Genomic DNA, 134,689 nt, shown 5'->3' on the forward strand with positions numbered 1-134,689 from the left:
CTAGCAACAGCAGTCCGAAAGGCGGGCTTGCACACTGCTAATCTTGCACCCTCCCCTCCACATTACAAAGCACAACATGCCTGGATTTGTCCCTTTCTTTCCCTCTCTCCTTTGTGCTCCTGGCAAACTAGCTGGCTTAATTTACCTCATTTCAGGGGCCATGCTTTGCTACCAGACCATTCTACCCATTCACCAGCCTACATGGCCTTGAGAATTCGTCTCTTCAAGGCACAAGGATTAAAAAAATCAAACAGGTTCCACTGAGATTTGAACTCAGATCCCTGGATTCAAAGTCCAAAGTGCTAACCATTACACCATGGAACCATTCAGCAGCTAGGCTTCCATTTTCACACATTTGCTCTTTCACACCTTGCAGGTCCCCGCTTTTACATCTATTCCATCATTTTTCTTGATTTTTCACCTTAGTTTGTACCCAGTAAATATCACAAAATGTAGCAGTCATTTGCAAAGGCCTTATTCAACACTCTTCATTCTACGGCTCAGTACTAACGCTGAAGCCTGAGACATTTCCTGTCATAGGAGCACATGATGTTCTGGACCTACTCTGAAAGATAGCCGTCGCTGCAAGCTGAGGTCGAAAAAAAGCCCCTACACGTTCCTACATCCCAGCTCAGCGCAGCCTATCCCCTCCAATGCTATAGCTGCCGTCCCTCAAAGGCAAAAGCTACCGGTACTCCGGCCCGGCACCTTTTTATTCCCTTTACACTTTATCGGTTCTGTAAAACAGTGAACAGAAGCAAAGCATTAACAAGTAGAAGCAACTCTTTTATTCCTTTCATAGCATTATCGGTTTTGGCATCCATTCTCCCAACCAAACCTAATAAATCATCTCAACCAGTCTGCAAGCCGAAACTTTACATGCTGCTAACCCATGTTCAGAAACGAATATGAAAACCCCCCACCCCCACACACCTCTACTGGCAAGCGGGAAACAAACTGAATTCCTAAACTTTGCACACTTTACGCCAGCAATGCTGATGAGACTACATATGTGGCTATTTGAACGTGAGATCCAATTTCAGTTTTTATATACAAGCACTAGCTCCAAAGTGAAAGTCAACGCTATCACGCCTTGGAATTTGGTTCCTACCGTTGATCAGTGACCTAATATTTCACAAATTCATCATTGTCTTTTCTACCACAAAAGAGACAGTTACTCATATGAACAGAGAAAAAGAAAGAAAGAAAGAATGGCATAAAATCGAATCTCAAGGAGAAATCTGGACCCTCAAATTTTTCGACTAAGCGGGGTGAAAACCATTTTTCTTTGAGGCTTGTGAGGGATGCCAATTCAGAATGTAAAATCAGATGGATGATTTCTCATAACCGATGATACTTCAGACACTGAGGAAAAAACAGAGTTAAATTTATACTTAAGAGCAAAACTGAAGAAAAAAACACTATTGTGGTGGCCTATCCACAGCAGAACTCCCCCTACATCCTAACACCATTACCTTCAAGTGCAAGAGGGAAATCAGTCCTAAGCTACTTTGAATTTTCCAAATGATAGCGATCAAGAAATCCAAACCCTCCAAAATGCAATAAGTAAAATAACTAAAAACAAATGCAACCACAAATTAAAACAGCAACAGAAAAAATGGCCAATAATCACATGGCCATCAAGATACAGAAACAAAGGTAAACCAAGGATCCAAGATGTCCTTTGTTTCCTGAAGGTCAGGTAGTCGCTGAACAAGCCTGTGTCTCTAGGCAGAGAGTTCCAATGCTCAGGACCCGAGTCTATAAAGTTAATTGGATAATAGATGATTCTTAGGACTGTAAGACTAAAGCAAAAGGTCATAAAATGCAGGTGTAACCCCCAGTCAGAAACAGGCTGTCTAAAATAGGGTCTATACTCATTCCCTCCTGTAGATTCTCCACTGGGGAAGAAGATTAATATAGGCAGGCTGCACACTCCTCACTCAGCCCCAAACATGTAAGTAAAACATTGTCAGGCTTATTTTCGAAAGAGAAAGGGTGCCCATCTTTCGACACAAATCGGGAGATGGGCGTCCTTCTCTCAGGGTGACCCAAATCGGCATAATCGAATGCCGATTTTGGGCGTCCTCAACTGCTTTCCATCGTGGGGATGACCAAATTTCATGGGGGCGTGTCGGAAGCGCAGCGAAGGCGGGACTGCGGCATGCCTAACACATGGGCGTCCTCAACCCATAATGGAAAAAAGAAGGGCATCCCTGACGAACACTTGGGCGACTTTACTTGGTCCTTTTTTTGTTACGACCAAGTCTCAAAAAGTTGCCCAAACTGACCAGATGACCACTGGAGGGAATCGGGGATGACCTCCCCTTATTCCCCCAGTGGTCACTTACCCCCTCCCACCCTCAAAAAAATGTTTTTAAATATTTTTTGCCAGCCTGTATGCCAGCCTGAAATGTCATACCCAGCTCCATGACAGCAGTATGCAGGTCCTTGGAGCAGTTTTAGTGGGTGCAGTGCACTTCAGGCAGGCGGACCCAGGCCCACCCCCCCCCCCCTACCTGTTACACTTGTGGTGGTAAATGCGAGCCCTTCAAAACCCACCAGAAACCCACTGTACCCACTTGTAGGTGCCCCCCTTCACCCCTTAGGGCTATGGTAGTGGTGTACAGTTGTGGGGAGTGGGTTTGGGGGGGCTCAGCACACAAGGTAAGGGAGCTATGCACCTGGGAGCAATTTGTGAAATCCACTGCAGTGCCCCCTAGGGTGCCCGGTTGGTGTCTTGGCATGTCAGGGGGACCAGTGCACTATGACTGCTGGCTCCTCCCACGACTAAATGGCCTGGATTTGGTCGTTGCTGAGATGGGCGTCCTCGGTTTCCATTATCGCTGAAAATCGGGGATGACCATCTCCAAGGTCGACCTCAATTTCGTGATTTGGGTGTCCCCGAACGTATTATCGAAATGAAAGATGGACCCCCATCTTATTTCAATAATACGGGTTTCCCCGCCCCTTCACCGGGACATCCTGCGAGGACATCCTCAGGAAAGCTTGGGCGCCCCTTTTGATTATGCCCCTCTGTGTGTAAATCTCTAATAATGAATACACAGCTAGCAGTTTTTATGTAAATTTGTGGGAAATTAGGCCATAGTTTTATTTAACAAATTTAACAACAGAGATTAAGGAAACACCCGAGCCAGTGATCCAGTAGTCCAGCTGATCCACTCCCCGCCTTGCATAAGCAAGGGAGGTACGCCACAGTTCTCATGCGACTTGGCCCACCTTGCGCTCTCCTCTCCAGCTAGGCTACGCACTGCTCCGCTTTAATTCTTGGCCACATTCACTCGCTATCCCATGCTTGTCATGCTCCAGCTAGGTGTGTGCAACAGGGCCACTGCCCAATGTAGGTCTTGGTCTCATCTTCCAGTAGCCCACAAAGTGTTATCTGGCCACTGCTTATCTAGGCTCATGTGCCTCCACAGCTGTGACAATGCATGAGCAGCAATGAACAATGGTTTAAGTGAGCGAGGCTGACTACTAACAGAGACCCACTGACTAGCAACACTGTGCACTAAGTGGTTGAGTCAACATAAAAGGTGAGAGTGTGGGAAGCTCTCCAGGACTGAAGAGGAGTTCCCCCAAAGGAAACCCGGCACTTTAATCCCTGCTCAAAATTTTGTTCAAGGCAGCTCTGCCCCCCAGAAAGCCGGCCTCCAATGGCATGCTGAAACGTCATGGGTGACATCAAAAGGGAGTCCCTTGAATCTCAGTCTGACTCATTTCTGGTGTGTGTGTGTGTGTGTGGGGGGGGGGGGGGGGGGGGGATATGCAAGCCTGATTCTGAATGTGGCTGTTGCCATCTTAAACGAGGCCATGCAGGAAGTCCTCCTGCATGCCTTTTCTAACATAGACAGGCAGCTTCACTCAGGACCAAGCATGTAGATAAAACAGTGTCAATCTCTAATAATTAATACACATAAGCACATAAGAATAGCCACACTGGGTCAGACCAATGGTCCATCTAGCCTTGTATCCTGAGTCCAGCAGTGGCCAATCCAGGTCACAAGTACCTGGCAGAAACCCAATTAGTAGCAACATTCCATGCTACCAATCCCAGGGAAGCAGTTGCTTTCCTCATGTCCACCTCAATAACAGACTATGAACTTTTCCTCCAGGAACTTGTCCAAACCTTTTTTTAAACCCAGATATGCTAACTGCTGTTACCACATCTTCCACCAATGAGTTCCACAGCTTAACTATTCTTTGAGTAAAAAAAATTCCTCCTATTTGTATTAAAATTATTTCCATGGTCTTTGAATTTTTTGAAAGAGTGAAAAATTGATTCACTTTTATCCGTTCTACACCACTCAGGATTTTGTAATCTTCTATCATATCCCCCCTCAGCTGTCTCTTTTCCAAGTTGCAGAGCCCTAACCTATTTAGCCTTTCCTTAAATAGGGCAACCAAGTATCTATTCTCATTCATTTACCCTTTCAACATACTGACATCTCTAAGAAATCCCAGACACTTGTTCAGAAACCTCTCTTCCTCTTTTCCCTAAAAAAAAAAAAAATATATATATATATATATATTGCAAAAGGGAAACCAGGTACTCTCAGTTATAGAAGTGACTCTCCTGATTCTGTAGTTCCACCCTAGGCTTTTAAGAATTAAAGTTCAAATCAAATAAGGGGCTCAGCAGAGAGACAACTCTACATCTTTCACTTGCTGAAGAACTATATCAGAATAAAGTTAAAGATTTAGCAGAATACACAGAAGATTAGGTACCAACTAAATCAAATCAAAATTTCCTCAGGGAATGGAGATCTTATTTCCACAAAAACTAATTCTAATGCCCACACTGACTATTAAAGCAAAAGAAAGCAGCCACTGTACCACTTCTTTTGTGGATTTAGCACGTATCTTTTTCTATTGGCATTCAGGCAGAGTAGATATTTTCTTGTCCTTGGAAGGCTCAAAATCCAACCCCCCCCCCCCCCATTTACTGTGTGCTGATGCTGACATAGCCCATTCACTTTGAATCAGCTGTGTCAGCATTACTGCACAGCAGCCATTAGCATGGCTTAGTAAACAGGGGGGGGGGGGGATTGTACCTGAGCAATGAAGGATTATGTGACTTGCCCAGGATTATAAGGGGGGGGGGGGAGAGATTGTACCTGAGCAATGAAGGATTATGTGACTTGCCCAGGATTATAAGGAGCAGCAATGGGATTTGAACTGAACTTCCCTGGGTGTCAGCCCTGTGTTCTAACCACTAGGCTACTCCACTTATGTCCCTGCTGTAAGACACAGGCTGTTCTAGTAGGAATTCCAAGGGGTCACTATATCCTCCTCATGGAAACTTTTAAATAACACTGCTAATGTATAGTAAGGTATAAAACACATCCCTCTGGATTCTATATATGGCACCCAAATTTGGATGGGAGTGAAAATGAATTAACGAGCTCTTAACCAATTATTGATGTTAATTGGCACTCATTAAAATTTGCACGCACATCTGGCTGTATGCTATTCTATAAGTCAGGGTGCTTAACTCCCATAAGCATGTATCCCAAAAGGGGGCATATCAGGGGCTTTCCAAAAAGCAGTTATAGAATTCCTCCTCACCTCACTTGGGTGACAACATTTACACCAGGTTTCAGTAGGTGACCAGGTCTGGTGCCCAGAGTTAGGCATGGGAATCAGCACCTTTTCTAGAATTTCTGAATCCCCCCCAATCACGTGTTTAAGAAGAATTTTTTAATGTATTTCTGTCATCAGACTGAGAGGTTCTATGCTTTGCACAGGCACTAAGGCGCATGGGTATACGCTCCATCTTTAAAGATGAAAATCAGACAACTACCACATATCCATGCGAACTGATGGTAAATATTGTAACCTACAGAACTATCTAGCTGTGTACTGCATGGCCAGCATACAACTCATATTAATGCTTTAGTTAGAGCTGAGTGCTCGTTAGTACTGTGCAGAGAGAGAATTCTTCCACTGCTCAAATTATGTCAGTTACCATTCAAAAGTAGAGGAGTGTGGTAGCCGTGTTAGTCCACTCTTAAGGTTATCAATAGAAATCAAACAAAATAAAACATGGAAAAGAAAATAAGATGATACCTTTTTTATTGGACATAACTTAATACATTTCTTGATTAGCTTTCGAAGGTTGCCCTTCTTCGTCAGATTGGAAATAAGCAAATGTGCTAGCTGACAGTGTATATAAGTGATAACATTCAAAAGTACACACTTCTTCTTGCAGGGGGAAAGAATGCCATAATGAGTTTAGGTAATGCTCCCAAGAATACTCTTAAAAGAAAATAAATTCTTACGGGAACATCAGAATTCAACTGTTCTAATCAGGAACAGCAATTCATAATTCATAAAGACATCCTGGCTATGAAGACTAAGAAAGGAAAATAGAAAATTAATAGGTAAGACATTAACACTTTATTTTCCCATCCAGCTTCAACTGAGAAATTATTTCTAGATGCGTTTTGTTTTTGGGGGCTACATAACTTCCTTTCTAGTTAACACAGGAGGGGGGGATTCAACACACCAAACTGTTCCTCTTGCCCTTCCTGATAAATAACAGGTCATCTCCAACTGAACTAACTTCAGTGCCATAGGTTTGCGAGGGAGGCTGACACTGCAAACTTTCACTGAATTAGCCACAGGCAGGAGAAGTCACCAGAAGAATTTGTAGTACAACATAGGAAACTATAGCCTAGCCTAAAAGGTCTTTAAAGATTGTCCTGAAAGGGATCTGGGAGCCAAAAAAAATGTTATTGATTGGAAATAACTGTACAAGCTGTGACTTTTTTTGTTTTGTCATAATGGATGTTACTAAACAGATGTGTTTGTCCTGTTTAAATTTCTCATTTCTAGCCTGCCTATTCACTAGGTGGATTACAATAAAACATACATAATAATTATAATCACATCAAATACCTCAGTAAGTGGGACTTTTACAAAGGCGTCCTAGCATTTTTAGCACACACTAAAAATAAGCATGCGCTAAACGCTACAGACGCCCATATATTCCTATGGGCATCTCTAGCATTTAGCACACACTAATCATTGCACATGCTAAAAATGCTACCATGCCTTTGTAAAAGAGACCTTAAATGTATTTTTTGGAACAACCTCCTTTTTGTGTGGTTGTGAAGTTTGTTGGAGTATCTTGGAAGTCCAGTTGCTCTAAGGGCCCTGGAAGTTTGCCCCTCTGTTTCCCCACCTCCCAGTGGAGGAACCTGGGAGATTCAAAGAGTACACGATGACCTACAGCTCCCAGCTTTCACTGGTATCTTACGAGAAGTTAGAGCAGGAGTTAAAGTCAGGTTATGGTCTCTCTTGTCATCCTGATAAAAAGATGTAAGAGAAAAATGAAGACAGCCTCACAACACACAGGAATCATTTCCAGAGAATGTGGTAAAAGCAGTTAGCTTAGCAGGGTTTAAAAAGGTTTGGCTGATTTCCTAAAAGAAAAGTCCATAAGCCATTATTAAGATGGACTTGGGAAAATCCACTGCTTATTTCTAAGATAAACAGCATAAAATCTGTTTTACTCATTTGCCAGGTACTTGTGACCTGGATTGGCCACTGTTGGAAACAGGATACTAGGCTTGCTGGACCTTTTATTAATCCCAGTATAGCAAGGCTTATGTACTTATGTGTGGGCTGTACCTAGAAAAACATAACCAAAGTATTCTAAACCTGAATTGGAACTTCTAGCCTGAGCTCTACAATGCATGTAACAGGATTCCCTTCATCTCCATTAATATGTACTACAGTAAGCATGGTAATGTATTCAGTATCCTCAAATCCATCACTATATGCTAATTTGCTACCAATTCATGGCTGTTCAACCTTATATCAATCTTAAGAATCATAGGGTCAATATTGAAAGCGATTTAACCATGCAGAAGAGCCTGTACCTAGATAAATCACTTATGCCTGCCTATCTGCTGATATTCGGTGGCATTTAACTGAGCAGTGCCACTGAATATCACCTTTAACCACCTTTGCATCATCCAGTTAGTGCCAGGGCAGTCCGTCACTGGAGCTTGGGTGGGGTGAGTACTTAATTAACAGCAATATTCAGACCACTAACTGGTTAAGAAAGTGGCTATAATTAGGACAGCAAAGAGGTTGTCTTAACTTTTTAGGGGAACTTTGGAGTAAACCAACTATGTGGATTTAATTTACCTATCCCTGGAAGCCTCCCACTGACCTGAAGCATTCTTTGGCTGCCTTTAATTTAAAGGTTTGACTGTGTGCAGGAGGATCACAGAAGATTTGTGTGACTCTGCAATTCCCAGTGTTTCCCTGTGGTTTTTTTTTTTATCACAGGGATAAGAACAGTGGCTTTATATTGCAGTGGAGTTTTTTCTTCACTTGAGAACTTGTTGGATACAAAGATCAGTAACGTTCAATATCTGCTGTGATTATTAAGAACTGGGTTTTGTGTGCCCTTGTGTTTTTTTTAGGGCTCACTGACTGATCTTTTTTTGAGATTGTGCTCTGGTGATACACAGAGGCTGAAGAAACTGCAATTTAGGGTTTTTGTTCAATGTTCTGTGTGGGATTTACATATGTGATCAGGGTATAAGTCTGGTGTGGATGGCAGTGTGAATGAGTTGCAGGGAGTATTTGGTAATGCTTTTAATGCACTGGTTTGTTTTCACTAATAAAGATTTTGTAATTTATAGAACAAGAGTACTGTTTGTTGTTAACTTTTATCTGCCAAGCTAACCGGGCATCGGTTAACTTACAAGTAGCAGCCTGAAGAGTCTTTTGGTCCTCCCTCCCTCCCGACCCTTCCCCAGGCAATGGCCACACCCCTAATTGAGATTCCTCTTCTTTTCCTCTCCTCTGATTCAGATTCCCTTCACTTCCTCACCCCCCCCCCCCCCCCCCCGAAGAGAAGAAACAGGCCCAACATGACCTTCCCACATCAAATCCCTGTAGGCCCCTCCCCAGGCCTTCCATTACTATCCCTAGTGGTCTAGGAATCCTAAGGGCAGAAGCAATTTCCACTCACTCAGCCCATCGTGACTGCAGTCCCCAAACAGTCACTGCATTCTCCTCATGGTATTCCTAGTACCCTCCTGCTTCTACTTCTGTTCATTTCTGTTCTGGAATACTGGATATCATAAAGATAGAACCAGGGGGTCAGGGAACTACAGGAGTTGGGGGAGGGTCGGGTCTGTCAGGCCTGTTTCGTCTATTTGGTGGGGTTAGGGAGGGAGGGGCCATCTTCAAATCTAGGCTAAAAGCCCACCTTTTTGAAGCTGCTTTTAACGCCTGACCCTTATTCGCTTCTTCAGTACCCATGTTTTATCATTCCCCCCTTAGTAATTCCCTTATTCCTTATTTGTCCTGTTTGTCTGTCCTAATTAGATTGTAAGTCTCTTCATGTTCAAGTGTTTAGCACTGCGTATGTCTAGTAGCACTATAGAAATGATAAATAGTAGTAGTAGGGGGATCAGAATCAGAGGATCTTATAGGGCCTAATTTTATCTCTTCAGGGAGGTTAGGGAGGGACTGGGAAATAGATTGGGGTGGGTGGGGGTGGTTTGAACTGCCCAATACTCTTATGCAGGTCCCAGCTCATATTCAGCTGGGACGTGCATAAAAGTGTCTTATTTGGGTCCCAACGAAATGTTGGCCGGAATCCACATAGTTGCCAGTGGCCTGACAGAGACGGTCCCACCCGGATGTTCAGACTCAGACATGGGCCTAATTTTGCCTGCAATAGAATTTAAAACGCTGACCCCCGATGGCAGAATATTGATTATCAAATTTTTATTTACTTGGCCTTCCTGAATAGCTGTCTGCCACAGCTTCCTTTCAGGCCAATTTGCCCCGTCATGTTTACATGTGCGTTTGGTGTAATAGCAGAAAGTTCCTGGAATTCCCATTTCATGTAAGAATGAGGAAATTGTCTGAGGTCTCACAGTGATTACTGAAGCAGTAAATTGTTCTTTCAGAGGGAACTACTGCATAAAAAGTTTCCAAATTAAACGATTATTCTCCCCAAGGTTTTACAGAGTTAGACAGGATTTATTCCAGTTTTGCCACATGATCTTTCTGTCCATGAGTTATTTATTTAACACATTTATACCCCCCACTTTCCCACTAGTTGCAGGCTCAATGTGGCTTACACAAAAACATGGGTAGGCTACAGTTCAGTATAATATCATTAAACAATGTCATAGTAAAAAAATTAATCGTAAACGTATCGTCTAAGACAACAAAGATAATAAAAGATGATGGAAAAACATTAGGGCCCATAAATTTTGCTGAACAGATAAGAAAGAAACTAAGTAACGTCTGGATGGTATGCCTTCTAGAACAGGGTGGTCTTCAATAATTTCCTGAAGTTTAGATGATTCTGAGTTGATTTTAAGAGTTTAGGCAGTGTATTCCATAGCAACCTTCTTCAGTCTTCAGGCAGATAAACGGCGGGAACAGTGCAAGTTGTGGGTCATATTCAGGGGTGTGCTGGTAAATTTTTTAAAATAGGCTCTTTCTCCGGACATAGCCAGCTCTGCAGTTGGAAGGGCCAGGGGTGGCCGGGAGCAACACTTACCTATCTCTCCTCCCTCCCTTCGTGCAGGCACGCTAGGCATACCTTTGCTGGCAGCCAATAAATGGACTGCCACCACTCCCAACGTCTTGCTCTGAGCAGCGTGCTGGAACTTTTCTCACATGCTCGAGAAGTCTCAGCCTGCTGCCCAGAGCTGGAAACAAGGAGCGAGGAGCAGCAGTAGTCTATTTACTTGGCTGGCAGGGCTCAGCATCCCCACCAGCAAAGTAAAAGATAATTCAGCAGGGGGCCCAAGTCCACATTTTGGAAGCCAGTTGTTAAAGTACCCATGGAGGGCTCTACTTTAACAACCGGCTCCCAAAATTCTTAAAAACTTAACAACCGGCTCTTGCGAGCCTGTGAGAGCCTGCTCCAGCACACTATTGGTCAGGTTTAAGGCTGAAATAGGAAGTAGAATAGAAGAAATCTTGCAATACATTGAGAAGTCAGTTTGCTAGCATCATTCTGCAACTGAGAATTGTTTTGCCCAAGCATTTAATTTCAGTCAAGTTCAGGAAAGGAATGACATTCCATAGAACATGAGTAATATAGGAGTATCCTTGTGGTTAGAGCACTGGGCTAACAACCAGGGAGGCCTGGTTCAAATCCTGCTGCTACTCCTTTTGATCTTGGGCAAGTCACTTATCCCTCCATTGCCTTTGGTACAGTTTAGTTTGTAAGCCCTCCGGGGACAGGAAAATACCTTGAGCTACTACTGAAAAAGATGTGAGCCAAATAAATAGATGAATAAAACTACTATTTTCAACAGTGCTAATAGACATATGAAGTGCTGTACACAAACACATAAGAGACAGTTCCTGCTCAAAAGAGCATACAATCTACTCAAGACAGACAAACAGGACAAATAAGACTGTAAATACCCTAGCAGCAAACTGATGTTACTACAGCTTAGATGAAATTATGTCATGGTGTTTGGGTTCCCCACTTAAACCAGCCACTTACAGGCAAATGATCAGAAACCCTGTGCTGTGCCAAGCAGCGCTCTAAAATAAGCGCTGGAATAGCGCAGGGCATTAAAGTCGCTATGATCAGAGGTAATAGCATGCACATTAAGGCACACTATTAGCTCTGATAGTAGGGTACTTCTGCACTTGCCCTGGCACAATCTTCCCACAGAGGTTGTTTGACAGGTCTGGGCTGTCAAAAAAAAAAAAAGTCCAGACCTTTCAAACAGGGCTGGAGGTCCCCATCCTACCTCGACACCCCCCTAGTGGTCTAGCACTCCCCAACCCCTTCCCCCAACAGAGCAACCCTTGACCCCCCCCCAACAGAGGCAAAGCCAAGCCAACCCCCCCAGACAGAAGACTTAAGGGCTGGAGATCCCCCAGCCTCCCTGGTGGTCTAGCATCCCTCCCAAACATGTACCTCAAACAACAGAGGAGGGAATAGCAGTCCCTCCTCCTTCCAATGCCGCCTCCAAAATGGTGGCACTCTGCCCAGTGCATCCTGGGATGTGCTGGGCGAGACTTCCTTACCATATAAGGATTTGAGGTACACAGGGGGAGGGGTGCTAGACCACCGGAGGAGGCTGGGGGTTCTCTGTGTCCGGGGGGGGGGGGGGGGGGGGGGAGTATCGAGTGCTGTGTCAGGGGGTAGTTGGGTCATCTGTCTGGGGTTGGATGGGGAGGCCTGCTAGAATGCAGATGCATGCCGAACAGAGCTCTCCATTCTCCCCAAGGCTCTGCAAACCCTAATGCAGGGTCTGAGCAGGCATAGGGTTTGCCGCAGGAGCAGTGCCCTCGGTTTGGCATGCTGCCTGCTGAGAATTGGGGAGGAATAGATAATGCCCTGTTTTAGCATGCATTTGCATGTTCACTGTATTCTGAGCTGGTCAGCGTATTGTGGCACGCGTTTGCCAGCTCTGCTCATCTGGTGGGAGCAAATGCGGGCGCCAGTAGGGTGCTATTGCACTCTAGCACCCACATTTGCTTTTGAGCATCTGGGAATCAGGGAATTCATAAAATAAGAGTGGGAAGTGGTTTTAAGAGTTTGTGTGATGTTGAACAGTCAGATACTTACAACCTGAACCTTTACAGTATCAATGATAGACGTCAATTTAAAGTGCAGTGTACAGATCAAACTTTCAGTTGGTTTAAAGTTTTATTGGGAGAAGATCCGCCAGAAAAGCGGAGAACTCAAACACCCCACGGTAAAGACAATGTTACAGAAAAAGTGGGAGAGCAACCAAGGATGCCAGAAACTGGAGGATGTTGAATGATAAACAGTTTTATTGATAAATTTGAAGACTCGACACAACGTCGTGTTTCGGCCGTCAGGCCTGCATCAGGAGTCTCTGGGACAAAATATTACAAAATAACGTTGAAAATAATTGTTCAGACGTAACGTTGTAGTCTTTAAAAAGACTGTATTTGGGAAAAAGTTGCCGTCAGATGCGCTGCGTGTGCTGTTCGTAATGCAGTTCGGAACTGCATTACGAACAGCGCAAGCAGCGCATCTGACGGCAACTTTTTCCCAAATACAGTCTTTTTAAAGACTACAACGTTACGTCTGAACAATTATTTTCAACGTTATTTTGTAATATTTTGTCCCAGAGACTCCTGATGCAGGCCTGACGGCCGAAACACGACGTTGTGTCGAGTCTTCAAATTTATCAATAAAACTGTTTATCATTCAACATCCTCCAGTTTCTGGCATCCTTGGTCGCTCTCCCACTTTTTCTGTAACATTTAAGTTTTATTGCACATGATTCTTTTAAAGACAGAATAAATATGTTAAAACCCCAGTGCTGTATGTTAAAATAATTATTTTAAAGTGCTTCAGATCTGAATTGCAGCAGAAAAAAATAGTGTTTTCTAATTTGACAGTGTTAAACAATTTTTTTCTTAGCACAGAATTATTAACTGAAACCATCTTGAAATTCTCATGTTTGACAAATTCTTCAAGCAACAGAATTACAACCCAAATTGTCAGAAAAGTATTCTTTTTTTTCTAATCTTTCAATCCTTCACCTTTTCAATCAATTTCTTTATACCATTATTTAAGGATTACTTCTTTCTGTTATATTTTCATCTTTCAGGCATCTACTGGACCAGGATGGACTACAATCAGAGACTGTCTCCCCCCCCCCCCCCCCCAACACTAAAGCTTGGGCTCAGCTGTAGCACAGCCCCAGTAAATTAAAATCAGATTACTGTTTAAAAAAACTGTTTTACTTTTTTCTGAATTCAGCTTTCAAGGCCAATCACTTAACAAACCCTCTCAGCCTCACTAAATAACTTCCTTTTCACTTTCTAGGTACTTTTAAAACTAGTTTTCTGCTTTCAGACAGCAGAGCTGGCACACGCTCTCCTTCAAGTCCCGGGCTCCTCTGGCAATTGCTTCGATAGCCATTGCTCAGGCAACAGGGATTCAGCTAGGGCTACCTGACCCCTTAGCTAATCAGGTATTAGCACACAGAATGTTTATCTTTTTTACACCACATGAAACTAAGGAAATCTCCATTTTGAAAGCTATTTTTCCATTGACTTTAATTGGAAAAATAGATTTCCTAATGAAATACAGTAAATATTACAAGGAATTTAAGCTGAAATAACTCAGAAATCCATTTCAGAGCAATACAATCCAGACCATCTTCTTAAAATTTAAAAATTACCTTTTTCTCAAAATTAACCCCAAAACATAACTAAACCACCCAAAATTCTCAAAAAAGGTTTAAATAATTCTCCCTGTTTGGCCACAACCAGTGGATTTTAAAAATGTTTCATTTTAAGTGAACCCTGACCCTGCTCCTTCTTGGAAAATATTTAACAACTTGTAAAAAAGGCCCGTTTCTGACACAAATGAAACGGGCGCTAGCAAGGTTTTCCTCGGAGTGTGTGTGTTTGGGAGAGTGTATGTGAGAGTGAGTGTTTGAGAGTCAGAGTGAAAGTGTGAGTCCAATCCATGCTCCTCTGTCACCTGGCCCCTCCATTCATCCCTATCCAGCAATTCCGCTGTCTCCCTGAGGCCTGCCCTGCAATCCATATGCATCCATGCCCATCTGTCCCTTCCATTCATCCGTATCCAGCAATTCCCCTCTCCATGAGTCCTGCCCTTCCAATCCATGCTCGTCACCTGGCCCCTCCATTTTTCCCTATCCAGCATTTCCCCTCTCTGCCTGAGGCCTGCCCTGCAATCCATATCCATCCATGGCCATCTGTCCCCTCCATTCATCCCTATCCAGCAATTCCCCTCTCCCTGAGTCCTGCCCTTCCAATCCATGCTCCTCTTTCACCTGGCCCCTCCATTCATCCCTATCCAGCAATTCCCCTCTCTGCCTGAGGCCTGCCCTGCAATCCATATGCATCCATGCCCATCTGTGCCCTCCATTCATCCCTATCCAGCAATTCCCCTCTCCCTGAGTCCTGCCCTTCCAATCCATGCCCATCCATGCTCGTCTGTCACCTGGCCCCTCCATTTTTCCCTATCCAGCATTTCCCCTCTCTGCCTGAGGCCTGCCCTGCAATCCATATCCATCCATGGCCATCTGTCCCCTCCATTCATCCCTATTCAGCAATTCCCGTCTCCCTGAGTCCTGCCCTTCCAATCCATGCCCATCCATGCTCATCTGTCACCTGGCCCCTCCATTTTTCCCTATCCAGCAATTGCCCTGTCTCCCTGAGGCCTGCCCTGCAATCCATATCCATCCATGCCCATCTGTCCCCTCTATTCATCCCTATCCAGCAATTTCCCTCTCTCCCTGAGTCCTGCCCTCCCAATCCATGGCCATCCATGCTCCTCTGTCCCCTGCCCCCTCCATTCATCCCTTTCCAGCAATTGCCCTCTCTCCCTGAGCCCTGCCCTCCCAATCCATGCCCATCCATGCTCCTCTGTCCCCTGCCGCCTCCATTCATCCTTTTCCAGCAAGTCCCCTGTGTCCCTTCCATGACCCCCCCTTGCATCCATGCTCCTCTCTCTCCCATGTCCCAGCCTGGGCCGCCCTCTTCTTCCCCCCCCCCCCCTTCGCATCCATGGTGTCGTTTCTCCCCTGCCCTCCCGCTCCCATTGTTTTTCTTTTGTGGCCACCCTCTTCGCTCCCCCCAACATGGTTTTTATTTTTTTTTCTTGTTTTTAAATGTACCTCCGTGGTTCCGGCAGCGAAGCGTCAGGGAAGGAGGCGGTGCTCCCGACGTCTAGGTTTCCCTTCGCTCGCTGTGTTCCGCCTTCTTTTGACGTCATCCTTGACGTCAGAAGGCGGAACACAGCGAAGGGAAGGCTAGACGTTGAGAGCGCCGCCTCCTTCCCTGACGCTTCGCTGCCGAGCGTTGCGATTGGATGAGTGTCATTGCTCCGCCCTCGACGTCATCACGTTTGACGCGTGGGTGGGGCAGACACAATGCGATCTCACCCCCTTCACTTTTGGCTAACAGAGGCTTCATTCGAACGTTGGAGGTGCGTTTTATATAGAGAGATTTGTTTTCCAAATATAGTCAATCCTATTGTTGCTTGGATGGATGCATGTCCTCCAAACATTATGAAAGTAGCTCCTTTGGATTTTAGACTCATGTTGTTTGAATGAATCTGTACACAATTGAATCTGGGATCTTTTCCTGCAGTCAGTAGAGATTATAATTACACCTATTCCCAAAGATAAGAATGAGTCAAATTCACTGGTGTCTAATTACAGACCAGTGGCATATTACTGCTCTTTCAATTGTTGGAAATGGCCCTGTGGAAAGTGAACAAACAAAAAAAGCAACACTGGGCCTTCAAGACTGGGACAAATTAAATTCTTTATTAGTGACCCGACATGGGCCGTGTTTCGGCGCTAAACAGCGCCTGCTTCAGGGGTCAGCAGGAGGGCACAGTCAGGTATACATGAAGTGAGTTCAGTGCCCCAGTATGTGCTGTAGAAAATCGCCGTTCGTGGCTTTCACTTTTACGCGGACAATAGGGCTCATAGAGCTGCACTTTCGCTAGTGCCATGAACGGCGATTTTCTACATCACATACTGGGGCACTGAACTCACTTCATGTATACCTGACTGTGCCCTCCTGTTGACCCCTGAAGTAGGCACTGTTTAGCGCCGCAACACGGCCCGTGTCAGGTCACTAATAAAGAATTTAATTTGTCCCAGTCTTGAAGGCCCAGTGTTGCTTTTTTTTGTTTGTATACTTTCTGTGTATGCTGTATTACCCTGTGGAAAGTGAACCACTTGCTGCATGGTCATTTTCCGATGAAGCCCTTACCATCACCCATTTAGCAGGTGATAAGGGCTCCCGGCCATAACCGGGCAGTGCATGGTGCTGCCCGATTGCCACCAGGTAAGTGCCCAGTGCTACAAAATAAAAATGCATTGTCTAGTGCCAGAGCTGGCATGAAGCAGAGGCCAAGACTACCACAAGGGCTCCTGCAGTAGCCTTCTGGTAGGCCCAATTTGTCATGCGTCAATGCAGTGGTAGCCCTACCACCCTTTAGTAAAAGGGCCCCTTTATCAGGAAATAAGCATTTTCCTTCTGCAAAAATGTTGATATACTGGATATTGTACTGCCTACTTTTCATACCAGCTGTTAAATTCTAGAATTCATTCTTTACCATCAGAAATTAGACTTGAATGTAGAGAGTTACACGGGGACAGAAATCTTACCCATCCCCGCCCGTCCCCACTGGAATCTTACCCATCCCCGCAAAAATTTAATCCATCCCAATCCGTCCCTGCAAGAATTTAACCCATCCCCGCAAGAATTTAATGGTACATAAAAGAAAATTCTGGTCAGCTCCCTCAGTCTCCCTCTGGATTTGAGCCACATCACTGTAGGCAAGGAAGGAATGGAAGCTGAAACTTAGAACACTCTGGTGTGCACATGTAAGATTTGTCTCTGATTTCTGGCACTGTGTGCTGAGAGGTCACCACATGCATGCGCCAGTAGGTCAGGTGACATCCGATGCTCATGCCTGTGTCAGAGCTGAGGTCTGCTCATCAGCCCTGGAGCAAAGAGGATTAATTGTAACATAGTAAGTGACATCAAATAAAGACCTGAACGGTCTATCCAGTCTGCCCAATAGTCACACTCATTATCAATTCATGATTAAATCAACGAGTGTGATATTATATACTTTCTTTCGTGTTTCTGGAACATAGACCATAGAAGTCTATCTGGCCCTATAGTTATGTTCCAGCTGCTGGAGTTCTCGCTGTAGCCCACTCCAGTCTACTCGTCTTCTCATTTGTGGGATACAGACCGTAAAAATCTGTCCAGCACTGTCCTTATGTTCCAGCCACTGACGTTGCTGTCTAAGCCCTTTCCAGCCCATCCTAAACCAGACTTCCATATATTAGACACAGACCATACAAGTCTGCCCGGTATTGGCCCTAGTTAATCACAGCCAGAGTTGCCATCTAAGCGTCACTTGACACATCCACACACATGCAGCCATTTAAGGTTAGGATTTTTATAACTTCCATTTTCTAATTAGAGATCCTCTGTGTTCAACTAAGCCTTTTTGAATTCCATCATCATTTGTGTCTCTACCACCTCCTTAACGGAAGACTTTCCACATTTGTGCTGTTAAAGCAAGGAGGAAGAGGAGGAGACAGTACTCAAGGTACTCGGTAGATGAGAGGCTGACGCAGTGCAGCATACACTTCCACGGGAACCCCGCAGAACTGCTTCCATCCCCGCGGGAACCCCGCAGGACCTGCTTCAGTCCCTGCGGGAATCCCGCGGGTTCCACGGGATTCCCACGAAGCCCATTCCCGTACAGCTCTCTACTTGAATGTTCTTATCCTAGATTCAGGAGAACACTGATGGGTTTTTTTTTTAATTTAAGAAAAATCAGTTATAATGATTATATTTTTAAAATGTATTCTTTTGTACATCAGATATTTTTCTCCTTAGAATTCTTTTTTGTAATCTGCTGTACACCATTCTAGAAAGATGTGGAAAATAAGTATCCCACTCTCGCTCGCTCTATGTAAATATAATTAGTAGTAGCTTCTCCTGAGAATTAGATGAGCTCCTGCCACATCCCTACCACCATCCAATCTAGACAGCAGAAAGACTAACCTTGGGAAAAAGATCAAGGACCATCTGTATGACAATGATCCAGCTTCAGTAGTATGTATTTTACTCTACAGTTAGTAATAGAATAATATACATCTGTTTTAAAACTAAAGAAGACATGAGTTCATGAAAGGTATCAGCAAATGTAATGGAATATGAACTGAAAAGAATTAAGCAAAAGACATTTCAAATAAAAATCGATGGGAAGAGGACTTTATTAGGTCTGATATGACTAAAACCAAATAGGTGAATACTGACACTGTTTCCTAACGTAATGTTAAAATTGTTACAAAATGTATCGAGCACAGAATACTTAGAGATAATAAAAGCAAGAGGTGGAGAAATCAGTGCTGCTACAAGCTGTAGACCAGTGCTTCCCAATTCTTTCTGTGGCTGTGATCCCTTGATTGCAACCAAATAAAACTATGACCCCCCCCCCCCCCCCCGAGATGCAGAATAAGGATGCACCTATGGAGAGCTCACCTAGTTCCTGATACCCAGTTTACTACTACTACTTATTTCTATAGCGCTACTAGATGTATGTAGCGCTATAAAAATCACAAACAACTGTAGTGGGATTTGAACCTTTGTTCTCTGGTTCTCAGCCCACTACTGTAACCATTAGGTTAACCCTGTTCCCAGTTTGACAAGCCACAGGTGTCCACTGCTTCCCCCCCCCCCCCCCAACCCTAAAAAGGTCAGACAAGCCAGAGAATGATACTTGCAAATATCCAGTTGGCTCTCTCTTGGTGCAGTGGTAGGCTGATTGCTTAGCTCACTGTACCAAAAAATAATGCACCCGACCTGGTACTGCTGCAGAGTGTAGAGTAGACACAGTAAAGACTGAGTCCAAGAGATACCTGACTACTAGTGACTAATGCTACCGTTGCAGGCAGCGAGAGCAGCATTACTACTGGCTGCACATGGAAGTCTCTAGAACATTCACTCAGCTGCACATAGAGGTCTCCCCCCCCCCACACACATGGGCCAGTAGTCAGCTGACCTCTGATCCTACTGACCCATGTGTGTGTCACAAAACGTGAGCCTACATCAGCCAAGGCAGAGAGGGCTTAATTCCAGAGCGGCTTTCCCTGCAGACTCCTCTGCCAAGGAGCTACACCAGCCCTGTAGCTCGAACTACATAAGCAGCACTAACGGCGGGGTTACGGACAACTTGGTCAGGCTGCAGGAGCAGGACTTCGCTCAATACAATGTGCACATGTGACAATTTCAGTGCAAAAGTGCCACTTCCTCAGAGTCATTCTCACTTCAATCAGCGCAGCTGCACTAGTCTATTGCTAAATTCGGCGGAGGCCACCTCAGAAGACTCTGGCCAATCATACACGGGGGGAACTAGGGTTAATGCTTTAACCTGGGTCACCCAGATTATTGCGTTAATATAATGATCTGGGTCCTGGCGCTTTAACCTGGGTCACCCAGATTATTGCGTTAATACAATGATCTGGGTCCTGGCACACGGGAGCAGGAGAGAGGCAGACCTCAAGCAGGCAGAAAGGAACAAGCTTACCCCCCCCCCCCCCAGGCCAGGCCAGGCCCTAGGAATTCTGCCTCCCCTGCCCCCCCTCAGCGACCCTGCAGGGTTCCAGATGGCCCCAGGTCATTGCCCCATCACATGCAGGGGCTAGCAGTTCTGATTTTCTTTTGGAATATAATGGAAAATCATAACTAGTGATGTTCCTGTCTGTACAGTGTGGTAGAACTAGGCCTGCCTCAGCCTTGCCCTGATTATCCAGAATCAGGGCCAACCCTGCCACTAGGCAGCACAGGATTTGTAGGAGGTAGCATCTCCTCTTTCCTATCCTAGTACCACAGTCCAGCAACCTTCCCCTGCTGCCATGCCCTACCTCTTCCTTGGCCTAAACTGACAGGGGCTTAAAGTTGACAGTATTTAAAGAACAAGCCTGCACTCAAGTACTACCGCATGTTGCCCCCGCCCAGACAGGGAGTCATGCCCGGGGGGGGGGGGGGGGAGGGGCTTGACCACAGGCCTGTACCTAAAGGCCCCTGTGCCAGCACTAGCAATCCCTTTTAAGCTTTGGCCCAGCAACAATACAGCGGCATTCACAGCAGAAGGAAGAAAGGAATGCTGGCGACATGGGTGGGGGCGGGAAGCCAACAGAGACGGAAAGGGGAGATGCTTGTCACCTGGAGGACAGGGTATAGAGTGGGAGGGGAGGATAGAGAGAAGGGGAGATACTAGTTAGGGCGTAGAGGGAGAGGGGTAAAGGTGTAGCCACTATTGAGAAAGGGAGGGGGAAAGTGGTAGTATACATATCAGGCAAAAGGTAAAAAAACGGATACAGCGGGATCTTCTCGGATTCGATCAGAAAACTTTTAAAAGTTCATTTTTTTTTTGCCAGTCGTTTAGATATGGACATTTTACATATAGCCTCCGAATTTTTTTTTTTTTGTTTTCTCTGTTGATGGTATTTAACGCTGGAGATTATTGATTATTCTCCCGGTCCCTCCTATTTGCGCACAATCCCTACAGAATTTGCATCAAGTGCTATTGGACCTGTCCTACACAGAGCCAGCTAAATAACCCTACAAGACTAAAATAAACCCCACCACGCTCCACCCATGTAACGACTTACCCTGCCTTCTCTCCATAGCCACAGTACTGTCCGTCTATATCTTGTACTATTAGCAATCACACAAGACGCACGCCGTCGCCACAAGCTGCACTTCAGCAGCCGGGTGTCTACCACCCCTGTCCCTTGCTTAAGATTTCAGCTTTTACAGGCCCCCGATTTTTCCCTCCCTCCCCCCTCTAACAACCTTCTCAGAAATCATGCAATGCAGAACTTTCCCGCATCCTGGCTTAAAAACCAGCCCAATTGGGTGGCAACACTGCTGTTGCATTGCGGTACTTGTAGTGCTGCTGCTTCCACGTGCGCTCAGGGCAGCAGGGCGGGACTGCGACAGCGAGAAGGCGGGAAGCTATCAGCGTGAGCCAGCCGAGCCGGGCTGGTGGGAGGAGCAGTGACGGTCCCGGGATTTCCGCTTCCGCACAGCTGCCAAAGTTCTAGGGGTGGGGCGTCCGAGAATTCGATTCGATTCGTTCCCGCAGGTCAGGGTAATACCGCCCGTGGTTCATAGTACAGTTCAGCCCTTTAGAAGCCTCTGAAAAGAAGCCGCTCTGGGGTTTTGGTGGTTGCAAGAAGGTTTTATGAAGTTCTGGGGTATGTTTGTGATTTGCTATTCCACTGCTGCACTGTTAATTGTAGTCATGCTTTTTTTTCCACTCCGGATTATGAACAGCATGTAGGGAGGGCAGAGACCCAGGATTGGCTTTAGATCGCCTTCCGGCCACTGAGTTAATTAGCAGAGTTGTATCTTCTGTGAAATGTGCACCCTTCAAATGTACTTCAACAAAGTGAGAATGTGGCCAGGCCTGGGTAGGTCACCTCTTTGCTCAGTACGTTCTGGGATCTGTAGTCTTGTATTTTTCTTTTGCCCTAGCAAGGCTCTCATTGTCAGCATTATAAAACACTATCTTGTTAGCTTAAACTGTCATTTCTTTAATACAACTCTGTCAGTAGTGATAATGCATGCAAACTGAGATTTAGATGCAAGTCAGTGCACAATATTCTCAGAGTTCCACGTTACCCAGTTCCAGGGGGGAAATTTTTGTCACTGCAAGTTTTGAATTAATGTGCTAAAACGGGGGGAAGCTGAAGTCCCGCTACCATTCAAATCAGTGCTGTAAGCTCCATGATGCAATAAGGTCGAGATGTTTGAAATTCAAGACTGGCTCTTTTTCGGATCTGGAAAACTTGGAAGTTCTGTATTCTGTGCTTTTGCATTAAATTGCGTTGCACAGCAGATGCCCTAATGCAGTGAGCTTTGCTAATTTTCCAGTAGGGGTCAGTTTGTCAAAAGAAAAAAAGGCATTGTGAGATCTAAGACCATTACCCATCAAAGTAGCAGACATTCTGTCAACCTCCACTGTTCTGTCAACCCTATCCCCTTCAAGTTGGCTCTCTTCCCCCCCCCCCCCCCCCCCTCTGTTTTTGAATCTCTCCTTATACACTGGTGGTGGGAGGCAGGGATAGTGCTGGGCAGACTTATAGGGTCTGTGCCCTGAAAAAGGCAGATACAAATCAAGGTAAGGTATACACAAAAAGTGGCACATATGAGCTTATCTTGTTGAGCAGACTAGATTGATCATGCAGGTCTTTTTCTGCCGTCATCTACTATGTTACTATGTTTTGTATCTTGTTTTCTTCCAGCACCACATAGCTTGTAGCAAGTATGAACTACTACATTGTGCTCTTACTCATGTATTTTTGGGTAGCACATAGCTCAAACTCACTGAGAGCTGTGTGGTACAGACATTAAAGGGAATAAATGTTATGCATGCATACCTGCAGCAAGTCTGAGGAACAGGTGGGAGGAATGTGTGCCCAAAGGTAAGAGTCAGGGGGCCACACTTAAGGTTGATGGGGGCTACCGATGATCTCCAGTCCTTGCATGAAGAATATTACCCTAGTGTATTCCTGTCACTTTACTTTGGCGTAAAAATATGTCCTTAAAATGTATGACTCATGGGAAAAGTTTCATTTCCATCTGAAAGAAAAGGCAAAAGTGATATTTAAAATCTGTAAAATTGGAACATAGAATATGAGAGCAGATCAGAATCATAAAGCCCATCTAGCTTAGGTGCCCTGTGTATTTATTTTATTTATTTGGAGTTAGCTTTCAGTAGTAGCTTCAAGGTGATTTGCATTCAGGTACATTAGGTATTTGCCAGTCCTCAGAGGTCTTACAATCAAAGGGGTCCTTTTACTAAGGTGTGCTGGCGAATTAGTGTGTAAGTGCCATGCAGCCAGTGTTTTTTTTTTTAAAGTACTAGGTCAAAGTAATAATGACAACAACTTAGGCTTGTAGCCCGCTCGGGCCTTATGGTTCAGAGCAACTAACAAAAACCAAGAACATAAGAATAGCCATACTGGGTCAGACCAATGGTCCATCTAGCCCAGTACCCTGCATCCAACAGTGGCCAGTCCAGGATATAAATACCCTGCAGAAACCCAATTAGTACCAACAATCCATGCTACCAATCCCAGGACAAGCAGTGGCTTCTCTCATGTCCATCTCGATAACAGATGGAATACTAGTACAAGGTTGAGTGAGTAGGTTAGCTTAACTCAGGTGGGATTTAAACCCACCACCCATGAATGACAGGTCAACTCTTTTAACCACTAGGCCACCTCATTTGTAATTTCGTGGATATGTCCTGCTTCTTTGCAATACAAACCAATCAAAAACTTTCATCAAATTATCAGTTAAGACATTATTACTATTTGTTACGTTTATATCCCACATTTTCCCACCTATTTGCAGGCTCAATGTGGCTTACATAGTACCGTAAAGGCAATCGCCAAGTCCGGTAGAGAAACAAATACAAGGTGATATTAAAATGTATATCCTAAACAAAAATGTTTTCTGCATAATTCCCCATATGAAGTAGACTGACAATAACAGGCAAAATGTCTTTCTCAAACCTTACATAGTAACATAGTAGATGACGGCAGAAAAAGATCTGCACGGTCCATCTAGTCTGCCCACGATAAACTCATATGTGTATACCTTACCTTGATTTGTACCTGTCTTTTTCAGGGCACAGACCGTATAAGTCTGTCCAGCAGTATTTCCCGCCTCCCAACCACCAGTCCCGCCTCCCATCACCGGCTCCGGCACAAACCCCGTATAAGTCTGCCCTCCCCCATCCTAGCCTCTCAACCACCAACCCCTCTTCCCCCCGCCACCCAATTTCAGCTAAGCTTCTGTGGATCCATTCCTTCTGCACAGGATTCCTTTATGCCTGTCCCACGCATGTTTGAATTCCGTTACCGTTTTCATCTCCACCACCTCCCGCGGGAGATGAAAACGGTAACGGAATTCAAACATTTTCCCACCTATTTGCAGGCTCAATGTGGCTTACATAGTACCGTAAAGGCAATCGCCAAGTCCGGTAGAGAAACAAATACAAAGTGATATTAAAACGTATATCCTAAACAAAAATGTTTTCTGCATAATTCCCCATATGAAGTAGACTGACAATAACAGGCAAAATGTCTTTCTCAAACCTTGTGGCCTGGAAAGCCAAGTACTTATGTAAAAGTAAAAACAAATGTATATTTTAATACTTAAGTAAAAGTACAGTGTAGAACACATGGAAAAAGTTAATGCCTAATATAATACAATGAGTAATAGTAAAAGCACTGCAACTACAATGAATGCAACTACTGTTAAAGTTTTTATCCTAATAACTATAATTCAGTCCACTTTGTTTTTAGTAGAACTACGTTTTTGAAAATGACCGTCACTCATATGAGTGTGCTTGTGAGTCATTAATCCAGCACAGCTAAAAATGTGTTTTTAGCTGTGCTGTGCCAGATTAATAACTCACAAGCACAACTTCACTGCAGGAAGTCTAATAAGAGAGTTCTGTAAATCAGGCTAGGCTGGAATATTACTGATGTCTGCTGACTGGATCTGCAGGTTTTGTTAAAGGGAATCTCTTGACTTCTATATAGCAAAGGATACTTTATCATCATTATTGTCATTATCTTCATTAGAAATAGTGCTGTCTAATTCATCACTTGCACCTTCGTTGTCATCATGCTATCCAGTTACAGAGAAGGCTTTCACAAAGTTGGAATAATTTAACATAAGTACATAAGTATTGCCACACTGGGACAGACCAAAGGTCCATCAAGCCCAGCATCCTGTTTCCAAGAGTGGCCAATCCAGGTCACAAATACCTGGCAGATCCCAAAAAAGTTCAATACATTTTATGCTACCTATCCCAGAAATAGTGGGTTTTCCCAAGTCAATTTAATAATGGTGTATTGACTTTTCCTTTAGGAAGCCGTCCAAACCTTTTTTTAAACCCCGCTAAGCTAACCGCCGTTACCGCATTCTCTGGCAACGAATTCCAGAGTTTAATTACACGTTGACTGTTTGTTGTTGTTCTAAATGATGGCAAACTGTTTTTGAATACCTTCATGAATTGATGCAAGAATGTAAAATGTGTGGGAACCCTTCAGTTTTAAGGCCAGACAAGCAGACTTCTTCTCTAAAGACTCTTATCGATCCAGTAGACTATCACCCCAATGTAAAATTTACCATGAGATGACCAGCAGTCTGTTGCGATGGAGACATATGTCTTCTTGTTCACTAAGAATTGCTACCAGCTTCAGCTTCATCTCTCCTTCAAAGTGAACCAGCTCATTGCTATTCCTTTTGGCAGGAGACCAGTAACCAGTTCAACAAACACAGGCAACTCCACTGTTTTTTTTATTTTTATAGGCTATATTCACTGAACAGCAAAATTTAAGATGAGATGATCAACTTGTTTGTGTGATGAGGTTTGCAATAGCAAATGTTCCCATTTTTTTGCTGTTTCATTAGGTTTACTGTGAAATCATCTTTTGCATCTTGCTTCCGCTTTTACTTTTTAACTGCAATCATCAAATGTAACTGAGTAAAAGTAGTAAAAATTGGTGCATTACTTCAGTAAAAGTAACCAATGTATCCTGTACTTCTTTACAAGAAAAGTGACAAAACCTTTAAGTACAGTAACTAGTTACATTTATTTAGTTACTATATAGCACTGCATGCAGCCCATAGGTAAACAATGGGCCATATGTCAGTTAGTTAGTGCACCTTAATAAAAGGACCCCTATGTTTGTAGTTGAGGCAACGAGAGTTAAGTGACTTGCCTAAGATCACAAGGAGCAGCGGGATTTCAACTGGGCTTCCTTGGCTGTTAGCCTGGTGCTCTAACCACTAGGCTACTCCACAAGCTGCAACATTATATTACTCAGTTTTTGTTTTCTGCCTACACTAATTCTAGCTTGAGGCGGATCACACAGTAAAAGAAAGTAGAAAAAAACCTTCCAGGAAATACAAAACTATAATGTAGTTATAATCCATCCTCATTTTAGCATGGAATGTTGCTACTATTTGGGTTTCTACCAGGTACTTGTGACCTGGATTGGCCACTGTTGGAAGCAGGATACGGGGCTAGATGGACCATTGGTCTGACCCAGTGTGGCTATTCTTATGTTCTTATCCATTAAAATAATGTTGTATAAAAGGATAAAGAATACTCAGAATGCAGTACAATTAAAACTAGATTAAGTGAACTGCTTAACTATTCTAAGAGAATATGCTTCTTTAAGGTAGTCTTGATAAAAATTTGAAAGACATCCTAGCTGTTCAAGTGGACTACTTGTAAAGGTAAAGCATTCCATAATTTAGCTGCTTGATAAGAGGATTGTACAGAAAATGCACTGGCAGGTTTTATACCCTTACAAGTTGGAAATGTCAGTTTTAGATGATTTTCCTGCTTATTTTCAAAAGAGAAGGCCGGCCATCTTCCGACACAAATCGGGAGATGGCCAGCCATCTCTCAAGTCCGGCGAAATCGGCATAATCAAAAGCCGATTTTGGCCGGCCTCAACTGCAGTCCGTCGCAGGAATGGCTAAAGTTTAAGGGGGGCGTGTTGGAGGCGTAGCAAAGGCGGGACGGGGGGCTTGGTTAATACATGGCCGCCCTCGGCCGATAATGGAAAAAAGAAGGCCGGCCCTGACGAGCATTTGGCTGGTTTTACTTAGTCCATTTATTTTTAGGACCAAGCCTCAAAAAGGTGCTCCAACTCACCAGATGACCTCCCCGTACTCCTCCAGTGGTCACCAACCCCCTCCCACCCTAAAAAAAAAACCAAAAAAACATTTTTTGCCAGCCTCAAATGTCATACCCAGCTCCATGACAGCAGTATGCAGGTCCCTGGAGCAGTTTTAGGGGGTACTGCAGTGCACTTTAGGCAGGTGGACCCAGGCCCATACCCCCCCCTACCTGTTACACTTGTGGTGGTAAATGGGAGCTCTCCAAAACCCACCTGAAACCCACTGTACCCACATATAGGTGCCCCCCTTCACCCATAAGAGCTATGGTAGTGGTGTACAGTTGTGGGGAGTGGGTTTTTCGGGGTGATTTGGGGGGGGCTCAGCACCCAAGGGAAGGGAGCTATGTACCTGGGAACTATTACTGAAGTCCACTGCAGTGCCCCCTAGGGTGCGCGGTTGGTGTCCTGGCATGTCGGGGGACCAATGCACTATGAATGCTGGCCCCTCCCACAACCAAATGCCTTGGATTTGGCTGGGTTTGAGATGACCGGCATCGGTTTCCATTATCGGCGAAAACCGATGCCAGCCATCTCAAACCCGGCCATCTCTGACATTTGCCCGGCCCCAACCGTATTATCGAAATGAAAGATGGCCTGCCATCTTGTTTCGATAATATGGTTCTGGACACCTCTTTACGGCGTCGGCCTTAGAGATGGCCGCCCATATAGATGGCCGGCGCCGTAGTACCCATGTTATTTGGTCAATACATTCCTACAGTTAAATCCTTCAGATATTTAGGGGTCATGATTGATTTTGCACTAACTTTTGAGGAACAAATATCTGATGTAGTTAAAAAGTCTTTTTTTCACTTAAGGAGGCTTCGTTCAATTAGAAATATAATAAGTAAAGACTCTCTTGAAACATTGACGTATGCGTATATTACATCACGCTTAGATTATTGTAATGTTATCTATGCAGGGATCACTAAAGTTAATCTACAAAGAATACAAAATACAGCGGTTCGCATGATTTGTAGGGCTCGGAGGGATGATAGAATGACACCTTTATTATACCAACTTTATTTTTGTACCAAAGTACGTACTCTGACACATAAGGCTTTTCATTTACTTACTCCTAGTTACCTATCTAATCTGACTATTCCCTATTCTCCTATGCGAACTCTTAGATCGCTAACAGATAATAGGTTAGTCATTCCTCCGCCTGCTAAGGCTCGATGGGAATCTACGCGTGCATCGGCGTTCTTTTTTTTTCTGTCTCCCTCTCTCTGGAATGGACTTCCAAAAGAGATTAGATTAGAGGATTCCTACATTCACCTTTGAAAACTTCTGAAAACTTTTCTTTTTACAAACTGTATTGAACAGAATTTATGATAGCAGGGAAGGTGTGTAGAAGTTTTGGTTAAATTATATTTATTATAGGTAATTGTGGTTTTGTTTTTTTGGAGTAGTAGATTTTACTAGATATGTATTTCTTTGTCTTTTTGGGTTGCTGTGTTTTTCTATCAATGATTGAAGTTCTTATTTGTTTGTTTGTATGAGAAGTATTTGTTTTTTAATGTAAACCGTTCTGTTTTGCAGTAGCAATAAGAAACGGTATATAAAATGAATAAATGATAAATGATGATTATGCCCCTCTTTGAGTCCCATATTTTGAGTGCAAAAATTAAATTAAATATGTAGGGTGGAGCATTTCCTTGAATTATTTTAAATATCAAGCAATACAGTTTAAAATAATCTCGCTTATACAGGTAACCAATGCATAGTAGCTTAATAGACCTGCTCAGTCCATCTAGTCTGCCCAGCAAGATAAACTCGTAGCATATGGTATGATGTGATATAAAATATAGTTGATCGTTGCTTGCTATTTTTGGGGCACAGACCAAAGGAGTCTACCCGGCAGTGGCCTTATTCCCCCAACTACTGGAGTTGCTGTCTGAGCACCACTGTTTGTTCTCTTTCCATATAGGAATTCTTTGTGTTTATCCCAAGCATTTTTGAATTCTGTTACCATTTTTGTCTCCACCACTTCCCACGGGAGGGCATTCCAGGTATTTACCACACTCTCTGTGAAAAAGTACTTCCCGACGTTACTCCTAAGTTGACCTCCCCCGCCCCCGAAACCTCAGTTCATGTCCTGTTTTTCTACCACTTCTCTGTCTCTGGAAAAGGTTTGTTTGTATATACATTTCACATATTTGAATGTTTGTATCTCTTCATCACAATCTCTCCTTTCCTTTAGGATATTCATATTCTGTCATCAAGTCGCTTCTCGTACGTCTTGTGGCACAATTTCTCTGAATCAAGTCAAGTCTTTTTTACATCCTTACCAAGATATGGGTCATTCCATGCCAAGTGGTCTAAAATTTAAAAAAAGTTCCCACCATCATGTTCTCCAATTTTGTTCAAATTTTATCTGTTGTGCGAGTCAGGTGTTAAACGAAGTTTTCCAAAATTTGAGGTCTCTAACTGCAATAGTTGCAGATCTAGACACCCTTTTCTGAAAGGTTGTCAGTCCATGAGCGCGCGACATTTACCAAAATGCCATTTTTGGGGTCTAATAAAATCCAAACACATTTATATGAATGGCTAAAAAATTCAAATCCTGTACAGTTTTTGATGCTAATTCTGATGAAATACATTTTAACATTATGGATGCAAAATCCAGTCAAACAAGTTGACTCAAAGTGTGCATCAAAATTGGTCGCGACTCATCGGAACATATTTGGACCAATATTCAGACCGCAACACCTTCCATGCAAACAAAGATACGGACTTGAAATTTTGAACAAGCATTATGCTTGTGCTGGACATAATACTGCCAGATTTGCATCTAACCAGCATCTATAACTGCCCTGCAGGATCTCTTCAAAGTTGGCACTGTCAGCGCAAATGGTAAAATGTACCAAAGTTCAAAGCCAATTATTAAAAAAGAGTCTGCCTGAATCAGCTTGTGAACAGTATCATCTGAAAGAGAAAATTATGCTCTACAACACTGAGATGTTTTTGTTTTGCAATGCCACCATTAAGTAGCCATTTACTCAGGTCAAAGTATGTTATATTTTGTGTGCGCAATGTATTGCATTGGTCCATGATGGCTGAGCCATTACTGGTTATCACATTGAAACCAGCAATCCCAACGCCATAGGAGCCACGCCCGATAGCCATGCAGTAACAGCCACGGGTGGGTATCTTTACTGCAGGTTCCCAAGCCTGATTGTGGGTTTCTTTACTGCAGGTTCCCAAGCCTGCCTTCTTCAGTTACTTCATCATTCTGAAAGCATCATTGATCTGCAAGAGAATGGTTTCAGGGAAACTATATTGCCAACCAGATGATGTCACTGATGGAGCTGGAATAACAGCAATGATAAGTTGTTCTGGGATCCAGCAAGTATCGCGTCTTACCGGCCAATAAAATGAAGTAGCGGGACCATGAGGATGCATAAAGCTTATGAAAGCATCTTTCTGTTCAACTGACGTTTCACAAACGTTTCCAATCCACCATAAATGCAAGCAACATACTGCCCAGGCTGAAGATTTGTGACTTTCTATTTGTTCAACATCACTAATTAATTTATTAAGCTGCAATATTCACCTGAGATGGCACGACCAAACTGATAACAGCGCACAATAAACGATTGGACAATCAACGAATAAAATAAGAATGAATAAATAATTATATCAATACTTTTAAGCGACTATTAAGACTCAATTTCCCAGAAATGAAGAAAAATTAACGCATCAAGCGTACTAAATATAACATACTTTGACCTGAGTAAATGGCTACTTAATGGTGGCATTGCAAAACAAGCACATCTCAGTGTTGTAGAGCACAATTTTCTCTTTCAGATGATACTGTTCACAAGCTGATTCAGGCAGACTCTTTTTTAATAATTGGCTTTGAACTTTGGTACATTTTACCATTTGCGCTGACAGCGCCAACTTTGAAGAGATCCTGCAGGGCGGTTATAGATGCTGGTTAGTTGCAAATCTGGCAGTATTATGTCCAGCACAAGCATAATGCTTGTTCAAAATTTCAAGTCCCTATCTTTGTTTGCATGGAAGTTGTTGCAGTCTGAATATTGGTCCAAATATGTTCCGATGAGTCGCGACCAATTTTGATGCACACTTTGAGTCAACTTGTTTGGCTGGATTTTGCATCCATAATGTTAAAATGTATTTCATCGGAATTAGCATCAAAAACTGTACAGGATTTGAATTTTTTAGCCATTTTTATAAATGTTTGGATTTTATTAGACCCCCAAAAATGGCATTTTGGTAAATGTCGCGCGCTCATGGACTGACAACCTTTCAGAAAAGGGGGTCTAGATCTGCAACTATTGCAGTTAGAGACCCCAAATTTTGGGAAACTTCGTTTAACACCTGACTCGCGCAACAGATAAAATTTGAACAAAATTGGAGACATGATGGTGGGAAGGTTTAGACCCATTTTGGCAATCTGCAGAGCCCAAGAGGAACTGCAGGTAACACTGACTTTTTTTTTTTCTTTTCAACTCTGAGCACAACTGTTTTGCTGCAAGAAGTCTGCAGTACCTGCAGCTCAGATCTCCTCTTGTACTCTGTGGATTGCTGAAAACATGCTCTAACCGTGGTGCACTATTACTGCACTCCTGGAGAAAATCTGCACCAAAAACTTTAAAATGAAATATATATTAACAGTTTTTCAATTTAGAAAATTAATTGCTATTCAGAGATGATGGTTATACTGTAGTCTGATAAATATAGTGTGCAGAATTTTAAAAGGTTGTGTGCAGAATTAATTTTGCACAGTTTTTTTTTTGTGTGTGTGTGCAGAATTCCCCCAGAAGTAACTGGCAGGTCTTTTCTTCTTCCGCATATCCATCTTGCATGGGTCCAAATAGACATCATATGCCGTTCCATCTCATGTATTAGAGATGTGTTCGTTTGACACACTTTTGTCAGTTGATCAGGTTGGTGGTTGGCCTCAACTGAGGAGGTTTCAAAATTTAATTTTATTTGATGTACCTCCTCGAATACCGTCAAGGTAGTGTTACAATACAATAGTAAATAATAAAAACAGAGAGAACTATAGTATAACTACTTATAATTCCAAAAATTGCTAAAACCTCATTTCTTCACCAATTCATTCCCGAATTCATTATATTAATTAATATAACAATAACCAGTTGATAATCTTGTCTCTCTTCTGTATTGCAAATCTATCAGTATGTCCACTATTTGTAGTTTATTTGCTGATCTGTTACTCTCAGCCTCTTCAACATACTACTTCACTATTGTTGAAAATTCAAACTCTGTATTTTTAATCTAAACTGTAAACCACATTCAACTCGAGCTTGTTTTCAGGATAACGTGGGATATAAATGTCATAAATAAATTAATGAACAGGAAAGGCAGAAATAAGCATGGGGTATGGGCATGTTCATACTCTGTGGCTCTGTTTCTTTGCACTCCCAGTTGCCAAATAGAATCACATAATTTTCGTCCACCTCAAGGGGATTTCTCATGGCTCTTCCACCTCTTGGCTTTCCATTCTGGGAGCCATTGCATTAGGCTTTCATTGATGTAGATCAGAGCTTCTCCTCGGGGAGCACCCAGCCAATCAGGATTTTAGGATACCCACAGTGAATATGCATGAAAGAGATTTGCATAAACTGCCTCCTTGGTATACAAATCTTTCTCGTGCATATTTATTATGAGTATCCTGAAAACCTGACTGGTTGAGAAACACTGATGGTAGATGATTGTCTTGTCTTTCAGTACTGTGTGCTGGATGACCATCGTTTGCCAGTAGAGGATTGTGCACCCTCTGCTGGTCAAAAGGTTGCAGCTGCCCACACCTCAGCCTTCTTAGGTTGTTGTCTTCTCAGTAAAGCACCTTGTAGCTTGCAGTTCTGTAGGTTATTCAAATGGTGGGGCTTCTGTGTGTAGAAAGGCTTTTGTTGCCACAGCTCGCTGTGGCAAAATCTGTTTCCGTAAAGGTTCCTGTTGCTGTCTCTCTTCTTGTAACTTTGGAGGCTTTGGAAGGGCACTCCATCCTGGAGTACCACTTCTGCTTCACTAAGGCTTGGTTCTGGGCACTTCTCATCTCGGTCCCCAGGCTTGCATCCATTACCCATTTGATTATGAGAGGCCTGTCTTCAGTCGAATTGGCTGGCTGCCAGTTTCATGCTTTGTTTGAAGGAGGGTCCAGTCAGTGGCTGGCAGTTGATTCTCCAGAGGTGCTTACATGGTCTGTATTCCAAGGAGTTGTCTGGACTCATTCCACAGAAATGCATCTGATGTTTCTGCCACAAGCTCCAGGTGGTGCTGTTGCTCAGTTTTGTGACTCCTAATTCAAAAGGAGGTGTGGAGTGAACTTGCAGGGGCCTGAGGCCTGATGCTGCATGATAGCTTCTCTTGTCTCAGTGGAAGTTGACTCTGTTTCAGGCCACTTAAGGCAGGATTCAGTAAAGATCACACCCAATTATTACAAGAATTCACAGCAGGTGTGACAGGGTCCACCTGTAATAATTCGCAGCTCATCTCTTGTAACTGTCCCTCCCACTAACAATAATTTTATGTTGTACTGGGTGGAGAGATAATAACTGGAGCCCCTTTTGCAGGGTGTCTCTCAATCTATGATGAACATATGTCTCATGCCCTATTTCATCAAAACTGGCTTGTCTCATTCTCAGTGCATACCAGTTCCCAGTCAATGTTCAGTGAATTTACCGGGTTGTCACAAATACAAGCTGCATCAGTAGGATCAGTTTTGTCAGAGCTACCTCCTGTTAATCTGCCTTTGCAGAGGGCTTACTTTTCTCCCCCTCCCTCTGCTTGTGAAATGTTACTTCATTTGCACAGACTTCAAATGAAATGGTTCTAAATCTAATCTATTCTGTATTTCAAAATCACTTTCACTACTGTTTCTCTCCACTCTGAGTAGAAAGTGCCCCAGTATGTCAGCTCAGTTTGTTTGCTCACTAATGGCTTTGCTTACAACTTCTTTGGTCAGAAATTCAAAGCTCCCATTTCTTGAATTACTACTACTACTACTACTTATCATTTCTATAGCACTACTAGACGCACACAGTGCCGTACACTTGAACGTGAAGAGACAGTCCCTGGTAAAAAGAGCTTACAATCTAATCAGGACAAATCAGGGATAAGGGAATTAATAAGGTGGAAAAGAAAGTGGGGTAAGGCGTTAAAAGCAACATCAAAAAGGTGGGCTTTTAGCCTAGATTTGAAGATGGACAGAGATGGAGCTTGACATACTGACTTGGGAAGTCAATTGCAGGCTGGTGGTGCAGCAAGATAAAAGGAATGGAGTCTGGAGTTGGCAGTGGAAGAGAAGGGTACAGATAAGAGAGATTTACCCAATGAATGGAGTTCCCAGGGAGGAGTGTAGGGAGAGAGAAGAGTGGAGAGGTACTGAGGAGCTGCAGAGTGAATGCACTTGTAAGTCAATAAGAGGAGTTTGAACTGTATGTAGAAATGGATAGGGAGCCAATGAATTGACTTGAGAAGAGGGCTATTATGTGCATAGCGACACTGGTACAATATAAGTCATGCAGCAGAATTTTGAACAGATTGAAGGGGAGAAAGATGGCTTAGTGGGAGACCTGTGAGAAGCAAGTTGCAATATTTTTAGTGAGTGGTGATAAGGGTTCTGGTAGTGTGCTCAGAAAGGAAAGGACAAATTTTGGTGATAGAGAAAGAAATGACAGGTTTTAGCTGTGTGTTGGATATGTGCAGAGAAAGAGAGAGAGAGGAGTCAAAGATAACCCCAAGGCTGATGAGACTGGTAAGATGAGAGCGTTATCCACAGAGATAGAGAATAGGGGAAGAGGAGAGGTGGGTTTAGGGAGATAGAGAATAGGAGAGTTAGGTTTAAGGGGAAAGACAAGAAGCTCAGTCTTGGTCATGTTTAGTTTCAGATTGCAGTGAGACATCTAGGCAGCAATGTCAGGCAGGCATTGTCTGGTTTACAGGCTTTTAGGTGTGTGTCACTTTTAAGCAGTGGCGTAGCCAGACCTGACTTTTTGGGTGGGCCCAGAGCTAATATGGGTAGGCACCCAGAAGCCCACCACCAGAGCCATCATTTTGGTTACAAGAGTAATCAAAATGCTTGCTGGTGGTGGGCTTCTGGGTGGAGGTGGGCTCTTCACTACCTAGGGCCAAAAAAAGGTATATTTTAATCATTAAATATACCTTTTTTGCCTTAGGCAGTGAAGTGCTTACCCCACCCAGAAGCCCACCATCACCAGCAAGAATTTTCAGACAAAAACGCAAATCAATTAAAACATGACACGTTAAAAAATATTTTAAAATACATATGTATTTATTACCTGGCTCCCGTAGCTGTGTGGGGCAGCGGGGGAGTGCTGCTACTGTGACTATGCATAGACCCAGAAGGCAGGACAGGGCACAGGGTAGACTTAGAGACGCGACCGCAACCTTTCCCATGCGGCGCTGTGTGTGACGTGACGTGGTGCCATCGTGCTGTGCGCAACTGCACACTGTGGGCCCCGGCCAGGCTGGGAGGGGGCGGAGACGGCAGTGTGGTGGCGTGCGTGGCGCCGGCTGCAACTCCGTAAGACTTTCGTGCGAGATTACATGCGGCCCAGCGTCTGGCCGAGGAGGAGCTGCCAATGAGTGCGACTGCTGAGAAAACCAGGTGGGAGTTGGCTGAGCGGGCCGACAGCAGATGGGCAGAAACTAAGGCTGTGGCTGCTCAGCTGCTGTAAAACTGGGTGGGCCTGAGCCAAGATCGGGTGGGCCTGGGCCCACCCAGGCCCACCAGTAGCTACGCCCCTGCTTTTAAGAACATAAGAAATGCAAAGGTCTGAGCTAGGGCCCCCACATGATGACCTAATAGCCCTTAGTTGATTTAATTAAGACAATTTTGTGTATGTTACATTATTTATCTGAGATTCATAAGTTAATTTGGAGTCCAGGAAAACACCTGACACCATTGATTCTTTTCAATCTTTAACATTTCACCAGTCTCCATAATTAATTCTGTAGCTAGCAGGGAGTCAAAAGTCATCAAACCATAAGATTTTAGTTTTCAATTTATCCAACTTCAAATAATTCGAGAAGGACATTTAGAGAAACCCATACTCATACTTACCATACTCAGTTTTTGAGATTGTGCAGATTATATAGTGATTTTGATGATTTTCAGGCACAATCTTATGCCCAGTAAATTTAAACATAGAGGCTATCCCCGACAGTGTATCGATGAGAGTTTATGAAAAGCAATAAACAAAGATAGACAGATGTTTTTGGACTGTTCTACTAACAAACCCAAATCTGATTAGGTTTGCACAAAAAGATTTTCACAATTCGCAGGAAGTATTAGGAGGATTATTAGGAAACATTGGTATATCTTGGAAACACATGAGTGTGAATGTTTTGCTGAGGAGTGTGTGAGAATGGGTGAGTGCGAGTGGGGATTTTTTGCTGAGGGGTATATGAGAATGGATGAATGTGAGTGGGGGTGTGCTGTTCTATGGTGTGTGAGTGGGGGGTGTACTGAGGAGTGAGTGCTTGGAGGTGTGCTACTCTGGGGTGTATGAGAACAGGTGAGTGTGAGTGGGGGTATGGTACTGAGGGGTAAGTGTGAGTGGGGGTGTGCTATTCTGGGTGTGTAATTGAGGTTGTTTTGCTTAGGGGTATGTGAGAACAGGTGAGTGTGTGTGGGGTGTTTTGCTGAGAGCTGTATTTGAATGTGTGAGTGGGGTTGTGTGAGAATGGCTGAGGGGTGTGTGAGAAAGGGTGACATTGAGTTTAATATTCCCTTAAATCAGAAAATGTGGAGACTAGATCCCTACCTAGCACTGAACTTTTTTGTTTTTCAATCAATTTGTTTAGGTTGATTTTCTTGATTAGTTGTTTCTTCTAATCTAGCAAGTGCCTGCTGTTTGGCTTTCACCGTACACACACATGCACACAGGTATTAGAGAAGGAGAGAAGGACAACTGCACAGCCACTGTCCATGTTTCTTCCCACCAATCTTTGAGTCCTCACCTTGTCCCAAGCAGTGTATCGCTTAGCAACAGCAAAAAATAACTTTCCGACCTGCAACCTATTCATTTAATGGATGGATGTATTGCACCCCCTCCCCTGAGTGCCCCTGTGAACCAAATTGCTTCAAACTACACAATAACCTCTGCAGTGGCGGGTACAGTCTTCATGCCGGATTTGGTTGCCATAGCTCTTGGGGGGCTGGAGGAAATTGGACACAAACACATGTGTCTGCTTTATATATATAGATCGATACACTTTCAGGGATAGCCTCTGTTTATGTATGTATGTATATATGTGTGTGTATATATATATATATATATATATATATATATATAAATTCCAATTCTAGGCTAAAATACTCAAATTAGTTGTAATATCACAAATATATTTTCTTAAACCACCATTCTGATCAATTAACAATCTTTATTCAACGTACTATCAAAAAATTACAAATTATTCACTTGGCATAAAAACAAACATACTCATACCTCAATCATTCTCATTTCACTATCACTCACATACATCCCTCATGCTCACATATTCTCAATACCAATCAGCAACATATTTCACACTTAAAAATATTAAAGAACTAGTAAAAAAGGCCCGTTTCTGACACATATGAAACGGGCGCTAGCAAGGTTTTCCTCGGAGTGTGTATGTTTGGGAGAGTGTATGTGAGAGTGACTGTGTGTGAGAGAGAGTGAAAGTGCAAGTGTGTGTGTGTGTGTGAGAGAGAGAGTCTGGGTGTGAGTGTGTCTGTGAGAGAGTGTATGTGTGAGAATGAGAGTGTGTGCAAGTGCGTATGTGAGGCACAGTGTGAGAGAGAGTGTGTTTCACACAGATGCTGTGTGAGACTGAGTGTATGAAACCAAGCGAGCGTGTGAGTGATTGTGTGACACAGAGAGTGAATGTGATACACTGTGAGACATAGAGTGTGTGAGAGTGAGAGACAGAAAGACATTGTCTGTGAGAGAGAGAGTGTGTGTGTGACAGAGATACCACCCTCCCTCTCTCTCTCTGGTGTCAGGCCCCCACCTCTCTCTCTGGTGCCTGAGTTTCCCGCCACTGCACCCAAGCAATTGGTGTGCGAGAGTGAGTGTGTGTGTGTGTGTGTGGGGGGGGTGTAGGTGGGGTTCAGGAAGTGCTGCCAGATGAGTGAGTGTGTGTGTGTGTATGGGGTTTCAGGAAGCTCTACCAGATGAGAGTGAGTGTGTGTGTGTGTGTGGGGGGGGGGGGGGGGTTCAGAAAGCGCTGCCAGAGTGAGAGAGAGAGTGTGTGTGTGTGTTGGAGGGGTGTGTGGGGGTGTGTGTGTTGGGGGTTTCAGCAGGGAAGGTATGGAAGCGCTGCCAGTTGAGTGAGTGTGTGTGGGGGGGTTCAGTAAGCGCTTCCAAATGAGAGAGTGTGTGTGTGGTGTGTGGGGGGGGGGGGGGTTCAGGAAGTGTGGCCAAATGAGAGTAAGTGTGGGGGGGGGGGGGGGTTCAGGAATCGCTGCCAGATGAGTGAGTGAGTGTGTGTGGGGTGGCAGGGATTTCAGGAAGCGCTGCCAGATGAGTGAGTGTGTGTGTCTGTGTTGGGGGGGGTGGGGGCGTTGAGGAAGTGTGGCCAAATGAGAGTGAGTGAGTAAGTGTGTGTTTGGGGGGTGGGGCAGGAACGGCTGCTAGATGAGTGAGTGTGTGTGTGAGGGGGCAGGGGTTTCAGGAAGCGCTGGCAGATGAGAGAGTGAATGTGTGTGTGTGGTGGTGGGGGGTTGCCAGATGAGTGAGTGTGTGGGGGGCAGGGATTTAAGGAAGCGCTGCCAGATGAGAGAGTGAGTGTGTGTGTGGTGGGGGGGGGGGGCGTTGAAGTGTGGCCAATTGAGAGTGAGTAAGTGTTTGTGTGTGTTTGGGGGGGGGGGGGGTTGAGGAACCGCTGCCAGATGAGTGAGTGTGTGTGTGTGGGGGCAGGGGTTTCAGGAAGCGCTGCCAGTTGAGAGAGTGTGTGTGTGTTGTATAGTTCAGTTGGGGGGGGGGGGGGATTGTACTTTGATGAAGAACGAAGGAAGCGCGGGCTGATTTCATGGGTGTTTCTTGTGTGCCGTTACCGCCGCCTCCGCGCGATGCACCCCCCCCTCCCACCGCCATCCCACCCTACCGTCGTGTAGTTTTGCTGGCGGGGGACCCAAAATCCCGCCAGCAGAAGTCCTCTGTTGTGTGCTGTGCTGACTCTGGTGTGATCTTCAGCATTGCTAGCCTGCACGTGCAGGACGTCAGACGCACAGAAGCCCTGCCTGCAGAGGCTACCAATGCTGAAGATCACGCCGGAGTGAGAAAACAGGACTTGTGCTGGCGCGGTTTCGGGTTCCCCGCTGGCAAAGCTACGTGACGGTGGGTGGGTAGGGGTGGGGGTGGGTGTTGCTTCTTCTGCATTTTGAAGCGGGGCTTCTTTTTTTCTGCCGATTTTCGTGGGTGGCTTGGGGGGCGGCGGCGCGGGGGTGGGTGTTGCACCTCTAGCATTTTGAAGTGGGGATTCTGTTTTTCTTAGGTTTTTTGTGGGTGGCTTGGGGGGGGGGGCGGTGCGGGGGGTGGGTATTGGACATCCAGGGGGAGGAGTAGGGAAACACGCGGAGCGTGTTTCCCTACTCCTCCCCCTGCTTGGTTGCGATTCGTTCGTTGACTTTTTTTGTATGTTTTCCGCCCTCGACGTCATGACGTTTGACACGAGGGCGGGGCACAGAGTCATAGTCAGTGGGATGGCTTCACCACCATGAACTTACGAACCCTTTATCGTTGTGCTGTGAGTTCAGAACCTTTGTCCGCAGAACGTTCAGGGTGCGTTTTATTATAGTAGATAGTGTGTGGTCAAAATATCAAGAAGCCAAGTTCTTTTATCAGTCACCATTATTAAGGAACCCGGACATCAATGGGTAACGACTGAGTGGTCCAAACTTCCATTGTTCTCCTTGCAAATTGTTGTTCTTTCAAAAGTTCATGGAGAAAGCCACAGTCTTAACAGTTTAACGGTTCCAGTTTTACTTCTTGAAAAGATTCCACACTCCAACCATTTCCTTTCTCAATAACTTTGCTTTGTAAGTCCTCTTAGTGTCTTCAGCGTGAGTAAGAAGGATTAAACCCCTGAGGACGCTCTGTTAAGAGCGAAACACGTGCTTGTAGGATTGTGCTGCTTCTAATCCTTCTTACTCACGCTGAAGACACTAAGAGGACTTACAAAGCAAAATTATTGAGAAAGGAAATGGTTGGAGTGTGGAATCTTTTCAAGAAGTAAAACTGGAACCGTTAAACTGTTAAGACTGTGGCTTTCTCCATGAACTTTTGAAAGAACAACAATTTGCAAGGAGAACAATGGAAGATTGGACCACTCAGTCGTTACCCATTGATGTCCGGGTTCCTTAATAATGGTGACTGATAAAAGAACTTGGCTTCTTGATATTTTGACCACACACTATTCTATAATATTTTTAAGTGTGAAATATGTTGCTGATTGGTATTGAGAATATGTGAGCATGAGGGATGTATGTGAGTGATAGTGAAATGAGAATGATTGAGGTATGAGTATGTTTTTATGCCAAGTGAATAATTTGAAATTTTTTGATAGTACGTTGAATAAAGATTGTTAATTGATCAGAATGGTTGTTTAAGAAAAAAAAATTATATATATATAACCTCCCTTTTAGAAAATTGTTGAAAACATGAATTTTAACCACAAAGAGATATAAAACACTGTTTTATGGTGAGTAAATTTAGGTTTCATTACAGATGATTTAGTGGAATTGGGGAAGGGCAATAGAATGCTAATGTATTGGGGGGGGGGGGGGTAAGGTAATTATGTTGGGATCTGCACTGTTCAGTCACAGTGACTAAAAGTAGCAGGATAATAAATAGTGATTATACATTTTATTTCCTAGGTCACAATGGGGTTCTTTCTTTCACGACCTATGAATGAGAACATGAAGAAACAGCAGGAATTCATGTTGATGAACTCTAGACTTCAGGTACTCTTCCATTCTTTGAATAATTTTCTGTCTACTGCAGTGACGGAAAGCAAAAACATACAGGTCACATCATTACAATATACATGTCGAGGTTTGTCATGTCTACAAGCCAGACTACATTGTATTCTCCCCCCCCCCCCCCCCATTGTTCCTCTTTCTCCTCTCCCCCAAGTTGGAAAATGCATTTTCTCTTCTCAACAGTAGTTTATGTAAAGAACCCTATTTGGTCAGGAGTGTGAACTGTCCATTGATTTAATATGTGAAGTAAGCCAGCAAAAAGGTACGATGGGATGAAATTAATTTTGTACAATACAGATCAGCCATAATACTTGGGGTAAACAAAGGGAAAGACACAAAGGAGAGAGAACATTTCCACCTTCACAAGAATGAAATATGTATGTCTTGTATAATCAAATAAAAGATGAAATAGTCCCAAAATCTATAAACACTCAACACAATCTTCAATAGTTGCCTGACCAATTTACTTCAATCCTTTGAAGGAGTAAACAAACATGTGGACAAAGGGGAACTGGTTGATATTGTGTATCTGGATTTTCAAAAGGCGGTTGACAAGGTACAGGTACCTCATGAAAGGCTACAGAGGAAATTGGAGGGTAATGGGATAGGAGGAAACGTCCTATTGTGGATTAAAAACTGGTTGAAGGATAGGAAACAGAGAGTGGGGTTAAATGATCAGTATTCACAATGGAGAAGGGTAGTTAGTGGGGTTCCTCAGGGGTCTGTGCTAGGACCTCTGCTTTTTAATATATTTATAAATGATTTAGAGATGGGAGTAACTAGCGAGGTAATTAAATTTGCTGATTACACAAAGTTATTCAAAGTTGTTAAATCGCGACAGGATTGTGAAAAATTACAAGAGGACCTTACGAGACTGGGACACTGGGCGGCTAAATGGCAGGTGACGTTTAATGTGAGCAAGTGCAAGGTGATGCATGTGGGAAAAAAGAACCCGAATTATAGCTACGTCATGCAAGGTTCCACGTTAGGAGTTACGGACCAAGAAAGGGATCTGGATGTCATCGTCGATAATACGCTGAAACCTTCTGCTCAGTGTGCTGCTGCCACTAGGAAAGTGAATAGAATGTTGGGTATTATTAGGAAAGGTATGGAAAACAGGTGTGAGGATGTTATTATGCCGTTGTATCACTCCATGGTGCTACCACACCTTGAGAATTGTGTTCAATTCTGGTCGCCGCATCTCAAGAAAGATATAGTAGAATTGGAAAAGGTGCAGCGAAGGGCGACTAAAATGATAGCGGGGATGGGACGACTTCCCTATGAAGAAAGATTAAGGAGGCTAGGGCTATTCAGCTTGGAGAAGAGACGGCTGAGGGGAGACATGATAGAGGTATATAAAATAATGAGTGGAGTGAAACAGGTGGATGTGAAGCGTCTGTTCACGCTTTCCAAAAATACTAGGACTAGGGGGCATGCGATGAAACTGCAGTGTAGTAAATTTAAAACAAATCGGAGAAAATTCTTCTTCACCCAACGTATAATTAAACTCTGGAATTCATTGCCAGAGAAAGTGGTGAAGGCGGTTAGCTTAGCAGAGTTTAAAAAGGGGTTGGACGGTTTCCTAAAGGACAAGTCCATAAACCGCTACTAAATGGACTTGGGAAAGATCCACAATTCCAGGAATAACATGTAAAGAAGGTGTGTACGTTTGGGAAGCTTGCCAGGTGCCCTTGGCCTGGATTGGCCGCTGTCGTGGACAGGATGCTGGGCTCGATGGACCCTTGGTCTTTTCCCAGTATGGCATTACTTATGTACTTATGTAGTTGCAAAAGTCAATAGTCAAGATTGATGTTTATATAGATTGGTGTGGGAAAAAACCCCAAAGAGCTCTAGGTACATACATCTTTATTAACTCTTCATCATCGGCAAAAAAACACACCACCAAATATTTAATTTAACGAGTGCAGCCAAGAAATAGTGTAATTCAAGCTTCTTGTCCTATACAAATTTTAAGCAAAATAAAGTGCAGTTATCTAGCCTCCTCCTACAAATTATAGCAGTCCTCAGACTGACTATGGCCAGCGTTTTGCACTGCTGTTTCAAGGTCGGGACTTCTGGAAATGAAGAAAGAAGCACAGTGAAAACATATAAAAGAAATTAAGACTTCTGATTTCAGAAAACATACTTCTTAAATTGCACCAAAAAACTTGAGCTGCTAGGAGTTGGCATTTCACAGTCTTACAAAATGCCTACCCTTCTTATATACATTGATATCATATGTTAAAATAGGATTTTAAAAAAGCAGTGTCAACACTTTCTGAGCAAAACTGTGCAAATATTAGAAGAAATATAAAAATGTCAGCACTCAGTCTTCACATTTAAACCAGTTGGTCCCAAGGAATTCAGGTGATAGTTCCATTGTTGCTCTTGCTGTAAAAGGATCTTTCGTCTGTCTCCTCCCTGTCTTAGAGGGGTAATATGTTGACGCACTACACATTGCAAGATCTCAAAAGAAAGCTGCTGTTGAATTCAGTGTTCTACCAATGGTACGGTGATCTGAGTAACTATGGTCGAACGTGTCTTGAAGCTTCTGCTTGTTTGCCCGTTATGCAACTTTTTTTACAAGGGCAAATCAAGCAGTATACTACATGATCTGAATCACAAGACGTGCTTGACAAACTGTAAACTTTATTCATTACAGGATCAATAAAATGTGCTGTTTTCAACATCTGATGACAAAATGCACATCTCCTACATTTCTTATGGCCAATCTCAGGGGTCCACTCACAATTCTTCTGGTAGGCAATTCCATGTGGCATAAGAGCTCCTTATGATTTTTATCACAACTGAACATGATTCTCGCCGAAGAGGTGGAGAATATGGGTAACGTTGTTATCGCATCCCAGTGTTTATTCACCGCTTTTACCAGTCTGGGAGCTAGTGAGGCATAGCATAAGTCAAGACATCTTCCTGAATCTGAGCAGGACGCTGCATCGATAGGAGACTGGTGGAAGAAAGGTGTCAAGCATTATCTTCTGTATTAAAATAGTGAATCTGTTGACCAAAGCTTTAATTTCCTGTACATTTTGTAAGGGGAAAAATAACCAAGGAGAAGAAATGTAGATGTGAAAAACATTGTAGAATCTTTGCTAATTAGGGTAACATTGAGCCATCAGGTCAAAGATTTGACAGTGTTTGTACAAGGTTTTGTTTATGCACACTTTTGTTCGGTGCAGTATATCACCACCTGGAAGTTTCTGTTGGAATTATGTTTCATGCCACTGTCCTGAGCTGTGTAGAGCTAGCTAGAACTGAACTATTTTGAGCTATTGGAGCAACTGTACTGGGAATGTGTGTTTTACTTGTTTCCTGTTTCTGTTATGTGTTACGCTACCTGTAGCTCCTTTTTATCTTGTTAATAAAAGCAGTGCTGCTGTACTCCGTGGTGTATCTAGGACTGAATGAGCCCTGGGCAGAAAAATTAATATGGGCTCCTGTAATACCATCTCTCCGAAGGCAGTGGGGATTTGGAGGGGGGGGGGGGTGGCGGACCCCTACAGAGCTCCAGTAAACAAACGTTGAAAAAGCAAACACATTTCAGACTTATATAGAGAACCAGTCCATAACAGAAATAGAAACTGAAATGCTAGATATCGGAGATGCACATTCCCAAAGCTGACATATTACAGTTGTAATCCACCATTATAACAGGGATTATTACAGTCATTCGTCCTTTAGATTGTAAGCTCCTTCGAGCAGGGACTGTCCTTCTTTGTTAAACTGTACAGCGCTGCGTAACCCTAGTAGCGCTCTAGAAATGTTAAGTAGTATGTGGGAGGTGGGTTCGTGGAATAAGTTGCAGAGGGAAATGTTTCTAGTTAGTGATTGACACGAGGTGGAATTTGAAGGTAATAAGTTCTTGTTTGTCTGAGCACACGGTCTTTGGTTGCTTTCACCCACTCCAGGACTCTAGGAGGAGAGGGCATATTCTGGAAAGGCCAGATAACCTAAGGCTGATTTAAGGGAGGAGTTATTGTCAGCCAAAGGCAGTAACTGGTTAAGAGGAGTGCTCTAGATGGGCAAGGGGAGCCCAACTCACGAGCAGGAACAGGGAAGAGCCTGCTCAAGGCCAGAGGGTACAGCCTGTTGAGGTACAGCTCTGGAGGAGAGGATGGACAAGGAAGCCTGATCCTGAAGGAGTTTGCTGTGACTACCAATGCTACCACTACAGCCTTGGATTATACAGCCCAAAGAGATGGGTCATGAACTGGAGGTTTTGTAAATTTGTATATACTTCAGGAGTTGCTATAAGAAACTGTTCAATTAGTGGATAAGACTGTACTCAATAGTCTTGGATGAGCAGAAAACCTCTTAAACCAAATATTAATTGTACATAAGGATTTATGAAGTTTGGATTCACTGCGTGTTGCAGAGTTCAGTAACGTGTTGCATAAAAGATAACTCCTTGGTGTGGTGAATATTCCTTGAGAGAGAGTGAAGAGCCTGCTCCTGGACTGTTAAGGATACTCAGCTTAACGTCCTATGGCCTTCTGGATCTTTATCTTGGACCTGGCCTGTGCCCGAGCTCGATTTTGTGGAGCGACATTGAACTTGAGTCTGAGTGGAGGGATAAAACCGAAGATACAGTTGGAGGTAGTTGGAAATCTGTTTTCTGTGACCCGGGTCGAGTGGAGAGAATGGAGCTGGTTGTTGAGACCAGAGTTACACAATTAATAAATTCAGAAAAAAATTACTTTTTCTATCTTTTTGTTCAGCATTGCTTTGATTGTAGTCTCTCTCTTCTGCTTTCCCCCCCCCAACCTTCTTTCCAGTTCTGTCCTTCTGACTTTTCTTCTTTCTGTGTGTCCACCATTCATCTTTTCCCTCTGTGATCCTGTCCCTATCCTCCCACCATGTTCACCATCTGCCCTCTGTGTCCCTGTCCCTATGCTGCCTCCTCTCTCTCCCTTCCTCCTGCACCCCCATCCTGGGGCCAGTATCTCACCCTGATCACTCTCTCTCTCTCTCTCTCTCTCTCTCTCAAAACAAAACATGTGAAACTAAGCATAAAAGACATTAAAAAAGTAGACATAAAAACTCGGTTAACCAGTGGACTGTACAAAAAGAGGTTGTGCATTGACAGTGGAAAGCCCCACCAGGGCCAGTGTTTTCATCGCTGCTTCTGCCAGTAATCTGCTGCAAGTTTGGAGACTGGATGTCTAAATGGCAGTTGACGTTTAATGTGAGCAAGTGCAAAGTGATGCATGTGGGAAAGAGGAACCCGAATTATAGCTACGTTATGCAAGGATCCACGTTAGGAGTCACAGACCAAGAAAGAGATCTAGGTGTCGTCATTGATGATACATTGAAACCTTCTGCTCAGTGTGCTGTGGCTAAGCAAATAGAATGTTAGGTATTATTAGGAAAGGAATGGAAAACAAAAATGAGGATGTTATAATGCCTTTGTATTGCTCCATGGTGCGACTGCACCTCGAATATTGCGTTCAATTCTGGTCATCGCATCTCAAAAAAGATATAGTGGAATTAGAAAAGGCGCAGGGAAGGGTGACGAAAATGATAAAGGGGATGGGACGACTTCCGTATGAGGAAAAGCTAAAGTGGCTAGGGCTCTTCGGGTTGGAGAAAAGGCGGCTGAGGGGGGAGATATGATAGAGGTCTATAAAATAATGAGTGGAGTTGAACAGGTAGATGTGAAGCGTCTGTTTTACGCTTTCCAAAAATACTAGGACTAGGGGGCATGCGATGAAGCTACAATGTAGTAAATTTAAAAGGGATCGGAGAAAATTTTTCTTCATTCAATGTGTAATTAAACTCTTGAATTCGTTGCCAGCGAATGTGGTAAAGGCGGTTAGCTTAGCGGAGTTTAAAAAAGGTTTGGACGGCTTCCTAAAGGAAAAGTCCATAGACCATTATTAAATGGATTTGGGGAAAATCCACTATTTCTGGGATAAGCAGTATAAAATGTTTTGTACTTTTTTGGGATTTTGCCAGGTGTTTGAGACCTGGATTGGCTACTGTTGGAAACAGGATGCTGGGGCTTGATGGACCTTTGGTCTTTCCCAGTATGGCAATACTTATGTACTTATGGTGTTAGAGAGATGCCAGACCCACACAGGGGGGGGGGGGGCTGACCATGCTTGCTCAATGGTAGTTATGTCCCTATAGTGCTCCAGTACAATGAAAGCCCATTTTTCATCTTCATTCTCCTATCTGAACACTCTTGCTGTGCTCCAAAAGGGCAATCGTATAACTGGGCACTTGCCTGTCTGCACCACTTGTATAGTATAGCCTCGCGAGGAAGTGTATTTCTGCATATGTAAGTGGCAACAAAACAACTAAGCACTATTTTGTAAGAGTGAGTGTTAGTAGTATAGCACACCATGCATGACGGCGTTTTATATTGATGGGGCATGGGCTACCACTAAGCATGTAATTTACAGAATACTGTAAGTTAAATGCATCCCTGCTGCATTTACGCAGGTCTGTGGCTGATGTAACTGTGGATGTGTAAACATAGAGCATCAAGTTAAATCTACAAAATGAAGGTGGTCTCCGCTTAACGATAAACCAAATATCCAAAAATATTGGGAGATCCAGTACAACAGCGTAAGGCGTATCAAGCTTACATTCAGGTAATTAATCTCACTCTCTGAGGAAAAGGCCTCAAGAAGGCCCCAGTTTATACACTTTTAGCTTCGGGGGCTGGACTGCTTCATCATTGGCCAAAAACCTTGTAATTTTATTGATTTAATATTCCTTGCATATACTATTGTTCAAATCTCAGTGGCTATGCAGCTCTATTGTTTTCACACTTGAGTTATGGGCAAGGGAATAAAATTACGAGGTTTTTGGCCAATGATGAAGCAGTCCAGCCCCCGAAGCTAAAAGTGTATAAGCTGGGGGCTTCTTGAGGCCTTTTCCTCAGAGAGTGAGATTAATTACCTGAGTGTAAGCTCGATACACCTTACGCTATTGTACTGGATCTCCCAGTATTTTTGGATATTTGGTTAAACATAGGGCATGCCAGGGTACACCAGTGGCTTAGCCAGACCTGACATTTGGGTGGGCCCAGAGCTAATATGGGTGGGCACCATGTATATATAGGTGTGAGTAGTGTTTCTTGGGATACTCCTAAATAATGCCTTATAGTGCACTTGATGATGGATTTTTAATATACAGTCTGGCCAACAGCTGTCCTACATCAACATAAACCACATACATAGTCAGAATCTATGTTGCCAACCTTAACACCACCAATTCTGAACACTCAAATATCAATAGCTGCACCTTTAAAAAGGCAGCAGTGAATATACAAAATAGCAATACATGTCCCATTGAAAAGCCAGACAAATATAGATCCCCACACACACCACATGCCAGCAGAATCTCTTACCTTTGTCACAGGCAGAACACAGATCAACCATCATTAATTGCAGAATAAAGGTCCAAACATTTGCCTGGCATCTGCCCTACCTTCCCTTCCTACCCCTCCAATCAGGAATCTGCCGTACACTTCCCTACCCCCCACTCCTCCCAGTAGACTAGCATTATCCCTGCCCTGCCCCCTACTCGTATCCCCTAGTCTGGCATCTCCCCTGCCCTTCCCAATCTCTCTCCCCACATCCTGATGCACACCAGCATTAAATATAAAACCTTTTTTTTTTTAAACACGTCCTGGGTCCTACAGAACCCACCCCCATCCAGAAACCCACCAGCATTTATATTTAATGTTGGTGGATTTCTGGGTGGGGGTGAGCTCTGCAATGCCCAGGTTAAAAAAAAAGGTTTTATATTTAAATATTTTTTTTGAAACCTCGATAGTGCAGAGTCCATCAGCAATACACATAGTAAAAAAAAGATTTCTGTTATCTGGTTTTGAGCTTCATATAGAAGTCTACTGCCCTGATGATTGTGCACGTGGGAGTCTTTGTTCTAGGAGCACACTCCTTGTGGGAGTCCGTGTTCTAGGAGCACACTCCTCGGTGCGCTTTGTCTGCCTGGTATTTGGGAGACCCGAGCTGTGGCAGACCACTACTACTACTACTATTTAGCATTTCTATAGCGCTACAAGGCGTACGCAGCGCTGCACAAACATAGAAGAAAGACAGTCCCTGCTCAAAGAGCTTACAATCTAATAGACAAAAAATAAAGTAATCAAATCAATTAATGTGTACAGGAAGGAGGAGAGGAGGGTAGGTGGAGGCAAGTGGTTACGAGTCAAAAGCAATGTCAAAGAGGTGGGCTTTCAGTCTAGATTTAAAGATGGCCAAGACGTAGGGGCTCAGGAAGTTTATTCCAGGCGTAGGGTGCAGCGAGACAGTGTCCACGGGCCGCAGAGGGGAGATGGGCGCTGTGTGTGCGGGCTGCAGAGGGCGAGACAGGCGCTGGACATGGAGATCAAGTGCTGTGTGCGTGGGCCAGGGGAGGGGGGCCAGGCATTGTGTGCATGGGCCGCAGGTCTGGGGGCAGGCTCCAGCTAGCAGCTGCATATCAGAGCAGGTCCCGGTGCCCGATTTCCCGAATGCTGCATCAACAATAAAAAAGGCAGGTAAGAGGGCTTCTCTTTGCTTGCTGCCAAAGCGCTGGAGGCTTCTATGTGGCTGCATGCTGCTGTGCAGCCTAACCAGCTCTTAAGAAGACAAGTACCGATTGGTGGTTCAGAGAGACAAGACAGGTACTGACTGGTGGGTCAAAGAGACTGGGTGGGCCTGAACTGAGATTGGGTGAGCCTGGGCCCACCCGTAGCTACGCCCCTGGGTTACACTAGTATTCTAGAATGGTATCTATATGTCCAATTGTGTTATAGAATAGACTCTTATCATGCGGCATTGGGTGCTTAAAAGGAGGCCACCCCAAGTGTCTTATTAGTTTCACTACATGAAAGTATGTGTAGAAGCTGTGCCACGGTGGCATTATAGAAGCAGACTAACTTCCAGTACTTTGTGGTGCTGATGTTGCATAGGCCTAAGATCTGGCCACAGGGATATTTTAATTGTTCAGCGAATCTTGCAAAGCTTCTCCTGAGGCCACTAGGTGGCTCTCTAGGACTTGGTTCTCTAGTATTTCATGCAGTAGAAGTTTGCCAGTTGAACTGAATGTTGATGTTTTGCTTGTGAAGCTAAGTTCAAACAGGTAAGCCTAGAAGGGGTCATTTTTATTAGCAACTTGAGCGTGTAGAACAGCATTTTACAGGTTCACACATGAGCTTATAACATTTCCCTTTTATATATACACATGTAAAAAAAATGGGTGCTCACAAAATATAATGCCTGACTTTAATGCAATATCCATGTAGATGTTCTAGGAGCATAACATAGGGGCAGTAGGTACAGAATCAGTACTGATGGCGTGTTATGAAATGCAGACACACACACTGATTCTTACTGACACAAACTAGACACCCTGGAGAAGGTATAATTTTGTGTGGGAGCTTTCAGGTAGGCTATTTGTTTTTCATAAACGCACATAAGCCATATACAAATTCTATATATAGCGCCTTAATTTCTGCGTGGAAGTAAAAGCATATTTTATAACAATGCACATAACTTAATTGGTTAAGAAGCAATTATCAGCACTAATTGGCATTAATTAAGCTTAACATGCACAACTCATTAAGCATAACGTGGTGTGCCTAAATTCTAAGTCGCATGGTTATGGGTGTAGGTGTTTTTAAAGTCTATGTGCGTTGTTATAGAATACACCCACTCTGCCTAATTAAAGCATTGGGATTTATGCCAAGTAAAATATGGCCTAAATAGACTCAACCAAATTCGGTCGCTTGGAGAGGTGCCCAACATATTCTATATACTGCACAGAAATTTAAGCCTATTCTATAAAATTTAGGCATACTTTAGAGAATACGCCTAGGTGTATTTTTTTTACCATGCAGATTTTTCAGGTGCCATATTTAGATTAGCCCATATTGCCTATATAAATAGGCACAACATGTACACTTATATGACTTTCCTGTGTAGGAGCTTGAATCTGAAACGAATAATTTTAGCCTTCATTAGAAACCTGCGCTACAAGCTGCAGTGCCCTACCAGCAGTCAGAGAACTTGAAGCTTGGAGAACAACAATGAAAGACTATAAGAACACAGTTTTAATCAATTGGAGCTAGTGTAAGTGTTCATGCTTAAATGTTGGAGATGTGTGTAAATGAGACCGCCCTGGCTCTACTAGTGTGCATGTCCTCCTGTCCAGTACACAGTGTGAAGTAAAGCATCTATTTACCAGGGCTGTGGAGTTGGTACCCCCAAACGTTCGACTAATATTAGGCTTTAGATTTTTTTTTTGTTCTGGATATAAAGTTTTGGTAAATATAACTTTAAATCTAGGACAAAGATTATATTCGTGTGTATATAGATATACAGTAGATATAGATGTAGTGCATAAAATAATAACTTTACCTCATATTATAATGTAAATTTGTTTTTTGGGGTTTTTTTTTAAAACTTATTTTGAAACTGGAGTTGGTATGTTCTTACAGACTCTGACTCCACCCAAAATTGCTTCCAACCCTGGTATTTACAGAATACGCAGAGGTAGAAGTATGGTGTTTATGCACCTAATGGTCATGTAACTGTTAGTGCCTGTTTTTATAGGTTCCTCCCTCCATGTCTTCATCCTTGGCTCTTTCTACCCTTTGCCATCTGCTGGGGGAGGGGGCTGCTGTTCTTAAATTCTTCCTTTGGAGCTTCGGGCTGCTCTTACCTGAACACATCAACCCTGACAACCAGACTCTCCTTCTGGTTCTAAAAACTTTCTATTTTCTCACTGTAGTCTCCAAGTGAAAAAGAAGCGCTGGCATCATACAGGGCCATTGGATTTGGTTTGTGTGTGTGGAGGGGGTTATCTAGTATGTTTGTTGGTGATTGTGTAATTCTGTTTTGTATGTTGTGTACAATAATAAAGAAAGTGTCCCTTCTTGCATTTGTTGTTAGTCTCACTCACACACACAAGGAGTGACACGGGCTGCACATACTGTAGCAGGACATGTTTATCCACTCCTACCCTAGCTGAGATAACATCTCTCTGACCCCATGTGCAACTTTCTTTAAATCAGCCACTTTACTTTCTAACTCTTCCTACTCGCTTACCTATCTATCTATATGTTCCATCTTTGCTTTACCCTTCACTATCAATTAAAATGTTCTATTACATATTGTGTTGACATTGTAAGTAGTATACTGTGCCATACTTTGTATTGTTATTTGAATATTTTTATTGCTGTAATTGCCTATAGCTCATGTTTGATCAATTCTTACTGTACACCGCCTCGAGTGAATTCCTTCAAAAAGGTGGTAAATAAATCCAAATAAATAATAAATAAATAAAATAGTTCTGATTTGTGTTGAAATATTGAAAAATAAAGATATGTTAAAAAAAAAAGCGCTATCAATCCAAAAGAGGGTATCCAGCTCCTTTGCCCACTCCCAGTTCCATATGCCCCCATATTTTAATCCATTTCTGCCCAGTGTTGCAAAATGTTTGTAGAAATCTAAGATGAAAAAAAAATAAGCAAACACAAATTAAATAGGGGAAATATCCCAAACAAGTCTCCCTAGTGGAGGGGCACCTGCTACTCCCTCTCGGATCACTTCCCTTTACACTTATCCCAAAATGATACGTTCCAGTGCTCTCAAATGTGAGAGGCATGATACTGGTGAAGTGGCTATCTGTGTTTACAAGATCACGGCAAATTACTAGTGTTCATATTCCATATCCATGAAAGAAGTCTCTCAATAAAAGCAGTCGGGTCACTCAGAGGCTCATTTTCAAAGCACTTAGTCTCCCAAAGTTCCATAGAAACCTATGGAACTTAGCCTCCCAAAGTGCTTTGAAAATATGCCTCTTTGTCAGCCATATGAGGCACTAGGAATATGTAGTGTCGTCACAGGACTTACCCTGATACAGCTTGTGTGAAACATGACTCATGTTTGAGGTTCTTGATTTTGCATGGAAACTGTGCTAAAGATACATGTTGAGGTATTTAAGTTGATTAAAACATTAAGACTGTTTGAATATAATCAAATACGATCAATATTGATTTTGAAGCTGATGATATGTGCAAGACACTAGGCTGTGTCCTGGTGTGAAAAGATTTCTCTTCGAGGTTTCTTATCCACTGATATTATACTCATCCTGTGTGTTCTTTTGAGGATAGATAAGTGAAGTGTTCAGCACTGGGTTACTTGACTGATTGATTTATTACCCCCCGCTGTGCAAAATATAGTGGACCGTTTTAAAATCTAGACACGTTACAAGGCACAGCTTAGACCTGATGTTTTAACTCGTCCCTCTTGTGGGCTAGTAAGAGGTCAACTCCAGGCCTTGAAGACTGCAAACCAATTTGATTTTCAGGATAGTCAAGCTGTGGAAATTTGCCTGGGTTCTGGACTATGTATATGCTAAGGCATTTTGTGGATATCCCGAAAACCAGACTTGTTTGCTGTCCTTGCTGAGAATGGGAGGATAGAGATCCTTTAGCAAAGATTACACACTACCAGTTGAAATTGTTCTTGCAATTTAGAAGGACTCACAGATGCTGTCAGAATTACTAGAATAATTGACTCCTTTTCCCAGTTACACATAGGTGCATCTTTGCCAGTGTGTTATAATGTGATTTGCTCATTCACTCATAATACGATACTAGTTGAAAAACCTTGCCTGCAATCTTTAAAAGTGCAGTAAATTGTAACTTAATTGACTTTGATCGATTTTCTTTGCTCCAGCAGATTAAGACACATGGCACCTTTACTGGACTAAAAGTCCTGCCTTGATTATCAGTTACAAAAGACTCTTTTTCCTGTGGGCAGGTATTCTATAAATCATACTGATTGATAACATTTCCATGGGGAGTTAAAAAAGGAGACACAAATCTTTCAGCGTATAAAGTACTTTTGGGCATTCTGCGTATAAAGTACTTTTGGGCATTCTGCAATGCTGTGTATCACTGTATTCCTTAGATAAAAGGAAGTTACTTCATCTGATACATGACAATGTGGAGTGTCTCTAATGTTTTAAAGTATCACTTAGATGTGTGTGAAACAGAGAAATATGGTTTTGTCAACTTGATGTCCTTCCTATTAAAGGTTTACTTGCTCAACGCTTTCATCAGAATAAGTTCGATTTTTTTGATGTGTCTTTCCTTTATTGTTTTTTTTCCACAGGCAGCCAAAAAATCATTGGCTTTCAATTTTTGTGCAAATTTATAGCAATGTAAAGGCCCTTTTATTTCCCTTGAGATTTTCCACTTACTGTTTGATAAAACTTTGTAAATGGAGGAGAACTGAGGAGAGGAGGAGGGGGTTATCTGTCTCTATGAAGAAGAATAAAGAAAACATTTGTTTAGTTTTTTGTTCTCAATATATAATATGAACCGAAAGACACATTAGATTTTCAGCATGCAGAGTTGTCACCCATGCTTTGTTTTTTTTTGGTCACAGGGATTTTTGTTTTATGTATGTCTTTGTGTCAATCTTCACCTTTGGACCTCCAGCTCAGTTGGAACCAAGGCTGATATCCTCACATGAGGAGCGTCCATTTGTGGGGGAGGAGGAGAAGGGGTCTGGGGGATTCGCAGATTTGCTTACAGTGCCTAGTATCCCTTGCACCAGCCCCGCCCATATGTAGCATTTTAAAAATCACTGCACCCACTGGACGTGGAGAGACTTAGATGTGCAGTCCTGCAGAACCTTTGTAAAATACTGTGGGGAATTTTCCACATCCTGACCTGGACATCTTGCGTCCTCTCTCTATGCCTATTGTAAAATTGGGCACCGCATCAACTTGCTCACCATTATCTACTTGTTTGTTTACACCTTCATAAAATCTAATACATTTATTAAAATTATTTGTTACATTTGTATCCCACATTTTTTCACCTTTTTGCAGGCTTAACGTGGCTTACATATAACCGTTAGCGGTGTTAGCCAAATACATAGTATGAATGAATACAAAGTGATATTGTGGTAGAATGAGGTACATGTATGATAGGTACAATTGGGGGGAACTTAGGGAGGGAAAGGGGGAAGAAGAGTTGGTAATATCCGTTACGATCTTTGCTTACATTGTGTCGCAAGTGTCCAGGTATTCTTATGTTGGGTCGGTGGGGTATGCTGTTCTGAACAGGTCTGTCTTTAGTGCTTTCCGAAAATTTAGGTGGTCAGGCGTAGTTTTTACTGCTTTTGGTAATGCGTTCCATAGTTGTGTGCTTAGGTAGTCAAAGCTAGATGCATAGGTGGATTTGTATTTGAGTCCTTTGCTGCTTGGGTAGTGGAGGTTTAGGTTTGATCGTGCAAATTTTGTGGTGTTTCTGGTTGGCAGGTTGATGAGGTCTGTCATGTATCCCGGTGCTTCGCCGTAGATAATTTTATGGACAGTTGTGCAGATTTTGAAAGTGATACTTTCTTTGATTGGTAGCCAGTGCAGTTTTTCTCGGAGTGTTTTGACGCTGTCAAAACGTGTTTTTCCAAATACAAGCCTGGCTGCTGTGTTTTGGGCGGTCTGAAGTTTCTTTATGATTTGATCCTTGCATCCCGCATAGATTCCATTACAGTAATCTGCGTGGCTTAGTACCAGTGACTGTACCATGTTACGAAATATTTCCCTTGGGAAGAATGGTTTCACGCGTTTGAGTTTTTTCTTTAAGGTGGAATTCGCTTGGGTCTCTAGTGATAGGTTACTGTCGATTGTTACTCCGAGAATTTTCAGACTGTCTGAGATAGGGAGGGTATATCCTGGGGTGTTAATGTTTGTGGGTTTGTATGTATTGTATTGGGATGAGATGATGAGACAGTGTGTTTTTTCTGTATCGAGTTTTAGTTGGAATGCATTTGCCCATGAGTTCATGATGTTTAAGCTTAGCTTGATTTCGTTGGTGATTTCTGCCAGATCATGTTGAAGGGTATGTATAATGTGACGTCATCAGTGTAGATAAATGGGTTAAGGCCTTGGGTGGATAAGGTCTTGGCTAGTGGAATCATCATGAGGTTGAAAAGGATCGGTGATAGTGGTGATCCTTGTGGTACTCCGCAACCTGGTTTCCAGGGTGATGATATGTTTGTTTTTGATTTCACTTGATATGTTCTTGTGGTTAGGAAACCCTTAATCCAATTGAGAGTGCCACCACTGATTCCGAAGTATTCTTGGAGTCTTAGCAATATGTTATGGTTAACCATGTCGAACGCAATTTATCAAGCAAGACTTGCCTTTGCTGAACCTAGCCTGACTCATTCCTATTAAGCCATGTCTATATGGTCAGTATTTTTGTTTTTCTAGGGTTTGTTTTTAGTTGAGGAGTTTCAGCAAGGAAGGCTTAGGAAATATTATGAAGTACTTCTGTTGAAAGTGTCAGATCCCTAGAATAACCTTTCAGAAACCTCGCTTCCCTTCTTCATGATACTAAGTCACCAAACAAATATCTCCTTAAAGCAGAGGCAGCCATAACTAAAACTGTGTCCAAATGACCTTTGGACAGGTGTAGAGGGAACGTTGTGGACAGGGATGGTGAGTGAAGACAGATAGTAAAATAACTGAGAGTATAGGTACAGATATGTTCGTGTACCCTGAGCAGTAAAGGTTTAGGGGAGATGACAAATTCAACAGCATGCGAGTAAAGCTGCTGCTTTCAGCTCCCGGGCAAAGGCTGTAGGGTCCACCAGCATGGAGTGACACAGGACAGTGGAATTACTCAGCTGTAGTCAAGGAGGGGGAGAGATGGATGTGGCATCTGGTTTCTTTCATAAATTTTCAAATGATGTCACTTTTAAGCATGTTTTTTTTTAAATCAAAATGAGTATTCCTATTGACAGCTGGTCCGTCTGGCCTTTATATTTGATTTCCAACTAAAAATGGGGGTGGGGTGAATCCTCACTTTGGTATATTTTTGAACATTTTTGGAACCTAGCAAGCCCTGAATGTGCCTACCTGATAGAACAGTGCATAGCTTTTTCCAACTTGTTTCTCTTTCCCAGGAATAAGGGTGGTAGTTCATGTGCCGGACAGTTATATAGGTTTTTTTTAATGGAAATTTGATGAGCTATCCTGATCCTGTAGTGTTATCTATTGACGCATAATTTTTGGAAATGCAGCAAGGCCCCAAGCCCCTTGATAATTAGTCAGCAGACCTTTTTGATTGCTGGGACAAAAAAAAAAAAAGCATGACAGCTGTATAGCAGGTGTCTGCAATTTTTGATTACAAGCCATCTAGGGAGTATAACAAAATATGAGAAAAACATGCAACCACAGAGCTGTCCCATCAGTCCTGGATGTGCCTTTTAGCAATATGGCCAATGTCAGATACATATGAGGAAATTAATTTTGCTTTCATATGCACTTGCATGGGTAATGGTGAAAGGTAGTTTGCGAGCTGTGTTTTTCTAAAATACCACTTGGGTTTGGAATGGAAGAAAAACTACCATTGAGATGGTCATCGGTCTTCTACAGTGGCTGGAATCCTGATCCTAAAGACCTTCAACAGGTCTATTTTTCAGCCTGTTCTCTATGAATATGCATGAGTTATTCACATGCACTGAATTTGCAATAACCACATTCATCTGGTTTGGTTGCTCTGGAAACTAATCTGGCTGGAAGAGGAGGGGTCTTGGCTGGTCTAGTGGCCCAGTTTGAGTGAGAAGAGACCCATGGGATAATTATAGGTCAACTCTGTCGGTGATTCATTCCACCTGTAGCAGGGCAGCATGATGAAAAATTACTAAGTATGAATACAGATAGACAAATGTAAATCAATTCAGTTTATTTTCTTTTTAATTATTAATACTTTTGTGTCACTTTCAGGCAGAATGTGCGCTGACTGCATGCATTAAATTTTTAGACAGTTTTTTTGGTTTCTAGAAGAAATTGATATTACAGAGCTGCCAGGAAAAGGAAAAAGGGCAATTCTCTGAAAGCCATTTGTTCCAAAAGTGAAAGCAATGTTGTGTTCCCTCCAGGTTACTGCTGTCCAGTTTTGTGAGTGCATATATTTTTCATGGCAAGAAAGAAAATAAAATCAGATGTAATAGATACTTAATGCAACAATCTAATTTAATAGTATTTGTTTAAAAATATTCCACATCCAAGAAAATGTTTTTAAAGATGTGGTAACAACAGGTAATCTAATTAATAAGCACATAAGCAGATGCTGGCACCAGTAAAAGTGCAGGGTTGCTGTTTTAATACATACTGGCCCGTGGTTCAGAGCAATGAAGAGCAGGGAGCAAGTATCTCTTTTCTCTCCCTCCCACCCCCACCCCACAAGAAAAACTGAATCATGAACATACTTTATTCAAAATGGGCTGTGAAAATATTTTTAGAGGATTACTTCCTATCAGTTCTTCAAAGTGCATGCCAAGTCAAAATTAAAGCAAAACCAAAACAAAGTTTAAAAATAAATCTCTCACATTTTGTTCCTGCTGTTTTGTAATACTAATTCAGTAGAAACCAGGGGATTTTCCCATCATTATGTCATTGCAGTGATGCTCCTGGGTTGGGAACAATGAGCCAGGGTTGAAATCCAGAACCATTCTCTGGTCACTGGGTGGCACCATTAAGCAATGATTAGGCCAGCCCCAGAGTTGATGAACACTGACTCACCCCTGGCCGACCAAAGGAGCAGATTTAATCCAAAGATTGAATGGGTGACCTTTTGTATGACAGTAAACAGCAAAAGGTAAATGTGGGTGCTAGAGGCCATTAGCATTGGACTAGCGTCTGCATTTGCCTGTGCAGAATGCTCAGAGGGCTCTACTGCAGATGCCATTTAAATGAGATTAAAATTAATTCCTTCCCTATTCCCCCTCATGCTCAGAAAGCAGTGTTGCAAACTCAGGCACTCCTACCACTTTAAACCGTACACTAGCTCAGAGCTGGCGTTGGGGTGAAGAAGGGAGAAATGGTGCCAATCTGTCAAGATAATCCAACAAGCTGGTCTCAAAACTAGCCTTTTCTTAAATGGACAGCAGAAACAGTGTCACTTACTAGTATATCCACAACTCAGGCTTCACAGGAGGGGGGGGGGGGGCAGGCGCTGTCCGCCCTGGTCTTGCCAAAAAAGCATGGGAAACCGGTGGTGGTGCCACTGTCCTTCCCCTCCTCCTGTCCAGAGTCACATCCTCTTGCAAAATGTGTATTTTGCTGTTCAAATTCACCCAGAAGCTGTCCCAAAAGTAATGAAAGTACTTGGCTTTGGGTCACCCCGCTGTAAGCACGACCTCTTCCTCCTCCTTCCTTCCTTCTTCCTCTGGCCTTCTGGGCCTGTGCTTGATGCACAACTCTTCGGTGCAGGCACCAGGTGCCATCCTTCCCCTAACTTCAAAACAGCTGCTTAATGCTCAACGCTGACAGCGCGCCTAAATTTGAATGCCATTGGTGCTGAGCATTAGGAAGCTGTGAGGCAGCACTATTGTGGTGGTATTTTTCCAGCGCCAGAGTTTTGAGCATCAGGGTTTTGGTGCCTGAGCCACCAGGCTAAGCTTCAAATTGCTTTATGTGCATTAAAGTGCTTTATTTGCAATATTAGGCATTTACTACTACTACTACTTAACATTTCTAGAGCGCTACTAGGGTTACGCAGCGCTGTACAATTTAACAAAGAAAGACAGTCCCTGCTCAAAGAGCTTACAATCTAATAGACAAGTGAACGGTCGGTCCGATAGGGGCAGTCAAATTGGGGCAGTCTGGATTCACTGAACGGTAAGGGTTAGGTGCCGAACGCAGCATTGAAGAGGTGGGCTTTAAGCAAAGACTTGAAGACGGGCAGGGAGGGGGCTTGGCGTAAGGGTTCAGGAAGGTTGTTCCAAGCATAGGGTGAGGCGAGGCAGAATGAGCGGAGCCTGGAGTTGGCGGTGGTGGAGAAGGGTACTGAGAGGAGGGATTTATCCTGTGAACGGAGGTTACGGGCGGGAACGTAAGGGGAGATGAGGGTAGAAAGATAGTGAGGGGCAGCAGACTGAGTGCATTTGTAGGTAAGAAGGAGAAGCTTGAATTGAATGCGGTATCTGATCGGAAGCCAGTGAAGTGACCTGAGGAGAGGGGTGATATGAGTATATCGGTTCTGGCGGAATATGAGACGTGCAGCAGAGTTCTGAAGAGACTGAAGGGGGATAGATGGCTAAGTGGGAGGCCGGTGAGGAGTAAGTTGCAGTAGTCCAGTAAAGAGGTAATGAGAGCGTGGACGAGAGTTCGGGTGGTGTGTTCAGAGAGGAAAGGGCGAATTTTGCTGATGTTAAAGAGGAAGAAGCGACAGGTCTTGGCTATCTGCTGGATATGCGCAGAGAAGGAGAGAGAGGAGTCAAAGATGACTCCGAGGTTGCGGGTAGATGAGACGGGGAGGATGAGGGTGTTATCAACTGAGATAGAAAGTGGAGGAAGAGGAGAAGTGGGTTTTGGTGGAAAGACGATAAGCTCGGTCTTGGACATGTTCAGTTTCAGGTGGCGGTTGGACATCCAGGCAGCAATGTCGGATAAGCAGGCCGATACCTTTGCCTGGGTCTCCGCGGTGATGTCTGGTGTGGAGAGATACAGTTGGGTGTCATCAGCATAGAGATGATACTGGAAACCATGAGATGAGATCAGGGAGCCCAGGGAAGAGGTGTAGATTGAGAAGAGAAGGGGTCCAAGGACCGATCCCTGGGGAACACCAACAGATAAGGGGATGAGGGTGGAGGAAGATCCATGAGAGTGAACTTTGAAGGTGCGGTGGGAGAGATAGGAGGAGAACCAGGAGAGGACAGAGCCCTGGAACCCAATGAGGACAGTGTGGCAAGAAGTAAGTCATGATTGACAGTGTCAAAAGCGGCGGATAGATCCAGGAGGATGAGGATGGAGTAGTGGCCTCTGGATTTGGCAAGGAACAGGTCATTACAGACTTTAGAGAGTGCTGTTTCTGTTGAGTGAAGAGGGCGAAAACCGGATTGAAGCGGATCGAGGATGGCATGAGAGGAGAGAAAATCAAGGCAGCGGCTGTGGACTGCGCGCTCAAGTGTCTTGGAGAGGAAGGGTAGGAGGGAGATGGGCGGTAGTTGGAGGGACAGGTAGGGTCTAGTGATGGTTTTACAATTGCAACTGTTGGTATGATGCCTTTTTTAGGTGTGATCTGTAGGCTTTCATCACAAGGGGAAAAGGTAGATCTGTCATGTCCATAAGTCATAAAAAGGATAGCCTGAAAAAGTGAGGTGCTGTTAATTCGAGGCTTTCACAAGGGGAGGGAAGCCACTCGAGTACTAAGTAGGGGAGAGAAGGAGACGGCATGCTGTCCTTTTGAGTCAGACTGTGAATCCTTGAGCATGCTAGTGCAAAAGGGAACAGGTTGTTGAAAGCAGCGCTTTCCATGGGTCCTATTTTGGCCAGTTCCTTTTTTGCTGTGGACCTAAATCTACCAGTTAACATGTCGGGATTTGTACAAGGGTTGGACAAATTCCTGGAAGAAAAGTCCATAACCCATTAAGGTAGACCTGGAGAGAGCTACTGCTTTTCTTGGGATACATTGCATGGAATTTTTTGGGACTCTGCCGGGTGCTTGTGATCTGGATTGGCCCCTGTTGGAAACAGGATGCTGGGCTTGATGGACCTTTGCTCTGACATAGTGCAGCAATTCTTATGTTATACATAAGTACTTAAGTATTGCCATACTGGGACAGACCGAAAGTCCATCAAGCCCAGCATCCTGTTTCAAACATTGGCCAATCCAGGTCACAAGTACCTGGCAAGATCCCAGAAAAGTACAATACGTTTTATGCTGCTTATCCAAGAAATATGCAGTGGATTTTCCCCAAGTCAATTTAATAATGGTCTATGGACTTTTCCTTTAGGAAGCCATCCAAGCCTTTTTTAAAACCCCGCTAATCTAACTGCATTTACCACATTCTCTGGCAACGAATTCCAGAGTTTAATTACACGTTGAGTGAAGGATTCATTTTAAATTTACTACTTTGTATCTTCATCGCATGCCCCCTAGTCCTAGTATTTTTGGAAAGAGTAAACAAGCGATTCATGTCTACCCATTCCACTCCACTCATTATTTTATAGACCTCTATCATATCTCCCCTCAGCCATCACTTCTCCAAGCTGAAGAGCCCTAGCCTTTCAGTCTTTCCTCATAGGGAAGTCGTCCCAGCCCCTTTATCATTTTCGTCGCCCTTCTCTGTACCTGTTCTAATTCTTCTATATCTTTTTTGAGATTCGGTGACCAGAATTGAACACAATATTCAAGGTGCGGTCACACCATGGTGAGATACAAAGGCGTTATATTTTTGTTTTCCATTCCTTTCTTAATAATACCTAACATTCTATTTGTTTTCTTAGCTGCCACAGCACACTGAGCAGAAGGTTTCAGTGTATCATCAACGCCGCCGCCTAGATCCCTTTCCTGGTCAGTGACTCCTAATGTGGAACCTTGCATTTCGTAGCTATAATTCTGGTTCCTCTTTCCCACATGCATCACTTTGCATTTGCTTGCCTTAAACTTCATCTGCCATTTAGACACCCAGTCTCCCAGTCTCGTAAGGTCCTCTTTTAATTTTTTACAATCCTCTTGCGATTTATCAACTTTGAATAACTTTGTGTCATCAGCAAATTTAATTACCTTCTAGCAAGTGGCGCCACTCCTCCAGTGCCAGTTTTATGGCTAGAAGTTTCTAGTCTCCTATGGTATAGTTTCTTTCGGCTGGAGAAAACTTCCATGAGAAAAAAGCACAGGGAAGCCGTTTCTCATGAATGTGTGACGGGGATAGGGTGGCATCCGCTCTGATGGCTGAGGCATCTACTTCAACATAGAATCTTTTCCAAGGGTCAGGGTGTTGAAGGATCAGATCTGTCATAAAGGCTTGCTTCAGATGGTGAAATGTGGCTATGGCTTTGGTTGGCCAGTCTCAGGGTTTCGCCTCCTGGGTGAGAGCCATTGGAGGTGCTGCGATGGCAGAATAGTTCAGGATGACCTGCCAGTAATAGTTGCCGAAGCCCAAAAATCTCTGGAGAGCTCGGCAGTCCAGAGGCTGAGGCCAGTCAAGAATGGCAGACAGCTTGGCTATGCCCACTGCTGCCCTAAGAAGCTGGGAAACCTGTGAGTCTAGTTCTGGGAGGGAAAGTAGGACTAGAACCCTCTTGATGAACTCCCCACACACAGATATTGGTTCTACCACTACTGATTTGGAACCTGAATTCTTCACTGAAGCGTCCATAGATTCTGGAGCAGGAGACAACTTCATTGATGAGACCCTGGTCCGTCATTACCATATCCCTAAGCAAAACTTACCTCAACCCATCCCTTTGTCCTCTGTCTACTGGCACATTCAGGGAGTCATCAAGACTAAAACACTTTCTCTCAGTCTCCAGCCTGGGGTGCTGGGCTCTATGGACCCTTGGTATTTTCCCGGTGTGGCATTACTTATGTACTAATCCCCCGGTAGGTCTTTGGGTTCTTATCAAAGTGAGGAGATGGGATGATGCGGATCTCCATGCCACTGGAGACAGCCAGCGGTCCAGGTTCTGCCACTAGAGCTACCTCCAGCCCTTGGATATTGTCCATCCGATGGGTCAATGTTTGCTGTTGTGATCCTGAGTGGTGAGCCCTGGAGCCATAGCTGGGTTCCCAACCACAGCAGACAGGTCTCCTCCAAAGGAGGAGAAGAGGCAAGACAGGAGATGGAAACAAAGCTGAAGCTTGGCAGCAGAGACCAGGAAACCAGCGAACTTGGCATCAGGAATCAGGAGACCAGTTGCGAAGGCACTTGAGGTAGGGCTGGGCTTCCTTAAAAAAACAACTCCACTTAGGGATCAATTAAATGCTATCTGGTGCTAAAAGTTCTAATGTAGATATAATATTCACACCAGTATATAATACCACACCTTCTACTCTTCAAATATTTGCTATTTTTTGTTTTTTAATATGCAGTGCTCAGTGTTTGCTATTGTGCCAAATTGCTGTGGCATACGGTAACAGCATGCAGCACAACATCCCTAAACCATCAGAGCACTGTTCCAGCCTGCTTGCCTACCTCTTTTAAAAGAACGTATAGATGGAAATCACAGTCCTTAGAATATTGTAAGTAGGAGTAGCACTTATCTCTTAGTTGTATTCTGTCCAGTGCAGGGTCTTGTGCTGCAGGCTCCTGAAAGCAGGAAGGAACTTGACACGGTTTTGTTCCCGTTTTGTAGATGCGTTCCCTTGAAGACGCCGTCACGGTGAAACGTGGCCCCACGTCGGGAATAACAATGGGAAATTGATTTTAAACACTTTAAGCACCAACACATGGGTGTGTATTGATCAGCAACAGCACTCTTCTTAAAAAATATTCCTGAAAAAAAGATTTTATAGCATTTTCCTGTTTTTTTTATAGCATTATTGGAATAATAACCAGTGATTTGGGGATTTTTTTTTTGTTTCTCTTATCTTGTGACATACAAGTCCTTTGCATTCAGAAGAGGGCTGTTTATGAAACTGTCAGTCACATATGCACATAAAAAGCATGCGCACGAGGCTTTTTACTGGTGTAGTTTGGTCAGAATGGAGGCAAAATTGCGATGTGCATCTGTATTTTATGTTTAAATCTTCTTTATTAAACAAACCATATAAAGCAACCATATACAGAATGCTGAAAAATTGCTTGTGATAATCAACCTCTTACAGTTACATCATCAACAATCATTTTTATTTTCTCCCCACCACGCTTCTCCCCCTCTTTCTATGTCCAGTCTGATCTAAGCTTCTCTTGTTCTACCTTTATATCATATTTCTTTGGCATTGCTCATCAAACTAGACATGTTATCACTATAATGAACTACCACCTCTGCTACCTCTCCTTACCTCCCCCCCACCCCTTTCCACAACATAACTTTTATGTATTCAATAGATGACTCCGGGCCGCAGATGTGAGTGTATTCCAGAAGGGTGCCCATATCGTCTGTAATTCCTCTCCTGCACTAGAGTTCATGTCTGCCACGCCCATTCTCTCTATGCGCAACATATAAATCATCTGTGCCCTCCACTTAGACACAGTGGGGTCACTATATGTCAACCATTCTTGTAAGATAACATGTCTTGCCACTACAATGGCTTTATTGGCAAAGGCCTTATAGCCCTTTGGGATTGAGTGCCCCAACTTTAGTTGTCCAAAAAGCATTATGGGCTCACATTTCCATTTGCTGTTCCATAATTTTGATATATATTGCACCAGGTTTTTCCAAAATCCCAAAACATGTCCAAAACATATGTCCCAGTGACGCTCCGCTGTATCCACATTTCAAGCAGACTCCCCAGGGTGACGTTCCCATATAAAATGTCCTCCTGGTTGGTATGTACAACCTACGTGTATGCTCACACATTTACACCTTCTTCAGACTTTGCCTATAATGCCAGAACCAAACCAACATGGATTCTACTGCAAAGCACTCTGAACCTATGACACTGCAGTTTTTGCCATTCTGCCTGTGTGTGAAGAATCAAGGACAGTATGTTTATTTCTGCTGTGTACTTGTTGAAACTAGTGCCTGAGGTTTCCAGCCTGGACTTCTCTATGGAAATATTGAAGTAGCAACGGTGTTGTTACAAGCATTGGTCAACTTTGGGACTTGCATTACTCAGCTGCCTTCCATTTCTCTTCACAGAAGATGCTGTACATCTGATTTCCATGTGATAGCGAATATCAGATTGCTTCTCTTAACATTGTTGAGCTCTTATCCAACCAATTAGACTGCTTCCAGAGTTCAGGCATGGCCTGCACAGAGCACACTGATTGCCTGCCGAGACGACTGCTTTGCTTTTTGGACATTTTTATCCCCTTAACATTTTGTCTTGCACAGGTTTGCACAAGTCACTGAGGGTGGTCTTTTACTAAGGCGCGCTGGCATTTTTAGCGTGTGCTAAACGCTAGAGACGCCCATAGGAATACATTGGTGTCTCTAGCGTTTAGCGTATGCCTATTTTTAGCACACGCTAAAGACGCCAGTAAAAGACTCCCTGAGGGCAGGAATACCTTGTGCTGCCATCCCAGGTAACACAAAGAAGATTCACCAACTTTACTGTACAATAGACATTATTTATCCCTTTGTATGCCAAATATGTGGCTTGTCATCTAAAAAGTCAGAATTAGAAGAATTATTTCAGCTATCTTGTTGAAGAAGCCTTCCTGAGATGGCATATATCTGCCGCAAAAGGTTGTGTGGCTGTTCTATTTAATTCTCCTATGTTTAGTGAAGTGTGAGCCTGATTATTTGACATTCTAATCTTTGTTTCATCAGGGAGTTTATTAAGTTGTAATAAATTTAAGAAGGATTGAAACTACTGATAAGAAAACATTACTAGCATTGCTCTATTTACTCTATTCTACAATAAATTGTCATTTGCATGGAATGTTTTATGTCAGCATCCTTATTGCCAGTTATCAGGTGAATTTATGACCAGGGACAGGTGTAAATAATTCCCTAGGCACTGTAGACTTGGAAGTTTGTCTCTGGGATAATATACCTCTCTACAGCATTGATGTGCAGAAGATCTAGGTTTATTTAATTCCTAGATGTTGCTTTTGCTTGCTGAGCTGTCAGGGATGGTAATACTGAACAGGCAAGGTTCACCACCCAATCTCCCTCCCCAAGAGGGAGAGAGAACACCAGTCATCAAGTTCCATTTATTATTTGATATACTGCCAATCATAACAAAAATGTCTAAGTTGTTTACAAAAGCAGTAAAACTGAAGGAAATGGGGAGGACATTTACCTCCCCCCCACCCTTTTACAAAGCCATGTGGTAATGCCGACACAGCCCATTCACTTTGAGGAAGATGTGGGGGAGATACCTGTGCCAGAAATGGTTTTTAATGGTGATGAGTTAGGAGAGATGAAACAAATCTCTGTAAACCTTGAAGATGTAATGTGGCAGGTAGCAAATCACCTGAGCCAGATGGTATACATCCCAGAGTACTGCTACTGTTATGGGAATTGTACTGTATGCTATTGCGTGTGCACCTGCTCTACTTCCTTATGCTATGCTTTAACCCAGTCAGGTGATGGTAAGAAAGAAAATTCACTGAAATAAACTAACAGCTTAATTCAGGCATCAAATTAAAAAAAAAACACAATGCCAAAATTAGTGGTACAGAAATTGAGTGAAAAGAGAGAGAGAAAACACAAACTTTAAGCAGTTCAAACACATTTCTAACTCACAGCATTCTTGGTTTAAGCTCAAATTGTATTTCTATCACTAAGAAGTGCAAATGAAAGAGACAAAAGTTCCCCAAACTTGTTTACCTTTGGTAAAGTTAAAAAGTCAACAGTGAAAGCTTAGCCAAGGCCTTTTCTCTCTGATAACAAAACAGCGAAGGCCTCGATTGATTGGAACTGCACAGCCGAGTTGGCTCTATCAATCTGGTGCCCTCTTTATAGCAGGTATCAAAACACCTTCCCCTATCCTCCTCTTATTTTGCCTTGGGTTCATGTCCATTTATATTGAATTCCTACTCATATTCCGTGTCTCCTAGGGCACTGATGATGTATGAGGGGACTGTGAAAACTTAGGGACCTTGGCATTCCACCATTGGTCCTTGCTAGTATCCCCATCACACAGCCACCTATTCTGTGTGATTCATTTGTCCAGCTCATCATAGCTTATTTACCTTATCTAGGTCACAGTGGACTACTTATCCTTAGGTATACCATGTCAGCTCGCCCAAAATATACCTCTCCAAATGTAAATGTACCCTAGTTATTCTTGAACATGTGAGCTTATTTTAGGTCCAATTTAAACACTAGCTGGAAAATAACAACCAAAGGTGAATTGCAGAGAACTAGCTAGGCTTGTATTATATTCAGGCCTGAACCTGTCGGCCATTTCTCAGAGAGAGAAGTTTTTCCCTTGACTCCCATCTTTAACACTATCAACCTATAGTTCCCCCTGTTATCCCAAGAAGTGCATATAAAACTTTATTCCTAATATTAGAACCCCCCCCCCCCCAAAAAAAAAAAGAGCTTGCAGTGCATTTGTCTTTAAAATCAAGTGTGGTTCTGGAAGATTGAGGGTGGGCAATGTGTAACACCCGTTTTTAAAAAGGTTTCCAGAGGTGACCCGGGAAATTATGGACAGGTGAGCCTGAACATATATATAGGCATAGATTAATGGGACAAAGCCAACATGGATTTGGCCAAGGGAAATCTTGCCTCACCAATCCACTACATTTCTTTGAAGGGGTGAATAAACATTCGGACAGAGGTGAGCCGGCTGATGTTGTGTATTTGGATTTTCAGAAGGCATTTGACAAGTACATCATGAGCGACTCCTGAGGAAATTAGAAAGTTATGGGATAGGAGACTGTGTCCTATTATGGATGAAGAACTGGTTAAAAGATCAATATTAATGGAGAAGTGTAACTAGTCCTGAGGGGTCTGTGTTAGGACCACTGCTTTTTAACATATTAATAAAATGATCACTATAAACGGGAATCACTAGTGAGGTAACTAAATTTGCTGATGACACAAAGTTATTCAAAGCTCTTAAATCACAAGAGGATCACCTTTCAGTAAAAGCTTCTGTGAATGGTTTTCTCCTCCTTTTCCTGATCCCCTTTGGACCTTTGGCTGTAGGGGGGAGGGGGAGCCTGGAAGGATGATAATGTGGGTGCATTACTGACTGCAGCCAGAGTGTTATGCCATCAACATTGGCAACAACATAGAAATGTTACTGTAGTCATGGCTAATGCCCCCAGTAAAACCCTGATTTAGCAAAGTTTCATATATAGACCCCTTAGTCTGTTGTAGTTTTTTGAATCTATTCTATTTGAATGTATTTATTTTGTTTTAAATTTGTAAATGTTTCACCTTTAATTATATTCATGTACAGTATATTAAAATAACAGAGAATATTTGACTATAAGCCTACAAAAATGCTACATGTTACTAGATGGTGACAAGAAAAAAAGGTGAGTTTGGAGAGTAGCATTCAGCTGAACAATTTATTTCCATGATATGTGCTGCAAAAACATTTTGTACTCCTTGTAGCAATTTAAAGAACAGTCTCCATTCTGTATTGATTACTAAGTCATAATATGTAGTATTATATTATTGCCTTACAGAATCTGTTTTCTGCAGTTTGAATTATTTTCTAGGCATATTGGGGAGGCTCAATCTGTCTGTCAATATGCATAGACACACACACATACATATGATTTTACAAATGAAGGAAGTGGAAATGCCCATCACGTAACGCCTTAGTGCTACCCCTATCACCCACCTGGGGATAACCTTGTGGCCACCTGGAGGGTCTAACCTAGCACTGCTCAGGCCCACCTGCACGTGTGCACCTATACTGGCATACCCTCTAACCATCTGCTGGATACTGCTTGCCTCTGGGGGAGTTCTCCCACCCGCAAGTTATTTCCTCGGTGGTTCCTAGAAAACATTCACAGACCGAGAACACAAACTGCCAGGATTCTTGGTCAGTCCAGGACACCAGCAGGCTTATTTTTGAAAGAGAAGGGCGCCCATCTTTCGACACAAATTGGGAGATGGGCGCCTTCTCCCAGAGTCACCCAAATTGGCATAATCGAAAGCCAATTTTGGGCGTCCTCAACTGCTTTCTGTTGCGGGGACAACCAAAGTTCCCAGGGGCGTGTCGGAAGCATAGCGAAGACGGGAATGGGGCATACTTAACACATGGGTGTCCTCGGACGATAATGGAAAAAAGAAGGGCGTCCCTGATGAGCACTTGGCCGACTTTACTTGGTCCATTTTTTTCTTGCGACCAAGCCTCAAAAAGGTGCACGAACTGACCAGATGACCACCGGAGGGAATCGGGGATGACCTCCCCTTACTTCCCCAGTAGTCACTAACCCCCTCCCACACTAAAAAAAAAAAAAAAAAAAACTTTAAAAATATTTTGTGCCAGCCTCAAATGTCATACCCAGCTCCCTGACAGCAGTATGCAGGTCCCTGGAACAGTTTTAGTGGGTACTGCAGTGACCTTCAGGCAGGCGGACCCAGGCCCATCCTCCCCCACCTCTTACACTTGCTCTGGTATATGTGAACCCTTCAAAACCCACCAGAAACCCACTGTACCCACATCTAGGTGCTCCCCTTCACCCCTTAGGGCTATGGTAGTGTTGTACAGTTGTGGGGAGTGGGTTTTGGGGGGCTCAGCACCCAAGGTAAGGGAGCTATGCACCTAGGAGCAATTTCTGAAGTCCACTACAGTGCCCCCTAGGGTGCCCGGTTGGTGTCCTGGCATGTGAGAGGGACCAGTGCACTACGAATGCTGGCTCCTCCCACAACCAAAGGGCTTGGATTCGGTCGTTTCTGAGATGGGCGTCCTCGGTTTCCATTATCGCCAAAAACCGAGGGCGACCATCTCTAAGGACGACTTAAATGTTGAGATTTGAGCGTCCCAGACTGTATTATCGAAACGAAAGATGGATGCCCATCTTGTTTCGATAATACGTATTTCCCCGCCCCTTCGCCAGGACATCCTGCGAGGACGTCCTCAGGAAAACTTGGGCGCCCTGTTCGATTATGCCCCTCCAGAGCTAACAAACTAATAGGTTTATTATCAAAAAAGTAGAACAGTGAACGGTAACAGGTAAAATAACAAGAATTTGATGTTAAATCCAGCTTAACACTTTTTACTACCTAAGTAGTACCTGGGAAGGTCAGGAAAATTGAACAGTGTCTCAGCACAGAGGTCTACTCTCTCCACACTCCCAACTTAGACTGGGTTTCTTGTGAGTTTTGAAGGGCTTACAGATTCCTCTACAAGTGTAACAGGTAGGGGGAGGTATGGGCCTGGGTTCATCCGTCTGCAGTGCACTGCACCCACCATTAGACTACTCCAGGGACCTGCATGTTGTTCTAATGGACCTGAGTATGACATCTGAGGCTGGCAAGTAATGTCTTTAATCACATTTTGGGGGGGGTGGGAGGGGGCTAGTACCCACTGGGGGAGTAAGGGGAGGTCATCTGGTCATTTATGGCACCTTTTTGTGCCTTATACATTATAAAAACAGGTCTAGCTCAAAACGTCTTAGTTTTAGGCCTGGATGGTTTGGTTTTGTTCCATTATAGCTGAAAAACGTTTTAAGTGGTAGGAATGCCCAGATCCCACCCGTAGCACGCCCCCGACACACCCCCATGTGATTTGAATGCACTTCTGACAGACTACATAGAAAAATATCTAAAAATTGGTTTTGAAAATACCAATTTGGATGTTTTTGTGAGAAAAACATCCAAATGCAGATTTATGCCACTTTTTGAACGTTTATCTCTTTTGAAAATGAGCTCCAGTGTCACCCCTTCCCTCACGGATTCCATTACCATTAGTCTTGATCAGAGCACTTTGGCAGGCATCCAAGATGCCTCTGCTTCTTTCTGAATCTGCATCTGGCAAGTTGAAATCTCCAAGCAACAGCACCTCCTCTTTCATTCCCGGTTTTTGGATAACTACGACCAGATCTTTGTCCAGCTTCTCTGTTTGTGTTTGACGTTGTCTGGATGAAGGTTCCATCTTCTCTTTCCAAGATGATCCATATTGCTTGTTCTTTTTCCCAGGCTCTCTACATTTCAGATGCTTTAATATAGTTTTTCACATACAGTTCTATTCCTCCACCTTTTCGGCAATCTTTATCCTTCCTGAAAAGGTTATAGCCTACTATGGTAGGCGCATTCATGAGGGTCATTGAGCCATATGTCTGATAGCAACAATATCGGCTTATGTATAAATAGTAATTTTAGAGAGTGTGCTGCTCCAAATAAGACCTTCAAAACTCATGCTACAACATTTGTCTTGAACCTTACAAACTTAACACAAAGCAAAAATAGATGTGGATAGAAATTCCCAAAGACATGAATAGAAAGTTTTCTGATTACTCTGGTCACATTCATGAATAACAGAGCCACTTTGCTAATCTGTCACCGCTATTACAATTTTTTAACTTCCTTATCCTTCAGATGATTCCTTTTCGCGTCCATTGATTTCTGAAGATCTAATAAACAAGACTAAAAAATAATTTCAAAAGATAGTAAAATTGGAGTTGCATTCCTTATGTTAATTGAATATTGTAAGAAAAGGAGTATATACTTTGTGATTTCCGAATTATAAAAGACCTGAATTATTTCAAGATAAAATTTTGTGAATAAATGGAATCGCATACTAAATGAATGTACTCTTGATATTACAGTATGTTGGTTATTATTAATAAAGCTAAAATGTGTGTGATGGATACAAAGAAAGAACTGGATGATAAGTTGACAGCTTGGAAAGCGGTTTATCTGGAATTTATTTATTTATTTATAGAAAAATGGGCAATTCATACACTAAGGAGGGAACTCAATAAATAACACCAAGAAACTTGAGTGCTAAGTTGTACTCTATAAAGCAGTGTTTCTCAACTAGTGTATCGGGATGCTTTGGTATGTCACCAAAGATTTAACACCAAACTTGTGTTTTTCTTAACAATCATGTTGTGGAGCGTTAATAACCTAGAAGTCGGGTGCTTGAACTCTCCATAACTAGTCCTGCCACCAGCCCCAAATGGAATTGTTGCAGGTCTCCAGTCCAACACTCCCTCTCCTCCTTGTAGTCACCACCATTGCTTTAGTATATCTCTTGTATTATTGTTAGTAGCAATGAAATGATATATAGGAAAGGGGGGGAGGGGGGTTGTTCAGCTATCAATTGTAGTATTCAGCGTGTCACACAGATGAACAATGTCGGTCAGGTGTGCCAACAAAGCAAACAGAATGCTAGAAATTAGTAGGAAACGGATGGTGAATAAGACCAAAAATACTATAATGCCTCTGTATCGCTCCATGGTGCGACCTTACCTCAAGTATTGAGTTCAGTTCTGGTCGCCATATCTCAAAAAAAATATATAATGGAATTAGAAAAGGTTCAAAGAAGAACGACCAAAATAATAAAGGGGATGGAACGCCTGTCATATAAGGAAAGGCTAAAGAGGTAGGGTTCTTCAGCTTGGAAAAGAGACGGATGAGGGGAGATATGATTGAGATCTACAAAATCCTGAGTGGTATAGAACGAGTAGAAGTGAATTGATTTTTTTTTAACTCGTTCCAAAAGTATAAAGACAAGGGGACATTAGATAAAGTTACATGGAAATACTTTTAAAACAAATAGGAGGAAATATTTTTTTCACTCAATGAAACAGGATGTTGGGCTTGATGGACCTTTGGTCTGTCCCAGTGTGGCATGTACTTAAGCTTTGAAATTCTTTGCCAGAGGATATAGTAACAGCGGTTAGTGTATCTGGGTTTTAAAATGGTTTGGACAAGTTCCTGGAAGAAAGTTTATAGTCTGCTGTTGAGACAGACATGGGGAAGCAACTGCTTGCCCTGGTATTGGTAGCATGGAGTGTTGCCATGATTTGGGATTCTGCCAGGTACTGTTGGAAATAGGATACTGGGCTAGATGGACCATTGTCTGATCCAGTATGGCTATTCTTCTCAAACGTGCGTGCTCTTTATACAGTAGCATTCAGTGCGGATCCTGCACCTAAATTTTGGGTGTCATACTTATGTCTGCTAAAAGCAGGTGTAAATGCCAGCACCCAACTTAGGTGTGCTTCAGATAAATTCTGTAAATCCGCACGCAACATTTTGGAATGCCCCCGGCCATGCCCCCTTTTCAAATATGTGTGATTGAAGTTAGACGCCATGCTTTATAGAATAACACACATCAAGATGTGCCTTTTATCAGTAGTTGGTTGTTAGCACCCAGTTATTCATGTTTCCGAGCTCATTAGTCAGTTTATTTTCGTGTGCATTTCTGTTGCAGGTACAAAGTTGGGCGCAGTATACAGAATCCGGGAGTAACTGCATAGCCCTATAAATAGGAGGGTGGTAACTGCACCAGAGGCCTGTATGCAGTAAGCTCTTTGAGCAGGGACTGTCTTTTTGTGTATGGTGTACAGCGCTGCGTATGCCTTGTAGCGCTGTAGAAATGATTAGTAGTAGTAGTGATAACTGCAATGTGCAAGCCACACCATTGAAGCAATCTGTGACCCTTGTTGGCGTAGTAATTGTGATCCCAGTTTAAAGGATTTATGCTCCTAACTAACAGTTATGCTAGTATGCTCCTAAATTGGTCTCTCTAAAATTTCACTGAACTTAAAATTTAGGGAAATGGATGAATTTAGAGCAGGGGGAAAAAGTTAGCACTGATTTTCAGATGGCTAGGCTCATAACTTAGGCTCATAGATCTAGGCAAATGAATGGCAGGGTGGAATTCATAAGCATAACTTTTGAAGCTCCTAAGTTAAGATGAATTTTCGGCTGAAAAATTCGGCTCTTACGTTTGGCTGAAAATAGGGCACAAATTCCATTGTCACCTATAAGGTTTTATGATTGTTTTACAGGGTGGGGAGGTAAGTATTGATTTGCATTTTAAGATGATTTTTGTTCTTTATTTTATACCATGCCATGAGTTCACAAGCAAGGAGAGGGCTACGCAGCCAATGTGTGAATTAGCAGGTTCAAACTATCATGCCGGTGTGATAATGGTAACTTGCAGTTCTATCAGCAAACAAACCCCTATGTTCGTTCCTGAAGCAGTGCAAGGCAAAGTGACTTGCCCAAAGTTTCAAGGTGCATCAGTGGGATTTGAACCCTGGCCTCTGTGGTTCCCAGCCCGTCACTCTAACCATCTGAGCAATGTTTCTATGGAAAAGCAACGACACCCACAGATGTATTAAGCGCACCCAGTCAAAAGGTCTTGCTTCCAATATTGGTCTTGACCAAAGGTCATCTTAGTCTTAAGCAAAAGTCCACAGCTAGTGTTTTTCTGCCAAACAATTTGTGTAGAAAATATATTAGAAAAGCACATTGAGAGCGAAAGTGTTTTGCCCTCTAGGTGATCTATAGCAGGAAGCAGCAGATGAATGTTCTTGTCTGGGGTCCATAAGATTCTTAGTAAACTAGTGAGATGGATGAGGTTGCAGTGGTAAAGAGAAAATTGCAGCTATATATCTCCTCTCAACCAGGCAACATGTTTAGGACAGCACCAAATGTGGTCTCGAACACGGTTAGTCTATCTGTCTATATATCTATATAATATCTTTGCTCTTTTGTTTTCAGTGCTTCATGAGGAGACAACCAGACCAAATATGATTAGGTTTCCAAAGTAAACAGCATGGTATGATGAATGTGAGGGAGGTGAAAACTCTGCCCCCTGCTGGGGAAAATGATTCTCCCATCTCTTTGCTCCTTTTATTGAAAAGTTATTTTTTTTTAGTGTAGGCTGCACACAATGGTTGTGGCTCTGTCACAGTGCTCAGGACAACATAGAGGGGATAATTGTATTTTGTATATGTGTTAAAAACTAGGCACACAAGTTATACAGACCGCACGTAGGCATTCAGTGAGGCGTACTTTGGGCTGAGCTGTTGGGCTTTGGAATGTAGCTCTTACCTTTATTAGTTGTGGCTCAAGGTAAGCTGTATTCAGGTACATTATGTAGTTTCCTGTCCCTGAAGGGCTTAGATTCTAATTTTGAGCCTGTGGTGATGGAAGGTTAAGTGTTTTGCATAAGATGACAAGGAGCAGCAGTGTGGTTTGAACCCTGGTTTCCTTGCTTCTCAGCCTGATGCACATAGGAGGGAGCTCTATAACTGGCATTCAAAAATGGGCATTAAGCACTATTCTATGAGGAATGTATGCTCTTTATAAAATGGTGGGAAGCGCTGATTCCTGTGTCTAACTGTGGGCACCAGACTTGCCTGTTGAAACATGGGGTAAATGCTGGCACCCAAGTTAGGCGTGCGTAACTTTTCAGAACACCCCTGACATGCCCACGCCCATGCCCCTCCCATGGCCATTCCCCCTTTAGGGAGGTGTTCTGTTCCCTTTCTCATGGTCACTCGTGGCTGTACCTATTCTAGTTCTGCTGTATATTTTCTGAGATGTGGTGACCAGGACTGCATGCAGTACTCTGTGCGGACATACCAGGGACCCATACAGCATTGTTCTCCTTCCTTCCCTAACATTCTAGTCGCGGTTTTGTAGCCGTGAGGCAGAGCTGCAGTTTTCAATGACTCCAAGACCTTTTTCTTTGGTGAAGCCTCCCAACTCAAACCCCAGCATTTTGTACCAGTAGTTGGATTATTCTTCCCTGTGTGCACTTGTCCAAACCTTTATATGTACAGTACCAATGGTTACCAGTTGAATATAGGGCTTATTATAAGATACTGACCTTTGTACGTAAGTCTTTGTATGAGGGGATTCCCTCTTATTTGGCACCATTGGTTCAGTCTTACGTTCCGGGGAAGGCATTGAGATCTGGTTTTTTTTTTGTTTACAATTCCAAGTAATATGCGGGCTTCTTTAACAGTGACTAGGGAAAATGCCTTTTTTTGGCAGGCTCCTACATTGTGGAATCAACTTCTTAAGAGCTGAGAAAAGAGACACCATTTAACAATCCAAGGTGAAATTAAAAACCTAGATCTTTCAGAAAGCATTTGTGTTGAATTGACAGGGCTCTGAGAAAATTTACAGACAGAGACATAAATAGTAGAGTTATGGTTTGTTTTTTAGGATGTGTGTGTGTAGTTGTGAATGGTCTTCTTGAATGAGATCTTTCCTATCATGTATGACGTTCTTGGGTTTGTTTGTTTTTTTAATTGTAAACCGTTTTGATTATGTTAGTAAAGTGGTACATCAAGAAGTTTTAAGCTATTCAATTTTATCTGCCATTTAGATTCCCAGTCTGAGTCTCAAAAGATCCTTTCCAAGTCTTGACAAAGAATTCATTTAATCTCTCTGCTACAGCTTTATCTTCTCTGATCGCCCCTTTTACTCCTCGGTCATCTAGCGGTCCAACCAATTCTTTTGCCGGCTTCCTGCTTTTAATATACCTAAAAAAAAAAATGTTACTATGTGGTTTTGCCTCCAACGCAATCTTTTTTTCGAAGTCCCTCTTAGCCTTCCTTATCAGTGCTTTGCATTTGACTTGACATTCCTTATGTTGTTTCTTATTATTTTCAGTCGGTTCCCTCTTCCATTTTCTGAAGGATTTTCTTTTAGCTCTAATAGCTTCCTTCACTTTACTTTTTAACCACGCCAGCTGCCATTTGGTCTTCCGTCCTCCTATCACTATCCTTTTCCCCTTTACACATGGAATTTCAATCCATAGGGATTCCAAGATGTGTTTTGTTTCCTGCATCCCTAATTTCCTTTAACATTTCTACATCCGTCTGTTCATCCTGGCCAGGCGGACGGTAGTACACTCCTATCACTATCCTTCTCCTCTTTACAAATGGAATTTCAATCCACAGTGATTCCAAAAAGTGTTTTGTTTCCTGCAGAATTTTCAATCTATTTGATTCAAGGCTCTCGTTAATATACAGTGCTACCCCTCCACCAATTCGATCCACCCTATCACTACGATATAATTTGTACCCCGGTGTGACAGTGTCCCACTGGTTATCCTCCTTCCACCAGGTCTCAGAGATGCCTATTATATCTAATTTTTCATTTAGTACAATATATTCTAACTCTCCCATCTTATTTCTTTGGCTACTGGCATTCGCATATAGACATTTCAAACTATGTTTGTTGTTTCTATTTACATCATGCTCAGTACTTGACAGTATTAATTTGCAATCTTTTGTCTATTATTTTTATTTAAGGACACCTGATCTTTTTCCGAACCATGCGCTTTTGAGTGACTGTCGGCTTCCCCCCCCCTCCCCGTTTCTAGTTTAAAAACTGCTCTATCTCCTTTTTAAATGCTGATGCCAGCAACCTGGTCCCACCCTGGTTAAGGTGGAGCCCATCCTTTCGGAATAGGCTCCCCCTTCCCCAGAATGTTGCCCAGTTCCTAACAAATCTAAAACCCTCCTCCCGTCACCATTGTCTCATCCACTAAACTAGATCCTGCAGTACATGCTAGAGTCTATCTGTTAATGCTGTAGTACAAAGTTTTTAAAACAAAGTGGAAAAGACTATGGAGATTAGTTGATAAAATTTGCTTTTTATATTTTTATTTTGCCTATCACTAACCTACAATTCCTCCTTTAAACCCCAATCTTTAAGTTCCCAAAGCACAAAGCAAAATAGTGTTCACTTACCAGAGAAATTACTACTACTACTTATCACTTTTAAAGCGCCACAAGGCATACACAGCGCTGTACATTAAACACGAAAAGACAGTCCCTGCTCAATGCAGGGGCGTAGCCACGGGCGGGCCTGGACGGGCCCAGGCCCAGCCACTTTCCCTTCAGGCCTGCCCATCCAACATCCTGCTACTGTTGCTGCCTTTTCTCCCACGGCTCCGCTGGGTCCAGGAATCAGCGTTCAGCAGCATTGCCTGCCTGCCTTTTAAAATAATTCGTCTCCCCAGGCTCCACTGCATTTACTTCTTCGCCCGTCACAAAGCGCTGCCGTTTGCACAGGCAGCTCTGTTCCCCTTTGCCACGTCCATCTGGCCCTACATATCCACTACAGGAAGTGGATCAGAGAGGGCCGGATGGATGCGGCAAAGGGGAGCGGAGCTGCCTGTGCGAACGGCAGCGCTTTGCGATGGGCGAAGAAGTAAATGCAGCGGAGCCTGGGGAGATGAACTATTTTAAAAGGCAGGGAGGCAACGGTGCTGAACGCTGCTTCCCGCCACGCTGGTGACTGGCGCAGGGATGAGACTTCTCAAGCCTTGGGGACCTCCAGAAGATTCTTCAGCTGGCAGGGCCCGGAGATCCCCGCCATCCCAGGTATTTGTCTTTACGGGAGGGGGATGGACAGAGAGGAAATATGTGGGTCATGCCCACGCAGTCCACCCCAGGCCCACCCAAAAAATGAGGTCTGGCTACGCTACTGGCTAAATGAGCTCACAATATAAATAAGACAGTTAAACAGACAGAACAACTAAGAGGTAAGGGAATTAAAGAGGTGGGGTACAGGGCAAGTGAGTAGAGGTTAGGAGTCAAGTAGAGGTTAGGCAGTGGCCTCTTTTCCTCTTTATATAGTTTTAAATCTAAGGGACCTTTTTTAAACTGGCTCTTTGAAGCCGACTCAGCAACCTATGCAAGTATTCTATTTCCCCACACCTTAATTAACACTTAATTGAGGTCGCTGGATGTGCTACCTCTCCAGCAGCCAAGGAACAGAAAATAACTGCCTTTTAGAACAAGAGTTTTTGGCAGTTTAGTTTCTACCTGTAGAAAAGGTTTCGGTTTAAAACTATGGGAAAAATGCCTATTTCTAGAGAAAATTTCAGTTTAAAACTATGGGAAAAGGGTTTGTACACTATCCAGCTTATTTTCGAAAGTGATCGCCGGCCATCTTCCGACATAAATCGGGAGATGGCCGGCGATCTCTCAAATCGGTATAATCAAAAGCTGCTGTTTTGACACCATCGCCGAGCCGGCGAAAGTTCAAGGGGCGTGTCAGTGGCTTAGCGAAGCCGGGACATGGGCAGGCATGGGCGTGGCTACCAGATGGCCGGCTTCGCCCGATAATAGAAAAAAGAAAGTCGGCTGTAACGAGAATTTGGTCCACTTTATTTGGTCCCTTTTTTTTCTGGTCCAAGTCCCAAAAAAGTTGCCCGAACTGACCAGATGACCACCGGAGGGAATCGGGGATCACCTCCCCTGACTCCCCCAGTGGTTACTAACCCCCTCCCACCCTCAAAAATACAACTTTAAAAACTTTTTTCCAGCCTCTATGCCAGCTTTAAATGCAATACTCAGGTACATCGCATCAATATGCAGGTCCCTGGAGCAGTTTTAGTGGGTGTAGTGGACTTCAGGCAGGCGGACCCAGGCCCATGCCCCCCTACCTGTTACATTTGTGGTGGAAAATGGGTGCCCCCCCTTAGGGCTATGGTAGTGGTGTATAGTTGTGGGGAGTGGGTTTTGGGGGGCTCAGCACCCAAGGTAAGGGAGCTATGCACCTGGGAGCTTTTTTATTTTTTATTTTTACTTTTTAGAAGTGCCCCCTAGGGTGCCTGGTTGGTGTCCTGGCATGTGAGGGGGGCCCAGTGCACTACAAATGCTGGCTCCTCCCAGAACCAAATGCCTTGGATTTGGCCGGATTTGAGATCGCCGGCTTCGGTTTCCATTATGGGCAAAAACCGATGCCGACCATCGCAAACCCGGCCATCTCTGACATTTGGCCGGCCCCAACCGGGCCCCAGAGATGGCCAGCCATGGAGGTAGCCGGCGCCATTCGATTATGCCCCTCTATGGCAACTAGTTAATAATGCTTGCCTCTCTCTCTCTCTTTTTTATTCCCCCTTAATACTAAACTAGATCCTGCAGTGCCTGCTAGATTCTATCTGTTAATGCTGTGGTACAAAGTTTTTAAAACTAAGTGGAAAAGACTATGGAGATTAGTTGATAAAATTTGCTTTTTATATTTTTATTTGCCTATCACTAACCTACAATTCCTCCTTTAAACCCCAATCTGTAAGTTCCCAAAGCACAAAGCAAAATAGTGTTCACTTGCCAGAGAAATGTCCTCTTCTCTCGCAACTTCTCAGCGATGGCTATATACAAACATCAGTATACAAGAAACCCACAGACAATGCAGCTACCTCCACAACTCCAGCTTCCACCCTTCACATACAAAAAGATCCATTATTTACAGCTAAGCCACAAGGTATCACCGCATCTGCTGTGACCCAGGGGACAGAGACAGACACCTCAGAATCTTGACTGCATCCTTCAAACAGAAAGGCTACAACCCCAAAATAATCTCCAAGAATATTGCCTCCTCCCTCAAAACACCCAGGGAATATCTGCTACAGCACAAGGAAAAGAAAGCCACAGACAGAATCCCCCTTATAGTGATATACAACCCAGAGCTAGAAAAATCATAAAAGATCTACAGCCTCTACTCCAGGAGGATGAATTACTGAAAGAGATATTCCCATCCCCACCAGTGCTGGCCTTCCAACAGCCACCCAACTTAATACACAAGCTAATTAGAAGTAAGCTCCCAACACAAACTCAAAAAGAAAAGAATGGCACACATCCCTGCAATATATATCCAGCTGCAAACTATGCCAAAACATTCCACAGGACCCCACAGTCATTCACAAAGGAAAAATATTCAACATTAAGGAATCTTTCACATGCTCATCTTCCAATGTGGTATATATCATTCAGTGTAAAAAATGTGATGAAGGCTGCAACATTGGAGAAACAAGTCAGATGCTAAAGAAAAGATTTAATTTACATAGACACTATATGAAAAACGCTAGTACCAACCAGGATGTCACCTCTGTAGGGCAGCACTTTACAAAACCAGAACACTGTACCAGTGATTTCATGGTAAGAATCCTAAAAGGGAACTTTAAAACAATACAGGAACATAAGACCTTTGAAGTCAGAATGATTAAATATTTTGACACCCACCAGACAGGACTTAAGAAAGATCTGGGTTTTCTAGCTCATTATAAACCATAAAATTGTACTGCTTTGTCACCCTCTTATCTCCATGCACATCTCCCTGTCCCTCATCCACCCGGCTTTCCCTGTCTGTCACCTAACCCACCCTCATCCTGTTAGACTGTCACTGAAATGCTTTGATGTTTCACTTATATATATACTGTCGTACCAACATTTGCTTATTTCCGATCTGACGAAATAGGGTTACCTTTGAAAGCAAATCAGAAAATGTATTAAGTTACATTCGATAAAAAAGGTATCATCTTATTTTCTTTTTCATGTTTTATTTTGTTTTATTTCTATTGATTACCTTTAAAAGTGGACTAACACGGCTACCACACCTCTCATTTCACAAATGAATGCATATGTTTTTTTTCTTTTTGTATTAAGGAACTTCTGAAGCTGCTTCTATTCCTTTACCTGGTAAATGAAATTGAGTCTACACTGTCTGCTGGTATAACTACTCTTTTATGTGTCTCTTCTGGCATTAATATTTATAGCATTTTATATTTATAGATGGACATTTTAAAATTTAGTTTTGCTATCTGGTGAAGGGTTTGACGCAGTGTCGCAGCAGGAGATAATATTTCTCTGCAAGTTGTCAAAATCAGTGAAATGATTCTCCTTGCAGTGGATGTGAATTGGTGAGATACAGGCACAAACATCATACTCGGTATGCTTTGACATCATTTTGGCTTTCCAAAGACTGACCCATGGAGCTGTTTTTGCCAGTTACCGTGTCCTAATTTATTAAAGCTGTTACTGTTCTCTCGGAGGCACTGACCTTTCTTCTTTCTGCCAGTCTTTTTATCCATTGCTTTTCATTTTGTCAGATTGATTTCCTTTTTCGTTTGAATAGTTTTGCATTTTTCAGGCTTCAAAGCTTTGACTGCCCCGAGATTTTCTCCCATCTGAAAACTGTTTGGAAATTTGTAAAGCGTTGACGACAGAGAGGCCAGAATTCATGTGGAGCAGTGACGTACGTCGTTTGATATCCTGTTATGTTAAGGCTGCAGTGTGGTAATTATTTACTGTGCTGCTTGATAACCCCATCACACTTAGACCAAAAAAATAAAATAATATATAATTGTAGACCTGGCCAGATATCAGGTTATGAACCAGCATATAAAGCTGTTATTTGGGCAAACTGGTAAACTCAGCGAGGCATTAAAATAATTTGAAAAATAACTTTAAACTCTAGTACTCTGGGTAGCATTATAGGTAAGTTTAAATCCCTGAGAGCCTGGTTAGTGCATCAGCAGGCGTTTACTAATGGAAATGGAGCTTTAACTAAGCTGTAGGTACAATATAGAATATTGCTTTAAAACTTAATAAATAAATATTTACCATTTTTTTAAGGAATTCATTCAAGGCAGTGTACAGCAAAAATAAGTCAAACTTAGGCAATAGACAATTACAGCAGTAAAAGTATTCAAATAACACAAAGTATAGCATAGAGGGGCATAATTGAATGGAGACGACCATCTCTAAGGGCACCCATCTCTAAGGACGTCCCGGCGGAGGGGCGGGGAAACCGCTATTATTGAAACAAGATGATGTACAGTAAGAATAAATCAAACATGAGCAATAGACAATTACAGCAGTAAAAATATTCAAATAATACAAAGTTTGGCATAGTATACTACTTACAATGTCAACACAATACGTAATAGAACATTATAATTGATAGTGAAGGGTAAAGCAAAGATGGAACATATAGATAGGTAAGTGAATAAGAGGAGTTAGAAAGAAAGGTACACATGAGGTCAGAGAGACAGTTAAATATTATCTCAGCTAGGGTAGGAAAGGATAAGCTTCCTGAAGTAGAGATAGTCTTGTGTTAAGCAGAGCCTTTTAGGGAGTGCATTCCAGAGTGTGGGGGCTACTCTGGAGAAGGCTCGCTTACGGGTATCAATGTCTTTTGGAGAGGGTGTGGTTAGTGATAGTCCTTGAGAGGACATTGGTGTCCTTGGAGGTGTGTAGAATGTGCATGCCTGGGGGTTTTTTTCTGTGCAGATTCTGCTGAATTTTCAAAGTAAAAGTACACACTGGTGGCATTGTGTAAGCTCCAGCATATATATATATATATATATATATATATATATATATATATATATATACATTTGCAAAACTACAGAAAGAAAAGGAGGCAATTATGTAGCAGAGTGAAATAATTCTCCTTTTTTTTTTAAAATTTTCGGGGTGATGTTAAATATCACAGATTTAAATACAGTTACCCCCTCAATCAGTGCTGTAAACCTCAAGTCCCAATGAATCAGTAGCGTAGTCAGTCTGGACATTTTAGGTGGGTTCAGAATTAACTTGGGTGGGCACCAAGCATCTGTCTTTCTCTGTCTTCCCCCCTCCCTCTGATCTAGGATCTCTGTCTCCACCCACTCCCTAAATCTGGGATCTCTTTCTCCACCCCCCCCCCCCCACCCCCCAAATCTGGGATCTCTGTCCCCTCATCCTCCAAACTTGTATTTTTTTCACTGACATTGATGAAGCCAGACTGTCTGTGGCCAGTCTGGAGATCTTCCCTTGGCTGCATTCCACCAATAGGGCAACAGGAAGTTGCATCAAAGGAGGCAGGTCATGACAAAGGGAAGGCTGCCAGGCTGACCAGAAGTAATTTGGCTTCATTACTGCTGGCGAAAAACATGCAAGTTTGGAGGACCAAACGGGGAGGAAGAAATGCTGAAATGGAAAGTACATCAAAAGTAATTTTTCTACTCTGATGTTGGCTGCCAGAGTGGGTAAGCCTGAGCAAAAAATGCAGGGCTTCTACTCATCCAAGCCTATCCATAGCTACTGTACAAGGTATATAAATATTTGGAAAATAAAATACATTGTCCCACACAGGATCAGTAAAATCAGTGTCTTTATTAGAGATGCATAATATATTTTATTGCAATAAGGAGGGAAGACTGCGAGAGTAAGCTCTCTCCTATGTCTCCCTGAAGGATTTGCTTACAGTTATACCCTTAAACACACATAAGGTAATTGATTCATCTATACAGACTTTCATAGCATCAGCAAAACATCTCCTTTAGAAGGCTGAACTTAATCTAAGCAAATATGCTAGAGGTCTAAAGTTTAAGGACATAGTACAATGGAAAAACCTATTGCATAACATTTCTCAATTACTTTTAATAATAGACTAACCTTTATTACCTGTTTTTCTACAGAATATGCTTTGCCTTCCTAAAAGAAGATATCTATTACAAATACTGGTCAGTTTAGACCTTCTTTTAACCTCTCTTATCAAATGGCCTTTCTTTGTCAATTCATAAAAAAGGTCAGTAATAAACATCTGTTTGTCCTCCCTGGCCTGCCCCCCTAGGTTAGCTAAACCAGCCTTTGTCACTTAAGACAATTTCTTGCATTTCTGTTTAAAGACATAAGTTTAACTCTTTCCCAGTTTCACACTACACCTCTGCAATGAATATGTGGCTGTCACTTTCTGGAAGAGAAGCGTAACTTGCAAGTCCCTGGATCGAGTGGAGTAAACTGGTCCACCAAACCAAAATCAGTGAGGAAGCAAAGACCCACACACAGGCACAAAATAGATTCACTCCATACACACATTGTAAGCCACATTGAGCCTGCAAATAGGTGGGGAAATGTGGGATACAAATGCAACAAATAAATAAGCATTGGCTGAAGCAATTCTAAATATGTATGGAGGAAAAAAGACCTTAGACCTGTAGTGAAGACTGTCAGCGGTAATTAGAATCATGGATCAAGAAAACCGCCAATTCAAGGTGCAATAGCCTAACATCTTCTGTGGAATGTAAACAGATAATATATCTGTTTAGAATTGCATGGCTGCTGATTCCCTGTTGTCCTAAATGTGGGCTGGATGGAGCATGTTGCTTTTCTGTCCTGAATGAAGTTGACTGCTAATGTTCCTGTAAGATACTGCTTCACAAAGCAGCTCAAGTGACATAACCAGATGCTATGAGCAGCCTGTTTCCCAGTGAAGGGGCTAATTAATTAAATGACATGCAGCTGTGAATCCCTTAGACCTTGAGATGGGAGGGGGAGAAAAGTAACTGATGATTGAGGTGAAGTTGCCACTGTTAGCATGTTTGGCACAGGTTTGTGGGTTGGTTAGTTTCTTTTTTTATTTTTTTTTTTTAAATAAATGAGCCTGTTATGAAAGTTTTGGGGTAGGCTAGTGGTTAGTGCAGTGGACTTTGATCCTGGGGAACTGAGTTTGATTCCCACTGCAGCTCCTTGTGACTCTGGGCAAGTCACTTAACCCTCCATTGCCCCTGGTACAAAATAAGTACCTGAATATATGTAAATCACTTTGAATGTAGTTGCAAAAACCTCAGAAAGACGGTATATCACGTCCCATTTCCCTTTCCCTAATGTATTCTGTTCTCATGGAGGAGTTCCTGTAAAGCCAGTGTTTCTCCTTAGGCATTTTTTTTTGCTGTCTTACCCGTGGAATATGGCTTTTAAAAAAAATTACCCCAGGAGTTATGTGCATGTAAAATAGGTGCAAAGAATGTTTCACGCTCATTTATAGGTGACCTGAGTGTAGGCATGATCGTAGGAGGAGTCTGAGTGGAGTTGCTATGTACATATTTATTTTATATAAAATTCACACGCAAACTTAACACCAGCCCCCCTCAATCGCTGCAGGTTTTGTGAGGCTTTTTTTTAGAAAGACATGTAGGTGCCCACAAATCTTTATAAAATAGTCCCAAAATAAGCATGCACTTGCACTTGCACTTCCTACTTAAGTTACCTCTTTCCACAGGAATATTTTAACAAAGCAAAAAACACCAAAACTGGCGGTATTAAAATGTGTAACCTTAGTATGTTTGTGAGAACAAATGACCATATTAAGTGTTTTGTTTAGAAGCTGTGGCAGTGGCATAGCCAGACTGCCAATTTTGGGTGGGCCTGAACCCAAAGTGGGTGGGCACAAAATTTTCTCTCTACCCCCCCCCCCCCCAGAAAAATTTAGTCACACTCAGATGCATTTGTCACACAGGGTAAAGTGCTGCTTTTCAGTGCATCAGATTTCAGACAATTTATTTAATAGCCTAATCCTTTTCAGTGAGCTTTCAGAGGCCAAAACCTCCTGCCTGAGGTCAGTATAATGCTGTTACGGTATCCTCTCCTGACCTAAGGAAGGAAGTATTGGTCTCTGAAACTTTATTAACACCATATTACTTTATCCTAAATTAAAAATAAAATTATTTTCTTTACCTTTGTTGTATGGCCATTTACTTTTTCTCATTGTGTTGCTCCCTGTCTCTAGATTCTGCTTTCCTTCGTTTTCGCTTAACTCTTCTGCCAGGGTTTCCTGGCCATTTGTCATTTTTCTCTCCTTTTTCTTTGCTTTCTTCAGTATTTTTCTGCCTCTCTCTGTGTCCAGATTTAATTCATTCTTACTATTCATTCTTTAATTTCCTTCATCTACTTATGGCTTTTCATCTTTTTCTCACCCTTGTTCTCCCCATGCCCCTTCCTCTTATTCTCCAGTCTTTCACTACTCCCCCTTTCCATGCAGCAGCTCTCCTCTTTCTCTCCCTATCCTTCCAGTGTCTCTCCTCTCTCTCCCCATCCTTCCAATAGTCTCCCCTCTTTCTTTCTGCATCCTTCCATCGTGTCACCTCTTTCTCCCTACCCTTCCATCCAGCGTCTTCCCTCTTTCTCTCCCCATCCTTCCATCTAATGTCTCTCTCCCTCTTTCTAACCAGTGTCTATCTCTCTACCCTTTTCTGTTCAGTGTCCCTTCTCTCTCCACATCCTTCTAGTCTCTCCCCTTTTTCTCTGCATCCTTTCATCCATCTCCCCTCTTTCTCTCCCCATCCTTCCATCCAGTGTCTCTCTCCCCATCCATCTGTTTTCCTTCTTTTTCTGCCATCCTTCCATCTGTTTTCTCTCTTTCTCTCCCCATCCTTCCGTTTTCCCTCTTTCTTTCCCCATCCTTCCGTCTGTTTTCCCTCTTTCTCTGCCATCCTTCCGTTTTCCCTCTTTCTCTCCCCATCCTTCCGTCTGTTTTCCCTCTTTCTCTGCCATCCTTCCGTCTGTTTTCCCTCTTTCTCTCCTATCCTTCCATTTTCCCTCTTTCTCTCCCCACCCTTCCGTCTGTTTTCCCTCTTTCTCTCCCTATCCTTCCATTTTCACTCTTTCTCTGCCATCCTTCCGTCTGTTTTCCCTCTTTCTCTCCCTATCCTTCCGTTTTTCCTCTTTCTCTGCCATCCTTCTGTCTGTTTTCCCTCTTTCTCTCCCTGTCCTTCCGTTTTCCCTCTTTCTCTGCCATCCTTCCGTCTGTTTTCCCTCTTTCTCTCCCTATCCTTCCATTTTCCCTCTTTCTCTCCCCATCCTTCCGTTTTCCCTCTTTCTCTGCCATCCTCCCATCTGTTTTCCCTCTTTCTCTCCCCATCCTTCCGTTTTCCCTCTTTCTCTGCCATCCTCCCATCTGTTTTCCCTCTTTCTCTCCCCATTCTTCCGTTTTCCCTCTTTCTCCGCCATCCTCCCATCTGTTTTCCCTCTTTCTCTCCCCATTCTTCCGTTTTCCCTCTTTCTCTGCCATCCTCCCATCTGTTTTCCCTCTTTCTCTCCCCATCCTTCCGTTTTCCCTCTTTCTCCCCATCCTGCCATCCGTTTTCCCTCTCCCGATTCAGGCCCACCAGCCCCAGCTCCCATTGCCGGCCACTGCTGATTTTCCTGATGAGCAGCAGGGCCGGCGCTACAAAAAGAAGAAGCGCTCAACTGACTGAGCTGAGCGCCAACGCGTTGCTAATGACGAGAAAAAATGTTTTTAAAAAAACGCGGCACCGCAGGCAGCCTCGATGCATTGGCTGCTGGCTCTGTAGGCTCCTCCCGTCTCTTACGTCACTGCCCCTGCTTCGCTCCAGGCCCACCCGTAGCTACGCCCCTGAGCTTTGGGACTTCTGAAGATCTTTTCGGACCCAGCCTTGACACTATGGGCTTTCTGAGTATCCTCAATCTTACTGTTACTGCAACGGATTCAGCCACTGGATGAATCTGCTGCAGTAACAGTAAGGTGCTTGAGCAACTGGGCAGGTGATGAAAGGGTGTTGCAGATGGTAGGAATCTGATCAGCAGACAAGACTCTTGTTGCCACATTTAAAGGCAGAGAAGACACAAATGAGGTCATTTGACAATGCTTCATTTAAATCCAAAAGCAGCTTCTCCAGTTTTTTTTTTTTTTTTTAAATCATTGAATCAGGTGCCAGTTGTTTAAGATGTGTTATGATTTTACTTATTGATACTAGCATTTTATAGATGCTGTTTCATCTAGTTGGAACAGTCTGTTTAAGACTAGTCTCGAGCTTTTGGAAAATGACAGTGACAAAGTTTGTCCCTGGCCCCGCGCTTAACCATGTGTCCCCAGCCTCATGTCATTGTCTAGTGAGGAGGCTATTTTGCTTGGAGGCAAAATATGGTCTTTCATTATTTAAATTATTAAATATATTCTGGTTTGGATACTGTTTGAGTGATTCAAAGGATTTCCAGGCTCTGTTGGGTATGATGAAGATGCAGAGTTTTAGTCAAGGTTGTGGTGTGCAGAAGCTAGATTCTGTGAGAAAGGAACCTGCAGTGATTTCAAGTACAAGTACTGGTCAGCTTATAGTACTAGTAAGGAAATATTACAGTAAAATGAAGTTTATATATCAAAAAATAGTTTGAGAAATGTATTGCTTTTGATTGTAATTTTTCAGAGAATAATACCCCTGGATTCTATACAGTGCGACTTAAGTTGCGCGTGCAAATCCAATCGTATTCTGGATTTGAGCGTGCAACTTAGTTAACAAGCCAATCAGCGCTGATTGCCCATTAACAAGCAATTATTAACACCAATTGGAATTAATTAGAATTTGCCTGCACAACTGTCTGAGTGTATTCTATAACGTGATGCACGTAAATTCTAAATTGCATAGTTGAAAGGGGCGTGGAATGGACAAGTCATGGGCGATGCACACATCTATACGCGTTGTTAGAGAATACACCCGGTCCTTTCCTAATTTAGGCTTCAGGATTTACACTAAGGTTTATTTGGTGTAACTACCTGAGACTAAATTTAGTCACACGGATGAGCGCTTGGTGTATTCTATAATCTGCATGGAAATTTAGGCTTATTCTATAAAGTACGCCTAGGCATATTTTTTTTCCACGTGGATTTTTCAGGCACTATATATAGAATCTAGTCCATAGTCATTACATTCAGTAACATCAATGTGGGTTTTTTAAATTCTGGATTGTGCATCAGGCTGGTATAATGTTCGCAGTGTAGACCAGTTTCTGGACTCCTTTACCCAATGCTAGTAACAGTCTATATCTTGCTTGTTCTTAATCAGTTTTATAACTAAATACAAAACAAGAAACATCTCGGTGCTACCTTCTCTTGTTACATATGCTCAGTTTGGGTAAGTATTTTCCTTGCAAATACATCAGGCATTTGACAGGTGCATCATAGACCTGACATATCTATTTTTCAAACAAGATTTGCATGTTTGTAGTTCTGATATAGGGACCGTGGTTGGTTCAGCAGTCAATGAGCACATTTGAATTTCCATGCTTCTGTTATTTCAGTAAATGTATTGCTAGTTAAATCTGGTAATGTTCAGAGCTCTGTTTGGAAGTTATGGATGAGCAAAGACCAGGTAAGGATAATCTGTATTTTGCATACACATGTAATATCCACCTAGTCTGCTCTTTGCAGTAGCTACTTGTGTTTTTACCTGTCATATGGAGGCAGCTGGGACCTGGTTGAGGTGTGACCTCTGATACCTGCTACAAGTGACAGCCTCAGAGTGCCATTAGCTCATGGGAACCTAATCTCCCCTATTCTAATTGACTGTGAGAGCCACAAGAACAGGCTTGGCCAATCAGAAGCCAGAAGCAGGAGAGAAAAGTCTAGTGCAGAGAGGAAGTGCTGAATCTGTATACCCATGGAGTCAGCAATCTTTTAATCAGTGCTGAAAAAAAGAGCTAAGGTCAACCACTGGAGTCTTCTGTCCCTCCACCCATGTGTTGCCTCAAATCCCCCCAGAAATAATAACTGCTCTTAAATACATGAATATTTATTTATCGATAGAATTATTGGGGGAGGAAAGACTTCAGGGTTGAGCCACCATGACTCATGGTAACTCTCTAACACCCTTCACCCCACATGCATATTTAAATATCTTTTTAAATTAATTGTAAAAGACACTAAAATACTGTCCTCATGTCATCTGCAGGTCATTTTCCTGCTGTTAAATGAAGTTACAGCATTCTTGCTGCTCAGCAACTTAATATCCTGAAAATCAATATAGCCTGGCTGAGTATCCAGTGTTGCAAATTTTCATTCTCACCTAACTGAAGTGTTTTTGCTGTGCACAGTAAGTTGATATCACCTCTGGATTAACAAGAAATCACTTCCATATATCTGAACATTGCCAATTATTGATTTATCACTATTACCAAAGAAATGACGATAGACGGGCACCTAGGAGCTGCCTCAAGCCAAAGCTGGGATAAGAGTCGGTATGCCAGGCACTTGCCTAGGGTACAACATACTTAGATGTGCAACAAATGACACTTTGAACTTTTGTACATTAGAAATAAACTGCTGTTCTGAGAGGTAGAATTGTGTGCTGTACACTTTTAATTGGGAGAGGGGTGCAGCTCTGACTCAATCCATCTAGAATCCAAATTAAGAAACCCTTTTACTAAACCACGCTAGCGATTCCCCGCACAGCAAATGCACTACAGCCCATTCTATGGTTTGCGTCACATTTGCCATATAGGAATTGCAAGCATGGATTAGTAAAACAGGCCTTAAGTAACTAGGCTTTATTCAGCACAATACAATTTCCCCCCTCTACATATGTGGGGAATCTGTTGTGGAGAAATCATATGCAGTTTATTCTTGCTGGAAGTCTGCGTAAAAAAAAAATTAAAATTCTGTGCAAAAAAAACGTTTTCAAAAATCTGCGTTCATAGTTTGCAAATTCTGCAAATTTCTGTGCACAGAATTTGCAAAATTTTTGCAGCACCCTCCCTCCCATCCACAGCATCCCCATTTTTTTGCAGCTCCCTTCCACCCACAGCATCCTTTTTTTACAGCCACTTCCCATCCACAGCATCCCTTTTTTTAACAGCCACCCATAGCATCCCCTTTTGTTTTTTTGTTTTTACAGCTGCTCCCTCCATTTCTCCAGACACTCACCTGAGGTAGGAGAAGTAGGACCCGCAGCGGGAGTACTTCTTCAGGGGCAGGAAAGACCCACATTCTTTCCTGCCCCACTACCGCTGCTCTCTCTTGCTGGTGCCATGCTTTTTCAAAATGACTACCGAGACTTCAAGCGGAAGTCTCATGAGATTACTGCTTGAAGTCTCGGCGGCCATTTTGAAAAAGCATGGTACCAGCAAGAGAGTAGTGGCAGCTGGGCAGGAAAGAGTGGGGTTGTTTCCTGCCCCTGAAGAGGCCACTAGACCACCAGGGAGTGCACATGTAGGCCGAGTGGAGAGTCGGGCGAGCTGGCAGGGGGGGTCAGTTGAGCGAACAGAGTTGGGCGAGCAGGCGGTGTCAGCTGAGCAGGTGTAGAATCAGGCGAGTGGGCAAGGGATCAATTGAGTGGACGGAGAGTTGGAATTCTGCGTGAAAATGTTAAATTCTGTGCTCTGCAGTCATGCAGAATTCTGGCAGTAGTAGCAGTTACACACAATTTTCAAAGTTGTAATGAGTATAATTTTTTTAATTATTTTTTTGAATTGCATTTATCAATAATATACAAGTAAATTCTTGAAAGCAAAGCACACCTTAGAAACAATATTTAAACCAAGGCAATAAACTTTCCACAGTAATCATACTTGCTAAGTCTACTAATAAAGAGAAAAACAAAGGTAATGTCCTTTGAAGTAATGAGTAATTTTTAACAGAAAACTTTCCAATGTTTGACATCCAAGAACACATCTGACATTTCTTGGATTCTTCCCATTTGGAAAATTTTCTTCTGGATAGGCCTGTTTTGTGGATAATGTTACCTAGCTTTGTTTTTTTTTGCCTGGGAGGTTTGTTGGAGTAGGTTAGTGATTGGATAATTAATTATTTGCCCTTTTTTGTGTGTGTTGTGATGGAACCCACTGTCATGTCCTAATGGCCCAGTGGGCTTCAAACCCAACCCCTCCACCTGGTGGTCTAGCGGCCCCCTCTTCTCCCCCCCCCCCCCCCCCACCGTATCTTTGTGGTGGAGGAGGGAGTAGCACACTCTCTCTCTCCTCTTCCAGCACTGCCTTCAAAATGGCTTCACCCAGCCCTTCTGAGTGCCACCAGGGCTTTTTTTTGGGTGCAAGGAGGGGTTAGGGGGCTGGTGGTCTGCTGGACCTGCACTTTTACCCTATGATTATTGTTCCTAACTTTGCATGCTAATAGCTCTGATCATAGGGGCATTATAGCCCCGCACTGTTCTGGCACTGTTTTTAGAGCGCTGTTTGGAACAGCACGGGTCTTCTGATCATCGGGCTGAAAGAGTGTTATCCATTTACTGCAGGAGTCAGTAACTTGCAGTACTGTGCTGCCACTGGTTGATGACTCCCATGGAGGGGCATAATTGAACGAAAAAACGTCTATCTCCATGGGCGTTTATCTCCGAGAACGGGTCTGTGAAGGGGCGGACCAAACCGTATTTTCGAAAAAAATAGACGTCCATGTTTTATTCGACAATTTGTGAGCTGGGCGTTTTTGTTTTTCAGTGATAATGGAAAATGAAAGCACCCAGCTCAAAAACGAATAAATCCAAGGCATTTGTTCGTGGGAGGGGCCAGGATTCGTAGTGCACTGGTCCCCCTCACATGCCAGGACACCAACTTTTACAAAAACAAAAAAAAAGGTAAAAGAGCTCCCAGGTGCATAGCACCCTTCCCTTGTGTGTTGAGCCCCCCAAATCCCCCTCAAAATCCACTGCCCACAAGTCTACACCATTACTATAGCCCTAAGGGGTGAAGGGGGGGCACCTACATGTGGGTACAGTGGGTTTGGGGGGGTTGGACGACTAAGCATTAAGCAGCACAATTGTAACAGGTAGGGGGGATGGGCCTGGGTCCACCTGCCTGAAGTCCACTGCACCCCTAACAACTGCTCCAGGGACCTGCATACTGCTGCCAGGGAGGTGGGTATGACATTTGAGGGTGAAAATAAAAAGTTGTGAAACATCATTTTTTGTGGTGGGAGGGCTTAGTGACCACTGGGGGAGTCAGGGGAGGTCATCCCCGATTCCCTCTGGTGGTAATCTGGTCATTTAGGGCACTTTTTGGGGCCTTATTCGTGAAAAAACAGGGTCCAGGAAAAGTGCCCTAAATTCTAGCTACAAACGCATACTTTTTTTCCATTATCGGCGAAAGGCGCCCATCTCTGTTCGGCCAATAACCACGCCCCAGTTCTACCTTCGCCACGCCTCCGACACGCCCCCGTCAACTTTGTACGCTTCCGCGATGGAGTGCAGTTGAAAACGTCCAAAATAGCCTTTCCATTATACTGATTTATTCGTTTTTGTGAGAGAAACGTCTATCTCCCGATTTGGGTCGAAATCTAGGCGTTTTTCTCTTTCAATTATAAGGTGGATAGTAAATCAAAGTGCAGTTAAAAACAAATTACTGCACCTTGGTAATTAGGGATGGGCACCCAAAAACTTCATGGTATTGTTCATTTGTTTATGTCATCAAAATCACGCACTATGCTCTTATAAGGCTGGATTCAGTAAATGGAGCCCAAATTTGGCTGCCAAATAAATGAGTGCTGAGCGCTATTCTAAAAACAGTACTCAAGTTGGGTGGCATTTCTAGAATGGCACTTAGTGCCAGGATCTGCTCCCAGTTTTGGGCGTGAGGATTGACACCAACTGAAACCTGATGTAAATTCTTGCACCTAAATTAGGTGTGTACCTCCCATATTCTCTAATACGTATCTCAAGTGAACACTTCTTACCCACCCATTGACCCTCCCATGGCCACGCCCCCTTTTCAGTTGTGTGCTAAAAAGTTACACACGCATCTTTGTAGAATTGCGACTAGCAAGATGCACGCATCATGTCTGTTTGGCAGATGGATGCAGCTTACCCTTCACCACTACCCTTCACTTCCTAGATACGTGGTGGCTGATCTGCAGCTTCAGGGTTTACAAGTTTTGGTTCCTCCTCATCATAGGGTAGCTTCCAGGCTACATAGCAGGTTCTTAGTTCAAGTGAAGGTGGAATTGGGGGAGGTGACTTTTACTGGCTTTTTAAATTTGTGTCCCAGTTACCATCTCATGGTTCAGATTAATCTTCTCCTTTGCTGGAGTCATTCAATGCCTCAAGAAGCCTTCCTTCCCCCCCCCCCCCCCCCCCCCCCTCCACACACAAATTATGCTCATGCCTTTTCGGTAGTAGTTCATGGTGAGTTATATTCAGGTACAATAGGTATTTCTCTGTGTCTGGAGGGCTCACAATCTAAGTTTGTACCTGAGGTAATGGAGGGTTAAGTGACTAACCCAAGATCACAAGGAATATCAGTGGGATTTGAACCCTGGTTTCCTTGGCTCTCAGCCCATTCCTCTGCCCATTAGGCAGATACTCGACTCCATCTGCACCCTTAAATGTCTGACAGGATTTAATAAAATATAGCAGCAGAAGTTCAAGAAAAGGGTCATGATACGAAGGTATAAGGAGAGTGTTCAGAGGAAGCATATGAAAGTAAACTATCTTACTGGGAGAGTGGTAGGAGTTTGGACTCTCCTTGCTGGTAGAGGCTGTGGCAACCAAAACTGTGACAGAAGTTAAACAAGCTTATGACAGTGACACCAGTAGCTCTCACAGTCATGAATGCTACTCAGCATCAACACCACCTCTTTCTGTTCTGCCACCCGCTTCCTGAGAGAATTAAGGGAACTGAGAATATCTGTTGGGACAGAGGCACAAGTAGTGTCAACTGTGACAACACGATGTTTACCAGCCATATCCTGCTGTTCAGAACTTGGATATATTTTGATGCCTATCACGGTCCCCACTTCTTCCTCAGCTGCTCCCCAAGTATAATCCGCTGACCTCTTTTCTTTGAGATCTAACCCCTCACACTCTGATTCCCTGTTAGTCCTGTTTGCTTGCTCACCTGTTATTGGGGTATAAAGCAGTTTCCTATCCTTCAGACCATAAACTATGCTTATGTATCTAAAAGATGTGTAGATTCCATGTGGTTCCCTTAAAGAATTCTCAAAGATAAGGTATTACAATCAGTATACTCTGTAGCTAAGGCAAACATCAAAGCAAAACATTGGGGCCCTTATTGCAGGAAAAAAGTTTGCAAAGCTATGTCTGCAAGATCCAAAACCTGAAAACTTGAATCTTACGAGAGTAAGCAACAGAAAATGTGGGCAGGAGCTTGTGTATTTTCTCCTCCCTAAAACAGATGATATTAAAAGCTCATTTGCAGCAGTGTGTGTGTGTGTCCGCTGGCAGATGAAAGGGACAGATTTTATTTACGAGCATAATGAAAATCCTTCATTAACACGCTTGTTTCCGTTTTAAAATAAATTACAAATCTGACTGGACTTGGAAAATTACTGGTATGTTTTCTTTCAGACAGTTTGTCTTTCCCACCTCTGCATTTGTAATCCCTTTATATTAAGGATTGCAATGGGAGTAATTAGCCAGTTGCCTCACTGCTTACTGTGTAGGCTGCTGGTGTTGGAAAGTGATAAAATATTCTCTAAATATTTTGATGCTTTATTAAGTAATTCTTAGACCCTGACATAATTGCTGTTGTGAAACTGGGGGACCATAGCATTATGGCTGTCTGTAAATAATGAATATTGGCAATAATGTTTAGAAGAGCCAGTAGAGAGATGAATCTCGGACAACAATTTTGTAAAGGTGCGTGTAAAGTAGTTTTCGCCCCTCTCCATGCAATTATGTTTAATGAGATCTGTCCTGATGGTGTTTTGAGAATGAATTGTAATTTCCTGATACGTTCACACCTTCGGATAACACTGTAAGATGAACATACACATAAATAATTACAGTTTCATTGAAATAACCTATATTAATAGCCGCAAGAACAGTTGGCAATAAAATGTGGAGTGTTCGGATATTTGCAAGCATTTAAAATCAACCTTATTGGATCAGTAGTTTGTCTAAAGAAGACAGTAGCACCTCTAAAGGGGTAATTTTTCAAACCTGCTCGTATTGCTGCAAAATCCAGAGATAATTTTATTCCAGTCTTTGAAAGCTATATCATGAACTGGCTTTTAGGACTCTGATAAGAGGGCCTTCCAGAGGTTAAAGTGCAGCAAGCCGTTACAGTGACCCCAAACTCTGGAATAACCTTCCACTATTCATTAGGAACCAACCCTCCATCCCCACTTTTAAGCAAACCCTCAAAGCTAATTGTTTTTTTTTTTCTTTTTTCCTTCCTAACACAACTTGACTGTAGTCTGTGATTTCTCTCTCCTGCCTTGTTCTCTCCCTGCCTCTTAAACCTAACATGATTTCATATTGTATTTCTCTTTCTTCCTCTGTTGCCACTTAATTATTATTTTTACTAGTGTGTAAACTGCGTAGATGCCTATGTGCAGGACTAGCAGTGGTATATCAAGAATCGGAAATAAAGATAATTCAGTAACTGGGAATGTGAACTTAAGCGCACAGAAAAGCGACACTTAATGCATATAAGTGTACCATGTGCTATTTTATAAGAGAACGTGTAGAGAGCAAGCGAAATTGAACCAGCAACTGAAATTTGCAGTTTGGATTTGGCTGAAACCGAATCCTCCCCCCCCCCCCAAACGATCACTTTGCATCCCCAGCCCGCCCACGCCCCTCATGACCACACTTGGTGCCTGCACTCACCCACCTCCACCTCCTGGTGGTCTAGTGGCTCTTCAGGGCAAGAGCAATCCACAGTCGCTCCTGTCCCCACCAGTTCCGCAGCTAAAATGGCTGCCGGGACTTTCTGTGGCAGCCTGAGCCTCGTGAGACTGCCACGGGAGGTCCCTACAGCCATTTCGGCTGCAGGACTGGTGGGGACAAAAGCAACTGGGGATCGTTCTTGTCCTGAAGAGCCACTAGACCACCAGAAGATTTAAAGGTAAGTCCAGGGAGGGCCTTTGGGTGATTTATTTATTTATTTTTGTTACTTTTGTACCCCGCGCTTTCCCACTCAAGCCCCCTCCCTGCCCATCTTCAAATCCTTGCTCAAAGCCCACCTCAATGTCGCTTTCGGCACCTAACCATTGTACTTCTATCCAGGAAATCTAGACTGCCCCCAATTTGATTGACTGCACTTTTTTGTCCTTTAGATTGTAAGCTCCTTTGAGCAGGGACTGTCCTTCTTTGTTAGATTGTACAACGCTGCGTAACCCTGTTAGCGCTTTAGAAATGTTAAATAGTAGTAGTCATGGCAGGCTCAATGCGGCTTACATGGGGCAATGGAGGGTTAAGTGACTTGACCAGAGTCACAAGGAGCTGCCTGTGCCTGAAGTGGGAATCGAACTCGGTTCCTCAGTTCCCCAGGACCAAAGTCCACCACCCTAACCACTAGGCCACTCCTAGTGGTGGTGGGTGGGTGCCGAGAGTGATTGGGAGGGAGAGGCGGTTCGGTTTCAGGAGTTAAATTTTAAGCATTAAGGGGATCTTTTACTAGTGTTTTTAGTTTGCAGTAAAAATTAAACGCAAAGACAACCAAAGGAGTATAATGGGGGTCTTGGCATTTAGCGCACACTAATTCTTAACGCAAGCTAAAACGCTAGTACGGGGATCACGTGATGTCTGCTACCTAAGCACCAGCAAAGGAGAACAGCTCCTTGGAAGATCTGCCTTTATTAGCCTTATATCTAAGATTTACTTAGTGAAGCAGGTCCCGGAAAGATCGAAGGACACAGTTGAAGGACAGGGCTATCTGCCTGGATTCGTATAGGAGAGTTTGCCGCGGTTTGCCTACAAAGACCCAGAGACGAGTGAAGCACGCGGAAAAAGTGGGCGTATACAAAATGGCGGAGCCACAGCAGCTTCAACAGGCTCAAACCCCGAATGCAACGCATGCTGCCGAATGGGTGACCTAAATATCCAGGTCAGTTTCAGAGGCACTGGAGGACCGACTTGCCAAGTTACAAGCAGCTGTAGATGAGATCAATGGCAAGTTTGACTCTCAAGCTCAGCGTTTGTAAGAAGTGGAAAAGAGAGTATCCTCGGGAGAGGATGAAGCAAGGGTAATGGCGTCTCGGATTACTATGCTGCAAAAGGAAACTGGAGAATTGCGGGAGCGACTGGAGTAGCAGGAAAATGTGAGAAGGAATAATAGAGTTCTTGGCTTTACTGGAGTTTGTGATGGACAAGAACTTGTACCATTTTTTTGATTCATGGCTGCCGGAGCATTTGGGCCTTGAGTGTGGATGGAGTGTTTTCTGCTGCGATCAAGCGCACCGGATTGGCGCCAGAGAGCAAACTCTAAACCACGAACGGCGATAGCACATTTCACAAACTGGCAGGCGAAGGAATTGCTGCTAAAGACTTACCGAACTCAAGCCTCCCTGGAATATGAAGGTCACCGCTTACTTCTTTTCAACGATTATTCATCAAGGGTAGCACTGCTTCGCAAGGCCATGGCGCCCACATGTGCGGTGCTGCACAGAAAGGGAATCTGGTTTGTGCTGCTTTATCCCGCCAAGCTGCGAGTGTGGCACGAAGACCAGTCGATCCTCTTCAGTGATGTGGGAGAAGCGAAAACATTTCTGGACAAAATAAACCAGGGGGAGAAGAATGGGAGTTGAGAAGCGCTGTGATTGAACCCCATAGCGGTAACTATTTGATTATCTGAGGTCTCCGGGGGAGGGGGGGGGTGGTCATTGCCGGCATTTTAAAGCCGGGATGGAACTTCTCTCTGTTGTGCCGGTAATGGAAATTCCTATTTGTTTTTTTCTTCTTGAATGTGGACTTTGTTGCATGTTGGCAGCTGAGCAGGTTGCCCGGACTTTAAGTTTCAATGTGTATTTTTCTACAATTTTCTACAGTTTTTGTAACTTTTCATATTTTGACAGTTGTATTGAAGAGATACCAAGGTATCTACATATTTCATGGATAACATGATTGGACTCAGCCAGTGAATCTTATTGCATGTTATTTCAATTAAGAATGGTGGGTTTTTAGGTGGGGCGCCTCCTGGCGGGTCGGGTAAGAGAAGGATGGGACGTTGCTATGGAGGGGGGATAGCGGGGAGGCGGGGGGGATGATGGGGAACGGGGGGATGGAAAGGGGAGGTTTTTCCAGGCTGTGATGGTGTGTTGGAGGTGTGTGTGGAGGTGAATGTTAGTGTGCAGAGGGGGGGAGGTAATAGAAATAGTTTTGAGTTTACAGAGAACCTGCGCTTCTTCAGTAATTCAGGGCTTTTTGACCTACTTAGTGTAAAAGGGGGGGGGGGACTCGGTGGGTTAGCTGGGAGACCCACGGGGTTCTTTTGTCTTTTGCATACTTTGTTGTCTGCATCTCTCTTGATTGCAAATGGTTAAGTTACATAATAACATAGTAACATAGTAGATGACGGCAGAAAAAGACCTGCACGGTCCATCCAGTCTGCCCAACAAGATAAATTCATATGTGCTACTTTTTATTTGTACCTGTCCTATTCAGGGCATAGACCGTATAAGTCTGGCCAGCACTATCCCCGCCTCCCAACCACCAGCCCCGCCTCCCACCACCAGCTCTGGCACAGACCATATAAGTCTGCCCAGCACTATCCCCGCCTCCCAACTACCAGTCCCGCCTCCCACCACCAGCTCTGGCACAGACTGTATAAGTCTGCCCAGCACTATCCCCACCTCCCAACCAGCCCCGCCTCCCACCACCAGCTCTGGCACAGACCGTATAAGTCTGCCCAGCACTATCCCCACCTCCCAACCACTAGCCCCGCCTCCCACCACCGGCTCTGCCACCTAAACTTGGCTAAGCTCCCAAGGATACATTCCTTCTGAACAGGATTCCTTTATGTTTATCCCATGCATGTTTGAATTCTGTTACCGTTTTCATCTCCACCACCTCCCGCAGGAGGGCATTCCAAGCATCCACCACTCTCTCCGTGAAAAAGTACTTCCTGACATTTTTCCTGAGTCTGCCCCCTTCAATCTCATTTCATGTCCTCTCGTTCTATCACCTTCGCATCTCCGGAAAAGATTAGTTTGGGGATTAATACCTTCAAATATTTGAACGTCTGTATCATATCACCCCTGTTTCTCCTTTCCTCCAGAGTATACATGTTCAGGTCCGCAAGTCTCCCCTCATACGTCTTGTAACGCAAATCCCATACCATTCTCGTAGCTTTCCTTTGCACCGCTTCAATTCTTTTTACATCCTTCGCAAGATACGGCTTCCAAAACTGAACACACTACTCCAGGTGAGGCCTCACCAATGACTTGTACAGGGGCATCAACACCTCCTTTCTTCTGCTGGTCACACCTCTGTCTATACAGCCTAGCAACGGTATCCATTCCTCTGTAAAGAGGACCAAGATCTTATCCTGGTTAAGAGGGTGCTGATATAGCGTATATACAGGAGACACACTAATCTGCACTAGAGCACCAAAAATTGAGGAGGGGGCTGGGTGGGAGAGGTGGTGAGTTTTTCCCATAATAATAGGCGGAGAGGAGTGGCCATCCTAATTCATAAGCAACTGCCTTTTCATACCCACAAAATTGTCCAGGATAAAGAGGGCAGATTTGTACTCTTAATTGGAGATCTTTGGGGACATCATATTTTGTTATGTAACGTTTATGGTCCTAACACATACTCCAATAAAATTTTCTCTGACTTGGTGGCTGCGCTGGTGCCTTACTCTTCCTGCCATCTTATAATTGGGGGGGGGGGGGATTTCAATATAACGATGGACCCATCGATTGACTGTAAACCATCTAAATTGGGACGTAGACACTTGGATGCTGGGTGGGGGGGGGGGGGGGGTAAATTTCCTATCTAGTAGATTAGACTTGGTAGACACATGGAGAGTCCTTCATCCCCACGATGGGGAGTTTACCTTTTTCTCCCATCCTCATAATGTGTGCTCTAGGCTACTCTTCACATGTGCTCTATTTCCGCGCGTTATCGAGTCCTGCATAGTTGATGTTGCATTCTCTGATCATTCAGCGGTTAATGTGAGCATTTCTTTCACTACAGAGCCGGGTGAGCGGGTCTGGAAGTTTTCACCTTTCTTATATAATGACAGGGATTTCCGGGTGTACCTGAGAGAAAAGTGGTTGGATTACCAGGCACATAACAATACATCAGAAGTGAGTCAAGGCACCTACTGAGAAGCGTCAAAGGCAGTTATGCGGGGCCATATAATATCTTATACCTCAGCTCAGAAGAGAAGGAGGGAAGCAGAGCTTATGCGTCTCTCATAGGAATTTCAGCAACAGCATAGGCGTCACATGCTACACATGACCGATGAAAACAGGAGACACCTGATGCAGACTAGACAGAAACTTGATGCTTTATTGAATCAAAGAGCAGAGAGGGATATTTACTTCCAACATTTCAAGCTTTTTAAATGGGGTAGTAAATCGGGTAAGCTATTAGCTAATTTAGTGCGGCCCTCCCATAAAAAGCAGGCGATTACCTCTGTCAAGGATGATATGGGACAGGAATATACTAGGGAGACTCACATTATGGACCAGTTTGTTAAATTCTATAGTTCCTTATACCAGGCAAGAGACTTTAGAGAAGAAGCGTGTGAGGTGTTTTTTCAGCAATTGAAGTTACCTGTTCTTACACCAGAACAGCTGAGTACCTTAAACTCTCCTATATCTGATCAGGAGATCAGTAGGGGAATTAAAATCCTAAAGCTGACTAAAGCCCCGGGGCCAGATGGATTTGGCCCAGAGTACTACCGTATTCTGAGTGACTTGGTTATCACGCCTCTGGGAGAGGTGTTTAATGGACTAAGGGAGGAGAGTATGGGGTTATATCAGAACATGGCCCATATAGTGTTAATTCTTAAACCGGGGAAGGACCTTGCTCAGGTGGGGTCCTACCGACCCATATCACTTTTAAATCAGGATGTTAAATTACTGGCGGCTATAATGGCCAGGCGCCTGAATGTGGTAATTCCCTTCCTTGTGCATGAAGATCAGGTGGGTTTCGTCCCGGGTCGTTATGCATCAATGAATCTCTATCGAGCGCTGCTGGCCATACATGAGCACAGGGGGAAGGGAGGAATGGGGGCTATAGTGGGGCTAGATATGGAGAAAGCTTCAATAGTATATCGTGGCAGTACCGTTTTTGGGTTTTGGAACGATTTGGTTTAAGAGGGGCTTTTGTTAACTGGGTTTCTGCTCTCTACTCTTCACCACAGGCACAGCTGATAATAAACAATAAACTCACGGATAGCTTTTCTCTACAGAGAGGTACCAGACAGAGAATGCCCCCTGTCCCCACTTCTTTTTCTACTAGCTATAGAGCCCATAGCTTCGAAGATTTGGGTTAGTGACTGTATACAGGGTATTATGATAGGAAGTAGGGAGTCACATATAAATCTGTTTGCAGATGATATTTTGTTATACCTGGCGAATGCACCTTGTGGCTTACCGGAGGCATTGTCTCTTGTACGAGCCTTTGGAGATCTCTCGGGCTTACAGGTCAACTGTGCTAAATCGGAGCTCCTTCCTTTGTGTGGGCGGGCTGGAGATTCTTGGGTGACCACATTATCCATCCCCCCAGTAAAAGGCCCAATGAGATATCTAGGAATCTATTTAAGCACTAACCCATCTTTATTCTACAAGTGTAATGTTCTGGATCCAATTGATAGAATCAGGAGGCTGTGTGAAGCTTGGAATGACTTGCTGATTTCTTTGGTAGGGTGGTGCTGGTGAAAATGATACTGCTGCCCAAGTTGTTGTACCTGCTCCAGGCTGTCCCTGTTTGGAGTGCCTCTTCCGCTCTTTAATTTGCTCTTTCATTGGCGCCAGAGGAGGGCGAGAATTGGGAACCAGAAGTTAATTTTAGATAGATGTTTAGGAGGCCTTGGTCTTCCAGACCTCCGCCTATATAATGTGGCTGCCCTGATGCGCTTTATTTTTGAGGGAATGACGGGGACCTGTCGTTATTCTCCCCCAGGATGGATGGATGCCTGGAGTTGCCCTTATTCACTTTTAAATCTAGTGCACTTGCCTTCGGGCTCTGGTTCCCCAGTTGCTCCTAAATTGAGATTCCTTCAGCCACTACATAGGGCTTGATGTTGGTGGCGTGGACATCAGGGGCGCTCCCCTGATGCCTCACCTTGTATGAATCTTGTGAGTAATCTGGCATTCTCAGCGGGTGTGGGTTGTTCAGAATTTCGGAGATGGCATAGAGAGGGATGCACCAGCATCGGACAGTTCCTTGAGAAGGACAGACACCCCTTTCTTGTCTTCAACCAGGTAAAGGAACAATGGGGGTTTTCAAACAGGCATTTGCAGTCGTGTCTCCAGGTCCGGCACTATTGGTCTTCTTTGAGGACTGAGTAAGGCGAGAACTGCACATATGGTGGGCTGAATGCCATTCTTCTCCGTTTGCCTATTCCATCGAATAGGTTGTTCACCTGGTATAAAATTATGAAAATGGCCATACCTTTGGGGGGGGGGGGGGTGGAGAGGCTGGTGCAGCACTGGAACGGGGACCTGGGTACTGAGTATTCACGTGTTTGTTTTAGTGTGCTCTTCTCCACCTTATATGAGATGGTTAAGGCAACAGATTTGCAAGAAACACAATATAAAATACTGCATAGATCTTATATGACTAGGTCCAGGGGTGCTGCACTAGGTCTATGAGATAATGAATGCTGTCTTAGATGCCGTAGTGGTAGAGGCACACTTATTCATACTTTCTTAGAATGTCCTGCCCTTATTATCTGGAATAGAGTTGCTTGACACTTATGGAGGGGGTGGGTGGGGAGAGGAGTGTGTGAGGGTGGTGTGTGTGTATGGTGGATGTCAGGGGATGTTTGATGTGGGCTTTTCTTTGGTATACATGGAAGTGTGCTAATGTGTTAGTGGAAGGGGTTTGTTTTGTAGGTGTCTTCTGGGGGGAAATATATAAGGTCGTTACAGAGGTCTCCTATGGGATTACTGTTGGTAATTTTTGTACAAGCATTCTTGGTTTGTATTACATGTTGGACAAGGTTTCTGTATCAATTTGATGTCATATCTGTTTCTCTGTATTGACACCCAAAAATATAATAATAAAAAAATAAAAAACGCTAGTACACCTTAGGAATGACCCCCCCCCCCCCCCCCCTTAAGAAACATGTTAAGCTTTCATGGCCTTAAATCAGCTTCATGCATTGGAGAATAATAGCTAATCCATCCATTTAAATGAATTTCCTTGGAGGTTCACCAATTTTAGTGATTAAAAAATCTTATTAAATCAAAAATAAATTTAACTTGCAAAAAGGTGCATTAAAACATGACTATAAAGATGCACTAGCCTTAATGTGATTATGTCAGCTCCTAAGGGAGGGCAATTTTGAGCCAGTGGCCCGCAGATACTTTGAAGATAAATGGTGCATTCTCTTCCTTTTTATTTACATTTAAATCAATCACAACAATCATAACAGAATATGTAAGAATCCTATCTTAACTTCCTCTTTGCTTTCTGCCCCCCAAACTCCCGCACCCCTGTTCATCACGTTTCCATCCTCAACCTCACCTTACCTATCAGTTCAATGAACCATCAACACAGTGATGAGAAAATGTGGAGAATGTTCCAGATGGATACAAAGATTGTGGATTGGGGGCTAATCATCCATATGAAAAAAATGTTTTAAGAATTATCAATGTTGTGATGTTGAAGAATTGTTACATTATAAATGAACAAAAAATGTGCAATCAGAAAAACAATAACAGGTAACTGAAATATGGATCAATTGTAACACTAACTAAACATTTGTTTACTTCCTAGAAAGTATCTGGGGAGGTCAGGGCTTATAGCTGTTCACCAGTTATCAAATATAACTGTTTTATAGGGCTTCAGCAAAGAGCTGTCTCTCTCTCCCGGGCTGAAATGGGGGCAAAAGCTAGTACAATTCAAATGAAAAAAGCTCCTGGGCTAATCTGAGCCCAGTTGACAACATTTAAAAAAAAAAGCTGGTTCCATCACTACAGGCATTTCCTATATCTGTGTTAACTAAATAAGAGAAAGGTCAGTTCTTTGTAACAGCTTAAAATATAACATGCACCACCTGCTGGCCAAACTAGAGAAATGTGCTTCAGAACATAATCAAGGCAGGAAAATATCCAATACATTTTACAGGCTTAAAACACACTGTTTCTTCACAGTTACTACACTTTGTCAGAACCCACTGATCATTTTAGTAGCGGCAAATCTGTTTGCTATACACTGTAAATTCTGTGAAGTGGATGATTAGGTTGTTTGTTTTCTATTTTTTCTTAATTTAATAAATCTTTAAATCTTGTGTTTCTCTTTCAGCTGGAGAGGCAGTTACTGATGCAGAATCAGATGAGAGAAAGACAGATGGCTATGCAGATTGCCTGGTCACGAGAAATCCTCAAGTACTTTGGAACATTTTATGGTCTTGCCGTTCTCGGCTTAACAGCTGGGTATGAAGTTCCAGAATATAACAAAAGACTTGAATAAAGCATGCATCACGCAAATGTTACAATTTGCAGTATTGCTTCCTACAAGGAGTTCAGACTCATGTGCCATTGTGTCCTATATGCATGCTCCTCTAACCCCCCCCCCCCCTCAACTCCCAGTTATCCAATTGCACAGAGACACAGCAGACAGCTCTGTGACCCTCTTCATTTGTACTTTCATGCTGTCTTGATACTCCCAGTACTTAATTATTTTTTCATTTTCTTTCCAGTAGGAAATAAACCAGTTCAGTTTAGCTAAAATCTCACTGCAACATTTTTAAAGATTCATTGCCATTTGTTACTGGTTGTAACTGCAAATTTCTGTACCAAAGAAGGAAATGAGGCATCCTGAAATATTTGTTCGTCCTTTCTTTAAGAGCTATTGTCAAACAAAAAAACATCCATGGGAAAAATGCAGAAAAACAAGCCATTGGGATGGCCAGCATTCTTACTAGTCTGGCCACATAGACATCCTAGTAAAGCAGTGAGGCAGCCTAGGGGGCACTGCAGTGAGCATCACATAAAAGGTCCCAGGTACACATCACATCATAACCCCCTTCTATTGTATGGTGAACCCTCCAGAAATAGCAAAAAAATGTACTGTATCCAACTGTACACCACTACATTAACCCCTAAGCCTGCAGGTGCCACCTATATGTGAGTTCAGTAGGTATTTTGTGTTTTTTGGGGTGCTCGCACTTTCCACCACGTGTGTACCGGTTAGAGTGGGATATGGGCCTGGGGTCCCGATCACTAGGCCACTCCAGGGACTTGCTTGCTTGCTGCTCTAAGAGGAATGGCCATTATATCTGCAGCTGTCACAGAGCCTGGTATGTACTGTCACTTTCACCTCTTGGGTAGGAAGGGGTCAGTGACCACTGGGGCATTAAGGGGGGGTCATGCCTTTATCCTTTCAATGGTCATCTGGTCAGTGTGGGCACCTTTTTGGCATTTAGTCCTTATTGAAACAGGTCTAGCCAAAAATGTCTTATTTTTGCCCAGGACGTTTTTACAGTGTTCCATTTTTGCAGAAAAGCATCCAAATTGTAAGCTACCCTAGTAACGCCCAAAACATTCCTTCAACATGCCCCCACAAGATCTGTATAGAAAGTCTTAAAAATAAGATTTGAAAATAGTGACTTGGACGTGAAAAAAATGTCCATCTGCCTCTTTGTGCTGTTTTCTTGTACCTTTTTTTATGTTTCGAAAATGAGCCCCATAATAATGTAAAGTATTGTTTGGCAAAGTCACTGCAAAAGTGAATTTTGTGGGGGAAACAACAACCCCGGAACATTAGTTTTTATTCCAATTGTCAGACTTTTTTTCAGTTCATTTTAATAACAATTTTTGAATGCATGTTGCTTTTGCATACACTAATATTTTTAAAGTTCACTAACAAACCAAGAGGTCCTTTTTACAAAGGCATGCTAGCATTTTTAGCGCATGCTAAAAATAAACATGCACTAAATGTTAAAGATGCCCATATATTTCTATTGGCGTCTCTAGCATTTAGCATTCACTAAAAATACTAAGAGCCTTTTTTAAAAGGACCCCCAAATGCATTCTAATAAAAGCCCATCGCTAGAAGCTTCCTAAAGCAAAGGGGTATGTTTACTAAAATGCATTAGCGTTTTTAACACGCCTTTAAAGTTAAAGCACGTTAAACACTAATGTGCCTATACATTTCTATGTATCCATACTAGTGGCTAATATATTGTTATTAATTATAATCTACATTTAGAAAATCACATATACTTTGTTTAATTATTCAATTTGCATTTTACTAACATTCTAACAAACTCATATATAAAAAACACAAAAGACAACAAAATCAAACTCAAATGATGTCCGACATGTCTCTCTTTTCCATTTAGATTCCGTGTAGGAGTATTAGCCACAACTGCAATAGACAATTGTATTCCAAACTTATCTGTATCCAACAGTGAAGTATTCAGCAATTAGCAGTTGCGATAATTGTCTGCATCGAACTCCATATGCACAGAAACCCAAAAATTATGCTTTATAACTTCACTTATAACTGACCAATTCCAAATTCTCTGGGCGCATCAGCGTTTAACGCAAGTTAACCATTAATGCGCGTTAACCACGCTAATGCGCCTATAGCACACCTTAGTAAACATAGGTGAAAGAGTCTAGATTCATTGACATAGCCGAGTGCATACACACCCCACTAGTGACTAGAAATGACTAAGCAGTGAAAAAATACCTGGAAAGCTGCATCTTTGTTAAAGAGAGGTGGGCTCTGTGCTTTTGGGATGTCTGCCCCCATTTTTTTTCACATCCTCCTCCCAAACGGGTTGTACTATTAAATAGCACCATGTTAGTCCATGATTCTGTAGAACCTGCCCAGATTATATGGAAATAGTACAAGTGCACCTTATGATGTACAGTCTAACTAGAGCAGGATGGCCACCAAGTTATATACATTCACATTTTGAAATATAGATAATTAAATTTACAGTCATTTTAATGTTACCCATTAGCAGTTTCCTTGAAACGTAGACATGTTTATTTGGTTTGGTAACGGCGGTGTAAATAGTGTGCCTCATAAACAAGTTGCTGCCTAAACACATAAATGCCAGTTGCAAGACTCATGGGGTGATGGTGATGATTAAGGCTGAAAGCTCTGTTTTCACACACTAATTGTTTTACGTAAAGCTGGGTGATAAAAAGTTAAACTACGTATTCACCATGTATTTATATCCATGCTGCTGTTCTATATTTTAGATGACTACTGCTTTTATTGTGCCATTTAGTATTTTTTTTTTTTAAACGTCTCTGGCATTTCCACTACACAAACATCCTGGAGCTATTGGTGTGAGGTACGACTCAATGTACTGCGTACTGTGATGCTGTCTCATTAGGAAAGTGTTTTTGGAGCAGCCTCACTTCCAGTAGACTGTAGTATCATTCACCAAACTCTCGTGGTACCCTCATGTCCTCTGTATGCTTTTGCTTTAAATTGAAGGGTCGCTGGGCCCAGGGCAAACAATCTTAAGGCCCCCCCACCCCCACACCAACCAAAGTAATTTTATCTATCAAAATGACCCTACCTCAGTGTCTGCAGTGCTCTCCCTCAGACTGGTTGTCTGTCTTTTGCTCCGCTTGTGCTGTGTGCGGACTGGGTTAACGCATTAAATCTGAGTCTTCTCTGCCAGTGCAGATCCTTCCTGTCATGGTGCCGGTGGAAACAGGAAGTAGTCACAGTAAGGAGGAGGCGGGATGAGCAAGGCAGGAAGAAGGATCTGCAGCGGCAGAAACGACAACACATTGATGTGATAACCCGTGAACAGGAGACCACTGAATGCAGCCTTCTGCCTGCGCCACCGCCAGGAAGCCTTGCTGATGCGGCAGCAGTGCTGGTCCCCCCTTGGAGGCTGGGCCCAGGGAATCTTGCCGCCCCCCTCGGAGGCCCTGTTCTGTTGCCACTGGTGCTAAAGTGGTTTGTAGATCCAAATGAATAAGCAAATAAAGGGGCTTATTTACCAAACCGTGGTAAAAAGTGGCCCTCACCACATTCTTTCACAGGTCACTCCAGTAGCTGAGGCCATTTTTACCTCAGGGGTAAAATGGCTGATTTTTCTATTGTGTGCATTAATGGTCATGAACTAATTTTCCAATTAATGTGTGAGTTCCCACCGTCACCCATTATGTAGTCAGGAAGGGCTCACACACTAAGCAAACGCTAATCAGTGAGTGGCAATATATCTGTGCTAACCGATTAGTGCAGTAGACACCCACTCTCTGCCCCCAGACCTGCCCCAGTGCTAAAAAAATTAATTTAGCATGGGGATAGCGTGTGCACATCCAAAAAGTACCACGGGATGCCTCAGCGCATCGCATCTTGGTATAGGACCTTAAAGTAATTGGCCTCTTGGCACATGAAGTTCCCTTTCTTGTCACCATTTTGATCTTAGTTTCATGTTTTTCTGAACTTTCCCCAAGGACCTGGTGTATGGCATGTACCCATAGCTCGTGACTTCCATGACAGGCTCTTGTCTGCTTAGATCACTCATGGCCACCCAACCACTTAACTGGGCAGTGCTACTGAGTATTGGCTGTTGGCAGGTCAGGGGAGCTGGCAGCTATGTAGGTGCCAGCAATATTCAGTGGTGGCACCTGCATAGCTAACCGGGCAATGAAACTGGCCTAAATTTGGCCAGTTAACTATGCTGTATAATTGCTGGCCAGGACCTGCTTTAAAAAAAGTGCTCCCCCCTCCCAAAGGAGGTTTTATGATAGGATATGGCATGACATCAAAAAGCCATCTCCCCTGTGCAGCTGCCATACATACCCCAAACATTTGCAGACACTATTGAAAACAATAGCAAACTTGTGAGGTTCATGACTGCCTATGTATGTTTTTTTTTCTTTTTAATTTGACAGCGTATTTATTTATTTGAAAGCTTCCCATATGTAGCCTGAGGTTTGTTTGTTTTTTTTTTACCTCTTGGGGGGGGGGGGGGTTCCCATAATTAGGCCCAAGCCTCAGGCAGAACCAGGGCCTTTCTTAAAGCTACTTCCTACAAAATACAAGCTTCCCACAGCTCAAAAAACAAGCCTGCCGCTCCAGAGCATCCGTGGACCATGGTTCACACCCCCAGGACCCCCCCCCTTCCCTTAAGTTTTAAAAAGAAGAATCCTTGGGTTACATATCAGAAGCTTTCCAATTAAAAAAAACACACACACACACACACATAGGCAGTCATAAAACTCAAAAGTTTGCTATTGTTTTCAATAGTGTCTGTGAAGGTTTGGGGTCACACAATGTGGTGGCAAGCTTCACCCACTGGCTACAGCCCATAGAATGGGCTAGATAGGCTCATGCTGTCACCTGCCATAAAACCTCCTTGGCTCCCCCCCCCCCAATCCTCCCCCCTCCCACAATGCTAGACTCCATGTGGGGGCCTATCCTGAGTGGTGGTGGGTTAAGAGAGTTTTGTAGTGTTGGAGGGGGAGGAGCACAGGTATGTTTCTTTTATGTGGACCCTGGCTGAATATTGACTGGGAACCATATAAGCTCAAGTGGTCAGCACCAATGCACTTGCCCTGGATATTTAGCGCCAGTGCCCAGACATGACCTGACACTGAATATTCAGGGCTAATGTAGCCAGTGACAGTCAGCATTTTTAAAAACGCTGACAGCCACCAGCTGAATATTGGCTGGATGATAACTTGGGGAGGGGGGTTGCAGATTTAGGGGCATAAGGCTGAAGGTTTGGTTAAGGTACCCAGTAACTTTACACTAGCCTCGCATGTGGAATTACAAACCATAGTCCAAGAGCTCTCATAAGTACATAAGTATTGCCACACTGGGACAGAACAAAGGTCTATCAAGCCCAGCATCCTGTTTCCAACAGTGGCCAGTCCAGGTCACAAATACCTGACAAGATACCGAAAAAGCTCAATACATTTTATACTGCATATCCCAGAAATAAGCAGTGGATTTTCCCCAAGTCAATTTAATAATGGTCTATGGATTTTTCCTTTAGGAAGTCATCCAGACCTTTTTAAAAACCTGCTAACCCCTCTCGCATCTTAAAATTAAATAACAAATTTGGCAAGATGGTATCTTGATGGATAAAGATATGCACCTAGGTAGGGAAGAAGAATATTTCTGTAACTGCTCTCTGCCATCTCTCCTTCAAAAATGATCTGAACTAGCCTAGTAGTTTCTCCTGAATCTCTATTTTTGGATGGCCTGGTTAACAAAATCTGATAGCAGTATCAAAAGCAGGTGGTAGTTTCATCAAAATTAAACAAGTTGTTCTTCTGTCAGCAGGCTAAGGTAGATCATTCCTGATTTCCTGCTAGGATGAGCTTGGTTCTGTGGCCTATTCTAAAGACTGATTTTGTTCAATTTAAAGGTTGCCCCTCATCTAGGTAAGGCTGAATCTGTGGTACCACTGGTTCCAGATTTTAGCCAAAAATGGGATCAGCCTTTTCAAATGACTGCTTTTAGAATTGGGTGTCTTCAGAAAAAAAAATGGAACTGTATGTTTTTAAAGCAGCTACCTATTTGTCATTCCTTAATTTATTTGGTGACTCTAACTGGTTTTCTTTGTTTCGTATCTAGAGCTGTGAAAAGGAAAAGGCCAGGATTATTTATCCCCATTATTCCTTTAAGCTTCATTTTTGCCTATCAGTATGACATGGGGTATGGGACGCTTCTTCAGAGAATGAAAGGTATGATGTATTCTATTTGTTGCAGACCTGTTCATGAGGTCCTGTACGTGGTGGTGTGTTTTTCAGCATGTAGGATGCATGGGCCTTAAACAGAGGAGATGGCTGAGTGAAAACAGGAAGATTAGCATCTGTGTACTGAAATCAGTGCTATAAGCTTACCCTTACATACATCTCACCAAGCACACACTGACTTTTTAAAGCATTTTTTTTCTCTAAAGTTTTATATTCTTTTATTATCATATTAATCATTGCTAAGCTCTTATTTGTTCCATCTTTCCAGTGAAATGTTTCTTCTTACATTGTTAAACTGAATTCGATGACTCAGACCTCATTGGAATTCATTCCAACTTTAAAAGAATTTTTTTCTTTTAAAATGTGGGGGTGGGGGGTTGTTTATGATCAAAATTTTAGTGGTGTATATACAGCTTTGCACTGTGGCATTTCTACAGCGTGCTAGCAGTGGAAGGCATGGGATTTGGACACAGAGGCACAGGTTGACTAACTTTATCTGTTGTAGTATTGTCTTACTACCTTAAATAGTTACGTCAGTGACAGCATATGTTAATGGTTCAATCAGATCTCAACCGAGGAAGTAGTAAATGGTGACCTTTACGCATAGCTGGATGACCATCTGAATTTGGAAGAGCCTGGCTTTACACTTTCTCCTTTGTTCTAAATCCAGTTTAAAAAAAAAAATGGCACTCAGAAAACAAGTATTTCCAATACGATCTCATCAATTAAAATCCCACAGGGGCAGATCTTTAAAGCACCAAAACTTTAAAACTACAAATTATAAAGTTTAAATTTAGTGACCTCGGGAAATGGAATTTTGGTTCTTAATGTTCTCATTCCTAACATCAGTCCTTATTTACTAATTCAGCATCATTTTTAAAAATTATTTTAAATACAAAGGAAGCTTTCTTTTTTAAAATAATATCCAAACATGTCTTTAGTAAACTTCTCAGCCACCAACGCCATAGACATTCCCTTCTTCCTCAGCCAACTCACGTTTTGTCAGCTCCATAACTACTTAAGGGGTTACCTCACAATTTGTCTAAGGAAAACTGCACACCCAGCAGTGTATTCCTTCTGTCATCAGCATCTATATTGGCATTACCTTCTGTCCTAATTTGGATAGTGATATGGGTACTGACTGAATATAAGTGTCACCCGGACAACTTCTGGCGGGCATCTTATACCTGGGTATCAATACTGGCATCCATGTACAGCTCAGCATTGAATATCCAGGTATAAATTTAAATGCGGTGGTCAGCATATGAAGACAGCATCGACCACAGTGTGTGTGTGTGTGGCTTTTTTGTTTAATGTTCATTGCAACAGTGATAAAGAAACGATATAGGCGAGGAGGAAATACAAAACAAAAATGTCCTCCTCCATTATCTTTCCATTATCTTTTTTAATACCTGTACATAAGCATCGCTGAAAACATGAACATATATATACACTAGTAAAAGAGGCCCGTTTCAGAGCAAATGAAACGGGCACTAGCAAGGTTTTCGTCGCCAACACCCCCCTCCCTCCCTGGCCAACCCCTTCGTTGTTCTGCCATTGCTCCGCCCCCAATGTCATGACGTTTGTCGCGAGGGCGGGGCCCGGAGCAATTTCCCACCCCTGCCTCCCTCCCTGCCAACCCCTTCGTTGTTCTGCCATTGCTCCGCCCTCGAGGGCGGGGCCCGGAGCGATTTTGGTGGCTTCACCACCACGAACCTACGAACCTTTTTGAAAGAAGTCAGGGCTTGGCTTCACTGACGTCAGTGTCCTCAGAACGTTGAGGGTGAGTTTTATTATAGTAGATATACATCTGTGAGTGTGTAGTGACTGGAGAAAAAGGGAATAATTATAATTAGGGACTTCACTGATTCTAAACTGCTTAAGTCATTTTGTCGGTTAAACATATTTGCAATATAGATTTATTAAATCATCCCCATTCTGTACTCCCCTCCCCCCAATCTTTATATATTGCAGTTGGTGTTGATAATTGCTGTCTGCAGTGTTCATTTATACCCTGGGTTTCAGCCCCTGGTCATATCTGATAATTCAGTTCTGGCACCCAGATAACTTCCTACCCTAGATCCTTCTGACCCATTATTGTATGTTCAGAAGAAGCTGCAGTGCATGGCTGCGGACCAGAAACCATATATGGGACTGGTGCAGTGGCTCGATGGGTACTGCTGTATAGAGGACCTGGGTTTGATATAGTCAGGTTTTCTCTCCCTGGGCTGGCAGGGCTGGGATGTTGGAATAGAGAATGACATGGGGATGGGGCAGCCCGCGGGGACAGGATGGGTACAAACTTTGTCCCCGTGTCATTCTCTGCTTTGAAGGCTGTTAATGAATTGGACAGTTGTTTATGTTTGAGTGATGCAGGTGATGATGTTTTCATTTTTTTGGAAAAACAAGCAAAAGTGCTGGCCACAACTGGCAAAATTTGCATGGGGGATCCTGTACATTCCTGCTACCAGCACATCTTCTGAGAAGGCATTTTCTATTGCAGGAAGGACTGTGGAAGACAGGAGAACTAGACTGACTCCTGAGATTGTTGATAACTTCTTATTCATCCACTGATTAAAAAATCATAACAGTGCTTCATAGGGCATATTTCTCCCCTCTAGGGCATACAGAATGGGTTGTATTTTGTACCCCTGGACATTTTTACAAGGTGGATTAGGATCCCTTAGGGTAGTAGAAGTCAGCTATTATAAGGGTTGGAAGGGTAGAGGGTGGTGGTGTGGGGGGGTTTATTATAGTTACTCATTGTTATTACTGTTTTCTATTTGTGATTTATAAACAACAGTTGCACAGCACATTGTTCATTTTTATACTTTAATAAAAAGATTTAAATATAAAATAATAAGTGTTTGAGGCTTGTTTAGATGAGGACGGAGCCCGTGGGGCTGGGGCGTGGATAGATACAGAGCCTATGGGGACGGGGCAAGGATGGGGACAAAACCTGCGTGGACGGGATGGAGACAGAGACAGAACCTGTGGGGATGGGGTGGGGACAGAAACAGAACCACCGGGGACAAACTTTGTCCCTGTGTCATTCTCTATGTTGGAATCAGCATTCATAGTACTTGTGGATAGAGAGAGGAGCATGGGTGGGTGAGGGGTGTTCATTTAAGGAGCGCGCACTATTATAGAACTTGGAGGGAGGATATGTGCGTAATTTATGCCAGGGTTCAGCTGCTGTAAATCGTCAGGCCTAAAAGTTGGGCACGGATCCCGGCACTATGATCTATTCTATAAACGACACCAACTCACAGCACCGATTATAGAATAGCATGTGGCATGCATCTTTTCCATATATGGGCACCATTTACTGAATTTAAAGAAATGTTCTAACGTATGTTTTTGTTATCAATCATTTTTGTTAATTTGGATTTTATTATGTATGTATTTTATATTCCCTGCTTAAGATTGTTGAGTTATAGCGGGTTATAAATAAAGTTTTATTATTATTATTATTACTCCTAGCCTAGGAAGTGTACTTGCCAGATGCACAGTATAATTTTGCTTTTCTTTTGTTGTAGGTGAAGCAGAAAAATTACTTGAAACGGAAAGTGCATTGCTGGAACCACCTCATGGCGTGCCTACATTTGAATCCATTGAAAAAGCCAGACGAGCTCAAAGCAAGTTCTTTATAGAAAAATAAATGAACAGTTTCTGCTGACACTTTGAAGCACAAATTGATTTCCCTAAAATCAGCTGTACATCCTCATTGTTTTATTACATTTTTAACCATGTGTCCTTTGAGAAAATGTAATATACTTTTAAATAAAAAGAAACCAAAACATCAGGCTATATTAATGCATTTTCATCTTGATTTATGGAAAATGGCTACTTTTCCTATAGTGCTATTTAGTTACCTATGATGCATTATACAGTAATTAATTTTTCATTAAGATAATATACCAGGGAATCCTGACTCTGTAAGGGCCTGTTTTTTTACTAAACCGTGCTAGCGATTCCCATGCGGAAAATTTGACGCAGCCCATTCAAAACGAATGTGCTTTGTCGGCATTGCCACGTCAGGAATTGCTAGCATGGCGGGCCTTATATTTGGGTACATGGCTCAATGTATATGTATAATGTTTACCCATATAAAGGTAATGAGCTAGATAATGTCTCTCTTATAATTCAATAAATCTCTTTTAAGCATATTCTATAGGCAGCAATGTCCCTCTGAATCGAGAAGGAAATAAACTACCTTGTATCCGGTAACTGGACAAAGTGGTATAATTTACTAATTTAAATTAAAGTATTTTTTTAACTTTTTCATAGCAGATCTGTCTGAATTTTAATATAGTAATATTGTTACCATTTTAGTCAATATGAGTACATTTTAATAAATGTTGAAAGAAAATCTGTAGGTGACCATGTTATTGGCCTAACATAATACATTTCTGACTAGCTTTGAGAATTATACTCCCTGTATTGGATGAAAGCAAAATTAGATTACAGGCATTTGACTAATGTGTAAAGGTCACTAATCCCCTGCCTCCTACCAATATGAAAAAAATCATTGAGTTAGCTGTTAATGCAGTTTAAATCCCAGCTCCTCGTTCACCATGTATATTGATTTTCATAAATCTTACCACTATTAAAATCAATGTGAACCAGAAATCTAAAAGTGTCACTTAGCTTACAAGTCCATTGGGACTGGTATGTGCTTGAAAATAGCAGTGGTGATCATAACTTTCGGTGAATCTGTGAATCAGAAACAAAAGCCTCTCTCCTGCATTGCTTCCTGTTCCCAACGCAGTGCCACGTTTTACCATCCAATGGCATCTTCAGGAGAACAATGTTTTGGAGAGGACTTTTCTACTTTCTCCACTCTGCTGCTCAAGGACACCGTCACAGTTAGCCAGTGCTCTTATATGGTAGACTGGCCCTGCCTGGTCCTTTTTCCAGTGTCAATCTTCTCCCAAGCCCTTCCTCTAAATCCATTTTACATAAGTACATAAGTATTGCCATACTGGGAAAGTCCAAAGGTCCAACAAGCCCAGCATCCTGTTTCCAATAGTGGCCAATCTAGGTCACAAATACCTGGCAAGATCCCAAAAAGGTACAGAACATTCTATACTACTTATCCCAGAAATAGTGGATTTTCCCAAGTCCATTTAATAATGGTCTACAGACTTTTTCTTTAGGAAGCCATCCAAACCTTTTTTTAACTCCGCTAAGCTCACCACTTTTACCACATTCTCTGGCAACGAATTCCAGAGTTTAATTACACGTTGAGTGAAGAAACATTTTTTCCGATTCGTTTTAAATTTACTACATTAGCTTCATCACATGCCCCCTAGTCCTTGTATTTTTGGAAAGCGTAAACAGACGCTTCACATCTACCTGTTCAACTCCACTCATTATTTTATAGACCTCTATCATATCTCCCCTCAGCCGCCTTCTCTCCAAGCTGAAGAGCCCTAGCCGCTTTAGCCTTTCCTCATAGGGAAGTCGTCCCATCCCCTTTATCATTTTCGTCACCCTTCTCTGCACCTTTTCTAATTCCACTATATATTTTTTGAGATGCAGTGACCAGAACTGAACACAATATTCGAGGTGCGGGTTATGTATTTATAGCCCGTCTTATCCTAATAAGGTTCAAAGTGAAATCACATATTAAGAAGCTAGTGAATAGCACTAGGAATATTTAAAAAAAAATTACAAAATTATAATTTTTGAGTTAAATATGTATGAAAAAGATAATATGATATTACCCAAATAGCAGGAGGTGGTGAATTCCAAACTTTTAGCAAACTGGAGAAGAAATGTATTTTCTAAAAATTGTTTTGCTCTTAAACCAGAAACTGATGGAAAACCGAGACCGAGATCTATAGTACAGCATGGTTAAACTAACAAAGATATCTCTGAAGAAGTAATAGAATTTTTATAGGACTGCCTGATGGTATTTTGTAATCTAAACAAGATATTCTAAAGGTAATTTGAGCCACTAAAGGCAATAAATGAAGCTGGATTAACAAAGGGGACATGTGATCAAATCTTTTCTTTTTAAAAATTAGTTGAGCGGCAGTTGGAGTCTTTTCCAGGTTTTTAATTGAATTCCTGCATGTAACGAATTACACAATCCATCTGAGTCAAAATCAGAGACTACCACAAAAGCAAATGATTACTCTTAAATATAGGAATGAATACACCTAAAGGGCCCTTTTACTAAGCTTTCTAAAAGGTGGCCTGCGGTATGACTAGTGTGTGGGTTTCCCTGCGTGCTGAGGCCACTTTTAGTGTGGCTGTAAAATGGCTGTTTTTTTGTTTCTTAAATTAATGGCCACATGATAATTTCCCAATTAGACGATGGCCACTAGCGTGTGAGCCCTTACCAGTACCTATTTTGTAGGTTGGAAAGTCTCACATGCTAACCTTGCGCTAATCGGTAGGCACACAGCAATGTTAACCAATTAGCACAGGACACATCTACTCTTTGCCCCCAAACACACACCCTGCGGTAGTGCATTTCTCGCACGGTAAGCATGTCTAAGTTAAGAAAATCTTCTTTGCAAGGTTATTGACTTGAGGTTCCATAGACATGGTAGAGTCTATTATTAGGACAATTTAATATACTGTCATTTCTGGATACAGGTCACAGCATTTTACAATAAAATCAAATAAGATAATAGAAAAGAGAGCTATTTAAAATAGGCAAGAATACAAATACACACTAAAATTAAAAAAAAAAAATACAAATACCAGCCAAACCCCAGGGATGCATCAGTCTACCTGCCAGCCAAACCTTACTGTTCAGGAACTCCAAAAGCAAATTGGAAAAAGTGAGACTTTAAGAGAACTTGAAAGTTAGGAAATGAGGACTGGGCCCAGAGAAATGGGCATAAGAAGAAAAAAAAACTGAGTTATGTGTAGACTCATAGTGGGAGACAGGTGGACTTACCAGTGAGCATCCAGGGATCGCAGAGCACAAGAAGGCATGTAAGGGATTACCAGGGATGAAAAATAAGATGGAAAACCTAGATGAAGGGATTTGGGAGTGATACAGAGCATCTTAAACCAAAGTTGTAACTGCATTAGAAGGGAAGTAACACGATCCTGTCTTTTAGTACTGCATAGCTAATTTTGAAGCTGGCATAGTTGAAAGGAAGTAATACCACAATAAACTGTGTTGAAGTAGTAAATGCGAGACACAACGAATGCATGAATCAAAGTGTGCACAGAAGAAAAATCCAGAAATGTACTGATGGAGATGATGAAGCCAGTAGAACAGTGGCGTAGCCAGACCCAGTATTTTGGATATGCCCAGAGTTAACTTGGATGGGCCTTCCAAAACTCCACCCCCCCCCCCCCCCAATCTTTCCAGAGATATAAAACAAAAATACAGGGTTTTTTTCACCTACCCCACATCCAACATCTCTTCCCTCTCTCCTCCATGGCATCCTGGCATCTGCCCTCCTGTCTCTGAAACCCATCTTTACTACTACTACTTATCATTTCTATAGCGCTACTAGACATACATAGCGCTGTACACTTGAACATGAAGAGACAGTCCCTGCTCGACAGAGCTTACAATCTAATTAGGACAAACAGGACAAATAAGAGATAAGGGAATATTAAGGTGAGAATGATAAAATAAAGGTACTGAACAAGTGAATAAGGGTTAGGAGTTAAAAGCAGCATCAAAAACGTGGGCTTTTAGCTTAGATTTGAAGACGGCCAGAGATGGAGTTTGACGTACCGGCTCAGGAAGTCTATTCCAGGCATATGGTGCAGCAAGTCTCTCCCTGGTGTCCTGCAGCAATTTGTTTTTTTGCTGCTTGTGCTGGCCTTCCATGCTTCCATCTGCCCTGTCCCACCCCACCCGCCTGTTTCCTGTCTGGCGGGATGCAGCAGATGGAAGCCTGCAAAGCTGGCGCAGGCAGCAAAAATGAATCTCTGCAGGCGCCAGGGATGCTTGTACAGTACACTAGGGAGAGGGATGGGGTTCAGAGACAGGAGGGAAGATGCCAGGACACCACAGAGGAAAAAGGGGAGAGATGTTGGATTTGGGGTAGGTGAAAAAATTTGTAATTTTTTTTTGTATATCTCTGGGAAGATGGGAGGGGGAGGGGTGTGGGAGGCCCATTTTTGGAATAGGAATTAACATAATCTCAACTATTTGGACAGAAAAATTCCCAGCACTTAACACACAATTTACAAACTTTACTAGCCATGCTATTATTTCAGAGGGAGGATCTTCTAACAGAAAAGATGGACAGTGATCAAGTAAACAGTGAGTTGTGATCCTTTTGGCAAAGCGGCATATAAAATCTCAAATAAACTAACCAGTGAGTTGAGAGTCTTTCTGTTTCTTCTTTCTTCTTATCTTCCCTTCCTCCTCTACATCTGACTCTGACAATAAACTTTCCCTTTCATCTTTTTGCTTCACTTCTCATTTCTGCTTCTGTATACACCTATAGCTGGATTTTACTCCCCTTCTCTCTCTCTTCTGCCATCAGACATGCTTTTCCATTTCTCCTCTACCTACCAGTTTTCCATCTTCCAATCTCAGCACCCATTGCCCCCCCCCCCCCCCTCATCCTTTTCCCCTAAGGAGTGGAACAGAATGGGCCACCGGGGCCATGGCCTTACCAAATATTTGCCCTAAACAGCATTAGTTGCCAGGGAGATGTGGGGGACAAGGACAGAGCTTGGTTTATTTGTCTATCCCAAGAAAAACAATATGTTCCCTGCCACTGTCCCTGCCTTTCCCAGTCTCCTATGTTCTCTTTCATCATTCTCTAGTCTCTCATTTTATTTATTTGCACAGATTTAATATATGGCCATTCAAAATACCATTGTGACAGTGTAAAGTATAAACAGAATCATAATAAAAACAAAGGACAACAAGAATCAAAAGGAAGGGAATGTAAATAGCACAAAAATAAAATCCAGTCAACTAACATTAACGGAACACAAGAAGTTCGATTAAACATAAGTAAAATCAGTACAAACAGAGAAAAATTAGATAAATCAAGGAACAAAAACTGCGAAAGCCTGGCCAAAGAGCCAGGTTTTTAAAAGAGCCTTAAAGTTGGGCAAAGAAGATTCAGAACAGATTGCCACAGGGAGCATGTTCCATAAGGTGGGGGTGATGCAGCAAAAAGCAGAATCAGGAGATGAAGCCAGCACTAATCTTCCAAGGGAGGGGTTGACAAGTTGATTGGAGAAAGAGGAATGCTAACTGTGTTGGGGAGGAAGTGGAATTTAATAGCCAGCAGGGATATAGAGGAATTCCAGTAAAAAGAACTTTGTGAGCAACAAAAGAATTGTATAGTAAATGCTTCTGTGAGATGTTTGAAAAGAATTCTTCTTTACTAGTAAAAAAGGCCCGTTTCTTAACACAATGAAACGGGCGCTAGCAATGTAATGAGTTCCTGCCATTAATGTTTCCACGGTTGTATTCTGAATATAATTGTTGTTTACATGTGTAAGATTTGTTTATATACAATATTTTTTTGTGTAAACTGTGTTACAATGTGGTAAAAGTTTTCCTTGTTCAGGCCCTTCAATCAGTTTAACAATCACATCAGAAGAGCTCCTTACTCGTGAGAATGCAACATACAGTTGCCCATGTGAGAGACTGAGAGTAACAGTGTGTTTTACAGACAGCGTAAGAGAGAGATACACAGAGTGATTGAGTGTGTGTGTGTGGATGTCTGTGTGTGTGTGTGTGTGTGTGTGTGTGTGATGTGTGTGAGTGAGTGACAAAGTGATTAAATGTTTGTCTTCCGTTCTGTGCACTTGCCTCCACTGATGTTCGTACCTCCCTGTATATGATTGTTTGTTAGAGATTCAATCCACTCCACTTCCCTCCTCCAAGTTCCGTTCTGTCTGATTGGTTCTTCGTTCCTGTGACGTCACGTTTGTTTGCTTGGCAACTATGCAGCATTCCGTTTCCTCAACGTGAGGGCGGGGACAAGTGAGAGGCAATGAAACGCTGAACTACAGACTTACGAACCCTACACTGCCACAGTGCCACAGAGTCAGCTTCAGAATGTTAGAGGTGCTTTTTATTATATAGGATATGCAAGCTTGGTCTGTAATTATCGACCAATTTCTAATTTGCCCTTTTTGGCTAAAATGATTGAAAAGTGTGTCCATGATGAATTGACTGATTTTTAATAAAAATTAAAATCAAGTATTGGATAGATACCAATGCAGATTCCGAAATGAGCATGAGACAGAAACTTTGTTGATATCATTGTTGGATACCGTACTTGCTGGATTTGATAAGGGCACTTGCTTTACGCTTCTGTCATTTAGACATATCTGCTGCTTTTGTTACCATAAACCATAAGAGCTTATTTCAACAGTTAAAAGCGATTGGAGTGGGTGGTACAGTTTATAATTGGATTGAATCTTAGTGTTAATGGAACTGATTGTTTTACTTTCATGGATATTTCCTCAGGAGTACCTCAGGGATTGGCACTTTCTGCTATTCTTTTTAACAATTTTTTAAAAACCAGTGTGCATTTTACTGGGAACACTTGTGGGTGATTACAGAATTTATGCTGATTGATATTCAGTTTATTTTTAAAAAGTTGAGCAACCTTACCCAAAGGTGACAGATTTTAAAATCCTTTCCCTACAAATAGTAAATCAATGGCTGCAAATTGGTTAAAATTGAATATGAACAAGACTCAGGTTATGCTATTTTGTAGTTATCCAATTCCATCTTTTCCCAAGTCTTGCACGATCAGAGATGGGGAGATACAATTTGTTCAAAAGTTAAATCATTGGGGGTAATATTAGATCAGCCACTCAGTTTGGAAAAGAGACGGCTGAGGGGAGATATGATTGAGGTCTACAAAATTCTCAGTGGTGTTGAACGAGTAGAAGATAATCAATTTTTTACTCTTTCAACAAGTACAAAGACTCAGTGAAATTACTTGGAAATACTTATAAAACAAATAGGAGGAAATATTTTTTCACTCAATGAATAGTTAAGCTCTGGACCTCTTTGCCGGAAGATGTAGTAACAGTAGTTAGCATATCTGGGTTTAAAAAAGGTTTGGAAACGTTCCTGGAGGAAAAGTCCATAGTCTGCTATGGAGGAAGGTAATCAAGACTTTGGCGCTGGGTCAACACTCACAAAGGGCATCTGCAGACCCATTTAAAGATTGTCGTTTTAAGCATGTGCCCTTTTCAGGCACTCGCTGCCAGCGGGGAGTAGAAACTCTTGGTGGAAGCCCCACGGGGCATGAGGATTCTGGTTCTTTGCTGAGACCGTTCTTATAGACAATCACCTGGGCCTCTGACAGGGTTTTAACTCTTCAGTTGCGCCCCCCTCCCCACCACAAAGGAGAGCCCAAAAGGATACATCCATTTGTGTTGAATGTGCTCACACTGAAACAGTGCCTTGATTTCCTTAAAGTCTCATTGGGGCTCATTTTCAAAGCATTTAGACTTACAAAGTTACGTGGAGGGGCATTTTCGAAAGGGACATCCAAGTTTCGATTTGGACATCCTTGCAAAACATCCCGATCCAGGGGCGGGTAAACCCGTATTTTTGAAACAAGATGGATATCCATCTTTCGTTTCAAAAATACCACCAGGGACGTCCAAATCCTTAAATTTGGTCGTCCCTAGATTTGGACGTCCCTAGACAGGGATGTTTCTGATATTTGGAGATTTTCGAAACCAAAGACGTCCATGTCAGAAACGACCAAATGCAAGCCATTTCCGATTTATGTCGAAAGATGGGCGTCCTTCTCTTTCGAAAATGAGCCCAATAGTAACCTATGGAACTTTGTAAGTCTAAGTGCTTTGAAATACACCTCTATGTCTCTGGAGAGTTGCAGAATAAAGATCCTGATATAATTCTATTTTTTCCCCCCAGATATTGCAGGGGCACTTTCGTACCAGCTAGCATCAAAAGATAATCTTTCACAGAATAGTGATGAAACTGATTATAATATCTCTTGGTGCTGTAGATTTGTTTGGCCTAAGGACGAGATGGGTTCATTCAATCTTCAGCTCCTGAACATCCTCTGTGCGGTCACCTAAGATGTCAGGTTGCTAATTCCATGCAATTTTCAATGCCATCACGTTCAGGGACTCCCCTTATGCAGAGGTTGGCTCTTTGCCAACGATTCTCAAGGTCCTCCACTTTATCATTTAAATCACAAAGAGCTCAAGTCAAATGCGTAGTTTTCATTTTGTAGGTCCACCATCATATCCACGTGCTCCTCCATGTGTTTCCCCACATCATCCGCACATTGGCTCAAATCCTCAAGACCGCACCTGAGGTCACTGATTAAGTTTTTCAGTTCTGAGATTCGCATCGCCACATTTTCTAGCAAAGCATCTTTTAAATCCAGGAGCATAAGTCTTAAATCTCACTTTGTCAAAGGCCCCTGGTCATCCACATCAGAATCATCCAAGATCTGGTCTTCTTTCAGATCAGCTACAGCCTCCAATACCGCTATTACAAGCCCATGTGCACCACGCAGTGTACACTGGGCTTCCCGGTACGCAGCTGTAAAATACTGTGAAATCTCTCTAGGCTTATGGTAGGCTTATGGCGTGACATCCGTGATCAAAAGAGCAAAGATTCCCCCAGTCAAGGTATCAATCTCAGGGAAGGAAACTCCAAATTACTGCTTATTGCTTCTTGAAAGATGGTGGATCAAGCAGAGCCTCAGGAGTTTACAGCCATCTCATGATGACATCACCAGAAGCTCCTGGGCTATCTGTTCAAAATCATCTGTAAAGCATATAAAAGAGTGCTGTATGCCAACAGAGAACTCTTATTGGAATCATCACGAAGAGAGAAGGATACTAGATTAGTGTGTGTCCTCCCTTATTCTGATTTAGCATTCAAAATTAAACATATTATTAAAGATCATTGGTATGTGTTACAACAGCATCAGTGTTCTGCAATAACCCCCACTTTGTGTTTTCAAGAGGCAAAAATTTAGGAGAACATCTGCCTAGGTCTCGTTTCATTGAGCGGATTTAAGCAGTGATATCGTAGGTCAGCACACTAGCTGTGGTCACCGTAATGTTTGTCAATATGCAATAGATATACAAGTAGTGGTATACCTGGTCAGGCATAAAAAGCATCGCTCAAAGTTGAGGACAGATTGTTCAACTGAATGTGTGGTGTACATGGTGATGTGTCCCTGTCCTAAACTGTGCATTGGCCTCACTACAAGAACAATTCGAGGCCGCATAAGAAAGGGGGCAATAGAAGCGCCTTTAGTGCAACATTGGATGGCATAGAAACATGATTTAAATGATTTTCAGTTTGTAGTATTGCAAGCTCCAAGTTTTGTGGGGGAGAGGAAGAGACAGTTCTAAATATCTCTGGAGATATGAACAGCAATAGATTTAAAATTGGTGCACAATGGAACCAGAAGGGCTCAATTGAGAGGTGGAGTGGTAGACATTTCTATAATTTTTAACTAATTTTTCATTTTGTAATTCTACAACTCAGTTTATCAAATTATTAAAAAAAACATTTAGGGCCCTGTTTACAAAGGTGAACTAGCATTTTTAGTGTGCACTAAAAATTAGCATGCGCTGTGTAGATGCCCATAATATTCCGATGGGCATCTACACAGATAGCACACACTAATTTTTAGTGTGTGCTAAAAATGCTAGCACACTTTTGTAAACAGAACCCTTAGTATTTGAAATCATGTATCAGGCTTTGGTGTTGTGAAGATTTATTAATTCAGTTCTTTTAATATAAGCTTCTAGCAGTATGTTTCTGGTATGGTCACGTGACCCCGTAGGCATTGAAATACGGAGCCGTACGGCCGTACCCATTTCCAGGCTGCTTGGCGTCTCTCAAACTTTGAAAGGAGTAAAGAGGTAATGTCCCATTTTCCAAAATTTCTAGTCAGCTATATTTTTGAAATTGCTTATTGAAGGAAGTTTTAGCACATAAAGTTTGAATAATATACTGTAACATTGTATGTTTTCAAGGACACAAACAGCTATTGTGAAGAATTAATTGGGTTCCTTGAAACATCGTGTCAGCAAAACATGGTCCATATCGGGACCCAAGATACCAGTTTTTAAGCTAAGTTATAATTTATAATGGTTTATTTCACATTTTTTGAGTTTAAGCACTGTGTGGCATATAAAAAGTTTTTTTTTTTTTTAAAACAATGGTAACATGTGCGATGATTAAAATTTTTGGACATAATTAGACCTGTTGGTCTGTGACAGTCCAGTGAAAACCTTTGAGCACATTATAAAAACTTTTTAGTACTGTAAAGTTTAAAGTATTAACACTAATGGAGAAGTTGAGAACCTATGGGAAATTACAATGAAGTATATGACATGAATTTTTTCCCAGTAGGAATTAAGTTGTTTATTCCTCTGCATTGTAGTGGTATGCTTTTATGTTGACATATTGTGTATGTAATTTTGTTCTCTGCCTAGAGTTGAAAAGAGAGAGCAGAATATAAAGAAAATAAATAAATAAACATGTAACCAGTGTTGATCATATAAAAGATAAATAAGCTTGATGGCACTCTTTTGAATAAATTGAAGACGCCTCAATGAATAAAGTGGAACGTCTACCAGTAGGGTATTGCGATAATCCAGTCTGTTGAGGATAGATGAGAGAATGAGAGTTTTCAAAGCAGGGATTCCAGAAATGGTTTCAGAGATCTGATTTTATGAAGAAAGAGAAAACATTTCTGAACCATCCTAGAGATATGAGGCTTGAAAGATAAAGTATTATTGATAAGAGCCCCCATGAAAAGAACTTTCTCCTTGATGGGTATAATAATGGTTTTATAAACTGGACTTTTGGTGGAGTAGTAGGCGGTGAACGAGAGAACCAGAGACACTCAGTCATGTCAGTGTTTCTGAAATTCATGAGAACTCCCTGCTACCTTATTCAAATATAGAATGTGATTTGTTTTATTTGCCCAGCTCAGCCAGGATAGCATAAACATAATGGAATCATAGACTGCATCATTCAAGCAAACTGAACAAAAGAAAAACATACTGCCTGATTCTCACATCACCGCACTTCCCAAACATCACCATCATGGGCACATCCCTTCCAGTAATTGACAATTTAAAAATCCTAGGAGTCACCTTTGATCACAACCTGACCTTTGACAAACAAATATCAAACACTACAAAGAAAATGTTCCAAACCATGTGGAAATGGAAACATATAAACTACTTCCCAAGAAATGTATTCCGTTCACTAGTCCAATCCATGATATTTTTTCATGCTCACTATTGCAATTGACTCTATGCTGGATGCAGAGAACAATTATTAAAGAAATGGTAAACAGCACAAAATACAGCTGCAAGACTAATACTCGGAATAAGCCATTTCAAAAGCACAAAACTGTTACTCCAAAACCTACACTGGCTACCCATTAAATCACAGATATCCTTCAAGATATGCTCTCTGGCCTACAGAATAATTTTCAGCCTGGCACCAACATACATGACAAACCTGATAGATTTACCTATCTGAAACACACTCAAGCAGTGGTGTGCTGGAGCAGGCTCTCACAGGCTCGCAAGAGCCGGTTGTTAAGTTTTTAAGAATTTGGGGAGCCGGTTGTTAAAGTAGGGCCATCCATGGCTACTTTAACAACTGGCTCCCAAAATGTGGGCTTGGGCCCCCTGCTGAATTCTCTTTTACTTTGCTGGTGGGGATGCTGAGCCCTGACAGCCAAGTAAATAGGCTGTGATCCTTGTTTCCAGCTCTGAGCAGCAGGCTGGGACTTCTCCAGCATGTGTGAGAAGTTTCAGCATGCTGCTCAGAGCAAGACGTTGGAAGTGGTGGCAGTCCATTTATGTGCTGCCAGCAAAGGTATGCCTAGCGTGCCCGCACGAAGGGAGGGAGGAGAGAGAGGCAAGTGTTGCTCCCCCCCCCCCCCCCCCCCCCCGGCCACCCCTGGCCCTTCCAACTGCAGAGCTGGCTACCTACGGAGAAAGAGCCTGTTGTTACAAATTTAACAGCACACCCCTGCACTTTTCTAAATGCCAAGGCCTAAAATACAAATCTTCGTATGCAACCAGCTTGAAATACATTTGCCACAAGATGTGGAACAAAATAACAAAAGTCCTGAAATGCATGAAAGATTATATAACCTTCTGGAAACACCTGAAAACCCACTTCTTCAGAAAAGTTTTCTTCGACAAACCCACATAGTCGACTGGAACACCAACCAATCACACCACAATACTTGATCACTAACAGTCACTGAACAAAGCCGGCGTCTACTCCAAACAGCAATGTAACTTGTCTATCTGAAATAAACTGTAAGCCACACTGAACCGACAACTTGATTGGAAAATGTGGGGTACAAATGCAGAAATAATAATACGTTTTTGTCAGTAAGCTCTCCCAAGTGCTGGCAGAGCCTGGAGGAGTGGCCTAGTGGTTAGGGTGGTGGACTTTGGTCCTGGGAAACTGAGGAACTGAGTTCAATTCCCACTTCAGGCACAGCAGCTCCTTGTGACTCTGGGCAAGTCACTTAACCCTCCATTGCCCCATGTAAGCCACATTGAGTCTGCCATGAGTGGGAAAGCACAGGGTACAAATGTAACAAAAATAAAATATAAATGAACAGTGTACTTATTAGCTATCATCAATTAAAATCCGATGTGCACATTATCAGATACTTCTGATATATACTTTAAGAACAGGTTTCTGTGTGAAAATTGTCTGGAATGAAACAATAATATATCATGAGACATTTTACTGAGATATTTGTTAATAATTAAAGACACACTTTCACTGCTGATTAGCTCAGATCTTTGTATTAGAGTACCCTTCACAGAGAAAACACAGTTTTGCCTTTTGCAGTATTTATACTTACATATACTTTTACACAAAACAGTATCATTTATCAAATTATAGAGCTAGCATTATTAATAGAGTCTGCCACGGTAAAAGTGTAGGAGACTATTGAGATTAAAGTGTAATGAATGCACACTGCTTTGATAGCTTTCGGGCTTGCAGGCGCTATATAAGAAAATAAAATAAATATTGCATATGCTACCAGCATTTCACATTTATTGGTATGCCTATAAACCAGTGTGCACACAACATCAGCAGTTTTCACGTTGTGACTGCTACCACCTGGTGTCAGCAGCAGAGAATTGTTTTAGAAGTTCCTCTAGCAGGGAGTTGCACAGTAGCACTGTAAATCAGAACTTCCAAACACCTTTCCCAGAACCTGCTGGGTTTTCACTGTATTAAAAATAAACGTCCATGAGATGAATCTACATACATTGAAGAACTAGTATATGCAGTTTTATCTCAGGCATAGGGAGGGGGGTCCAGAGTCCGAGGTGAGGGGCACATTTTAGCCCCACGCTGGCGCCTCCAACCCCCCGCCACCACCACCAACAACTTTGACTCCCCATCCCCGCCGACAACCCTCTCGACCCCCTCCCACTGACAACCCTCCCCCGCCGCCGCCGCTGCCATCGCCATCGCCTACTTTTGCTGGCGGGGGACCCCAACCCCCGCCAGCCGAGGTCCTCTTCTTCCGGCGCAAGGTTTCATTCTGTTTCTGTGAGTCTGACGTCCTGCACGTTGTACGTCCAGGACGTCAGACTCACAGAAACAGAACGAAGCCTTGCGCCGGAAGAAGAGGACCTCGGCTGGTGGGGGTTGGGGTCCCCCCGCCAGCAAAGGTAGGTGGCGGTGGGGGAGGGTTGGCAGCGGGAGGAGGGGTCAAGAGGGTCGTCAGCAGGGGGGCCCAGGGCCAAATCTATGGGGGCTCAGGCCCCTGTGGCCCCACGTAGCTACACCACTGGCCTGAACAAGTGCAGATCCCCCAAATTCTACAATAGTTTGTGCATCTTAAGTGAACGCCCATGCCCCCTTTTCAATTCAATTAAATTGTACAGTGCCCAAATTTGCATGTGCAGTTTTAAGCATTTATAGAATTTCCCTGCATGTGCTTAACACACTTTAGTAAAACGGCCCCATAGTTTGGGGGCAATTTCTCCAAATGGGTTAGTTTTGCGCATACCATGACAGGAATAAACCTCACTTCTAAGCCATGGCAGGTGGAGTATGATCTCAGTTTCTCGAATTTCCTGCTAATGCTCACCATAGTACTTGCATTGTGCCAAAGAGAGCTGCTTCCTGGAGCTCATAAGATGTAACACGTATATCAAGGTGTGCTTGGAAGTTCTTTTTATTCAAGGCTGTGGTACCCAAAATGATGGAGAAATATTTCTGTATCTTTCTGCCGCATTTTCTTAATCTCGTACTGCATTTCTTGGTACTTGAAGATCTTCCCTCTCTCCGTGTGATTCACCGCATATTTGCTCGGGACCAAAACCTGCTTTTCCGGGATTTTTCTCTTTTATTATTATTATTATTATTAACATTTGTATAGCACTTTTACCGCTATATCAGGTTTTCTGGCATCTAGCTTTTGATCAGCTGGGATGGGGTGATCATAACCTCTTTCTTTTCCACAATGCCCTAAGGGCTCTGTTTACAAAGGCACGTTTTTAGTATGCACTAAAAATTAGCACACACTAACCATGTAGATGTCCATAATATTACTACGGGCATCTACTTGGTTAGTGTTCTGTCCTCTGACAGCCTCGCACTAGTTTATAACGTGATCCTAAAATGTGTGTAATGCTTTCACTGTTATTCTAGTTTCTAAGGACTATCATTGCTGCAGTTCTCACTCTGCAAAGGTACGTGAGCAAGGCATTATGTGTAATGTAGTTCACAAGCAATGCAACCACACTTGATTGGTTTGTAAGAACTGTTACCACTGGTTTTGAGGCTGCCCAGACCTCCTCTCTCTCTCTCTGCCAAGTTTGGCTCTTTTGTTTTCCTGCTATCATTTCTTGGTCATTCTCACTATCTCTGTCCTGGGAGGTCAGCCAGGCATGACCTTTCCCTCCAATCGAGGGCTGTCCTCTAGCACCTCCCTTGCCACCCGGTGGCAGGCTCTGTCCCCATTGGTATCTATCTGCTCCTCCCTGAGCCTGTGTGACGCCTCAACACCCCTTTGTCCCTTCAGCCATGAGGCATTCACCATCTTGACCCAGACAGCTTTGTCCTGCTGGAACTCCCTGCAACGAACTTGGGTTTTTACCTTGAAAATATCTCCTCCCTAATGAGATATCGCACATTCCAGTCACCCAGCTTTGAACCACTTCTACCTGTTCAACTATCTTTCTCCCCTGCAATAAAACTACCTCTCCTCAGATCTCCACCTCCAACAGCTCTCAGATGAAGGAGTCTCTGTGCCCTGGAGCAGCACTTCTGAACATCTGTCTGTGAGTAAATTATCTGTGATTTATTCAATAAAAGAAACGTCATAAAAATAATAGAGACTTCAGGTGATTGGTGTACCAAGGTTATACTCCAAGATATCAGAGACTTTACGGTAACAAGTCTATGAGAGTCTTGAACAGTTAGTGCACACTAAAAATGCTTGCGCTCCTTTGTAAACAGGGCTCTGAGGGTCATGTTCCCCGTGCTTTTTTGGTATACTGATGTAATGCTTAGAGTTTCCAAAGAATGTGACTTGCCACCTTGTGCCTTTCTGTATAAAACGTTTCTGCCATCAGCACTTCACAGTCAGCCATGAGATGAGTTACCTTTAATTATTACCTATTATTATTATTATTATTTAGTTCATAAATTACTTTAAATTTGCTATGTGGTGCCTGTGAGTTGATTCTTTTCTTTCATATCTTGACCAGCTTCATTCAATGCAGAAACTGTAAAGAAGGGTGCCTTCTTTACAGTTTCTGCATTGAATGATACAGTGGGGGAAATAAGTATTTGATCCCTTGCTGATTTTGTAAGTTTGCCCACTGACAAAGACATGAGCAGCCCATAATTGAAGGGTAGGTTATTGGTAACAGTGAGAGATAGCACATCACAAATTAAATCCGGAAAATCACATTGTGGAAAGTATATGAATTTATTTGCATTCTGCAGAGGGAAATAAGTATTTGATCCCTCTGGCAAACAAGACCTAATACTTGGTGGCAAAACCCTTGTTGGCAAGCACAGCGGTCAGACGTCTTCTGTAGTTGATGATGAGGTTTGCACACATGTCAGGAGGAATTTTGGTCCACTCCTCTTTGCAGATCATCTCTAAATCATTAAGAGTTCTGGGCTGTCGCTTGGCAACTCGCAGCTTCAGCTCCCTCCATAAGTTTTCAATGGGATTAAGGTCTGGTGACTGGCTAGGCCACTCCATGACCCTAATGTGCTTCTTCCTGAGCCACTCCTTTGTTGCCTTGGCTGTATGTTTTGGGTCATTGTCGTGCTGGAAGACCCAGCCACGACCCATTTTTAAGGCCCTGGCGGGGGGAAGGAGGTTGTCACTCAGAATTGTACGGTACATGGCCCCATCCATTCTCCCATTGATGCGGTGAAGTAGTCCTGTGCCCTTAGCAGAGAAACACCCCCAAAACATAACATTTCCACCTCCATGCTTGACAGTGGGGACGGTGTTCTTTGGGTCATAGGCAGCATTTCTCTTCCTCCAAACACGGCGAGTTGAGTTCATGCCAAAGAGCTCAATTTTTGTCTCATCTGACCACAGCACCTTCTCCCAATCACTCTCGGCATCATCCAGGTGTTCACTGGCAAACTTCAGACGGGCCGTCACATGTGCCTTCCGGAGCAGGGGGACCTTGCGGGCACTGCAGGATTGCAATCCGTTATGTCGTAATGTGTTACCAATGGTTTTCGTGGTGACAGTGGTCCCAGCTGCCTTGAGATCATTGACAAGTTCCCCCCTTGTAGTTGTAGGCTGATTTCTAACCTTCCTCATGATCAAGGATACCCCACGAGGTGAGATTTTGCGTGGAGCCCCAGATCTTTGTCGATTGACAGTCATTTTGTACTTCTTCCATTTTCTTACTATGGCACCAACAGTTGTCTCCTTCTCGCCCAGCGTCTTACTGATGGTTTTGTAGCCCATTCCAGCCTTGTGCAGGTGTATGATCTTGTCCCTGACATCCTTAGACAGCTCCTTGCTCTTGGCCATTTTGTAGAGGTTAGAGTCTGACTGATTCACTGAGTCTGTGGACAGGTGTCTTTCATACAGGTGACCATTGCCGACAGCTGTCTGTCATGCAGGTAACGAGTTGATTTGGAGCATCTACCTGGTCTGTAGGGGCCAGATCTCTTACTGGTTGGTGGGGGATCAAATACTTATTTCCCTCTGCAGAATGCAAATAAATTCATATACTTTCCACAATGTGATTTTCCGGATTTAATTTGTGATGTGCTATCTCTCACTGTTACCAATAACCTACCCTTCAATTATGGGCTGCTCATGTCTTTGTCAGTGGGCAAACTTACAAAATCAGCAAGGGATCAAATACTTATTTCCCCCACTGTATATATTACATTTGAGGGAGAGCATGAGTGGGATTGCTTTATGTTGAATGTTTTTCCCATGCAGGTAACTGAAGGGACCTGTAATATGTGTTAGCAAAAATTGTAGTTTGGTATATTGCAGCGGCCTGTGGCTTTCTCTTCTTTTTGAGCTTCTACTGGGAATTTGGTTACTCATTTTTGCTTCAGATTAGGTGGTTGACAAGACGCCAGCACTGGTGGAGCTGGGAATATCTCTATCGGTAATTCATTCTCCTGGAGTAATGGCTGTTGATCTTTTCTGATTCTTTTCAGTTTTTCCAGCTCTGGATTGTATGTCACTATGAGGGACACTCTTTATTTTTCTTTGTACCACTGTAGGTTTTCCCTGGCTGTCTTAAGTGAAGAGGCAATTTTCCTGGAAATCATTTTGGGGTTGTAGACTTTCTGTTTGAAGGATTCAGTCATAGTTTTGAGGTGTTTATCTCTGTCTCTTGGGTCAAAGCAGATACAATGATATTGTGTGACTTGGCTACTTATAATGCACTTTTTATATGTGAAGGGTGAAGCTAGAACTATGAAATTAGCTGCATCTGTCAGTTGGTTTCATGCATTTAGATGTTTGTATATAGCCATTGTTGATAGAAAATATGTTTAGAAAGTTAACTTTTTCTATGGAGTAGTCAATTTTGAATCTGAATGATGCATTAAAACAGTGTTTCGTAAGTCCAGTCCTGGAGTGCCCCTTGCCAGTCAGGTTTTCAGGATATCCACAATGAAAATGCATGAAAGAGATTTGCATATAATGGAGACAGTGGATGCAAATCAAGTTTTTGCATATTCATTGTGGGTATCCTGAAAACCTGACTGGCAAGGGGTACTCCA

At 42.9% G+C, this 134,689-nt stretch overlaps 1 protein-coding gene and 1 non-coding gene across 2 annotated transcripts; one reads left to right on the forward strand and one right to left on the reverse strand.

Moving 5' to 3' along the window:
- Positions 1-252: 252 nt before the first annotated feature.
- TRNAQ-UUG lies at positions 253-324 on the reverse strand. The gene has a single exon. It is a non-coding gene; the product is annotated as a tRNA-Gln (tRNA).
- A 21,286-nt stretch (positions 325-21,610) lies between these two features.
- PLGRKT (plasminogen receptor with a C-terminal lysine) lies at positions 21,611-116,277 on the forward strand. The gene is made up of 5 exons (XM_030192374.1): positions 21,611-21,785; positions 41,179-41,265; positions 106,091-106,221; positions 112,355-112,464; positions 116,016-116,277. Exons 2-5 carry the CDS (start codon positions 41,185-41,187, stop codon positions 116,135-116,137), a joined length of 444 nt encoding a protein of 147 aa, XP_030048234.1. The 5' UTR covers positions 21,611-21,785; positions 41,179-41,184; the 3' UTR covers positions 116,138-116,277.
- Positions 116,278-134,689: the final 18,412 nt, after the last annotated feature.

The sequence above is a fragment of the Microcaecilia unicolor genome, chromosome 2 (assembly GCF_901765095.1).
Source record: "Microcaecilia unicolor chromosome 2, aMicUni1.1, whole genome shotgun sequence".
In the NCBI taxonomy this organism is placed as follows: domain Eukaryota; kingdom Metazoa; phylum Chordata; class Amphibia; order Gymnophiona; family Siphonopidae; genus Microcaecilia; species Microcaecilia unicolor.

What these genes read in the sequence shown, in the direction of transcription:
- PLGRKT (XM_030192374.1), top strand. Translation starts at nt 41,185, where the DNA reads ATGGGGTTCTTTCTTTCACGACCTATGAATGAGAACATGAAGAAACAG. An exon ending in TGATGAACTCTAGACTTCAG is followed by an intron (nt 41,266 to 106,090) that starts GTACTCTTCCAT and finishes TTTCTCTTTCAG; the next exon opens with CTGGAGAGGCAGTTACTGAT. An exon ending in GCTTCTTCAGAGAATGAAAG is followed by an intron (nt 112,465 to 116,015) that starts GTATGATGTATT and finishes CTTTTGTTGTAG; the next exon opens with GTGAAGCAGAAAAATTACTT.